This window comes from Ylistrum balloti, unplaced genomic scaffold (assembly GCF_031769215.1).
Source record: "Ylistrum balloti isolate Yb309-2 unplaced genomic scaffold, AGI_CSIRO_Ybal_v1 Utg369912, whole genome shotgun sequence".
NCBI classification, from domain to species: Eukaryota; Metazoa; Mollusca; class Bivalvia; order Pectinida; family Pectinidae; genus Ylistrum; species Ylistrum balloti.
In genome coordinates, this window is record NW_026782034.1 from 883,785 (window position 1) to 1,005,116 (window position 121,332).

General features: G+C 35.2%; 5 protein-coding genes across 5 annotated transcripts; 4 read left to right on the forward strand and 1 right to left on the reverse strand.

Moving 5' to 3' along the window:
- Positions 1–1,543: 1,543 nt before the first annotated feature.
- Positions 1,544–13,030, reverse strand: LOC132546743 (protein brambleberry-like). Its single transcript, XM_060210460.1, has 11 exons — positions 12,748–13,030; positions 10,678–10,812; positions 10,107–10,292; positions 9,391–9,613; positions 8,555–8,671; positions 7,924–8,103; positions 7,369–7,575; positions 6,553–6,720; positions 6,275–6,378; positions 4,767–4,882; positions 1,544–4,492 (listed from the first exon to the last, which is right to left on the reverse strand). The coding sequence occupies exons 1-11, from the start codon at positions 12,979–12,981 to the stop codon at positions 4,363–4,365; spliced, it is 1,800 nt and encodes a 599-aa protein (XP_060066443.1). The 5' UTR covers positions 12,982–13,030; the 3' UTR covers positions 1,544–4,362.
- A 327-nt stretch (positions 13,031–13,357) lies between these two features.
- Positions 13,358–32,542, forward strand: LOC132546748 (protein melted-like). Its single transcript, XM_060210467.1, has 16 exons — positions 13,358–13,404; positions 14,561–14,772; positions 15,541–15,685; positions 16,170–16,344; positions 16,573–16,736; positions 17,508–17,717; positions 18,051–18,140; positions 18,813–18,937; positions 20,169–20,360; positions 22,076–22,205; positions 25,360–25,477; positions 26,034–26,173; positions 26,584–26,712; positions 27,364–27,513; positions 30,428–30,532; positions 31,809–32,542. Exons 2-16 carry the CDS (start codon positions 14,564–14,566, stop codon positions 32,139–32,141), a joined length of 2,415 nt encoding a protein of 804 aa, XP_060066450.1. The 5' UTR covers positions 13,358–13,404; positions 14,561–14,563; the 3' UTR covers positions 32,142–32,542.
- Positions 32,543–40,025: 7,483 nt separating this feature from the next.
- On the forward strand, positions 40,026–43,174 carry LOC132546765 (apolipoprotein D-like). Its single transcript, XM_060210484.1, has 4 exons — positions 40,026–40,151; positions 40,663–40,787; positions 42,607–42,701; positions 42,951–43,174. Exons 1-4 carry the CDS (start codon positions 40,026–40,028, stop codon positions 43,172–43,174), a joined length of 570 nt encoding a protein of 189 aa, XP_060066467.1.
- A 4,999-nt stretch (positions 43,175–48,173) lies between these two features.
- Positions 48,174–90,943, forward strand: LOC132546766 (serine-rich adhesin for platelets-like). The gene is given in 17 exon segments (XM_060210485.1): positions 48,174–49,367; positions 67,221–67,284; positions 69,590–69,879; positions 70,281–70,367; positions 71,767–71,879; positions 74,885–75,182; positions 75,439–75,524; positions 77,692–77,835; positions 84,911–85,223; positions 85,937–86,095; positions 87,269–87,461; positions 88,266–88,453; positions 88,837–89,100; positions 89,277–89,913; positions 90,120–90,406; positions 90,694–90,780; positions 90,866–90,943. Coding segments are annotated over 17 exon segments (4,482 nt in total).
- A 3,133-nt stretch (positions 90,944–94,076) lies between these two features.
- Positions 94,077–105,459, forward strand: LOC132546767 (uncharacterized). The gene is made up of 13 exons (XM_060210486.1): positions 94,077–94,121; positions 95,238–95,323; positions 95,824–95,887; positions 97,734–97,955; positions 98,077–98,288; positions 98,962–99,283; positions 99,896–100,051; positions 100,545–100,737; positions 101,120–101,307; positions 102,606–102,860; positions 103,597–103,666; positions 104,137–104,239; positions 105,085–105,459. The coding sequence occupies exons 1-13, from the start codon at positions 94,077–94,079 to the stop codon at positions 105,320–105,322; spliced, it is 2,154 nt and encodes a 717-aa protein (XP_060066469.1). The 3' UTR covers positions 105,323–105,459.
- Positions 105,460–121,332: the final 15,873 nt, after the last annotated feature.

The following is a 121,332-nucleotide window of genomic DNA, read 5'->3' on the forward strand; positions in this document are numbered from 1 at the left end:
ACTGATCGATAGTGGTAAAATGAAAAGAGACAATGTAGATCTTTACCAAATTCATATCCAGCAATAAGCCTATATCCTGTAATAAGACCACCCATATAAAATGATGTTTAGAAGCATTCCCTACAAGAACTATTTCCTGTAATGAGAAGGACTTGCCCTGATTTTGAGCCCAGCATGATATTTTGATTCCATGGGATTGTTGTAAGATAAATATGGTAGTTCTTCAGCTACATGGTATTTCTATATCCCAAATGAAAGTCAAAAGGACAACAAGAGTCACACTGACCATGACAATATTGATGTTACCAGTTTAAACAGGTGTGTCTTGTCTGATCATCCATTGCACTTCTCATTACCAGCAGCCAACATAATGTTGTGATCTGATTTTCATGAAAGGAGTTGTACTCCCTTAGACTGAGACAGGTATATCCATGACTTTTACTGGTGTGAGATTTCTTAGACTCAACCTTGGGATGTGACAGGGAGAATCCACTTACATATCCATGATGTCACATCAGCTGTGCAAAGCATTGGGACAAGAATAACATACCTAAGAAGGTCAGAGGGCATGAGGAAAATAATCTGAGGTGTTTATTTGGAAATAAGCCAGACATGCCTGGTAGTAACCCTGCCCATATCTGTTGCTGTTCAGTAAAAACAATAACATAGGCTACTTTATCTTACCTCTATGTATGTGTTTGCCCTGAAAGCTTATTACAAATTTTCTATTCAGCCTTCTTATTCATAGGACTAACAGGAAGCCACATCAAACTGTGCCTCCAGCACTTGTTTTTAAATCAATCTCAATTTAGACAAGCACAACTCAAAGCTGTGGTGAGGTTGACTCACTCTTCTAACACCTGTATCTGTGTGTTAGAGAAAACATACTTAGGCATTAATAAGTAATATAACAAGAAAGATGAATATGATGCTGTCAACAAGAATCACAGACAGAAAACTAATGGTGACCTCACATCTTTGAAGTCCAAAAACAGTTTTGTGTCGCCTGCAGAGCTGGCGGACACTTAGGAATCACTTAGTCTGTCATCACACGTCGTCGTCAGTACAAAAGTTTTCCAGACTTTTTTTGGTAATGCTTTGAGCTATAAATATGAAATTTAGTATATGGCAAGGGTTCATTTTTGTTTGTCCCTTTCAACTTAGAAAAGGAATATTTGTTTTCCAGTCTTTTTTGGCTTATGCTTTGAGTTATCAAAATGAAATTTGGTATATGGCTTCTTGTTGCAAGGGTACAAATTAAGTTTGATTCCTGGCTGTCTGTGACCCTTCTTGGCTGAGTTATGTCCCTTTGAACTTGGAGAATTTCTCAGAAATATTTCTTTGTGCAGTTTTCCCTTTATGCTTCAAGTTATAGAAATGAAATTTTGTATTACAACTTTATGGTTGATCGTTGCACATCCAGTTCAATTTCTTGGTGACCGTGACACTTTATGCAGGCAAGACATACAGTTCGGAGGAACTCTTGTGATATATATGTTTAAGAAAACTGAAAAGTTCTTTTGTTTTCTGATTCAATCAGCTTTATTCATACAAGTAATTCACTCCTGAGGAAAATAACACAATATAAATACTGTAGGAATATGGATCACCTGTATAGCACCTTTGTTGTAAGTCTCTCCATACAAACTTATATTGATTAACACTTCACAGATCCAAACTGTTTAGTCCAAATAGTTTGAAACCTTGTCTTGATTCATTCTATTCTATAAATCCTTATACTGACAATAAGATCCATGCTAAAACATTGTCTTTGTACCTTAATAAATTTCCATGTAAACTGCATAGTAGAGTAAGAATTTGTTTACCTTAAGAGAACAAATATTCCTTATTTTAAATTCATGATGGTTTTGCAATTTAAATGTACCTATACAACTATTTTGTATCAGGTATACACAAAATGTACACTTTTACAGATATACATAAATATATTTAACAAATAAATTTCTGTTTTAATATTAATTTACTTTAAATTGAAAACATTTGGATTTATGCCTTGATCCCTGTTTTATAGTGAAGATCTAACCATGTACATTGTACTTTCAATATTAGAGTAGCACTGGTCACTGTACATTATAATATAACCTTTGTTCTGCTGTGGAACAAAATGTTGTCCAATTTTTTGTATGTAACACTGTCTATAACCACACTTTCACTCAAATAAAAAAAATGACAAAGGTCAAGATATTCACACACATTTTGTTTTGAAAGCAAAATATTTAAATGCAAACTGAAATGCTTTTAAACATTAAAAAATTCAAATGGTCCTTCAAAAAGAAAAAAGCAATAAAAAAACCCCCAAAAAACCAATATTGCTTGATATTTTGATAAAATTGACATATCACTGAAATCTCTCCGATAGTGGGGTGTAAGGAACAACAACTCTGACAGAGTGACAGTACTGTGGAAATTAATCTTCTATTAAAAGAATAAAAAATTCAACAACATAAAAGCAATCTGCATAAGCAGGCAAGACGGTTGGAACTGAGGACAGAATCTGTTATTTACTATAGTACTTCACCATCTCAGAATGACACACATATATAGCTTTTATAAAAACCATTAAGTGACCTCTGTCACAAAGCAGGTTAACATTAATGCCATACCAGAATATGCCAACAGGTTAATCTATTATGGTAAAACCAGGCCACATCATGCTTATGCTTTTATGGCAGGAGGGTGGGGGTAGGGGGAAAGGTATAATAGTCAACATCTGATGGCCCAACTACAAGTTAGGTAGTTATACACTATGTGTTTGGTAGTGGTACAGAGTTGACTTGCCTGATTCCATTAAGTCAACCTGATATGATTACTTTAAGTAGGAGAAAGACTTGAATCACCTAACATCTTGACTATTGCTTTTGAGCAGGAGTAGTAAATTAAAAAATAGTTTAAGGATTTTCTCTGATGTGAGAGGAATTGAATTAATGTGACTATAATCTAGGTACACATAGTTTTTATAACTAAACAATGATACTGATTACATGGTCTATTTAATTCCCTTCAAATCTAGTTTTCATTAAGTCTTGTTGGGAAGGACTGGAATTGAATTTCATAGAAGTAAGCTACAATGTCACTTTTCAGTAAGAACTTAAATAAGTGTGTCATTCTCAGATTGGGTTGTACAAAAGTAAACTGGTTATTGATGATTGATGTAATACAAAACTCATTTTTACAAAATATATTTTGTGATGATTTATAATACATACTTAGAAATATTGATTTCCATATCTTTAATCAACAATGACAATAATGCTTTCAAAATATATTAAGGTAAATCTGCTACAATTCTTATGGAAGAAAAAAAAATGAGAGAATTAAAACAAAACTTAAAATATCTATATATATATATATAACAGAACAACACAGAAATTCAACCCAGCAATAAAACACTGCAAAGTTTTGAAATTTTTACAAGATCACATCTCAGAAAAAAAGACAAACAATGCAACACTTCCTTAACAGAAAAGAAAGTTGTAGTCTGTAAAACTATACCTTTGAACAGAACAAAGGTCAACACACTTAAGCATTAGCATGATTAAAAACCATTTTTACCTGTCAAAAGAACAGGTTTTCAAATGCAGATCTCATTGGTCTTAAAAAGTTGTTAGTTCACTACTCATTTCACTATTCATGCATATTATTACAATCTTTTTCATAAGACTGTTACATCAACTATTCCATCTCAATGATAATACTGAAACATGAACCTGGTGTGAAGTTATAAAATGTGGAAAACAAACATTTAAATACATTACAATAAGAAACATTTCAAAAATGGAGTTAAACCTTCTGGAAATGGTTAGGATTCAAAATACTACAAATATTGCATACATACCAGATTAACATGAAAGCATCCTCTTATCTCTGGTATATTGAAAACTTTGACAAAGGTTGATAAAGAAACCCCATCAAATATGTAGTAGTCCAGATTGAAGAATCAATTAAAAAAATGGATAATATCAATGATTATCATCTATTCAATGAACATCCAATAATACAACTGGAAAAACAGGAAAATGAATAAATGCAAATGCAATATCTCTGATTTTGAAGTCGCTTGATGAAAAATGTCAAAAAAAGTTAATGAAAAATCATTATCCTGTTTAAACAGCACACACATGATTTTTTTTCTTTCAAAGATCTAAAGGAACTTCATGACCATTTAATGTGTTATTGCACTTTTTATCTGATGTTCTGTCTATTTCTAATGAAATCAAGATTGATGATCGATCAACATGGAACACACCTCTAAAATTTTTGTAAATTGGTTAAAGAAACTGACAAAATGGAATGCACAATGTTAATAAAAGAGGATTTTCTAAGTAAAGACAAGAAATTTGGTTAGCTGCCTTGTCCCTGGCGATGTCTGTGGCAGAAATCATGACCTGGCGGTGACTGGAGACGACATGGTGTGCCTGATCTGGTTGTACCCAGACACCGAGAACTGGTGGTACTCAAGGGAGTGGATGATCTGTGTAAATTAAACACCAGTATTGTTAAGCATGAAATGATTATATATAAACATGTACTAGGTACCTTTTTTACAAAGTATGTAGCTGTTAAAATTTAGACATTATCAACGATTTATATCCCATATATAACAAACATTATGTCAACAAATTTTGACCTCTGATATATATTAACCTTTTGACCTTAAAAGTGAGTCATTATTGTTCCTCTGTTTTTTCTTGGAAATGTTTCTTTTGTGTGCTGGTATTTACACCAATCTATACATCTATACTTACCTGGATGTGTGTCTGTAGGATGTGGAAGGTATTGGAGTAGCAGAATGACGTGACGAAGTAGATAACCTGTCATCTAACTCGTTGATGTAACGCCGAACATTTTCTAAGTCATCAGGCTGTATACAGAAATCGCATAATTTTACAGGAATTTCACTATGAGCATTATTCAATAACAAGAGTACCACAGACAGAACAACATGCCCTATCTATGCTAAAGAAGTATTCAGGATTAATTGTATCTAAAATAACTATGAAAATGATAATGAGTCAAAACATCAAAAGAGAAAACAATTTCAGAAAAGAAATTGATTTAAAGCTGAGGGAGATATCTGGACAAAAACAAGGGCAATTACTCTTACCAAAATTGTAAAATCACAATGCTATGAAAGAAAGAGCAATGTTCTGTAATGGTTATAAACTGTACCCAATTTCAGAGAAATTGGTGAATAACTAAAGGGCGATTACTCCTTAAAAATTTGTTGAATCTAATTGATTTGTAGGCAAACACAAGTTTGTGTCATAGCTGTAAAACCAACAAACTTAGAAAGAAACTGATTGAAAACTGCGAGAAGACATCTCCAGACAAGATTTACATTACAGAAACAAGAAGAGGCAGAAACCCTTCTCTACACAGTCAAACCAAATTTCCATTCAACAAAACACAACTTCATTATAATGGATGTTAAGCCTACCAAGTTGAAAAGAAATCAGTTGAAAGCTAAGAGAGGAGATTTCTAGACAAGACTAACATCATGAGAACAACAAGGATCAGTAACTCTTCAAAACACAATTGAATCAAACCACTGTTCAGGAAAAGATAACTTCATGCCATTGTGACTAAGCCTAACTACATGAAAACAACAACAAAGATTTACATTAAAAAAAAACAATGAGGGGATGTAGCTCTCCCTTATACAGTCAAACTTAACAGCCATTCAGCAAAAAAAACCACCTCATTGTCATGGCAATTAAGCCTACCAAATAACATTTAACAGAAATCAGTTGAAACCTAAAAGAGGAGATCTCTTGACAAGATTAACATTATGAGAACAACAAGTAACTCAATTATACAGTTGAATCAAACTGCTGTTAACAAATAGATAACTTTATGCCATGGTGAATAAGCCTACCACATTTGAGTTCTGACAATATTAGAATTATGAAAAAACAATTCTAAATGTAAGTCATGAAAACACATTTTCATGTCATTGTGACTTAGCCCGCCTAGTTTGAAAAAAGTCAGTTGAGAGATATGGGAGGAAATCCCCAGACAAAAATTTAGTACAAACCATAATACATTGTGTTAAAATCTTTAGTTTCAGACTTGTCTAACCAAAACATTTTGAGGCAACAACTAGGTCATGGGTATAGTTACAGGTAACAGGCTAAATCTAATAAGTAATGCGAAATTATTGAAATGTATGTAGAAAATTTAAGGCTTTGTATTACAATTTAAAGACTTAAAAGACTATTAACAAATCTTTCCAAGCTCTGTCATGCTGTCTTACCATGGTAGAAGAGTCTGGCCTAGGTGTGGGAATGTTGCTATCAGGAGGTCTGAATTCTGGTGTCTGACCATGTCGTACACTCGTGTCACGTAAACTGTCATTCACTGAAAAAATAATCAATTAAGATATCACCATCAGCAAATTTAAGACTTGATTCAAGGTAGATGTTAAAAGTCATTGAAATAAAAATCTATTCATTTGTACTCTTGGATTCTGAGTCATCTATCTTGATGTCCATATTGGTGTTTAACCAGTAAAAATGAAAAATAAAGATTTACGTGATTGACAAAGTCTCCCAAGAGTTGTGTTAAGTTCCCTCAAGTCTTCGGATGTGAAATCTGTATTGAGAGAGTTGTCTCCTCTTAAATCTGTTTTGTCTTTCAAAGCAAACGGTCTTGAAAATGTTGCCATATTTTTCTGCTTCCAAATATGATAAGCACAATTCCCTACAAGAAAAAAACAAACAAACAACAAAAGGAATATTTTCTAACACAGATAAGAAGATAAATACTACAGAAGGGGTTTTATATTGTCACCTACAAATTTGCCAGTTGGTGTCAAAATTCAGAATAGCCAATATCAACATATCATATATTCACCACTAAACAGCAGGAACTATGAATATAGAATGTGACTTTTGCTCAATTAGGATTTGTCAATTTAAATTCACTATGCAATCTCTGTTTAAACAATAAAGAAAATTAGGCACTGGTGTTATTATATGGAGTCATAAAGTTTATGTATTATCACTCTGATAACAGGATGGTGACATGATAAAAACTAATTCTGTAATAACTAATGGACAATGTAACTTAATGACAATTAAGATTTCTTGTGATTCCTCAATTCAAAATCTGGTGGATAAGGCTTTTGCTAATTTCACCAATTTTCTTAATCTACCCATTTTTTGGACAATATTAAAGGAAGAACTGTTTAATTCAGACAAAATTCCTCCTTTATACAATGTATAGCAAAAACAGTAGATAAAAAACATACATACCAACCCATCTATTTTTTCTGGTATGTTAATTGAAACTTGTGCATTATCATCTTTTAGCCATAAATGTAATGGCATTTTATTACAGAATACATACCACCAATTATAGCGAGACAAAATGCTGTGAGCTGCTGAAATCCAACTGTATACTCAAATTGGAGTTCTAATATGGTACTGGCAACGACACCCATCAGCAATGCCAGTCTGGAAAACCTTGGAATTTGTAGAAAGACAACAACCAGTGCCATGATGACAAAGTATCCAACATGTTGTCCTAACACCAACAGAAATGATAGCTTTTCCTCTGAAAAAAGAGACATCAAATACAGGAAGCAGGTTTAGCTTGCATTTTATTTTGGTTTTATGTTGATTTATGTGCTATCACCAGCTTTCGTCATTAAAGTTTTGAAACAGTTAGATATTTTGGGAATTCTGGCTTGCCTCCACAAACCAAATCTAGCATGTCCTTCAATGACCCTGGCTGTTAATAGGATGTAAAGCAAAAATAAAACAAATCAATCCAATATATGCAAGGTGTGTGTAAATTTATAAAAACAGATTCAAAGACGTTCATTGATGGATTACCGGTAAAATGTGATTAAGTGTTATACAAAGAAAATTTGTTTTGAGAAAAAAAAACTCAGATATATACCAGTTGCTCCTAAAATGTGTGTGAACCAGCCAATCTTCTTGTCCAGCTTGTCCTGCATGGCACTGACAGTAGACAACAAATTCCCCACTGTAGCGTTGATTTTGACAATGTTCTCATACAGCAGTTGATAGTGTTTCATCATCTCCTTATGATTCTTGAGGAAATACTTGGAACTGTTGTCTGAATAAATAATAAATTATAATTAAAAATTTTCTTCTTTTAACTAAAGGAAAATAAAATTTCACATACTTATGTAGCTAAGAAGTGTTAAAATTGTATATCACCTTTCCAAGTGTTAAGGGGAAACATTGTCATTTTTTTGGGTTTCAAATAACAATAATAATAATATGACAGTTAACTGACCAATCAGTTAGCAGAATTTAAAGCATACCATAGAGGGCATTATTGAAGATTCATAGTATATGTAATACAGCACTGTACATTGAAACAAGACAGCAAACTCAACATGATGTTCTTAAATTTTCTATAAAATTTCTTGCTAAAGTGAATTAAAGGGAGAAGAATTTTTTCTAAACACATTGCTATTAATGTGTCCATCCGAAAAAGTAATATATGTCCTGAATCAACAATAGTATTAATCCTATCAGATGGCTATAAGACATCAGCTTACCAAGCTTAGATAAAGCTTCTTGTGCTTTCACATGGATTCCATTCAAATCTTCCATTATCTGTCTGTGATTATTCTTCTGGTCACTTTCTTGCTCATTAAGTGTGTTTGTTGTAAGTTCTGTATCGGTAAAATAAAAGAAAGTTTAGATGAGATAATACCATGAAGTAGATTCAGATCTGGTGTATGTTTGTGAACAACACAGATATCCCTGTATCAACCTCTATAGCCATGGGACTAAACAGTCTTACTGATGATTAAGATTAAATATTGAAAACTTTGTAAATTTCAGGAGAGTGAAAAGAAATAAATATACAAGATGTATACTAGGGTGGTACTCATGATATAAAGACTGATATACTGACGTAATTTAGACATGAAGTTATACCTTCACATCTATCTAGCAATGAGCTAATGCCCATCCAAATATATCTAACTATCCATATATGTGTTGCTGTTCTGTAAATTTCTTGTATTATAGTGATGGAGCTTAATACAAAGTCTATATTTTTGAACAAGGAGGTGCAACCACAACACAACCTGACAAACTCTGTTGACAGTGCTTTATTTCAAGCACCATCGACAGAGCTCCTTTCCTTCTTTTATGAAATCTGTATTTATTGACATCGTATCAGTAGATTGACTAAGGAAAAAGATAAACTCTAGATGTTGTGTATATGATTTACAATGTAGTTTGATGTGCAAACACATCTTATTTGACATGGGATAAGAAGTGCTCTCTGAAATTTTATCTCGTTTGATAATGCTCATGTACTTTCAACCCATCACCCTGTCATGCCTTGTTATAATAAAGAATTCAGACAACTAATCAGCCATACCTAATTTATTCTTGATACTTTCGGTCATATCTGCAAGTTCTTTGTTTCCTGAAGCTATCAGGGATTTTTCTTTCAGTAGATTGTCAATGTTAGAAGTGACGTGTTCCATGACATCTTGGTGAGCTAGCTGCAGCTCTCTGTGAGTTCCTAGAAGATCCTGTTGGCTCTCGTACAGTTTCTGAACAGTGTCAGTTGTTAAGGAGTGGAGAGTCTCCTGTCCTTTCTGAAGCAAAATGGAGAAGAATGTTTAAGCTAATTCCCAGAAAATTTAATATCAATATACTGTATACTTGAAGCAGCACAGTGTTCAATATTTCATGTTATTTCATGGTAAATCAAAACCAAATGACATCTAATGTTTGTAACTGAAATACATTGTACTTTTTGTATTCAAAGTGGGAAAATAAAAAGAGGTGGAGGAGTCCAACGTCCTGTGAGTGGTACTAGATGGTAGATGCATCGGTAGAAGAATCCTTGTATTCAAGTAGAAATTTTGAAGCAAGCAAATTTAAGAGATCCATACCACAGTAATAAATTCTGTTCTTGTAACAACACTCCCACCCATTGACACTCCTTACAATATGTTTTATATACTTACACATACAAACACTTAATAACATACAAAATTACACTCATGAATAACAAGCACAGATACCATGCTGTTATACATGTATGAAAAAAAAACAACAATACTAACCATTTGTATGAAAATTTACCTCTAAGTTATCCATGGCACGCAACTGACTTTTAGCAGCCACTGCAAGCTTTGTAACCGCCATCTCTGTCATTTTTCGAAAGTGCTGTTGTTGGGTTGCATAACACATTGCACGTGCTCGGTTGTTCATCAAGTGATAAGCATTCCAAGTAGAGCCATCCATATTTTCTGTACACCGCCCTAAAGTCTGTGACCAAGAAAAAAAATAATGATAATAACATTCATTAAAAAGAGACCCACTCTGATATTCCACTTGTTTTAAATATTTAACAAATCTCAACTCTAAATCATTCATAGTAAATTATGTGTAATGATAAGGACCTCAAATTAAGCATCTCCGAGAAAAAAAACCCCACAGCCAAATCTTTCATCCTAAGGATATGGTTATCAGAAAATTAAATATTTCAAAACAACAAAACAATTATTATATAAATCTATTACATTCTAACAGAATGTTTACCAATATATCATATGATCCCTCATATAAAAGTGTCATTTTGTTTCTGGTTTATGGGTATTATACTTTCGTATATTAATTTAAAACTATCAATATAATTTTATCATTGCAATACCATAGTATCTGTGCAGGTGAAAATAGGTCTGTTTTCCGACTGCGACTGACAGTTCAGCAGATGGACAGCAAGCTTACTCAATTGTTCTTCTGTCAACTGGCTACATTTGGTATTTGCTGTATATTTGTAAATCACCTGGGGTGGAAATATGCAGGTTCATGTATCTAGTACATATTTATGTATCAATATAAATATAAAAACATGAAAAGATAATTTGAATCATCTAGAACAATATAGTATCAGTATACTTTAACGAAACACATACTACATACACATGGTACTAACCACAAGAGTTAAAATTTGCAGTGTCTGGTACATATATAGAAATCTTCAAATACTTTACAATTAGTTTTACTTGCTCAGTAGGCCTAAGTAGTTGCCATTATTGATGACGTCATATTGCGTTACCATGTAAACAAACATGTATGCCTACTGAGGTAGTAAAACTAATTGTAAACCATCTGATGATTTACTAAGAAGAAATGCTTATGCATACATATATAGCAAACAGCAAATTCTTGTACCAGAAAAAAGAAATCATGTGAACATTTAGATGTTTGTTGACAAACAATTTTTTTAAGATATTTCCATTTTATAAACTCTTTTCAGAAAATTCTATCAAAAGGAAGGAGAAAATGAAACATGTTATACAGACATTCAACCAAAATTAAATAGACTTTGATAAACTTATACACAATCATCTCCTATTTCTATATCATAATAGACTATCAAGCCATTATTGATGATGGCTGACCAGTACCAAGCTGTTTTGGGTAACACTGGACAGTACAAACTTGTTCCAGGCTGTTATTAGTGTCACTGGTAATGACAGTGCAATTTAATTTTTAAATCAAAGTAGAGAGAAAAAAATACACCAAAATGGCTTAAAAATAGCAAACTCTAATGTCTGAAAAACTTGGTAAGGCAAATAAACTTGTTTTGCTTTGAAATGAACCCAAGATTTCTGGGTACATATATATATAGTGATTGTTTATTTTACCACGTCTATAGCGGATGTCTCTTTACCACTTCTATGAACACCTCTGTCCTGTCTCTAAACTGAGCATAATCGATTAAATGTAAATATCAACAATAGCATACACTAATTAACGAAAATATTGACATTAAATTATCATTTTAGAGACAGAAATTTTGGTCTACATTCAGGGACGTGTAACAGAGGGATAAAAATCTAGGTACAATGAAGACTTCTCTTCCATTAGCTTTTGTGTTAATTCACTGAACTTATAAGTCATCAAAGACACTTCTCCTTACTAGAGCTATTATCTAACCTTAGATCTACTTCAGCCTCATTCACTTATTGTTGCCAGAACACTGTCAACCAATCGACCATGATATAGTTAGTGCAGACTTGCATTTGGCACTGACAAGAGCCATTTTGAAGTCCACAGAGAAGTGAGGCTAGTTAACATAAATTTCTTTGCTGCAGTTTTGCAGTCTCCTGTTCTTTTTTATACGTCTCTCTTACAGTATGCCTATAATGACCTGAGTCCTGTAATAATAGATTACATTATGGAAAGCATTGTTATTAGCAAAAAGCTGAAGATAGCCCGAAAGGTTCCGACTATCTATCCACAATTTCTTTTATCAATTGCAATCAAGACAAAAAATAAAATCACGATAGATATATTCATGCTGAAACCTTTGAGCTAGGCTAAATGTAGAAAGGACTTGAGAAATAAAATTGTTGATTGATCGATGAAACGTCACCAATAATCAAAACTTTCGAATCCCGATTGGATAATCATCGGAGGAAAAGTGAATGTGTTTATAATCATCAGGGACGTATATGACAGTGTCTGTAACTGTTCATAACTGATAGATTTGGAGTGAGCTGAGAGTAAGAAGACCATTGCCCATCTCAGCCACTGTCATATACGTCCCTGTAATTATGAACTAGACAATAACACATTGATCCATATTCGGGAAAATAATTTCTTTTAAACTCTGATCTGGATATATAGGCTTAATAAGCCTGCATCCAGTATATTATTATTATTTAAAGGCAGTATCAGTGAATATGATTGGAAAACATATGTTTCTTCATACTTTGTGAAAACATAAACCAAGCTGCGACTCCATTTCTGTCTCCATGAGATATTTTGAAAACTCCGTGAGGAACTGCTCGTCTGTTGATTGCATTTCAAAATTAGCACTCTTTGGAACAAGTCCTCTAAATTTCCCATCGCTCCTTGACGTATCTGAACCAAATATCCAGTCAAGTAACCCAGTCGTTGATGGAAGCAAACATACTATAAGGAAACTAAAGGTGCGTCGTTTCATTGCCTGTGATGATAGAAAAAAGTTTTTACGAAGTCATCTCTCAAATGTCGTTCCTATACGTTTTCAGACGACAGGAAGTTTTGAATGGCCCGCGATGAATAAGGATTGGTTTGTGATTGGTTATTTTTTAACAGGTGCTTGCAGATTTGACAATTTTGTGCTTTTATCTGCATCTATTTCAAAGTCACTTACACGCATTTCATATTAGTGTTATGACATACTTTTATCCCCTATGCTGTCTCAAAATGAAGAGGATGGCTATATACAATATTTCATTATATACTAAAGTTTCCGGATGTTCGATTGTCTTTCGTTTCTAATTTTGTTTTCTTGTAATAGTTACCTCCCCTGACATATAAAATTGTGTCGTCCGATCCTATCTGACAGGTTATTTGTAAAATGGAATGTGGTTAAGTGTTTGGAGTAAGTATTCAGTACATTTTTTGTTGCATTGACATTTAGTCTTACTTGACTATTGACGTAATTTCTAAACCTTGTTCTTATGTTGGAATAATTTTCACCTGAGCGCACACCTGTGACATCTTATGAATGGATATGTAAGGTATACTATACTGTTCATGTCATGTCTGTCAGTCGGTAAACATGATATTATTGGCTATGTATAACAGTTAGTGTTGGTTTGGTACATTTCCTGTTAACTTTTCATTGTGTAGCCCGACTCATTTCTGAGTCTAATGTTGCACTAGGATTTGTATACGATCCTCTGCGGTCAGATTGTCACACTGTATAATAATAATTAGTCTGAAATTACGGCTCCACGCATGCATAGTTAATAAGCTTCTTATTACTGGTAAATAATAATACCAATAAATATATACACAATATTGAAAGCTCGCATACAATGACTAGATAACACCTGTTAAATAGCAACTACAAGCTATCATCCCTGAATTCATGAAAAAAATGTTGCATGATGAACCTACAGTACCCACAGTTTATAAAATGTAACTTCCATGTATAGTGCTGTTTTATACTATATCAATAACTTTTTGTTGTCACAAGGTTCAATCTTAGTGTACTCGTCAACTTTGATATATGTTGTACTTTACAGTAAACCAAAACAAATTAAAGGATTATTAAAGTAAAAAACACAGAAAAATTATAGGGGTAGGGGGCTTCATGATTACAAGCATGAAAAGTTAACAAACATGTCATAAATAAAAAAAGGAAAAACGTCACATTTCAACGATCCTTTCAACTGTTACATACAGACAAAATGTGAAAAATAATAACAGTTTATAAAATAACAGATTCCAACGAGCTAGACGGTTTCATTATTGAGATAAACCTTACTGAAAAGATATCATAAATATTTATATATACATTTTCATTTGATGAGTTCACCATTTACTTTTTACAAAAAGAAAAAAATGCCTTGGCTGAGCTGAACAAAGTTCAAAAAGGGTATCTTCAGGGATACTGTGTTTATATCAGCCGTATGAATATTGATCATGATATCTCATTAGGTATTTTCACAACAATTTGAAAAGACCTCTTTTGCATTTGATGCAATTAATTAATTTCTACCTGTCTTAAGGAAAAGTATGTTATTTTGCAGAAAATGCATGAATTGTTTGCCCAAGTGTTGAACAAGAAGGATTTATCAAAGGCAGGCGACCTTTTCTCTCTAGAGGACCGTGACATCAAGGGTGACCTTATAAGTGTCCTTCAGAAAATCGGGGAGATTATCGACAATAAAGACTATGCTTCTAACGACAATGACCAAAGTGTGGTGGAAATATGTGTTACCAGGGTGACAACAGCCATCAGGTAAAAACATAACATGTACCACCATAGGTAAGACAAAGACATGTTAACATGGTTACAATACACATAGACTCATGCCATCAATTAAAGCAGAAACACATTTTTCCTGGGTTATAATACAGCTGGTAAAAACATTGGCTTGAGTGAGTGAGTAAAGCATGTATCACCAGGATAACCACAACCATCAGGTAAAAACAGAAATGTTTGTTACCTGCAGAGTTTTCAGGCAAAATTTAGATTGATTGTGTTACCAAGGTTACCATTGCTGTCATGTAATATACAGAACTATTTGTAACCATGTTCAAGTTATACATATCTGCATATAAATTCATTAGATAATTATGAGTTGACAAATTTATGTTTTTTATATAAAAAGATATGATAGTATATACCTAATTGTTTAAATCTTTATTACTGGCAAATTCTAAACACACACTAAAGGGCCAACATCCAATTTCTTCTTAAAAGTGAAATATTCAGCAGCCCCCATCTAAAATTCCCTAGAGAGTAGATATCTGGCTCGTGGAATGGTAACCCTTACAGAAATGTGAAAGTGTATCTAGAGCTTTATATTCATTTTAGGTCACAAACATTACTGTAACTAATTAGGTAATCTGTTCTTGGTTTGAAAACGGTGGTTCAACAGTCTGCTGTTGTCTGATAAATGCAATTACATGTAACATTTGTCTTTACTCTGTGAAGATTGACCCTAAATATTCTTGAATATATCAGAAAAATAAATGCTAAAAATTCAGCAATACTTTCCTCCAGGGAAACTGAGAGTATTGAGGAGCATGCCATTGCCCTAGTACGCCTGTTGGAGCTATGTCAGAAACACAACCTGAATCCATCATCCCAGGAGAAGGATCCACCCCATGCCAAGATTGCCTCCGACATCATGAGCTGTCTCTTCATGGTCAGGTTCAAATCCTAATTCAGTTTTATCATTTGGATGTGTATGTATATAGGGAAGAGCCAAATTACGTTTGTTTCTAGGGCTTTGGTTCCTCAATGGGTAGAGCATTGGTCTGTATCATCTCTGATGAAGATCAGAGGTGTGGGGTTCAACATCCCTGTTATGTATATACCTAGTGATGTGGCTGTCAAATTTGGTTCAAACTCAAGGCAAAGATCAAGTATGACATTGTTGTGTTTCAGGCAGTCACATCCTTGACAACAGGGACATTGATGTCTTACAGACATTTTCTTGTTAAACAATGCATTAATTATTTACTACATCAGTTTAATTTTTTAAATGTTTAAGCAATTTTATGTATGATTTAAGAGGTAGCACAAAATTTTCAAAGAGAGGTTCTACTGTAATTGAAATAGAGTTTATTTTTGCAACATTTGTTTTTATCAATAAGATAATGATGAAAACTAAAATGTTATTTTTACAGCACTATGGCAAAGGGAAAGTAATGATCCTAGCAATACCAGTGGTTGTCAACTTTTTATGCTGTAATAATAAGGAACTGGGCCGCAATGTGTCAAGTTACTTATCCCTGGCTGCACTGGACAACGCTGACCTCCTGGCCAGACACATGGACCTCATCCTCAACAGTGTACTCAGAGGTGTGTAAATAATGCTATCTGGAATGTCTGTTTGAATAGCTATTTATACTTCAGAAAAGTAGAATGTCAGAGACTAGAATGTTTTCATCTTTAGTTTCAGTGTTTGGTTTACTTTGAAAATTGCACAATGAAAATAGCATGTTATAAAAGAAAAAACCACATTTATCTTTTCTGTATTGCTGACTTTAGAATGCCTGACATCCAACATGTATATTTGAATGCTCACAGGTAACTACATCCTGAGTACTGTGCTCCCCCAGATATTCACACAATGTCGACAGGCGGTCATTGATAAGACTGACCGTTTAGTTAAAATTGTGGACAAGTGTGAGCCATCCGAGAGACTCAGTCTGTTTCAAGTATTTGGAATGATTGCCAAGACTGACACTAAAGTAAGTTATTGATGTGTACTGAACACCTGCCTGTGTAACGGATTACTGCAAATTGATTACCCTGTCTGTTATGCAGTAAATGATTGTTAGGAATTCTGTCAGGAAGTAAATAGTTGTAGGGAAATCAGCCTTTTAGTAGTGATTGTTGGGAATTCTACATTGCCTTAAGTGATTTTAGGAATTCTGCCCTGCAGTAAGCGGTTGGACTCCAGCAACTAAATCAAATACTACATGTTATTGCTTATCATTTAAGTAATAACATTGATATTTAAAGTTTAACATAAGTGACAACTCTAAATTCATAGAAATCTACCTGTCAGAGGCTACAAATGGGATAATTCATTTAGTTAAATGACATCTAGGATTGTCATCCCCTTCAGACATCAGCAACTGGAAGCTTACAATTGAACCTAACCACCCACATATATTGAAATGTGTAATACCCATACATTTTCTTAAGTCAAATAAATGAAGGTTTCTTTTACCAGACACCAATTATAAATTTAATTCCCAAGAGTGTGCAATATTTTCCCAAATCTAAATTCAGGAAGGGACTCTTTAGTAGATAAAACAGAATTCCTGGCAGATTTAGTGTCATAGGTCCTGTACAGATGGTATCGCACCTTTGTTTAAGTATCAGTGTAGTCCATCTCATAACTTGAGTCAGAGGTCACCACCAAATTTCATTGTAAATACTACATACAGTGTAATTGAAATTCCTGATTTCCTTGTTTTCAAATAATTAAATACCAATATATGTTTTTGTTTCAGGTGCTTGAAAAGCATGTACCAAAGTTTGTAGAGTACCTGTCCTCAACTCCATTGTCCAGTATGATTTTGTGTCTGTTTGTTGACATGGCAACAGCCAATCCCTTTATATTTGTTGACCATGTGCCCACTCTACAGAAGGCTGCTGAGCAACAACCAACATTCCTTATACAAGTTATACAGATAATGGGTGCCCTAGCAACCCTTAACAAGGTAGAGTTGCATGTACTGTAAGTTTTGTTTTGTGGTGGTGAGATGAGGGAAGGGGGATTAGATTTTGAGAAATAGAAAGAACCTCTTTTGAAATATATTTGAATCAACTTGAAATTATTTACACATATTCCTTGAACAATCTTAGTATAATATATTGAACATTAAAACTGTTTTTTGACTTATTCATTCAGATTCCTACCCCCACCCCCATCCCACCTTTTTTTGGGAGGGGGATATTTTTTTGGACATGTTTATTTTCAACAACTTTAAGTAAGTGTTTTAAGATCAGCTTTTGTATGTTTTGTACAATAGAAATATTGATGTCTGTTTTAGGACTATGCCAGGAAGAGTATGGAGTACTTTGTGTCTCAGTTTGCTAGTGCAGACCAGACAGTACTTACTGTTATTTTACAGGAAATCAAGGTAGAGTCACAAGCTAGATGATTTGTAGAAATATTGTAACAGTATTTATCTTGTAATAAATTTGTGAAGGCAACTCATATGCCAAACTCCACCTAGGGAGGTGGGATTATGAGAAGGCAATGACACTGTCAAAGCATTTATTGGCATGTGTTTCAAAGTGTAGATAGGCATATTAATAGACATGAGCTTACTGACAGATTGAGTGACTAATTTTGAGTACAGAAGCGATTAAGCCAAAGTTGTAATCAAGGTTACATATTACATAGTATCTTATCAAACAGACAATTTAAAACATTAACTTTAGTCAAATTTTCAGATTTTTGAAATTCCTTTACAGAACTTTAAACCATCAGGTAACTTTGAAATATAAAACAGACATAACTCTCATGTAGTCCAGTGCTTGTCCCTTACTAACACGGACATATGTAATGTGAGTTGTGCTGCTTATGAAATATAATCCATGTGTACATCAATTCCTGATATACATATATAATCCAGAGATTTTAAACAAGATGCCTGTAATCACAGTCCTTATTCAGCTACTCTGTATCAAAAGTGTCCAGACACAATCATTTTTATTTATTTTTTTTTAATTTTTCCATTTTGGAGAAAAATCAGTTGGCTTATCATAATGGATTTGTTTCATATAGATGCTTTATATTATGAATTTAGGCACTCAGCTTAAACAACCATGATCTCCTGGCTTTGAATCTTGAGGAAATCTCAAAGTTGTCTCAAAATGGGTCCAGTGCAGTCAGAATCCTTGTCCAGCAGCTGAAGGAAGATAACAACAAATAGTTGAGTACCAGATTCAGAGATACAAGATCTAGTTCCATCTAACATGGAGTATCGCTCCATGTTGCTAAGATTTTGTCAAGAAATGCTTTAATGTTGACTGTGATAATGTTGATTTCCTTGAAAGATGAAAGTATTATTAAAGTATATTTTATCATTGTTTTCTTCCATGAAAGAGGAATGAAGATGTTGTTTCTTATGATAACCACAAGGTAAAATTAGTATAGAAAATGATAGTAATATGATGCATTTACTTCACATTTGTGACACCTTATTATTACATAGCTGTTTGGTTACTGATAAGATGCAAGAAAATATCTTTTTGCCTCTTAGCAATCTTTCATTATGAGCCCACCATCATCCTTCCCTCCGTCCATATGTAAACAGTTTTTGTTATCGCTGCTTCTTGAAAAGCGCCAGATTGATCTCTCTCAAATTTCCTACGTAGCTTCATTTTAGTCCTTGGATGATCGCGATTGATTTTGGGACTGATCAGAAAAACAAAACGGCCGACAGGGGGCCATCTTTGATTTTGACTTTGCAAGTTTGTTATTGCTATTTCTTGAGTATTACTGCTTAGATCTTTCTCATATTTAAAGTGTGGAGGCCCCTTGGTCCCTGGTTGTTCACGTTTGATTTTAGGACTGATCAGAGAAACAAAATGGGCAATAGGCAGCCATCATGGATTTCGCCTTGTAAAGTATGTTATCCCTATTTCTAAAGAAGTATTGGATGGATCTCTCAAATTTCAAATGTCAGTTCCCTTTGGTCTCTAGTTGTGTCTGTTTGATTTTGGGTCTGATCAGGAAATAAATAGGCTTCTAAGGGATCATCATTATGGATTTGGTAATTAAAGATTATCATCACTATTTCTGCAAAGAAATGTTTAAATTTCTCACCATTAAGAGCAAAAACAGAGAGGAAAAGAAGGGAAAAGATCCAACTATCAAAAAGCACATAAAGATCAAACAATGGTGGATGACAAGATACCTCTGGGATCTTCTCGTCACTTTTACAATCACATAAATTTCAGGTTTTACAAAATCTTAAATGATTTAGTCAATATATATATTATACAATATCTACATAATTTGAAAATTATAAAAATATATTTCAATTAAATTTCTGGTAGGTTGTGGTATTGAGCTTAACAATTGCTGAGATATACATGCTTTTTACTAACAGAAAAAATGCTAACATTATGCATGAAATAAAGTGTTTGTTCTTATTCAGCTCATCACCTGCTCCTGCAGAAAACACCAAACAGACACGATCAGTGTCAAGCCAGACAGAAGGGACAGTCACCATCATCACTGTTGGTAATCCTCCTAATGCTGCCTATCCGAGTGGTGCAGTGGCCATTCGTCACACAGCGCTGCCACCCAGCAACATGTCCAGCCAGCAGAGTCTGACCAAGTCATCACGGTATGTTGGATAGTTTCTGCTTCTACAGTTTTTCTTAAATTATCATGATGTATTGAGCACTCAATCAGTGTCTGAGTCTTTTTTATGTTTTTATACCTCAGCTCAGATGAAGATAGGGGTATAGTTATGGTTTGCTTTGTCCCTGTGTCTATCAAGCCATTTGACAGTTTCTGGAACATATCTCAACCACAGATTGGTGTGTGGTCTTTTGACTTAGTGCAATGATGCTCTAGATATCTCTGTCAAGCACCAAAAAAGAAGTCAGTACGACTTTGTTTGACATTGGACATTTTACCTTAGTTTGGGAAGTTTCCAGAGCATATCTCTGTTATTGTTTGGGTATGGCTTTCAGATCACTTTGTATGTGAGTACAGTATATGAAATGAAGGCATGACATCAGTTGAAGACATGGTAGATTTGGTAGGAAAGTGTAATGTAAAATTGATTATTTTGACCTCCTTTTGACCTTTGACATCAGATAGAATTGATTTTTGGTTCATATCTTGGCCAAAATTTCATGTATAGATATGAGGCTGAGTATGCCAGTACATGTACAAGTTTTTATCAGGAACCAAACTGATATTTGGGCTCTGACTTTGACCTTGACCTGAGAGCTACACAAATGACTATGGAAGCAGAAATGCTAATTTAGGTGATGTTGGGTGCCTCTGTATCCATACTGTATAACCATCAGTCTTTATTGGGGGATTAAGTTTTACTGATTTCATGGTTACTCAGAGTCCACAAATTCATGTGTCCATACACTGTTCTAATTAGTATTAGTGGCTTTATATAGCTGTATTTATCACGAAAACAAGTGCCCATGAAACAGTGATATTTTTTGGAAAAACACAAAAATTGAGCTGCATGAAAATAAATGGTTATACAGTCAGTGTTTTTGTGCTGACAGTATGGTTTTTATGATGTGTCCAACCAAGCATGATCTCCAGACCATTTTACTCTCACGTACAGGTTTGAGACATACTTGCATCTGTGGTTGTTTCCCTTCTGATGACACATTGTTTTTCCTCCAACAACCAAAATAGCATTGCTGCTTTAGCAGTGTCATGATTAAAAGCTCTAAAGAGCTTGTGTTGATTGTTGAATTTGTCAACAGCATGAAATAAAAGTAAATTTCATGGATAACAGGTTTATATTGATCTCTGTATGACCAGTTTTGTTGTTTTGTTTTGAACTTAGAACAAAGGGAAGTTTATTTTCAGTGAAAGTTCTATATTCATATAATATGTATGATGAATTTGGATGAATTTCAGAAGCCATTGATGCGACCAATTTTAAAGCTTGTGCAGATCATTCGTCATAATATGAATATCTTCCATGCTGTATTGTGGTAGAGCTCAAAGACAGTTGACTATTGAAAGTCTTGACTTTAGGCATATGATTATTTTGAGACTTAATTTTGACTGAAAGATGGTTATGAATGTTGAAAATTAACAGAAACATAGGTGCCAACATTGCTGTACAATAAGATTGATGAGCACAGCAGCATCAGGGCATTCAGCGGACCATTTGAATGTCCAGAACATTACTCTCTGATTTAAATGGAATGTTTGTATCCAGTTTATGACATCATATACATTTTTGTATATATTGGAAACTGTTTTATCCAAATCCTTAAGAGAAAAAAACCATTAAATCCCTATTGAATATTTATACTTTTACTTTACATAGAACTGATTGATATTTCTTTTCAGAGCGAGTGCTTCCCAAGCACGACTAACAATGGATCGTCCGGTCAGTCCATTGTCCAGCCAGTTCTCAGACCGCCTATCAATGACAAGTGCAATGACATATGGCAGTACACAGACTGGTCCACCTCTACCGGTAGGTATTCTGTTGTGTATAACAGTACACAAACTGGTCCACCTCTATCGGTAGGTATTCTTTTGTGTATAACAGGACACAGACTTGTCTACCTTTACTGGTAGGTATTCTTTTGTGTATAACAGTACACAGACTGGTCCACCTTTCCACCTTTACTGGTAGGTAGTCCACCTTTACTGGTAGGTATTCTGTTGTGACACAGACTTGTCTACCTCTGGTAGGTATTCTGTTGTGTATAACAGGACACAGACTGGTCCACCTTTACTGGTAGGTATTCTGTTGTGTATAACAGGACACAGACTTGTCTACCTTTACTGGTAGGTATTCTGTTGTGTATAACAGGACACAGACTGGTCCACCTTTACTGGTAGGTATTCTGTTGTGTATAACAGGACACAGACTGTTGTGTATAACAGGTCACACCTTTACTGTATTCTGTTGTGTATAACAGGACACAGACTGGTCCACCTTTACTGGTAGGTATTCTGTTGTGTATAACAGGACACAGACTGGTCCACCTTTACTGGTAGGTATTCTGTTGTGTATAACAGGACACAGACTGGTCCACCTTTACTGGTAGGTATTCTGTTGTGTATAACAGGACACAGACTGGTCCACCTTTACTGGTAGGTATTCTGTTGTGTATAACAGTACACAGACTGGTCCACCTTTACCGGTAGGTATTCTGTTGTGTATAACAGGACACAGACTGGTCCACCTTTACTGGTAGGTATTCTGTTGTGTATAACAGGACACAGACTTGTCTACCTTTACTGGTAGGTATTCTGTTGTGTATAACAGGACACAGACTGTGTATAACAGGACACAGACTCCACCTTTACTGGTAGGTATTCTGTTAGGTATTCTGTTGTGTATAACAGGACACAGACTGGTCCACCTTTACTGGTAGGTATTCTGTTGTGTATAACAGGACACAGACTTGTCTACCTTTACTGGTAGGTATTCTGTTGTGTATAACAGGACACAGACTGGTCCACCTTTACTGGTAGGTATTCTGTTGTGTATAACAGGACACAGACTGGTCCACCTTTACTGGTAGGTATTCTGTTGTGTATAACAGGACACAGACTTGTCTACCTTTACTGGTAGGTATTCTGTTGTGTATAACAGGACACAGACTGGTCCACCTCTACCGGTAGGTATTCTGTTGTGTATAACAGGACACAGACTTGTCTACCTTTACTGGTAGGTATTCTGTTGTGTATAACAGGACACAGACTGGTCCACCTCTATCGTTAGGTATTCTGTTGTGTATAACAGTACACAGACTGGTCCACCTCTACCGGTAGGTATTCTGTTGTGTAAAACAGTACACAGACTGGTCCACCTTTACTGGTAGGTATTCTGTTGTGCATAAAAATTTTGGGCCATGTTCAAATGTGAATCGTGCACAATAAAGATCTTTCAGTGTTTTCAAAAATAGAGCAGACATGATAATGCTAGTTGACAGGTTAGGCCTAGGATAGCATTAGGGGCTATGTATCAGGAAATTAACACTGACATCCAATATATCTTAGACATATCTAAATTCCTGTAGAGTAGGAACCCTTCAACTTCTGTCAATGGGAGGTCATCATGTGTGTATCCCACCCTCTCCAATCACTCCTAACTTCTGTCAATGGGAGGTCATCATGTGTGTATCCCACCCTCTCCCATCACTCCTAACTTCTGTCAATGGGAGGTCATCATGTGTGTATCCCACCCTCTCCAATCACTCCTAACTTCTGTCAATGGGAGGTCATCATGTTTGTATCCCACCCTCTCCCATCACTCCTAACTTCTGTCAATGGGAGGTCATCATGTGTGTATCCCACCCTCTCCCATCACTCCTAACTTCTGTCAATGGGAGGTCATCATGTGTGTATCCCACCCTCTCCCATCACTCCTAACTCCAGGCTGTAACAGTGAACGTAAAACTTGTTATATAAACAAATAGATACCTTTACCATTATTAATTTATTTTCTACATGTTAGTGTTTAATTGGATATCTGCAGGTACCAAGAAAACTAGAACATTAGAGGACAAACACAAATATCAATTATTATCAATTAATGATTATTAGGTGTTAATTATGTTTTGATCTTATACTAATCTGTAAATAACAACAAATTGTCTATGATGTATGTAGTAACTCAGTTTCTATCTATCCTGTTTTTAATCGCTTTCCATTTGAAATTGTTTTCTGCTTTTGTGTAATTGTGAGTATAATTAAATGATCGAGTATGCTGTGATTAAGCTTCCTACGAGTCCTGGATAAAATGACACATACTTTTCTAAATTGTCACATGAAAATCAGGAATTTGTTGGTGATAAGAAAATGCCTAGTGATAGAGTCACAGAAAAACTGTAAACAACCAAGTCTTTGTAAACTGTATATTACATTGTTGTATTATGTACTTGAGTATTAAATAGCCTCTGGGCTGTGTGTAATCCTCATTTAAGAATCAATTATGTCATGCTTTGCACCTTTCCATGCCCCTGTAAATGTACCTTTTTTGTTGGTTGGTGTTCAGAAAGGGGAAAAATTGTGTGTATATTTAGGGTCTGTAAAAGTCACTTATTTAAATGATTTGTTAATGTAATATTTATTCTCGTAACTATTTGCCTCTCTCATCTGTCCGATTAAAATTAACGTTGATTTGTGTTCTCTTTCCTTAAACTATGTGAAGCAGAGTGTGGTTTATATAACATAGATGTATAGATAGTAGTTTAATGAGATTGCCTCTCTTATCTTCCAAGCCATGAAATAGCATGCTTCTGAAATTTTACAATTTTATTTCAAATTCAAATTTTATTTACTTATTCACATTTCAGCATGATCAATGTCAGGAGAGTTGATTCTTCCATCTCAAATTAATTTGTGAATGTGCCATGTTTCATAGATTTACATTAGTGCCAAAAATTAAAAAAAAAAACCCATAATTATGGCTACAACAATGTCTGATTACATATTCAGCGCAAAATTGCTTTAGAGAATATATTGAACATGTTTTTTAGACAGATATGTTATGATAATTAAAAATACAATTATTGTGCAGACATCTGTTAATGTTGACCCTCGTGGTATGTTGTTGTGTACATTTACTATTTACTGATATTTGTATAAAGTCCTATGTCCGTTTATATCAACAGCCAGAGCCTCTGCGTGACGGGGTCCAGAACTTCTGTGAAAAACACATGCCCATCATTCGGAATTTCATAGAGAGTATCTCTGTGCGTATTCCTCTGCCTTCTAAGTGTAGCATTATCAGTAAGTATTGTGTTTTTATAAAATGTACTAACTAGTAAGGCTGTTTTTTATCCATTTATGACACGAAGCCGAAAGGGAATGGTGCCTGTTTGTAAACTTAAGATTTGAATGACGATTAAAAAAATAAAAAAAGTTTTAATTATTTTGAAATAGTGTTAAAATTTTTACAGAGGATAAATCCTGTATGTAGTAGTAATCTTACCACATAAACGTTTTTATTGTAATACTTAAAACGGCTTCAGCAAAACTTACTTATTTTTTGCTGACTTATGACTTATCTAATACCTGGGTACTTGTATTAAAAAAGAAAACAAAAAGGAAAGAAAAATAATAATGATAATAATATTGCATGGATTTTGATTAAGAGATAATTCCAAGGCTGATTTGATTACTATTGCAGCATATGTGTTTTGAGTTTCAAAAAGGCTGCTTTAATTGGTCACAGGATGAACATAATTGGTTACAGGAAAATGGACAGGCAAGATGTTGTACCTTATATACTTATGACAAAAAAAAAAAGCTTCTTGGTGACAGATATATATTTGATGTGTTGTAGATGGGCGCCACAAGCGGTATATAAGACTCAACTTCCTGTGTGGTGGTCAAGGTGACCAATGTCTCTATGGCAACACCTATTTTTCTCTCAATACCAAAGTACCAAAAACCTGGATCCATGTAATGTTTCTGGCTGTACAGGTATATCCATATAATATATTACCATATAATTCATATAGTACAATATTTATCCTGCAATAAGCCCACACATTTACTCTGACCCAATTTTGGAAGATGGGCTTATTACAGGTCAATAGCAGTTTCTGTCTTTTAGCCGAATTCGCAATTGTTGTAAGTCAGGGTTTATTGGCAGGAGTGGGTTAACTATTGTGTTGTATTGATCGGGTACATTTTGGTTTAGTTAACCAATGTACTACATTGCTGCAGAAAGATAAACAGACAGTTATAGTTTTATATTGTGCTAAACTAATTTGTTGTAGTCTAGATTTTAACCCTTAAGAATTATAACAATACATATCCTTCTTTATGATATAATGTTTATATCAATCTTAGAGTGATGCAATGGCAGAAAATTTATTGAATTTTCACAGGCCCAGTCTACCTCAGCGCTGAATCAGAATGATGCCAGTATCCAGTCATTACGGGGCTGTTGGGACAGTCTCTGGGGTGACCGGAGCAGTTTCCTCACCCTTGTCACCTCTTCATTCCCCTCACCTAAGGTTGGTTTTACCAGGGACGGCAACGGGATGGTCTAGGGGTCTCATGCCCAGGTCTATTTATAGAAAACCGTCCCTTTGAGACTTACCAGATCTAAAAATGATTTGATAAGTATCAGTAATTTCATGGAATATACATACACTCATTTTGAATATTTTTATACATCCAATCTCTCTAAAAAATAAGGGGAAAAGTTAGCATAATTAAAGTTTGTCCAATTATTGGGTAAAGCTGAAATATTAGAGTAAGAATTTATGTTATGGTTGAATAATCATAATGTGACTTATTTAACTTCTTGTAATATGAATAATAAAGGAATATTAATAAAGGAAGCAAGAGTTGATTTCCTTGTTTAAACTTTGTTTCATAAACACAACAAAATTCTACAGTATCAGGGTTTCCTTATTGCAAACTGATACACAAAATATTCCACCATTCCATAAAAATGTTACATGCTAGGCTGGCAAGAAGAAATATTTCCATGCTTATAATGCCAACTTTTACATCCAGACCACAGTTACTCATAAATTTTTGAGGCATTTTTGACTTGTAGTACAGAGTATTTCATGCTGAAAACCCTACTTAATATTATGCTATGGATAATAGTTGTAAAAAAGTATCTATATTTTGCTTTATTGTTGTATAAACTTCAGGACCAGGACATCCTTTTACAAGAGCTTCAGAGTTCTCGGTTCTTTGATGTATTTGAGTTCAATGCTGCTAAGAAGTATTGGGCCTGTTTCATGTGCAATCACCCAGAGAAGATGTTAGATCTGCTGCAGAATGGCAACCCTGTGATAGCTGTAAGTGCTACATAGTCTGCTTAGATTGACAGTAGAATAAAACACAGTAGAAAGTCTAGTCAATATGAAAGACTGATAGCCCTGTAAGAGTTCATATGATCCTTGAAATTTTTTGTTAAGCAGCATCTAACTAGTGAATGTCTTTCATCATATCTTAAAGGAATGTTCTCAACAAGAAATCTGTGGATGTTCTGCATCTTTTAAGAACCTCTCCTGATGGCTTTTCAAATCATTTTCATAATCAAATATTATATGTGCAGTGAATTCAGAAAAAACAAAATTCATGGTAGTAACCCTGGTCAATTCAAGATTATATTAGATTTCCAAAGAGAGCACATTTCTCATATGACATTTTGAAAACGAAAGTAGAAGCATATATCCAATCCAAGCGACGGTGACTCTAAGTAAAATGAAAATGGACCATTTTCTCTCGTTTTTTTTTTATTTTAGACACGCACGCTACATATATATACAACTCAGAGGTACTTTATTTCATGAAAAATCACTAGTAACTTCACAATAAGGATTCCATCCAATGAGTCATCATATTTGTTTGTAGTGCATTTGCAGGTGCAAGTTATCCATTTTATAAATTGATCTGACTAAATACCGTAAATGTTGAAATTTTTGACATAGAATTTAATTGAGCTGACTAAATACCGTAAATGTTGATATTTTTGACATAGAATTTAATTGATCTGACTAAATACCATAAATGTTGAAATTTTTGACATAGAAGAATTTGAGCTGACTAAATACTGTAAATGTTGAAATTTTTGACATAGAATTTAATTGAGCTGACTAAATACGGTAAATGTTGACATAGAATTTAATTGAGCTGACTAAATACGGTAAATGTTGAAATTTTTGACATAGAATTTAATTGATCTGACTAAATACCGTAAATGTTGATATTTTTGACATGGGAGAATTTAATTGAGCTGACTAAATACCGTAAATGTTGAAATTTTTGACATAGGAAAATTTAATTGATCTGACTAAATACCGTAAATGTTGAAATTTTCACATGGGAGAAATTCACATTAGATTTGTGACCATCATTAGTCTACGAAAATTCCCGAACAAATATGGTTTTGTGATGTACATGTCTATGGTACATGTATTTGTGAAACAGGTTTGCAAAATGAACATCCTGAATGATTACAGATATAGAAATTAAATGCAATTAATATAACATAATAACATCTTGTCATACACAATTAATCAGGGTGGTACATGTATTTTAATTAACAATCTCCAAACAGATTTTGTGAGAAGATCTTGTTGCACCCTGAAGCTGAGAAGCTATTAGATAAAAGTTACCTGTGTAATTAGATGTATTTATACATACCACATGTTGTAAAACATGTTAAATAGGTTGGAATGATTATTTGATGCCTTGGAGTTAAATTACATCCAGCTATTGTGGTAGAAAGTCACTCAGGATGCTATATTGTAAAAATACTGCTGTAAAATTCTGTCATTAATGACTGGGCATTCATCCATTACTCTCTCACAGTGTAGTCAGACTTTACACATTTGTCATTAATGACTCAGCATTCATCCATTACTCTCTCACAGTGTAGTCAGACTTTACACATTTGTCATTAATGACTCGGCATTCATCTATTACTCTCTCACAGTGTAGTCAGACTTTACACATTTGTCATTAATGACTCAGCATTCATCTATTACTCTCTCACAGTGTAGTCAGACTTTACACATTTGTCATTAATGACTCAGCATTCATCCATTACTCTCTCACAGTGTAGTCTTTACACATTTGTCATTAATGACTCGGCATTCATCTATTACTCTCTCACAGTGTAGTCAGACTTTACACATTTGTCATTAATCTCAGCATTCATCCATTACTCTCTCACAGTGTAGTCAGACTTTACACATTTGTCATTAATGACTCGGCATTCATCCATTACTCTCTCACAGTGTAGTCAGACTTTACACATTTGTCATTAATGACTCGGCATTCATCCATTACTCTCTCACAGTGTAGTCAGACTTTACACATTTGTCATTAATGACTCGGCATTCATCCATTACTCTCTCACAGTGTAGTCAGACTTTACACATTTGTCATTAATGACTCAGCATTCATCCATTACTCTCTCACAGTGTGGTCAGACTTTACACATTTGTCATTAATGACTCAGCATTCATCCATTACTCTCTCACAGTGTGGTCAGACTTTACACATTTGTCATTAATGACTCAGCATTCATCCATTACTCTCTCACAGTGTAGTCAGACTTTACACATTTGTCATTAATGACTCAGCATTCATCCATTACTCTCTCACAGTGTAGTCAGACTTTACACATTTGTCATTAATGACTCGGCATTCATCCATTACTCTCTCACAGTGTAGTCAGACTTTACACATTTGTCATTAATGACTCGGCATTCATCCATTACTCTCTCACAGTGTAGTCAGACTTTACACATTTGTCATTAATGACTCGGCATTCATCCATTACTCTTTCACAGTGTAGTCAGACTTTACACATTTGTCATTAATGACTCAGCATTCATCCATTACTCTCTCACAGTGTAGTCAGACTTTACACATTGATTTATATCCTGATCAGGAAATGCTTTTGGATTTTGAGTTTTTCGTATAGAGAAGCTTTTTATTTCATTATGATAAATTTGAACTACTTTTTTGGACTTTGCCATTAGCTCTGTTTTCATCAACATAGTAAATTACCATATAATTCAATCTCTTTGTTATGACATAATCCAGAATTTCTGCAGACAAATTCCCAGCAGTCCAAGTCATGCTGGTAAATATTGATCTGAATATGTGTGTTTGCCTATCTCTGAGAGTTGGAGAGTAGAACCACTACCCAGAAATTTGTGTAATTTTCTTCTCAAACTTATACCATTCCATTCACAGGGACAACTCAAAGAGAAGAAAGGAAGATGGAAGTTTTTAAAACGTTGGAAGACAAGATACTTCACATTATCAGGGGCACAAATCACCTACAACAAGAGTCATTCTGTTAGTACATATTGACAGTTTAACAGAACACATACATCAACACTGTACTGGAAAACCAAAGTTTATATACATTTTCAGCCTCAATACTGGAAAATAAATACTGTAGCACAAAAACTGAAAATAATGTCAGTGTCACAAGACTTACAATACTTTATCAAAATCTAAAGTCTTTGACAAATCTTCATTATACTGTCAAGAACTCAAATGTATTCTGTCATCTTTTATATGGTCACTGAGGCACCATTTTTGTGTTGCTTCCCAAGGCAACAAATATGTATTACTATGTCATGCATCCCCGTCAGTTTTTCTCGTGATAACTTGTGTTCATTTTGGCTGATCTACCTCAAACTTTATACAGTGCTTCCTTATCAAAAGTGCTTGCTTGGGATTGCTTTTCAGGTCTGATTGTCAAAGGTCAAGGTCACTGTTACTATAAATAGGATTTTTTTTTTATGATAACTTCAATGCACTTTGGCCGATTTACCTCAAACATCATATATTGCTTCCTTATCAGAAGTGCTTCCTTGGGATTGCTTCGGAGGTTTGAAGGTTAAAGGTCAGGGACAATGTTATCATATATAGGAGATTGGTTTTCATGCAATAACTTGAGTTTTCTGTGGATAATTATACTCAAACTTCATGCAGTGCTTCATGAGCCTTGCATGGGATTGCTTTTTATGTTTAAAGGTCAAAGGTCTAGGTCATTGTTACTATAAGTAGAAGATTTGTTTTTGTACAGTAACCTTAAGAAAGGTACTTGCGTTTTAGGTCAAGGTCATCGTAGCTGTAAAATGAAAATTGGTTTTGTGTGATTACTTTGAGCATTTTTTGGAAAATTAGACTAAACTTCATACAATGCTTCTTAACCAAAGGGGTTTGTTTGAGATCGCTTTTCAGTTGGGGTTTCCCTGTTCCTGCTGTATTTAGTCAAACAAATTATATATGGAGTAAATACAAGGAATATCTGTGGCTATTTTTCAATAAAACTCATCTTCAGAAACCTTGCTGGGCAAGTGACGCATGCACATCCATGAAACTCTTATATTCATAACAGTTGGGTGATTCTGATGTGTCTTTGATATCCTTATATATAGATATGTATATATATATATATTCAGTTGTAGTGATATTCAAAATAAAGTATTGTAGCATAATATTCTTAAAGAGAATTAGAAAAAAAAAATACCCAAAATGTACGAGATACTTGTTATTTAAGGTATGACCTTGTGTTATATCAGTAGATCATGGTTTAACTCATTTTTTTCCCTTTTTGTAGAGAAAAGAAACACTTCCAGTCAGTAAGATTCAGAGTGTCAAAGCTGTTCGTAAGGGAGTGAGGGACATTCCAAAAGCTTTTGAGATCTTCACAGGTGATCAGACCTACACATTCAAAGCTAAAGGGCAACAAAATATTGAACAGTGGGTCCAGTGTCTGCACATAGCTGTGGCTCGGGTCCAGACGACAGATAAAGACAAAACAATGAAGGAGAGTGAGGCAGGTGTTACAGATAACAATTCTATGCCAGCAGCCCCAAACAATGGTGAAGTTAGTCCCCAAAACAATGTTGTTATTGAGCGACCACGCTCTGTGATGGATACCAAGTTATAGCAATTACAGTAAAACCTAGAGAGGTTGTGATTAAGTCAACACTCTTTAGAGGTTTTGGTTGAATGAACACTCTGTAGAGACTCTAATCGTGCAAACACTCTCTAGAGGCTTTGGTTGAGTGATACCTAAGAATGTTTCGGTTGAACACAAGCCTAACAATGAACGGTTTTGTTGAGTAATTCTGTAAGTAACAGGATTGCCTTGGGAGGATTTGGTTGAATGACATAGATACCTTGGGAAGATTTGGTTGGATGACATAGATACAGATGAATGGTTTGGTTGAAATGAAGTAGATAGCTGAAAAGAGTTTAGTTGAATTACCTAGATACTTTTTATTGGGTGTCTCAGAAGGATTTGTTTGAATGAACTAGATGACATAAGAGAGTTTGGTTGAATGACCTGTAACTGAGAAATGTTTTGTTGATTGACCTATATACCTAGAGAAGGTTTAGTTGAATGACCTAGATACCTAGGGAAGGTTTAGTTGAATGACCTTGATACTCACGGAAGATTTTGTTGAAGAAACTAGATACCTAGGGAAGGTTTCGTTGTATGACCTAGATACCTAAAGAAGGTTTAGTTGAATGACCTAGATACCTAGAGAAGGTTTAGTTGATTGACCTAGATACCTAGAGGGAAGGTTTAGTTGTATGACCTAAATACCTAGGGAAGGTTTAGTTGAATGACGTAAATACCTAGGGAAGGTTTAGTTGAATGACGTAAATACCTAGGGACGGTTTAGTTAAATGACCTAGATACCTAGAGAAGGTTTAGTTGTATGACCTAGATACCTAGAGAAGGTTTAGTTGAATGACCTAGATACCTAGAGAAGGTTTAGTTCATTGACCTAGATACCTAGAGAAGGTTTAGTTGATTGACCTAGATACTCAAGGAAGATTTTGTCAAATGACCTTGATACTAAAGGAAGATTTTGTTGAAGAAACTAGATACCTAGAGAAGGTTTCATTGAATGAACATGATACCTAGAAAAGGTTTAGTTTACTAAAGGAAGATTTTGTTGAAGAAACTAGATACCTAGGGAAGGTTTCGTTGTATGACCTAGATACCTAGAGAAGGTTTAGTTGAATGACCTAGATACCTAGAGAAGGTTTAGTTGAATGACCTTGATATCTAGAGAAGGTTTAGTTGAATGACGTAGATACCTAGAGAAGGTTTAGTTGTATGACCTAGATACCTAGAGAAGGTTTAGTTGAATGACCTTGATACCTAGAGAAGGTTTAGTTGATTGACCTAGATACCTAGAGGGAAGGTTTAGTTGAATGACTTAAATACCTAGGGAAGGTTTAGTTGAATGACCTAAATACCTAGAGGAGGTTTAGTTGAATGACTCAGATACCTAGAGAAGGTTTAGTTGTATTACCTTAATACCCAGGGAAGGTTTAGTTGAATGACCTAGATACCTAGGGAAGGTTTTGTTGTATGACCTAAATACCCAGGGAAGGTTTGATTGAATGACCTAGATACTCAAGACAGAATATTTTGATTGACTTGTGTTACCAGGAGTGGTTTGGTTGAATAAAGTAGATACCTGAGAATGATTTCTTCGAATGACCTAGGTAATAGTTGAAGTTTTTGGTTCTGTTACAGTTTCATTGAAGGCTTGCTTTGGTTGAGTGGTCGAGAAAAGGTTTGGTTGAGTAACCTCCATTTGTAAATCTTCAGTTGTATGACCTATATATTGTGAGACTGAAAGGTGTGAATACCTGATGCACATATTAAGGTTTAAATGAGTGACAAAGGAGTAGCTTAAGGAACATGAATATTGAGGAGGACGTTTTGGAGGTTCAAAAATATTTAAACTTTGTGGGATCTTTTATGAAACTGCATACATATATTTAGATGAAGGTTTACTGACAGTTGGACTTTGACAAACGTTGGTTTAATGATTTGTTTGAATATTGATTTGGTTTAGATATATGACTACAGTTTCAAAATTTTGATTACCAGGTAGATTTGGATTATTGACTTGTTGTTGACATATATAAATTTATAGTTTGGATTGAAATCACAAAATCTGGATTAGGTTTTGATTAACATATTCAAAATCCAGATTTGGTGTGGAATATGGAATTATGAAATATTGATGTGATCAGATAATTGCTTGTAGCAAGAACAAAAATTGTATAAAGTTTGAATTTGCTTTTCAGAATTCTGGATTTGGTATTGATTGAATTCACGAAACTACAATGTAATGTTGGGCAAATTTAGATTTGCTAGGAGAGATTTTACCTGGATATTACATATCGTAATTTAAAAATCTAGGTATATGAAAAATCATGGAGCTGATAGATTTATGAAAAAGCCTTGTGAACAGTCATTTTAAAGTTGGGTTTCATTTTAATAGCTAGTGGCTACATCACTGAACAACATACAGGAGGTCCATCACATGTTATCAAAAGCAATATGGATTAAGACTTGTTGCCAAGGACACAACCCCTATAAAAACAGGTAGTCTGTGATCTCAATTTCAACTGTAGCCGCTAAGGATCTTACAACACAACCCCAGATATTTACTTGAGGTTGTAAATATTCATGTTCTATTGATAGAGCTATATCAGTTGTCACACTTTGATGCTTTCAAGTGTTATTAATTACCTGTGTAGGTGTATGCAGAGTTGCTTGTTTTTACAGAAATTATTTGCTCATACTATATTTAGAGTCTGATTAATCAATTCTAAAGCCTAGTGAACCATTTGTGAAAAAAAATACTGATTTTTAAAGTTACTGTAGTAAACTGCATAATATCATTGAAGATGCTGATAGTAAGTACGGGCCAGTAGAAACATTTAGGGATTTGACCGGTCTCACTCAGGTAGGCATGTGACTTATACGAAGCTATTGTTTCTATATCTCACTATCCGTGAGTAATCCTTGTGGTTGTTTTCTAAGCAGACTGAATGGTTGTGGGAGGAATATGTACCTTCATATATCAATTCATGTTATACACGTGATTTTCATGTTTACAAATTTGTGATACAATAATATAACATTCTTTTTAGTCTTAGATATGTAATAACTATGAAATATAAAATTTTATTTTTTTGTGTTACGATAATTAAAACTCCTTTTAAAGGTAATTATTTTTGAATTCGATTGAATATGCATGGAAGAACTCTCGCTGCAAAAGGATCGAGAACTTGTCTGGAAAAACGACAAATTGCAAAAGAACATCTGTTTTCTTATAAAGTATTGGCTGTTTTCAATATCATGTGATCATGTTATTTAAATGCATTGCTCTGGTTATCTTAATAGCAGATTTAATCAGAAAAATTGAAAGCATGCATTGATGTTGAGGTCAGTATTTTGTCTTTTTCATTCCTATTTAGTTTCTTAGTGTGTTGTATAACCTGATAAAATTTAATTGAGCTATATTTATAATAATAAGCTCATGCCTGCTAATAAGACCACATGTCTATTGTTAATATAAATTCAGATTTTATCCTGTATTAAGAATAAGGCCATCCCATACATTCATTCTTTGGCTTATTAGAAAACAAGTATGGCAATTGGTAAATTTAGAACAGAACCTAAAGTACATATTGGACTGTTATTATACCATGTTTAGCATTGGAATCAGCAGATCTGCATGTCTATTAATGCCTTAAGGTTCACTCATATCACATTAGTATTTCTCATGATTGGCAGCAACTTTTACTTTCATTTTATTTGAATTGATGTGTAATATGTTTTATGCAAATTAGTGTAAAATTATATAAAAACAATGTATAGCAATTCATGTTATGGTTTATATTAATTAAGTGCATATAATTGTCTCCTGTAAAGTTACTGCTGTTATATATTTTGTTGAGTAGTGCTATTAAACATTGCCTGTATTTGTTAATGCGTTTGTAAGGGCCTGTTCTAGTAATTTTACTCTGCTATGCTATCCATTCCACTTGAAGTGTATTAAGGTGATAAAACATCTTGCACATGGGTTCTGTGATTTTTTAAAATTCTAAGTGTTACCAGAAATAGACACCAATCATGAGGTTTACATAATGAACAAATGCTTGTATTTGTTTTCTCATTATCATATAACACCCAGAAAAAGTTGAACTTTCATTGATGTATACATGCAACATGAGGTCTAAAACTGACAAGTATAGTGTTTTACAAATATTAAAGAAATAATTAGTCTGCTCTATGTAGATTGTCATTTTCACTTACTGTAAGGAGCTCGATTCATGTATGTCAAAGTTTGCCTTATTAATTTGCTATGCAATAACCTAATATTTGTGATTACAAGATATTTAATATGGGAAGCCCTTTGTATATAGATCTGCAAAATGTTTGATTTCATTTCTAGAAAAAGTGCTGGAAGAATTAGAAAAGTGAAACTTGAGTTGTTGATATATGAAAATGTTTTTGTGAGTGTTGTTACGATACTAATTGTTACCATGGTAACTTGGACAGTTAATTATGTACTTAAATATTGTTACTATGGTAACTTGAATACTAAATGATGTACTTATCAGTTGTTACTTTGGTCATTTGAATACTGTATTGTATACTTGTGAATTGCTACTATAATAACCTGAAAGTGCATTGTGTGCTAATGTCTGAAAAATTGTTACCATGGTAACTCAAAGATTGTATTGTTTACTTGTATTTTGTTACTATGGTAACTTCTACACTGTATGTTGTACTTAATATCAATTCTAAATAACTTGTAATTTGTACTTAAGATAAATTGTTAATAACTTGTGATTTGTGCTTAATATAAATTGTTATCAAACACACTTGTAATTTTTACTTACTGTAGATTGTTATTAAATATGCTAACTTGATGAATAGCCTATGAACCTATCAAAAATCTATTAAATGTTATGTTATTCTAATTTTCAAAATATTACCTTTCATTCTGAAGTATATAATAGTAAAATTATATAAACTGTTAAATAATATATTTACTAATGGTTGATGTTCAGCAACTCTACATGTCATATATGTCTTTCACACCGGGGCAGGGCACGTGAGGTATGGACTTGTATAGTGTTGAGGGTACTTAGGCAAGGAATGCCCATAGTGTTCCCTATGTATTACTAAATGTGTATGGTGGAACATGAGTACCAAACTTCTTTCAAACACTAGCCTATACATAACGTGTTTGCCCCTGTGGTCTTCCATTGCACTTATGCATATTCCTGCAATATTTTTATATCACATGTAATGCTGTATTCATATTACTTCTCTCCTGCATTAAAGTTTTTAACTTATTTCTAATTGATATGTAAAGTAATAAAGAATACATATTGTTTATCATTTATCTGGATGTTTTGTTTGTTTGAAAATGAAGAAAATATATCTACCTGTTTGCTGAATCATACCATAAACCTAAATTAGACAAAACTAAGGCAAATATGAACAACCTAAAGATTTACATGAAAAAAATAAAAAGGGAATAAATTTTCTAAATAATTTCCAATTTTCACATTCATGTAATCTGACAATCGTTGTTTATACGCTGCCGGAGGCGGTCGTATATTGGCGTCATCTTCTCCGTCTGTCTGTCCGTACGTCCATTTCTTGTGAATACAATTCCTCCTAAACTGATGATTAGATTTTCATAAAACTTGCTCAATGTCACTACTACAATGGTTTGATGTGCATGAAGGGGCGATTTTACGGTTCATTGATTTTTGTAAGATTTATGCCATTTTATTTTGATCTTTATATTATGTGGTGGTGTATATTGTGTCCAAGGCACTCTTGTTTATTCTTAGTGTATCTACACTTGTCATTTTATATCGTTATAGTGAAAAGGGAATGTAGAGGTAGACATAGATGAAATAGAAGGGGATATGAATTTTGCATTTGGGGGGTTTTAACATCCTCGCAACGGATGTCAGGGGGGATACCAATAGTGGGAAACAAAACAGAAAGAAATGGCAGACAGGAAGGAAAGCGAAATATCAAATCCAGTATTGAAATGGGGCATCAGATTTTTTTTGTTACGTCGATGTCCCCATGCAGAAAAAAATGAAAGAAAACTCAACTCTGCAACGGCCCACGATCATACGCTTCCAACAATCATGCTTTGGAATTCAGCAGACCGTATTCTTGGGCTGTCCCGTGTATCTTGAAGAGAACGCATTAGAGAACCACGACAAACATACGGAAGGCGTCCCACAATTAGTCCTCTCTTACGACTGACAAGTGAACACAGCAGGGAGAATTGCTATTCCAAAATACAGAAAAAACAAATCGAAATAAAAAATACAAAATAAATTAATAAAGGGGAAAAACACACACACAAAACTGCAATGATGCTGCAGCTGCATAAGGAATTGGCTTTTCCTCCCGACGATCGCTTCATTCCATAAGTCATCATCTACATCTCCAAACAACACTTTGCATGGCCATGTTCCAGAGATAACAAAACCTGTAAAATATCTCGGTGTCACTTAACATTCTTACCTGAAATGGGACTCCCATTACTTCCAAAGTCAATCAATCACTTGGTTTCCTACGACGAAATTGAAGAGAAAATTCTTCACATATCAAAGATCATGAACAGAAAACACTAGTTCGTCGTAGACTAGAGTTTAGTGCAACACTCTCTGGGACAGACTCATACAACCTTAAAAAATCAGTCTGAAAAAGTGCAACGCTGAGCTGAAAGATAGTGTTTAGTAACTAGGCACCACTATACAAACTCTGTTACATGACTGAATCCTTTGCCTGCAAACCAGACCAGTAATGTTCTACAAAATACTATATGGCCTTGTCGAGATCCAGAAAATCTCCTGCTTGTCGATCTGCCCATTCATGTAAGCCATCACGGTCCATAAGCATTCAGACACACAAGACCTTAAGGAACTTCTATAAGCAATCCTTCTATGTATATATATATATATAACCAATTAAACGAAAGAACTCACAGCCTCCAGTCTTTCGTTTATTTATCACAATGTCATTCTTTTCTCGTCACTAGAATACCATGCTTTACTTTCTTCTTTAAGAACATACAAACAATACAAAAATTCTTATATTCAAGAAGAAGGATGTGAAAGATGAACTAATGCCTTGGAGTTCATCATCAGGATTGAAAGCTCCCAAGTAACTCCTTGGTGACGTCATCAGACAACAAGATTCATCAATATAGCATCAGAAAGATGAAATCATTTGCTCTCAAGCATTTGTGGTGTATTTCTCCAAATGACTATATTTCATTTTACGCATACTGTATTACTCTTATACTGTGAATGATTGAAATCGTTTTACATATCTCCACAAAGGACAGCGTTGTTTAGTTATATATCTTCTATCGTAATAAGATACTTTTCTCGTGTTTTTAATTGAATCTGAATATTTTAGAAATTCTGTACTTTCAGAAGAAAACTATAACTCTGGTATACGTTTCACCAATGTTTAACAAGAACTGAGCAAACTAGTCCAACGTTCTCAAGATGTGTCCTTTATATAACTACTTCTCTGATATAGACGTCTCAACAGCACATCGTAAGATTAGCTATACAAACGACCTGTCCGAAACCTTGTATAACAAAACTCTCTACTGACCACTGATAATACTGCTCCACACAAGGACATCACGATGACGGACAGATAGCAATGAGCCTCTACACGGCAATACATATTTGAATATATAAACTAATTTCGTTTATGACTAAATCCAACCAATTAACAAAAACTTGATACTCCTCGTTATATTTATATATAGAATATATTTTTGTTGGCTTTAAAATACAAAATTTCAACTAAAAACCGATTGTTTTTGCAATATTTGCCCTATATAATTGGAAGTCTCACCTTATCTAGAATGATGGTCAAGAGCCTCGAATACAGGAATATATATAACAACGATATGACGGATTATCAGCACTACAGACTTTCCCTGTTACAATGATCAGACCATTTCTCTGCTACGCCGTAGTATTAGTGTTAGTTGTCGATCTATCACATGGCCAAGTGTTCGGAAAAGGCAAATGTCCCACAGTGACAGTCCAAGATAACTTTGATTTACAAAAGGTAAGGATGGAAAGAAGAACGAAATTATTTTAACAAATGCTTAAAAGTATTAAGTGCACAAAGTGAACACAGTAACTTTGATGCTGAAATACTTTCCTGTGTCCTGAAGAACACAAAAGGTAGGGTTGATTTAAAAAGGTAGGGTTAGAAAGAGAAATAAAATTGTTTTTAACAAATTCTTTAAAGCAGCTAATGTACATAATGCACACGACATAGTAACTTTGATACTGAAATACTTTCTATTCTCATGTCGTGACGGGGACACCATTGTGTGTGCCACATATGGTGATGAGAATATGTCGGGAACCGCAAGTGGTGACAAAGTGTGCCTGAATGGGCACAATATGTATTGCGGGAAATCATCGTTTTTCCCCATTTCATCTGCATTCACCTGTTACCAGTGTAAAGAGTACATTTCGAATATGGACATTGTTTAACCGAGTTATCGCATGTACTTAAAAATCTGCAGATATATAAAATCCTAATTCAGGGGTTTACCATCTATTTACAGTACCTCGGTGACTGGTATGAAATACTAAGGTTTTATGTTGGTTTTGAGGACAATTCCAAGTGTACAGTGGCGAACTACCAGCTGAAGGATGACGGACATATCCGAGTGGACAACAAATGTATATCGTAAGTTATCTACAGCAAGCGAATCATTTTTATACCTACTTATTCTACAAATACTTTTGTATTTGGTATTTTCTAAAATATACGTGACATTTCAGCTCACCTTCGTATACGATAAATACACTTACGCAATCGATTCGTACCACAATAGAGACCAGTGCATGGTTTGGACGGCATGTGTCTGTCCAATCAGTCCGCAACAGGTTGAAAGGGCGGCTTCCATTCACTGAACACATTTTGTTGCGACGTCAATGTGGTAATCGCTATAACTGAACAGTGGTCACCGTCACTGGGCCCTTCGACAATGGAACAATGCTTTGTTTTCAGATCTGTCCCGATTTTGACTGCACCATGGAGATTGCGGCATAGCAGAACGGGACCATGTTGGTGGCGAGAGCGAATTTTTGTATTACCAGCTTACGACCAACGGCATGGGGGTATTGCAAGTAATAATAACAAACTTTACATATAATACCGTGTGACAAGACGAAATTGGACAGTAAATATTTAAGCATTTAAATGCTACTAGTTTGCTTTTACAGGGAAAATAAACACCTCCTGTATATATAGGTGTTTTGAATTTGTCCTCACCCAGTTGGCACTCATACCTTTTGTAGATGCTGACTGAAGTAGCTCGAAGCTGAAATGATTTACTGTGTGAGGAATACATGATATTTTTGGTTTAGTGAGCTGGCCATGACAACAGATTTTCTGTGTGAAGTATATATGATTTCGTTGGTTTAGTGAGCTGGCCATGACAATAGATTTTCTGTGTGAGGTATATATGATTTCGTTGGTTTAGTGAGCTGGCCATGACAATAGATTTTCTGTGTGAGGTATATTTGATTTCGTTGGATTAGTGAGCTGGCCATGACAATAGATTTTCTGTGTGAGGTATATATGATTTCGTTGGTTTAGTGAGCTGGCCATGACAATAGATTTTCTGTGTGAGGTATATATGATTTCGTTGGTTTAGTGAGCTGGCCATGACAATAGATTTTCTGTGTGAGGTATATTTGATTTCGTTGGATTAGTGAGCTGGCCATGACAATAGATTTTCTGTGTGAGGTATATATGATTTCGTTGGTTTAGTGAGCTGGCCATGACAATATATTTTCTGTGTGAGGTATATATGATTTCGTTGGTTTAGTGAGCTGGCCATGACAATAGATTTTCTGTGTGAGGTATATATGATTTCGTTGGTTTAGTGAGCTGGCCATGACTAGATTTTCTGTGTGAAGTATATCTGATTTCGTTGGTTTAGTGAGCTGGCCATGACAATAGATTTTCTGTGTGAAGTATATATGATTTCGTTGGTTTAGTGAGCTGGCCATGACAATAGATTTTCTGTGTGAGGTATATATGATTTCGTTGGTTTAGTGAGCTGGCCATGACAATAGATTTTCTGTGTGAAGTATATATGATTTCGTTGGTTTAGTGAGCTGGCCATGACAATAGATTTTCTGTGTGAGGTATATTTGATTTCGTTGGATTAGTGAGTTGGCAATGACAATAGATTTTCTGTGTGAAGTATATCTGATTTCGTTGGTTTAGTGAGCTGGCCATGACTAGATTTTCTGTGTGAAGTATATATGATTTCGTTGGTTTAGTGAGCTGGCCATGACAATAGATTTTCTGTGTGAAGTATATCTGATTTCGTTGGTTTAGTGAGCTGGCCATGACAATAGATTTTCTGTGTGAAGTATATCTGATTTCGTTGGTTTAGTGAGCTGGCCATGACTAGATTTTCTGTGTGAGGTATATCTGATTTCGTTGGATTAGTGAGCTGGCCATGACAATAGACACTTTATTTTGACCGTAGGTTAGATGGTGATGGCAAGCTTATCGAAGCGATTGGTGACGGTTACGTTCCGGACAAGACAGAACCAGCAAAACTTCAAGTAAAATTTGGAAAAGGTATGTTAAATTACTAAAATCTTATAAAACAACAATAGTAAATTTGAAAATGCTTCTTATTGTTTTATAGAAGACCAGTTATACATTTTAACGTATACTTCTCTGTATAAAAGGTACTTTAGTTTACAAACATAATCTTTTATTTGTTTTCGTCTCCTTTGAGATTTTTTGAAATGAGGTCTAATTTGCCATTTTACCGAACCTCGAATACTGAAATGACGTATCTGCATTATTTCATCTGTATTACAGATATTCCGTATGGTAATTACTGGATATTGGATACAGACTACAAAAACTACACACTCATCTACTCCTGTAAGGATGTCCTTGACCTTACCCACGTCGAATTTTGCTGGATCCTGTCAAGGGAGCGAACTCTGGCAGCACAAACCAAGGAAATGCTTTATCAGAAACTGTCTGCATTTGGTATAAAAACTGAAAACTTTTTGAAAACACAGCAGACCGACTGTTAAAAATCTTACCCAGTTGTCACTAACCCATTCGATTTTGTATTTATTCAAGTGCAGTAAATATTATGCTTGAATTACCACAGTTCATTATTGAAAACACTGCCTTTGAAAACGATGAAAATCGGCCAAGTGACTATCTAGGTTACAGTGAGCGTGATCCTGTAAATTTTTGATTAATTTCTGATAGCATTAAACAATGGCATGGCTGACGGAAGTTCAGAGGCGTCAGGCCATTTCGATGATTATGCAAGGCCAAATGCAAATACAGGTTGCCAGACATTTCGGTGTTCACATCTGCACTAATGAACGCCTAAAGGAAACTGAGCGGGTAGCTGACAGACCTAGGTCAGGGCGTCCGCGCATGATGTCACAACGTCAGTACAGGTTTATTCGTCTGTCGCTTTTGTGCAATCGGCACCATACTGCCACTGAATATGCCTTTCATACCATATGTACTTATAATCGCCTATTCAAGGAAAAATGTTTGAAAATGATTTGGGGATTTTGATTGATCGGCAGATACGCCACCCGTTTGTAGATCTACCCCTTACTGCTCCTCGACGTCAGCATCGTATGACTTGGGTGGCGCCACATACCCCTCCCCCCTCCCCACTGACCGAGCAGTTTTCGTGGAGAACGTTTTGCCGACTGTTGCGTAGTAGAGATGGATAGGTTTGAGGGTGGATCGGTTATGATGTGGGCAGGAATCTCACATGGGTTTAAATCACCACTGGTTGTTGTAGTTATTATTAGTAATTAAACTTCCGCTAGATATTGAGATGAAATCCTCCGACCCAATGTTGTCTCATTATTACAACAAAACAACCTCACATTCCAAAAGGATAATGCTCGGCCCCATGTAGCGAGGACTTTCTCACTAATAACAATATCCACCCACTGGACTGACCTCCATACAACCCCGACCTATCCCCTATAGAGCACTTGTGGGGCCAGCTGGATAGATAGGTTCGACAACGCCAGCCTCCCCCTGTTACTCTGGCCCAACTGAGAGCAGCCCTCTTGGAAGAATGGGCCAACATCCCAACCCTTACTAGATATGTTTGCAGGTGCAAGGGATGGGAATTGGGAATGTTAGAAGACTGACCTTGAATATCAATAAATCTTGCTGTTTGGCGGTTTTTCAGAATATTAATATATAGAACAACCAGAAAACTATTATACTGTGATTCTAGGAGAAAGTTTATTCATATAGAATTATACATATATTACATGCTAGCAATGACGAAAGAAGGCATAAAATATAGTATAGTAAAATAGTAAATAAGGATAATAGTAATTATCAGAAGGGGGTGGGGGTGGGGGGGGGGGGAGGAGATACATTTATGATTGTCATCAGAATAGTATCTAGGGTGTAATGCTCTAGAATTACAGGGTAGGGTGGGGGCTGTGGGTGGGTGGGGGGGTATTTGATAATCCTTTACAGTGTGTGTTTTTACTTTAAAATGTCCTGCACCTTTATTGAAGTCAAACTCACTAATACATATACTTAGTACCACACATTTACCTCCCTTAACACTTAATGTATAAGGCCAAAGACCAGATAGTTCCCCTCTGATAGACAACTACTCAGAAATGAAACTGGTCAGGATCCATCATCCTTATGGAAGCCTTGAATCCTTTCAGTCTTATAAAGTGTAACTACAGACAGTGTACTGATAACAATTACAAAAGACTTGGCTTAACATTAATTCATCACTGTCTTTCTCTTTTGATTCCCAGAAAGAGATTATATAATCAGATTGGTCTCAACTATATAAAAAATATGACCTAGAAATAATGTGCCTTGAAGTGTGCCACACCCAAGGGTCAATTCTAACATAACAAAAAATTGTGTTTATCTCACGATGCCAAGCAGTTCTATATATAGATGGTTTATGGGGTGGGGATTTCAAATGTTGCAATGATCATATATGTACCCCCTATATTTATGATAAATCTCCCCCTGATACTTTTCTGATGGCCATCAAATGCCATATAAATATGTTACGTGCCTTAATAAAAAAGTAAGATTTGATTTTAAATATCTGTGTGTCATCAATTTCAGAACTGCCAGTCATCAGTAATATGTCTCATATATTTGATATACAAATTTTGTACACATCCATACATCATACAATTTTAGATAATGAAGCTGACAGAATTACAAAATGGGAAGATAAAAAAATCTTTATAGAGAAGTTTGGTTCATCAATATCTTTATGTACAGTGTGATAGACTGAAACACAGGTAAATTTACCTGTATCCAGCAGGTCTCCTCACTGGCAGGTGTGATCCCTGATCTCCTGGTATATAATACCTGTACTGGGACTCATCAGTGATGATAAGGGTATAGATTAAACAGAAAGATAAAGAAATATGATGTCAGAAGTGGTTTCACATATCTCCTCGGTTCTAATTACAAGAACAGCCTTTTTTGTCAAGCATTGCTAGTTTATCTATTGGCTGGTCTCATTTTCCTCGTGTTTTCTAGATAAAAAAAACATGACCTACATTATACACCAGGAAAACTTGTGACTTCCTACATCCCAAACGTTTCAATGAGTTTTAAAATCAGACATTAACACAATCATGCATTCAGATGATGAAATGATTGGATGTGAAATGAAGTTAGAGATTTAAGTTAATGGTTCTTATATAATCGTTTTGAGTAGATAGCCTTTTGAACTAGGACTATGGCAAGATTTCCATTGTGTTCCTCGTGCCCACAGATAAAAAGCTGAGACACGGAGCGTGACAGTGCAAATAACAAGTTATAGATCACGTTTCTGTCTCCGTTCATTAAAATATCGAATTTTAAAATCACAATATGTCGTATTTAACTTTATATTCGGAAGGTATATATACACGTTCTGTTCATTTTAAACATTTTTGAGTGTGTGGTTTCATACTGAATAATTTCAAGTAAGTTTAAGGTGATAAATTTACCTAGTTAAATACTTATGCAGAAATTGTGTGACATTACATTTAGCCATGTAACCAAGTATATATACACTGTTTATCATACTACTTAAATACAAAACAACAACATGTGCACAAATAGTTACAGTGTACCTCGTGAAGATCGGTAGGTAACATTATTCCTGCGAAAAAACGTATCGTTACAATAATTCATTATGCACCTTATCAACGGCTTTGTATGCATGTCAACTCCCAAGGTTCACACTCTTCTTTGCTAATATAAATAGTTCGGGTGTCCGGTTTTAATAAATGAATCACTTATCTACATCTCGACAACAATCCGATTTCCTCGTCAGAGTCTGTTGTTTAATACTCGTTCTTTCCCCTGTAATAAAGACGGTTTTGACGCTCACGGGTTCGCTGTATTATAATTAGACTGGACATTGAACAACTTGATACCGACATGATAAACATCACTACAGATTCAAAATTCGATATTGTTTTGGAATCTGATTTCTTGTTCTATAGAGTATTGTATAAAATTGAATGACACATTGTAATACAATGTTTAGATACATAACCGAATAATGAAACAACTTGAATCACAGAGCTTTGTCGCTATGTTAGTGGTGCCGAGGGCCTAAGTCTATGTCGCTATGTTAGTGGTGCCGAGGGCCTAAGTCTATGTCGCTATGTTAGTGGTGCCGAGGGCCTAAGTCTATGTCGCTATGTTAGTGGTGCCGAGGGCCTAAGTCTATGTCGCTATGTTAGTGGTGCCGAGGGCCTAAGTCTATGTCGCTATGTTAGTGGTGCCGAGGGCCTAAGTCTATGTCGCTATGTTAGTGGTGCCGAGGGCCTAAGTCTATGTCGCTATGTTAGTGGTGCCGAGGGCCTAAGTCTATGTCGCTATGTTAGTGGTGCCGAGGGCCTAAGTCTATGTCGCTATGTTAGTGGTGCCGAGGGCCTAAGTCTATGTCGCTATGTTAGTGGTGCCGAGGGCCTAAGTCTATGTCGCTATGTTAGTGGTGCCGAGGGCCTAAGTCTATGTCGCTATGTTAGTGGTGCCGAGGGCCTAAGTCTATGTCGCTATGTTAGTGGTGCCGAGGGCCTAAGTCTATGTCGCTATGTTAGTGGTGCCGAGGGCCTAAGTCTATGTCGCTATGTTAGTGGTGCCGAGGGCCTAAGTCTATGTCGCTATGTTAGTGGTGCCGAGGGCCTAAGTCTATGTCGCTATGTTAGTGGTGCCGAGGGCCTAAGTCTATGTCGCTATGTTAGTGGTGCCGAGGGCCTAAGTCTATGTCGCTATGTTAGTGGTGCCGAGGGCCTAAGTCTATGTCGCTATGTTAGTGGTGCCGAGGGCCTAAGTCTATGTCGCTATGTTAGTGGTGCCGAGGGCCTAAGTCTATGTCGCTATGTTAGTGGTGCCGAGGGCCTAAGTCTATGTCGCTATGTTAGTGGTGCCGAGGGCCTAAGTCTATGTCGCTATGTTAGTGGTGCCGAGGGCCTAAGTCTATGTCGCTATGTTAGTGGTGCCGAGGGCCTAAGTCTATGTCGCTATGTTAGTGGTGCCGAGGGCCTAAGTCTATGTCGCTATGTTAGTGGTGCCGAGGGCCTAAGTCTATGTCGCTATGTTAGTGGTGCCGAGGGCCCTATGTCGCTATGTTAGTGGTGCCGAGGGCCTAAGTCTATGTCGCTATGTTAGTGGTGCCGAGGGCCTAAGTCTATGTCGCTATGTTAGTGGTGCCGAGGGCCTAAGTCTATGTCGCTATGTTAGTGGTGCCGAGGGCCTAAGTCTATGTCGCTATGTTAGTGGTGCCGAGGGCCTAAGTCTATGTCGCTATGTTAGTGGTGCCGAGGGCCTAAGTCTATGTCGCTATGTTAGTGGTGCCGAGGGCCTAAGTCTATGTCGCTATGTTAGTGGTGCCGAGGGCCTAAGTCTATGTCGCTATGTTAGTGGTGCCGAGGGCCTAAGTCTATGTCGCTATGTTAGTGGTGCCGAGGGCCTAAGTCTATGTCGCTATGTTAGTGGTGCCGAGGGCCTAAGTCTATGTCGCTATGTTAGTGGTGCCGAGGGCCTAAGTCTATGTATGTTAGTGGTGCCGAGGGCCTAAGTCTATGTCGCTATGTTAGTGGTGCCGAGGGCCTAAGTCTATGTCGCTATGTTAGTGGTGCCGAGGGCCTAAGTCTATGTCGCTATGTTAGTGGTGCCGAGGGCCTAAGTCTATGTCGCTATGTTAGTGGTGCCGAGGGCCTAAGTCTATGTCGCTATGTTAGTGGTGCCGAGGGCCTAAGTCTATGTCGCTATGTTAGTGGTGCCGAGGGCCTAAGTCTATGTCGCTATGTTAGTGGTGCCCTGGGCCTAAGTCTATGTCGCTATGTTAGTGGTGCCCTGGGCCTAAGTCTATGTCGCTATGTTAGTGGTGCCGAGGGCCTAAGTCTATGTCGCTATGTTAGTGGTGCCGAGGGCCTAAGTCTATGTCGCTATGTTAGTGGTGCCGAGGGCCTAAGTCTATGTCGCTATGTTAGTGGTGCCGAGGGCCTAAGTCTATGTCGCTATGTTAGTGGTGCCGAGGGCCTAAGTCTATGTCGCTATGTTAGTGGTGCCGAGGGCCTAAGTCTATGTCGCTATGTTAGTGGTGCCGAGGGCCTAAGTCTATGTCGCTATGTTAGTGGTGCCGAGGGCCTAAGTCTATGTCGCTATGTTAGTGGTGCCGAGGGCCTAAGTCTATGTCGCTATGTTAGTGGTGCCGAGGGCCTAAGTCTATGTCGCTATGTTAGTGGTGCCGAGGGCCTAAGTCTATGTCGCTATGTTAGTGGTGCCGAGGGCCTAAGTCTATGTCGCTATGTTAGTGGTGCCGAGGGCCTAAGTCTATGTCGCTATGTTAGTGGTGCCGAGGGCCTAAGTCTATGTCGCTATGTTAGTGGTGCCCTGGGCCTAAGTCTATGTCGCTATGTTAGTGGTGCCGAGGGCCTAAGTCTATGTCGCTATGTTAGTGGTGCCGAGGGCCTAGGTCTATGTCGCTATGTTAGTGGTGCCGAGGGCCTAAGTCTATGTCGCTATGTTAGTGGTGCCGAGGGCCTAAGTCTATGTCGCTATGTTAGTGGTGCCGAGGGCCTAAGTCTATGTCGCTATGTTAGTGGTGCCGAGGGCCTAAGTCTATGTCGCTATGTTAGTGGTGCCGAGGGCCTAAGTCTATGTCGCTATGTTAGTGGTGCCGAGGGCCTAAGTCTATGTCGCTATGTTAGTGGTGCCGAGGGCCTAAGTCTATGTCGCTATGTTAGTGGTGCCAAGGGCCTAAGTCTATTTGTATTTGGTTTTCTGACAGTCCTAAAAAACGTCAATATCCGGAATATACGCTTACTAACCATTTTGTTTCTCCGACCAGACTGAAAATTAAATGGACACAACAGAGAAAAACCTACATATGGAATTTGTGACAGACCCATCCACCACTTCCAAAGAAATCACTATAAGAATTTTTCATTTTCAAAGTCAAAGATGGCCATCTGTCAGCCTTTTCCGGCACGAAGGGCACACCTCGGGGCCAAGAGAAACCTATATATAAAACTCTGAAATAGATCCATCGAGTATTTTTTAAGAAAAGGAGCTAACAAACTATTAATTTTAAAAATCCAAGATTACATCCTTTTGGCCAAGGTTTTTTATCATCTGGTCCCTACATACGAGATCTGGAAAGAAGACCCATCCAGTATTTCTCTAAAAATAGCAATACTAAGAATTGTTTAGGGACATACAGACAAAAGGACAGAATACGGACGCAGGGTTATTGGATAGCCCGACATCTGATAATGGTAGGCTAATAAATGTCATAACTATTGCATTGTATCAGACAATTATCATTAAAAACCGAATTGGAAGAAAATAACCTGAGCATGGACTTAATTTTTTTTATTATTACGACTACGCGCTCTATAGACTGATATATACTTACTATATATACGTGTATGTTTGATTACGTGTAAGTTCAGGGGAAAAAGAAGGTAATACTAACTCCATGTATTTTTTACCGGTTACAGGTCCGCATATCCGGTGACTACATTAACCTATATCTAGGCTTCAGTAGTTTGATAGTATGTCCTCTGTAAGTGAGGATTTTAAGGAATCTCTTTGATGCAGAAACAGCCTAAATGATCGCACAATAGACACAAAAGTGGAATTTAAATAAGATTCAGTAGAGCCAATCAACGAATTAAACTGCAAATTACAGCTGTTTCGTCCTTCTAGGACTCGTCAGTGATGCTACATAATACAGCTGTTTCGTCCTTCTAGGACTCGTCAGTAATGCTACATAATACAGCTGTTTCGTCCTTCTAGGACTCGTCAGTGATGCTACATAATACAGCTGTTTCGTCCTTCTAGGACTCGTCAGTGATGCTACATCATACAGCTGTTTCGTCCTTCTAGGACTCGTCAGTGATGCTACATCATACAGCTGTTTCGTCCTTCTAGGACTCGTCAGTGATGCTACATCATACAGCTGTTTCGTCCTTCTAGGACTCGTCAGTGATGCTACATCATACAGCTGTTTCGTCCTTCTAGGAATCGTCAGTAATGCTACATCATACTGCTGTTTCGTCCTTCTAGGACTCGTCAGTGATGCTGCATCATACAGCTGTTTCGTCCTTTTAGGACTCGTCAGTAATACTGAGGCTCTCAGTTCTGAAGCCTTGGAGGTGAGTGGGAAGAGACGATCTGGTGGTATGAAGTTTAACAGGAGCCATATTGATAAACGGAAACATTTCACTGCAAAATCAACAAAACAATTTACAACATATTTCATACAACTGCATCATACTTAATGACTTAAAAAACTAATGAATATAATTTTATAAAAGAGAGAGCAACATACTCAAAATTTAAATTCTCTCTGTGCATCAATCTACAGACAAATGGACATGGACCACAATATCTACCCCACAAGAGATTGTTTCAACACCAATAGGTAGGGCTGTCTGACCTTCGCAAGGGCGTATCATACTAACCTACAGGTCACGGCTGGCAATCGCTAAAACAGGATGTATGTAAGGGTTGACTAATACGCAATTAGGTAACCCGAAACATTTTCCATGTAAAAAAAAGTGATAAAAGAAGTTGAAGTCCTTAAAAATGACGACACTATGTGGACCTGCATTTTTCTTAGGTACAAAACAATAGCTATTGTGCTTCAGTTGAGAGGTGTTATAAACAACCTGCCTGCTGTTTGAGAAGGCAAGACAATTTTATCTATATGCATAGAAAATATCTCCACTGCAGCAAAACATAATTTTAAACATGATAGTTACTGACGCCCAGTCAATAGAGATAATGTTGTATATATATATAGACCTACAAAAGGAGTAACTTATCATATAGATTCGGAGGTCGGGAATAATCGGAGTATAACACAGGTTTTCTACAGCTATATAACAACAAGTGGTATAATAACATACTATACCGCTAAGATCCCAAATCTTTTTCGATTTCTTGTCACAATTTTGAAACTATATAATTGTAAATTTCTTATATCATAACATAGATTATCATACAGGATGTTCTAAGTAACTGTTTAACAGAATTTGTTTAAACTTTCGAATTGTGTGAACATATTGATAAAGAGTTAACTGTGTCTAGATTTTGATAATACATGAATTTATATTGAAAGGTGTAGTAGCATCGGAATGGTGGAAAAGATAGGAATTCTTCAAGAATGGTGGAAAAGATAGGAATTCTTCAGGAATGGTCGAAAAGATAGGAATTCTTCAAGAATGGTGGAAAAAATAGGAATTCTTCAAGAATGGTCGAAAAGATAGGATTTCCCGAAGATAAGTCCAAAAAACAAAATTGCTGGGAGACTGATTTAAAAGATGGAGTTTGTTTTATGAAGAACAGGTCGTAAAAATTGGTGAAAAGTGATGTAAAAGACAGTTTAAGCCGTAACCTCAGCAAGGCGTTTGATAGTACGTAACTTACAGTTACAATATTTTAATGGTAGGGTTATAGATTTCGGCTAGTTAGTTTCCTTTCATAGATATATACCATTGTTTCAGAAATTTTTTATTCTATTGTCATGCCTCCTGATAGTGCCATGAGATTTTCACGGATGATCGCCTCTCACTTATTGAGGAGATATTTCCCAATTATTTAAACTGATGTTAACAATTCGTAGACATTATCAATTCGTGAATTAAGGGAACTCAACGAAAATAGAACCAACACGAAAATTGTTTTATAGGAGATAAGACTTCAAAGATGTACGCTTTATAGGAGATAAGGCTTTAAAGATGTATGTTATAGGGATTCACATGTACAAGTATAAGTTACCATTAAAGATTCTATGTAACGTATAAAATAGTGGATCTATTTAAAATGTACTTACGTATCAGTGTAATCCCTGTCAACCAAATGGGTTCATTTCTTAGACAACTGTAATCAAAATTAATCTACAAAAACATATTGAAAATAGTATTTAAATCGGTACACTGCACTCATTCTTCATTATATATCATTACGCATGGTATATTAAATTACTTAAATCCAGTTTCCATTATCTAACAGGTATATTGTAAAAATAGTACAGCGACACGGTTTACGACCCGGAAGTTCCATGATGTTATATATTGTGTCATCCACAAGACAGTCAAAATTCAAATTAACAAAAATATCCACATAGACACCAGACCTAGCAACGTCTCTACACGTTAACGGATGGCAAGTATCAATAACTAGACTGTAATCATCTTACAATTATTTTCAGAATATATAATAACATGATATATATATATATATATATATATATATATATATATATATCTGTGTGTGTGTGAGGGTGTGTGTGTGTGTGTGTGTGTGTGTGTGTGTGTGTGTGTGTGTGTGTGAAGGTGTGTGTGTGTATGTGTGTGTGTTTATGTTTAAGTGCGTGTGTGTGTGTGTGAGGGTGTGTGTGTGTGAGTGTGTGTGTGTGAGTGTGTGTGTGTGTGTGTCTGTGTGTGTGTGAGGGTGTGTGTGTGTATGTATTCCTTTTAAGTTGAATTGAACTTAAAATAAGCCATTTAGAAACATTCATATTAGTGTTTAACAATATGTTTGTTTTGATATATATTTCAGGATAAGACAATGATAAGACAGTCAGTTATCAGACGATCCCTGGCGGTACACTGGGTTTGACGCTGAAACTGTGAGTGTGTTGATACCGGCAGGTGTCTGAGGCGAGTCCGGGAGGTACCATACCTCAAACTGCTCCAAGCCAACTGACATGTGGACAGTTAAATCCTGTATGAATGGATGATTGTGAGTAATATTTAATCTATTTTCTATTGGATCTTTGTTATTATTCTCTTTATTGCCTCCAGAGATGAAGATTACAGAAGAATGTTGAACATATATACAAAGCGTACGATACATATATAAATGATTACAGAATATGAATAACATAGATACACACTTTATGCTTTAGGAGTAGGCATATCAAGTGCAAATTAAGCGAAAGGGGGTATTTTAAGGTATACCCAAGAGTTTCAAAATACAATTTTCTGACACAAATCAGGTAAACTATAATGAATTGTTAAGTCACATGACTCCTACAAAATGTACATGGACTATTTGTTATCTTTATCATTATATATATTAATTATAATATAGTTTACACATCTTGAACACACAAATACAGGATTTTATCCTGAATTCAATCAGCTCTTCTGCACTAATTTGATAGTTTACATTTCCTCCAATCAATATATGTAATAACTGAAGGTCTGGGAGAGAGTGTAAATAAACACTAAACAGTATATCAGTGGTATTGATTATACTGCACCACAGTTGGTCCCTCAACTCGGAAGTATAAATACACTGTAGCACTAGATGTGTCATAGGGTCTTGATATAGAAACCCACATTTGTGACATAATTCCATGGTAGTCAAGCTACGAATGGTTACCACTATTTTCATTATGTAATGTATATATTTTCTGTATTGAGGAAATCGAAGTGCTAACTTCCATAAAATACTAGGTTTGGGTTGGTTATGTATTTCTCTAAACCTTGTAAAATCATCATCAAACTTCATACGTTCCTTTAGATTGTACTCTTCATATTTCATTACAGCATTATATACTGTTGTTTTCCAATGGCTTTTCTTTCGAAAAATTCCAGTTTCTACAAAAGTATCTAGATTTTGAAGCAGTGAATACTTTTTTAATATTTTGACTATGTCTGGGATGAAACCGATCTGGTATGGTCTACCTAGTCGAAACAAAAATAGTCTGGTAATGAAAACTTTATAAACAGAAGACATTGTTTTCAATCTACACAATCTTCCAAAAAATAACAACTTTCTAATGTCTATATATGCTTCGATAGAGATCCAACCAAGTAAAGATGTACACATATCTGTTCTGGTTCTCTTTTCAAACCCTTGAATAGATTTAACAATAAAATGTTGCGCCCTTTCTAGCATTATTATTTCGGTTTTTGTCAATTGCCAAAGCTCACATCCGTATAAGGCTGATGGATAAACTTTAATTTTGATAAGCTTCGCCACTGTTAAAGGGTTTAGAGCACAAGGATGTGCACCAGAACGAACAAGGGACATCGTACCCGATCTTAACTTACTACATGCACGTGCTGTTCTCTCGAATGAGTTCTGTTTACAGTTTAATAAGATACCAACATGTGTAATGCCATCAGTCTGTGGTATAATACAATTGTACAGATAAAGCTCATTATACACAGTGCAAGTTCTACTATTTGGGTTTGTGAAGGTAACAATTTTGCTTTTTACAGCAGAGAATGAAAAACGCCATCTTTTACTATAATTTTCACTTATTGATATCATTTTCTGAAGACTTCTAAGACTCGTACTGACCAAACAGATGTCGTCTGCTTGAGTAGGAACATTAACATTTAAATCAACAATTACTGCTCCTAGGCCAGAATTCTCTATTTCATTTAGTAAATCGTTAATAAATACTAGGTACATTTTGGCAGACAATGCCCCTCCCTGTAATATTCCACGTTCCATTTTGAGCATGGAGGATTTTAACCCATTGAATAAAACACAACTTTCAACATTTGTATACATACATTTAAGTAAAATCCACGTCTTCGCATTTAATCCTAATTCATAAATTTTGTACAATAGTCCAGCGTGCCACACAGTGTCGAACGCTTTGTTACTATCTAAGAAAGCAACATGGACGTTGGAACCATATTCAATATTGTGACTTATACATTCTTGAAGACTGAATGATGTGCATAGACTACACAAATCTTTTTGATAGGCAGACTGTTGTCTATTTGGAAATACACGGGAATTTAAAACTCGTTGGATTCTTTGTGCTAAAACCATTTCAAACATTTTAAAAAATACAGGTAATAATGTGATCCCCCTGTAGCTGTTGGGGTCTTCTTTCTTTTTACCTTGACCTTTATACAATGTTATAATAATGCCTTTTTTCCAGTCTTTTGGAATGTATTCGTTTTTTATGACATTATTAAATAAGGTGGCGATATATTCAAAAAGTACTGTTCCACCATGTTTAATGTGTTCGTATACTATACCGTCCCACCCTCCTGCTTTTTTAGATTTGAGACCTCTAGACACCAAGGCAATTTCTGAAGTGGTAATGCATTCGTTCAGGTATATGTCTACCTCATTATGAACTTTCTTTTCAATTTCGTTCACGCGGTTTATGATTTCTCTTTGGAACGTGTTGTCCAATTCTTCATTCGGTTTATCATGGAACAAATTTTCGAAATGTGTCGCCCACGCTTCGACGATATTTTTGGGGTCTCGTAAAATTACATTGTTGTATTTCATTTCAGTCTGAAGTGTTTTGCTTTTACAAGATTTACCTTTGTATAAATGCCAGAATAAATTCTGGTCAAGTTCACTGGATTTTTCTATTTCATTAAATTGTTCAGACATATACCTATTAAATGCATCACGAAGTTTTCTTCTGAAAGAAGTTTTGCTCTCTTTATACTGCAGAAAACTATGAGAGAAATTTCTAGGTTTTCCTTCATTTAGCCATTTTTGCCTTTTAATTTGCACCGAAGTGTGCATTTCTGACAATTCTGTAGACCAATATGGTTTTAAATAGCTTTTGTACTTTTTTATATGCAAGGTAGAGTTGGAGGATTGCAATATAGCTGAAACAATATCTTTGGAGAACTGGTCTATGCATTCGTTAGACATTTGTCCGGCAGGCAATTCTATTAACTTTAAATTATTTCCCAACTCCAGCATATAATTATTAATATTACCGTTATGCAGGACTTTTTTCCAGTTATATTTCACAAAATTTGATGTATTTGATGCATTACACCGATATAGCAACGGTGAGACCTTTATAGAACATACAATAGGGCTGTGCTCAGACACATTCATAGCTTCATCATCTAGTACTTCACATGAATCAACTAAGTCAATCTTATTTGACTGGACAAGAACATGGTCAATACAAGTACAGTTACCCGTCTGAGGCCAAAATGTATAAACAGGTCCCTTGCAGTCTGATTGTACGTTGGCAGACAGTAGGTTCATTCTATCTAAAAATGATCGGAAAATTGTGGATCTCTCGTCATCTTTAAATTGGTACCGGGGACCCTTAATTTTAACATTTAAGTCACCTATAACTATCACTAGTCCTTGTTCCGAATAAACAGAGACAAGCGATTCTAATAGGTCTATGTGGTCAGTGAACATTTCAATAGGTCTCGAGGAGGCTGGCATATAAGCCAGAAAACAATATATATGCTCCCCATTCTGAGTTTGAATCTCACTTCCAATAACTCTCGGACTATCCACGGGGATTTCTTGAACAATTAGCGATTTGTCTTTGTACAGAATACCAACACCACCTCTAATACTACATCTGTAACGTAGTGGGTCAATTTCATAGACTGGTTTTGCTATATAAGAGTAACCGCTACTTTTAAAAGTATCAAAAAAGGACATGCTATATTCTCTCAACCAGTGTTCAGAGACACCGCATATATCAATGCTCTACAATTATTTTCAGAATAGATAATAACATGATATATATATATATATGTGTGTGTGAGGGTGTGTCTGTGTGTGTGAGTGTGTGTGTGTGTGTGTGTGTGTGTGTGTGTGTGTGTGTGTGTGTGTGTGTGTGAAGGTGTCTGTGGGTGTGTGAGGGTGTGTGTGTGTGAGTGAGGGTGTGTGTGTGTGAGGGTGTGTGTGTGTGAGTGTGTGTGTGTGTGTGTGTGTGTGTGTGTGTCTGTGTGTGTGTGAGGGTGTGTGTGTGTATGTATTCCTTTTAAGTTGAATTGAACTTAAAATAAGCCATTTAGAAACATTCATATTAGTGTTTAACAATATGTTTGTTTTGATATATATTTCAGGATAAGACAATGATAAGACAGTCAGTTATCAGACGATCCCTGGCGGTACACTGGGTTTGACGCTGAAACTGTGAGTGTGTTGATACCGGCAGGTGTCTGAGGCGAGTCCGGGAGGTACCATACCTCAAACTGCTCCAAGCCAACTGACATGTGGTAGGTTAAATCCTGTATGAATGGATGATTGTGAGTAATATTTAATCTATTTTCTATTGGATCTTTGTTATGACTGTCTAATTATATTTCGTTATACCACAGTGTCATAGACAAGGTCAGATATACCACAGTGTCATAGACAAGGTCAGATATACCACAGTGTCATAGACAAGGTCAGATATACCACAGTGTCAGTAGACAAGGTCAGATATACCACAGTGTCTGTAGACAAGGTCAGATATACCACAGTGTTAGTAGACAAGGACATATATACCACAGTGTCATAGACAAGGTCAGATATACCACAGTGTCAGTAGACAAGGTCAGATATACCACAGTGTCAGTAGACAAGGTCAGATATACCACAGTGTCATAGACAAGGTCAGATATACCACAGTGTCATAGACAAGGTCAGATATACCACAGTGTCATAGACAAGGTCAGATATACCACAGTGTCATAGACAAGGTCAGATATACCACAGTGTCATAGACAAGGTCAGATATACCACAGTGTCATAGACAAGGTCAGATATACCACAGTGTCATAGACAAGGTCAGATATACCACAGTGTCATAGACAAGGTCAGATATACCACAGTGTCATAGACAAGGTCAGATATACCACAGTGTCATAGACAAGGTCAGATATAGCACAGTGTCATAGACAAGGTCAGATATACCACAGTGTCATAGACAAGGTCAGATATACCACCGTGTCATAGACAAGGTAAGATATACCACAGTGTCATAGACAAGGTCAGATATACCACAGTGTAAGTAGACAAGGACAGATATACTACAGTGTTAGTAGACAAGGTCAGATATACCACAGTGTCAGTAGACAAGGTCAGATATACCACAGTGTCATAGACAAGGTCAGATATACCACAGTGTCATAGACAAGGTCAGATATACCACAGTGTTAGTAGACAAGGACAGATATACCACAGTGTCAGTAGACAAGGTCAGATATACCACAGTGTCATAGACAAGGTCAGATATACCACAGTGTCATAGACAAGGACAGATATACCACAGTGTCAGTAGACAAGGACAGATATACCACAGTGTCAGTAGACAAGGACAGATATACCACAGTGTCAGTAGAGAAGAACAGATATACCATAGTGTCATGGACAAGGACAGATATACCACATTGTCTGTAGACAAGGACATATATACCACAGTGTCAGTAGACAAGGTCAGATATACCACAGTGTCATAGACACAGATATACCACAGTGTCAGTAGACAAGGACAGATATACCACAGTGTCAGTAGACAAGGACAGATATACCACAGTGTAGGACAGATATACCACAGTGTCAGTAGACAAGGACAGATATACCACACAGTGTCATAGACAAGGACAGATATACCACAGTGTCAGTAGACAAGTGTCAGATAGACAAGATATACCACAGATATACCACAGTGTCAGTAGACAAGGACAGATATACCACAGTGTTAGTAGACAAGGGAAGATATACCACAGTGTCAGTAGACAAGGACAGATATACCACAGTGTCAGTAGACAAGGACAGATATACCACAGTGTCATAGACAAGGACTGATATACCACTGTGTTAGTAGACATACTATGATATACCACAGTGTTAGTAGACAAGGTCAGATATACCACAGTGTCAGTAGACAAGGTCAGATATACCACAGTGTCAGTAGACAAGAACAGATATACCACAGTGTTAGTAGACAAGGACAGATATACTGTCAGTAGACAAGGACAGATATACCACTGTGTTAGTAGACATATATACCACAGTGTCATAGAGAAGGACAAATATATCACAGTGTCAGTAGACAAGGACAGATATACCACAGTGTCAGTAGACAAGGACAGATATACCACAGTGTTAGTAGACAAGGACAGATATACCAGTGTCAGTAGACAAGGACAGATATACCACAGTGTCAGTAGACAAGGACAGATATACCAGTGTCAGTAGACAAGGACAGATATACCACAGTGTCAGTAGACAAGGACAGATATACCAGAGTCAGAAGACAAGGACAGATATACCACAGTGTCAGAAGACAAGGGATATACCACAGATATACCAGATATACCACAGTGTCAGTAGACAAGGACAGATATACCACAGTGTCATATACAAGGACAGATATACCACAGTGTCAGTAGACAAGGACAGATATACCACAGTGTCAGTAGACAAGGACAGATATACCACTGTGTTAGTAGACAAGGACTATGATATACCACAATGTCAGTAGACAAGGACAGATATACCACAGTGTCAGACAAGACAAGATATACCACACAGTAGATATACCACAGTGTCAGTAGACAAGGACAGATATACCACAGTGTCAGTAGACAAGGATATACCACAGTGATATACAGACAAGGTCAGATATACAGATATACCACAGTGTCAGTAGACAAGGACAGATATACCACAGTGTCAGTAGACAAGGACAGATATACCACAGTGTCAGTAGACAAGGACAGATATACCACAGTGTCAGTAGACAAGGACAGATATACCACCAGTAGACAAGGACAGATATACCACAGTGTCAGTAGGCAAGGACAGATATACCACAGTGTCAGTAGACAAGGACAGATATACCACAGTGTCAGTAGACAAGGACAGATATACCACAGTGTCAGTAGACAAGGACAGATATAGCACAGTGTCAGTAGACAAGGACAGATATATCACAGTGTCAGTAGACAAGGACAGATATACCATGGAGTCAGTAGACAAGGACAGATATACCACAGTGTCAGTAGACAAGGACATATATACCACAGTGTCAGTAGACAAGGACAGATATACCACAGTGTCAGTAGACAAGGACAGATATACCATGGAATCAGTAGACAAGGACAGATATACCACAGTGTCAGTAGGCAAGGACAGATATACCACAGTGTCAGTAGACAAGGACAGATATACCACAGTGTCAGTAGACAAGGACAGAGTCAGTAGACAAGGACAGATATACCACAGTGTCAGTAGACAAGGACAGATATACCACAGTGTCAGTAGACAAGGACAGATATACCACAGTGTAAGTAGACAAGGACAGATATACCAGTCAGTAGACAAGGACAGATATACCACAGTGTCAGTAGACAAGGACAGATATACCAGTGTCAGTAGACAAGGACAGATATATCACAGTGTCAGTAGACAAGGACAGATATACCACAGTGTCAGTAGACAAGGACAGATATACCACAGTGTCAGTAGACAAGGACAGATATACCACAGTGTCAGTAGACAAGGACAGATATACCACAGTGTCAGTAGACAAGGACAGATATACCACAGTGTCAGTAGACAAGGACAGATATACCACAGTGTTAGTAGACAAGGTCAGATATACCACAGTGTCAGTAGACAAGGACAGATATACCACAGTACCAGTAGACAAGGACAGATATACCACAACGTCAGTAGACAAGGACAGATATACCACAGTGTCAGTAGACAAGGTCAGATATACCACAGTGTCAGTAGACAAGGTCAGATATACCACAGTGTCAGTAGACAAGGACAGATATACCACAGTGTCAGTAGACAAGGACAGATATACCACAGTGTCATAGACAAGGTCAGATATACCACAGTGTCATAGACAAGGTCAGATATACCACAGTGTCATAGACAAGGTCAGATATACCACAGTGTCATAGACAAGGTCAGATATACCACAGTGTCATAGACAAGGTCAGATATACCACAGTGTCATAGACAAGGTCAGATATACCACAGTGTCATAGACAAGGATATACCACAGATATACCACAGTGTACCACAGTGTAGACAAGGTCAGATATACCACAGTGTCATAGACAAGGTCAGATATACCACAGTGTCATAGACAAGGTCAGATATACCAGAGTGTCATAGACAAGGTCAGATATACCACAGTGTCATAGACAAGGTCAGATATACCACAGTGTCATAGACAAGGTCAGATATACCACAGTGTCATAGACAAGGTCAGATATACCACAGTGTCATAGACAAGGTCAGATATACCACAGTGTCATAGACAAGGTCAGATATACCACAGTGTTAGTAGACAGATATACCACAGTGTCATAGACAAGGTCAGATATACCACAGTGTCATAGACAAGGTCAGATATACCACAGTGTCATAGACAAGGTCAGATATACCACAGTGTCATAGACAAGGTCAGATATACCACAGTGTCATAGACAAGGTCAGATATACCACAGTGTCATAGACAAGGTCAGATATACCACAGTGTCATAGACAAGGTCAGATATACCACAGTGTCATAGACAAGGTCAGATATACCACAGTGTCAGTAGACAAGGTCAGATATACCACAGTGTCAGTAGACAAAGATATACCACAGTGTCATAGATACAGATATACCACAGTGTCAGTAGACAAGGACAGATATACCACAGTGTCAGTAGACAAGGACAAATATATCACAGTGTCAGTAGACAAGGACAGATATACCACGGAGTCAGTAGACAAGGACAGATATACCAGTGTCAGTAGACAAGGACATATATACCACAGTGTCAGTAGACAAGGACATATATACCGCAGTGTCAGTAGACAAGGACAGATATACCATGGAGTCAGTAGACAAGGACAGATATACCACAGTGTCAGTAGACAAGGACAGATATACCACAGTGTCAGTAGACAAGGACAGATATACCACAGTGTTAGTAGACAAGGTCAGATATATCACAGTGTCAGTAGACAAGGACATATATACCACAGTGTCAGTAGACAAGGACATATATACTGCAGTGTCAGTAGACAAGGACAGATATACCAGTGTCAGTAGACAAGGACAGATATACCACAGTGTCAGTAGACAAGGACAGATATACCAGTGTCAGTAGACAAGGACAGATATACCACAGTGTCAGTAGACAAGGACAGATATACCACGGAGTCAGTAGACAAGAACAGATATACCAGTGTCAGTAGACAAGGACAGATATATCACAGTGTCAGTAGACAAGGACAGATATACCACAGTGTCATCAGTAGACAAGGACAGATATACCACAGTGTCAGTAGACAAGGACAGATATACCACAGTGTCAGTAGACAAGGACAGATATACCAGTGTCAGTAGACAAGGACAGATATACCACAGTGTCAGTAGACAAGGACAAATATATCACAGTGTCAGTAGACAAGGACAGATATACCATGGAGTCAGTAGACAAGGACAGATATACCACAGTGTCAGTAGACAAGGACATATATACCACAGTGTCAGTAGACAAGGACAGATATACCACAGTGTCAGTAGACAAGGACAGATATACCACAGTGTCAGTAGACAAGGACAGATATACCACAGTCAGTCATATATACAAGGTCAGATATACCACAGAGTCAGTAGACAAGGACAGATATACCACAGAGTCAGTAGACAAGGACAAATATACCACAGTGTCAGTAGACAAGGACAGATATACCATGGAGTTAGTAGACAAGGACAGATATATCACAGTGTCAGTAGACAAGGACAGATATACCATGGAGTCAGTAGACAAGGACAGATATACCACAGTGTCAGTAGACAAGGTCAGATATACCACAGAGTCAGTAGACAAGGACAGATATACCACAGTGTCAGTAGACAAGGACAGATATATCACAGAGTCAGTAGACAAGGACAGATATACCACAGTGTCAGTAGACAAGGACAGATATACCACAGTGTCATAGACAAGGACAGATATACCACTGTGTTAGTAGACATACTATGATATACCACAATGTCAGTAGACAAGGACAGATATACCACTGTGTTAGTAGACAAGCTAAGATATACCACAGTGTCAGTAGACAAGGACAGATATACCACAGTGTCAGTAGACAAGGACAGATATACCACAGTGTTAGTAGACAAGGACAGATATACCACAGTGTCAGTAGACAAGGACAGATATACCACATTGTCAGTAGACAAGGACAGATATACCACAGTGTTAGTAGACAAGGTCAGATATACCACATTGTCAGTAGACAAGGACAGATATACTACAGTGTCAGTAGACAAGGACAGATATACCACAGTGTCAGTAGACAAGGACATATATACCACAGTGTCAGTAGACAAGGACAGATATACCACAGTGTCAGTAGACAAGGACAGATATACCACAGTGTCAGTAGACAAGGACAGATATACCACAGTGTCATAGACAAGGACAGATATACCACATTGTCAGTAGACAAGGACAGATATACCACAGTGTCAGTAGACAAGGACAGATATACCACAGTGTCAGTAGACAAGGACAGATATACCACAGAGTCAGTAGACAAGGACAGATATACCACAGTGTCAGTAGACAAGGACAAATATAACACAGTGTCAGTAGACAAGGACAGATATACCACAGTGTCAGTAGACAAGGACAGATATACCACAGTGTTAGTAGATATACCACAGTGTTAGTAGACAAGGGAAGATATACCACAGTGTCAGTAGACAAGGACAGATATACCACAGTGTCAGTAGACAAGGACAGATATACCACAGTGTCAGTAGACAAGGACAGATATACCACAGTGTCAGTAGACAAGGACATATATACCACAGTGTCAGTAGACAAGGTCAGATATACCACAGTGTCTGTAGACAAAGAAAGATATACCACAGTGTCATAGACAAGGACAGATATACCACAGTGTCATAGACAAGGACAGATATACCACAGTGTCAGTAGACAAGGACATATATAGCACAGTGTCAGTAGACAAGGTCAGATATAGACAAGGTCAGATATACCACAGTGTCAGTAGACAAGGACAGATATACCACAGTGTCAGTAGACAAGGACAGATATACCACAGTGTCATAGACAAGGACAGATATACCACATTGTCAGTAGACAAGGACAGATATACCACAGTGTCATAGACAAGGTCAGATATACCACAGTGTCAGTAGACAAGGTCAGATATACCAAGGACAGATATACCACAGTGTCAGTAGACAAGGACAGATATACCACAGTGTCATAGACAAGGTCAGATATACCACAGTGTCAGTAGACAAGGTCAGATATACCACAGTGTCAGTAGACAAGGACAGATATACCACAGTGTCAGTAGACAAGGACAGATATACCACAGTGTCAGTAGACAAGGACAGATATACCACAGTGTCAGTAGACAAGGTCAGATATACCACAGAGTCAGTAGACAAGGACAGATATACCACAGAGTCAGTAGACAAGGACAAATATACCACAGTGTCAGTAGACAAGGACAGATATACCACAGTGTCAGTAGACAAGGACAGATATACCACAGTGTCAGTAGACAAGGACAGATATACCACAGTGTCAGTAGACAAGGACAGATATACCACAGTGTCATAGACAAGGACAGATATACCACATTGTCAGTAGACAAGGACAGATATACCACAGTGTCAGTAGACAAGGTCAGATATACCACATTGTCAGTAGACAAGAACAGATATACCACAGTGTTAGTAGACAAGGACAGATATACCACAGTGTCAGTAGACAAGGACAGATATACCACAGTGTCAGTAGACAAGGACATATATACCACAGTGTCAGTAGACAAGGACATATATACCGCAGTGTCAGTAGACAAGGACAGATATACCAGTGTCAGTAGACAAGGACAGATATATCACAGTGTCAGTAGACAAGGACAGATATACCACAGTGTCAGTAGACAAGGACAAATATATCACAGTGTCAGTAGACAAGGACAGATATACCATGGAGTCAGTAGACAAGGACAGATATATCACAGTGTCAGTAGACAAGGACAGATATATCACAGAGTCAGTAGACAAGGACAGATATACCACAGTGTCAGTAGACAAGGACAGATATACAGGTGTCAGTCGACAAGGACAGATATACCATGGAGTCAGTAGACAAGGACAGATATACCACAGTGTCAGTAGACAAGGACATATATACCACAGTGTCAGTAGACAAGGACATATATACCACAGTGTCAGTAGACAAGGACAGATATACCACAGTGTCAGTAGACAAGGACAGATATACCACAGTGTTAGTAGACAAGGACAGATATACCACAGAGTCAGTAGACAAGGACAGATATACCACAGTGTTAGTAGACAAGGACAGATATACCACAGTGTCAGTAGACAAGGAAAGATAGACCATAGTATCAGTTGACTAGATTCTATCATTTTTTACATTCCAAAGGCCGAAAGAAATAACTAAATGACTATTATCGTTACTCTGTAAACGTAGAACAAGGAAGTGTAGAATGTTTATACACCTTGTACGACATATACTATTCAATACCTTGTCAGGAATACGACACGAATGGTTCTGATTGTATGATATCCAACCAATGAGATTACATTATCTATAAGGAATTGTTGTCGCTGTCCATTGGCAAATACAAATAGAACAGTGTCATTATTTATGAGGGTATGATAGTCCGGGAACGAGTTTATAATCTAGAATATTAGTCCTCCGAGGGTTGCCTCTACTGTATCTGACTCTAAATTGGATTAGACGGTGTTGTTCACTTAAGTGTCCTTTGTATAATTTTCTAGAGTAAAGATCATTCTAACGATTGTTTTATTCTAGATTCAGAGTACCTTAAACATCTGTTAAGCAATTTTCAACTCATAGGTTCAGAAGACAATTAGTGCGTTAAAGCCGAGGGTTTAGAGAGCTTAAATGTTTTGTATCTTGAGGTTGAGTGAACTTTAACGATTTTGAATACTAAATTTTACAGAACCTTAAAGATATTTCATTCTAGAATTTAAAGAACTTGACGATTTTTTATCTTTTTATTATATTTATTGCTTTTTAGCAATTCTTTAATCTGAAATGTTTATACACCTAGTATTTTTTCTTCTGTCATAATTTCTGATAAATCTTCATTTTTTTTTAAAACTTAGAATAATTATCGATCTTGTTACTTTCCTTCATTTTGTAAATGTTCAAAATTTCAGCGAAGTTAATCAGATTACAGGAAAATATAATCGTATCTACTGAAAAAGGCACATGTCCTTTATATAGAGTTATGTAATGATGTAAATATTTTCGAGTTCTTGAATATGTTTTTTCACAACGATCAGATTAATTATGCTAAAGAACGACTTTCTCGTATATACCTGCTGGTTTTGTAAACTCTAGTTATTGATTTGGTGGATTAACCATATTTCAAAATGATTTCATTTCTAAGATATATTAACGGCGATGCATGTTAAGATAAAAATTGCGACCTGAATTAAGTTTCTTTAAAGAATTAGATTGTTCCTTTGTAGTGCTACCTATGGATGGAGAGACTGACTATGAAAAGATGTTTCTGTCATCGCCTGTCTCCAAAATATTACGTGTACAATCTGAAGCGGTCTACTGGAAACTGTGGATAGTGCTTGGGTAAGAAATATTCGAACTGTAATGGAACAGATTACCGTTGACTTGACGGGATGCTATGAAAGAAACAATATGGTTTCACGAAGGACTGTTGTATCAACCCATTCTATCATCTTTCATTTTTTTAAAGTATTTTGACTGGTTAAAATATTGTTTTTTTTTCCTCTTTTTTTTTTCTTCTCGCCTTTAGGGAACAGAAACAATATGGCCAGACGGACAGTTATCGGAAACTGGATTTACACCTAGCTGTATAAGTAAGAGAATTTTTATGGTGGTTATTGTAGGGTAAAAGAACCCCAAAATGAAGCTAGTTGAATATTTTTCACTTTGTTTCAGGAATATAGTCACACCATACAAATAAATGCATCCTGCTCAATGTACAATTTTCCCATAATGTTGAGGATATTACTATTATCCAAAAGCATATGCGTAACATAAATAGAAATAATATTCAAACACAGATATGGTTTCGGTTGGGAAAATATTCCCGATAATGTAAAATTTGTATTATTCCGTGTCTTTGCTAGAGTTCTACTCCAATTTTTTGGGCAGACAATTGAGGGAATATTTTTTTTCGCCTGTTTTGCTAAATGCACCCGACATTTTATGTTTGGTACCGTCTACCAGAGAATTTGCGAAATGGACAACCACATTACCAACTAAGATATCAAATATGAGGATGACTCGTATTGTAGATTTTCTAGACAATATACAAATAAATCAGAGACTTATTTGAATGAGCTGGAAAAATATGATTACGGTGGAAATTTGAAAAAAATTTGAAGCTGACATGGGCGTCTGTGTGAACTGGTCATGAAACACAGGTAAGGAACCACTATCCTTGAGGAGTGTTCTCTTTACTGAAGCTGACGTGGGCGTCTGTGTGAACTGGTCATGAAACACAGGTAAGAACCACTATCCTTGAGGAGTGTTCTCTTTAATGAAGCTGACGTGGGCGTCTGTGTGAACTGGTCATGAAACACAGGTAAGGAACCACTATCATTGAGGAGTGTTCTCTTTAATGAAGCCGACGTGGGCGTCGATATGAACTAGCATAGTAATGTATGGACTGTATGAAATAAGGAATCAATATCTATAAAGTTTAATTTTTTGCGTGCTATTCGTCTGTTTTACTTTTGAACAAATTTGTTTATTTAACATTTACTTAAATTTACAAATTAGAAAATATGTGTTGTGTCAGGCATTGTAATTCAATAAGTCAATGAGTTAAATAGACATGTTTACGTTTATCAATTATTTAATTTTCTGATTCGTTTTCTGATGTCTTCTTATTTCAGAGCATCGCCAGCTTTGTTATATCTTATAACTTAGGTCAGGAAACAGTATCGATGAATATCATTCCCTTTCGAGAAACTGACGTGACAAACCAGTATTCAAAGGAATTTCCCCCTTTAATGAAGCTGATTTGGACGTCAATATGGACTTTTCGTGAAATTTTGGTAAGGAATCAGTATCTATAAATGTAATTTTTATTATTGCGTTTTACTCTTAAACAAACGTATTTAATCGTATTTATAAATGAAAGTGTTTTTTTTTTGTATAGAGAAAGGAATGGGTGCAATGCTGATTTTGAATATTCTCTTGAGAGAAGTTGATCTAAATGTATATAATGCTTTTATATTTCAGATATTTTTGAGAGTACATGAAAGTATTCTATTTTCAATTAGAGCTAACACTATTTATTTGGGTATTTGTGTTTTGGTTTCAGAGAGATAATCCACCAGGAATGAGAGATCATTTTTTTTATTTATAATTTATTTATCTTTACAAATTAGAGTTTATTTTGTCCTAGGAAATGTCATTCAACTCTCGCCTTTCTCTGTACATTAGTAAAAGTCATGCATACATTTATCAAGTATTTAGTGTTCATATTAATTTTTTGATCTGTTCATATTTCAGGACATCGATAGCTGTGTTGTATTTCAAGAGGACACAAAGAGCATTGGACAACGGCTTAAAACGTGTTTTGATATCCTTTAAAGAATATATAATACTGTACTGGACTGGCTTCTGATTAATTCCTGCTAACGCTTTTTGCATCATACTAATAGTTAACCCATTAATGTTCAACCATTTCACATGTATTGACTTCATGTTGGATTAAAATGGTATAATAAACTGTCATATTATACACATGTACTTGACGTTCTTCTTATTTTATCACATATATATACCAAAATACAAAATTTATTGAGTTATGGGACGAACTTTTCTGCTTTCTCGCCAAGATTTGGATATTCATTTCGATTACATAGGATTTTTAATCAGTCGAGGCTTCAAAATTTAGGCCTTTAACAACACTGATTAGACACAGAAGGGAAAACAAGTGAAAGATGCATTGTTTGGCACTACTCTATCGGACCTTGAATGAAAAGATGGTGTTTTTCGTGCAATTTTCGAAACATCATTAGGAAGTAACGTCAGGTCAATCCGTTTTGTACTACAAATATAAACTGACAAACCGGAAAATGCTGCAAATATTCCATTCCAGTTGATCAAGATTCAAGCAGAGTAATTTTACTTATACAACTGTTTTAGGTATCCAAGACATACCCTTCAGAATTCGCATCGCACCTGGTGTTGAGGAGAGGAATGGAACTATACCGAATTCACCTGCCACTTTTACACACGTGGAAATCAAATTTGAACACAGTATATCCTTTATGGATGACAATGCCGACCCAGACGTCTTTTTATACGACATCAATTGGTATATAAATGATAACAAACTGACAAACTGTTCCTATACGCTGGTCGAATACGCTAACCTTTCAACAACGCATTTGCTGGAGGCATGCTGGAAAGATATGTACAAGCTAAGTTTTCTCGTGAGTAATTCCTAGTGTATTCCTTTCTCTTGTGATACTTTTTCAGGTATTGTGTGATAAAAGAAATGAAATGAATGAGATAAAAATCATATAAGTTGATTGTTTTATTTACGAGCCTGTATTTCCTGTTCGTTTTAAAGAATCTAGTGTGAGAATGATATGGTAGTGCCAGTTAAAAGTTATTGATAAGTGTGTCGGAACATGTTACAGTTTCAATCAATCCTACTTTCAAAATAAGAGCATTGCATGTGCCTTTTATAGTACTAATTCCAATTTTAGTTTTAGTCTTTCACATGTAAATATAATCTAGTTAACTTCATTCAATATTTCGTTCAAAATTGATGTGTCAATGCAATATCTAAAGTACGCTTGTCAAAATAGTCGTATGGAATTTATTGTAGGTTAGATGCGAAGTTCGTCTTCGTGCTATTAACGGGAGCGTGTTGGGCCAATTCATTAGCAGTGAGGTCTTCAAAGCTGGCTTTCAGGTATATACTTAAAATTATAAAGATTCAAACATACACGTGATCAGTGGCGAGCGATCTATATTAATCTTGGTAACATCATAAATGGTTAAAAGGATAAGAACACTATCGTACCTAACGCTCAAATCTCATGCTCCCAGAAAATAAAAGATATATTCCACACTGCCCAGAACTACTTTCTCAATACTGGTATCATAAAAGGCTAGGTGAGTGATGTGAACAGTAATACAAGACATACAAAAACTAGGGTAAAAAGAAGGAACATATATTATCAAAGGGATGTATTCTAGACAGATCTAATTTGGCTGTCTCTTCCTCAGCAAATCTAATGTTATTAGTCAATATTACAATTAATTAACATCAAATTGTGCATTATTGTCTTTTATCATTTTGAGTAGTTATAAGTTTATGATATAATTTCATGGTACAAGTTTTTGAGGGACATTTTCAGGGATTCTAAGAACATTAGAGATATGAAAAGTCATTCACTTTCAGTTAAAATAATTTTTTTGTGAAAATAACAAGAAATTTACGGACTATGTCGATAGTATATATATACACCAACATGGAAATCAGTGATACGAGTGACTCCTTTTCCAACAACAAAAACCAACACCGAAAGGTTTCTACCAAACTGTGTAATAAGCTTAATGATTTCAATTTCCCTTTTGTTAATATTTCTTGGATAGAAACATTTCTGCATTCCCGTTCTAGTGTTTACATATCACAGCTAATTCGATATTCTAGGGCTTGTTCTCAAAACCGCAGTTTTGTGTTAGATGTCGACAACTGACAGACCAAATCACAACACATGGTTTCGAGAGATGCAGGTTGATGAAAATTATTTATTAAGTTTTACGGTCGTCATACAGATTTCATCGAGGAATAGTTTGACGTGTTATTATGCCTGATGATTCAGTTGATTTTTCCATTGTTCTCATATTATGGGACATTGCTTTATTGGATCTACAAAGATCTACATGGCCGGTATCGTTGATGAAGCAAAATATGCTTACTCTTCTGAAACACATGGCTTTATTTTCCTTGTACATTTTTAGGAGTCACATTTCTTTTTTACTGTTGGCCGTAACTTCATCGAATTTGTGTTTGCGTTAAAATTCTGTTAACATGTTGGTATTTTCGTTCTTGTTTTTTTTTCACAATATGATAAAAAAACATACACAGTACTATTAGTTGACGATTAAACATATGCGTTAGTATTCTGTGTTTTGTTTTGCTAATGTACGTACATATTGAAATTAACGTTTAGCTTTTCGTAGTAAAATAAATTTGTGAAGATGTGCAGAGTAAATTGTCGATTTCAAAATAGCCTTTTGATTTTGTGCAGATTATTCTTTCAACGTGAATATGAATTTTCCTCGTTGTATGCCTATTTTCACAGACTGACCAGAACAACTACGTCGTAAGGGAAGGGTCCTTTATCGATGTCCTGATCACACTTACAGTACCGCTCGGATGTCTGTATCCTCTATCTGTAACAAAGTAAGTGAAAAGGTTAATTAAATCCATTATTAGTTCACATGGTCCAAAGGGCCAGTTAACTTATGCCACACCGCGAGCCTCGTTCTCCGTTCGATCGTTCATCCGTGCTACCGACAACTTTATCTTCAAATCGCTACTAGTCGTGAACCACTTAGCTGATTTTGACCAAATTTGGTCAGAAGAATCATTTGGGAGAGAAGCAAATTTTGTATCAACTATGGTTCCCTGTCCTCTGGGGTCTGAGTGGCGATGCCCAATAGGCAAAAATAGAACGAATTCTTTAAAACCTTTTTCCTTCTGTAGGAATAAATCGATTTTGCTCGAATTTTGCCTGAAGGAGAATCAATTGTGTATAAACGGTGGGTCTTGACTCTCTGGGGTCAAGAGGGGTAGGATACAATAGGGGAAGTTGAACAAATCACTTAAAATCCTACTTCTCCTGAAGGAATAATTCGATGGTGCTCAAATTTGATCTGAAACATTCTTTGGGGCTAGAGGGATGAAGCCCTATAAGGGAAATAGAGCCAATTAATCAAAATCCTGCTTCCTACAGGAATCATTTTATTTTGCCCAAATTTTCTCTGGAGCATTCTTATTTGTATGAAGGGTTGACCTCGACCTCCTGGTATAGGGGGTAGGCCCCACGTGGGAAATAAAACAAATGATTAAAAATCATACTCCTGCTGTATGAATGATTTGGTCCACCCAAATTTGATCTGAATAATTTTTTGGTGAAGTGGAATCAATGGGTTTCGGCCCCTTGGGGCATGAGTGACATTCAGGGACCAAAGAGGGAAATAGAGCAAATTCCTTAAAATCCTAATTCTCCTGAAGGAATGATTTAATGTTGCCTAAAGTTCTTGAGTGAAGGGGAATCCGTCTTGTATTACCTGTGAGTCTTAGTCCCCTTACGCGGGAGGGGCAAGGTTCAATATGGGAAATAGAACAAATTCTTCTCCTGTAGGATTCATTGGTCTTTACCGAAAGATGGTCGGAAGAATTCGTAGGTGAAGAATAATTAATTTTGTATGCAATCTTTGTCCTCCGGGGATCGGGGGCGGGAAATAAACTACATTCTTTAAAATTCTACAATACAGTAAGGATTGGATTTACACCAAACTTGGGCTAAAGCATTGTTAGGTGAAAGGGATTAATTTTTGTATGAACGGTGTCTTGCGACACCCTGTTGCAGGTGGGGCAGGACGCATTTTATGGCAACAAAAGAAAATCCTTTAAAATCCTTCTTCTTATTTAGGAATGGCAGCTTTCTTTCTCAATTTGGTCTGCAGAAAGAATTATTTTGTTTACCCCCTAGGGACAGAGGGTGCTGAGATATTTAGAATTTTTTCTTTTAGTTTTGGTGAAGCAGTTTCAGCCTAGCAAAGCCTGGCAAACGATACAGTTCCTATGGGCCTCTTGTCTTTGTGTTACGACATGCTACGAAATATGTTCAGCTTAAAGATCAGCACAACAGAAATGACTCCGTGGTCTGATTAGTTTGAATGTATAAGAAGTTTGACGTTCTAACAGATTCTTTATTTCTTAATTTTAGTGTCGTTTGTGTCAAAAATGATTGTAAGTGCTTGTCAGAAACATCTAAAAATATCAAGCTGGATATTCCATTTAAATCAACCATTTATCATAAACAAAAATTACTGTTGATGAAGAGGATCAAAAGATATTTCTGAAAATTTGTATTCGGAATCCATATTATGGTCTTGGACAAGACGCCAGTATTATATTCAGAGAGATCAAGGACGAAATCACTTCGCAAAAAAAGAAAAGCATATTTCACTAATTCATTGTATATATTGGCAAGTTTTTGTATAGAAGATATCTTAATACTAATCGACGTATCACAGTTCTTTACTAACTGAATGCACTCTATTTCTCGCAATGGAAAAATAAACACAAAACAATCCAAGGGAGAGAACATGCTATTTTCAATGGTCATAAGGAAACATGAAGTTACTAAATGGAAACTGCCGATTAACTTGACTTTTTTAAATATTTCTGGTGAGATTGTTTATGTTCTTGGTGAGATTGTTTATATTTTTTGGTGAAATTGTTTATGTTCTTGGTGAGATTGTTTATTTTTTGGTGAGATTGTTTATGTTCTTGGTGAGATTATTTATGTTCTTGGTGAGATTATTTATGTTCTTGGTGAGATTGTTTATGTTCTTGTTGATATTGTTTATGTTCATGGTGAGATTGTTTATACTTTTGATGAAATTGTTTATGTTCTTGTTGATATTGTTTATGTTCTTGGTGAGATTGTTTATGTTCTTTGTGTTATTATTTATGTTCTTGGTGAGATTATTTTATGTTCTTGGTGAGATTGTTTATGTTCTTGGTGAGATTGTTTATGTTCATGGTGAGATTGTTTATGTTCTTGGTGAGATTATTTATGTTCTTGTTGATATTGTTTATGTTCTTGGTGAGATTGTTTATGTTCTTGGTGAGATTGTTTATGTTCTTGGTGAGATTGTTTATGTTCTTGGTGACATTGTTTATGTTCTTGGTGAGATTGTTTATGTTCTTGGTGAGATTGTTTATGTTCTTGGTGACATTGTTTATGTTCTTGGTGATATGTTCTTGTTGATATTGTTTATGTTCTTGGTGAGATTGTTTATGTTCTTGGTGAGATTGTTTATTTCTTGGTGAGATTGTTTATTTCTTGGTGAGATTGTTTATGTTCTTGGTGAGATTGTTTAATTTTTGATGAGATTGTTTATGTTCTTGGTGACATTGTTTATGTTCTTGGTGACATTGTTTATGTTCTTGGTGAGATTGTTAATGTTCTTGGTGACATTGTTTATGTTCTTGGTGAGATTGTTTATGTTTTTAGTGAGATTGGATATATCGTTTTATTTATTTTGTACTATTGTATAGTGTATAGGCTCCAAGAGAAAAAAGTTATGAGTTGCTTCAAAAATTTCACAATGATATAAAGAACCTGAGGTATTATCTTATGGGGTTAAACTGATTTATAATTTCTAATTTTGTGTACATTGCAGTCGGACTAATTTTGCAGAAGTACATTGTAAAGCACAAATTCTCGTAATGACGCCAAGTCAAACGGATGTCATATGCTCCACGGGAGGTGTTACCAACGAACCAATAGCTTTCGGTGATACTAATTGTGGTGTGAGAGTGTCTCACAACGATTGGAATATGACCAAGACTCTCAGGGTTTATGGCGTTCCAGACAGCCGAGTGAATATCAGAAGCCGTTCTTCATTAATACGTTTGGCGTTCGAAGACGATGTGATCTTTCACACGGCTTGGAATAAAGCTTCGACTCCAGATACGTCAGTAAGTTCGAACACGGTACCTTCTCAGAAAATGAAATGTTCTGTATCTCTTTGCCCATTTTTTCCAAAAAAAAAAAAAAAAAAAGGAAAGAAAAACACTTTTTGCTGCTAGATCTAGTTTGATGTTTCATATGCTAAATTTGTCCATCGTTGTGTTGTTGGAGCGATTTTTAATATTAGATAGCAATGTTTGGACATATTTACTAAATAGGCTTACTTCATAAATGTACGTATAGTTTTTATAACACGTGTTATAGGTTGTTGTTGAGGATGCTGATTCCGTTGTTTTGAGTAGCGAATGTTACAGTAGAAATGACCCTCACATGAAAACTTTTGATGGACGGTACGTATTTACATATGTATGTAATATCTGTTAGGCAACCAATAACAATATAAACACCAGCTGAGGATATACGTACATGCCTGATTCCATTCTTTAGTTGTTACATATGAACTGATTGTTCTTCTGGGAAAAACCTTGAAGTCAAAATCTAACAACAAAAAAATAATTAAAACAAATGATAAAAGGCATTTTATGTTCGACAACCGTATCAATTTATTTGTCTATTTTTCAAATGAAGCAGCTCGAGAATAATGTTTTTCAGATATTACGAGAACCAGAGGCTCGGTGAATTCGTGTTATATCACAACTCACAAAGACATTATTGGGTAAGTGAAAATTTCAAGAGAAAACACAAACTGATTGGTCACATGTCGAAATATGCAATTCGTGTCTTTTTGTAAATATGCTATGCACATATGATCACATATGCATATAATTCATATGTTACCTTATAAGGAGTTTAACTTAGCACGTTTTACGTCAATACGTTATTGCCTTGTTATACAGTGAATAGACCAACGTTAGATAATATATTGTGACGTCATCATTTGGTAATGAAATGACATCACATTCGTACAACTTAAACCATGGAAAAGGTAGATATAGTGCCAAATATTAGAACAATTTCCGAAAACAAGATTACAAAAATACAGAATGAAGAGTGTCATATGTATGTTTCCATTTCATGTGCGATTAACGAACTCGTCAATTTCTTCAAGCGCGCCAGAGAACCATTCAAATGGGGAAAAAACTTTACTAAAAAGATATGAAAAAACGTATCAATAAATTATTTGTTCGATCAAAAATATGTGAATTTTGCTGACTGTGCATAATCTGATTGCAAAAGCATATCTTCAAGACCAGCGTATATATTCATACCATCGCTGATAGAGGGTTTGAAACGATTTTTAGATGATCATCGCTTTCTTTATTTAAAAACAAACAAACAAACAAACAAACAAACGAAATGCTCTTCGAACCTAATTATTACTGAAGCATTATCAAATTTTACTTGTTTCGATTTCGAGCATTCTTTCTTAAATGTGAACATCGGAAACTGTTTACTTTTTTTTATTCATTTTATATTTTGTATTCGTTTTTCTAGAAATCAAGTCGGACGCATATTGGGTGAACGGGTATTTCCTTAGGGGCTGGTGTATCTGATACATTATGTTAATAATTTCCGCACAGGTTCACGCTTTCTACCAGGCATGTAATTTTGGTATACATGGAGCTACATGTAACTGTGGAGTAGCAGTTAGAGTGGATACAGCCCTTTTCGTCGTCAACTATTGCAAGGCCGAAATTGGCTGGAAAAGCAGTGGAACTCTTACAAACAGATACGTACAGAGATCCTTTTGTGATGATACCCATATGACCATAAATAAAAGAGGAAACAGTTACACGGTAAATATTTTTCTACGTTACCCTTTATCATGTTTTATTTTGGTTTAGTCCCGAACAAATATGTAACTGCCACAGTTTCCGTTTGATTTGTTCCTTTGGAAAACACATTTAGAATATTCCTAAGAACTGAAAATGTGTCATTAATTTGACAACATTTATAACAAATTAATAGACTTATTGGCTGCATTAGATTGAGATATTTCTAATTAGACTTATATATACATACACATCTTGTATAGTAAAATATCGAAATTTAAACAGTGTTTATCTAATGTTGTATTATTACATCTAAACACAGCTTTCTCTCTTTTTCTTCCGGAACACCTGGTCTTATTTTTCTTGTACTTTTCCAGTAGTCTTTCTTTTGATCAAATCTCCCTAATTTTGTTGTTTGGATTATGTTACAATGTTGCTATTTTTCTTGTTTTTTTCTCCCTTTCTGCACGCTTTAGTTGTACATTTAAACATTTTGTCAATGTCCATTAAACTTTAATTTGCTGTTAAAAGTGGAATAGAATGAGTTCGAATGAAATTTTTTATTTTTATAGTTTTCATTTATTTAGTATTCTTTAGTATTTATTTTTGTTCAATCCAGTTGATATAAAACACGGATACATACTCTTTCCGGGTATCTACACACAAAGATAAAACCTGATCAGGGCCAGTTACACTGAGTACATACACATATATAACACTCACTCGCACCAAACTATTAAAGATAAATTGTTACTAACTAGTAGTGAATTTGGTTTCATTTTAGGTCATACTTCCTACAGGAACACAAATTTGATATGAAAACGTCATCGGGACTGTGTGGGTATTTTGACGGCAATAGAGCAAATGACTTCAGGACCAGAAACGGGACAACAACAGATAATATCACTGCCTTCGCTCTCGACTGGAAGTGAGTAAGACGTTAGAAAACAAAGGAAATTGTTTGTAAGCGAAAAAACAGGTAAACTGGTCATTTTTTTTTTCAAAAATGAAGGGTCATGGTTGTTAGAATAACGAATAATGTTCACTTGCGCTGAAGAAAGTGAAAAAGATTAATAAACAGATCGCTGAAACAGTAGACAGAGAATAAGATTAACCACAACGAAACCACAAGGCATACCAACGAACATAGAGAAAAATGGCGTGTGTAAAAGATGTCTAAAACATTTTTACACCACAGTGTAACAATGTCAAGTTCTGAGCCACATTATATCTATGTAATTCTCTGAATATAACAAAATATGGGGATGGGAACGGGGGCGGGAGTGGGGCATGTCTATATTAATGATATTTAGAAATAAGGGTTGGGGTATGTCTATATTAATGACAATTACAAATAAGGGTTGGGGTATGTCTATATTATTTCCTGATGATTACAAATAAGGGTTGGGGTATGTCTATATTAATGATAATTACAAATAAGGGTTGTGGTATGTCTATATTAAGGATAATTACAAATAAGGGTTGGTGTATGTCTTTGTTAATGATAATTACAAATAAGGGTTGGGGTATGTCTATATTAATGATAATTACAAATAAGGGTTGGGGTATGTCTATATTAATGATAATTCCAAATAAGGATTGGGGTATGTCTATATTAATGATAATTACAAATAAGGGTTGGGGTATGTCTATATAATTCCCTGATAATTACAAAGAAGGGTTGGGGTATGTCTATATTAATGATAATTACAAATAATGATAATTACAAATAATGGTTGGGGTATGTCTATATTAATGATAATTCCAAATAAGGATTGGGGTATGTCTATATTAATGATAATTACAAATAAGGGTTGGGGTATGTCTATATTAATGATAATTACAAATAAGGGTTGGGGTATGTCTATATTAATGATAATTACAAATAATGGTTGGGGTATGTCTATATTAATGATAATTACAAATAAGGGTTGGGGTATGTCTATATTAATGATAATTACAAATAAGGGTTGGGGTATGTCTATATTAAGGATAATTACAAATAAAGTTTGGGGTATGTCTATTTTAATGATAATTACAAATAAGGGTTGGGGTATGACTATATTATTCCCTGATAATTACAAATAAGGGTTGGGGTATGTCTATATGATAATTACAAATAAGGGTTGGGTATGTCTATATTAATGATAATTACAAATAAGGGTTGGTGTATGTGTATATTAATGATAATTACAAATAAGGGTTGGGGTATGTCTATATTAATGATAATTACAAATAAGGGTTGGGGTATGTCTATATTAATGACAATTACAAAGAAGGGTTGCGGTATGTCTATATTATTTCCTGATAATTACAAATAAGGGTTGGGATATGTCTATATTAATGATAATTACAAATAAGGGTTGGTGTATGTCTATATTAATGATAATTACAAATAAGGGTTGGGGTATGTCTATATTAATGATAATTACAAATAAGGGTTGGGGTATGTCTATATTAATGACAATTACAAATAAGGGTTGGGGTATGTCTATATTAATGATAATTACAAATAAGGGTTGGGGTATGTCTATATTAATGATAATTACAAATAAGGGTTGGGGTATGTCTATATTAATGATAATTACAAATAAGGGTTGGGGTATGTCTATATTAATGACAATTACAAATAAGGGTTGGGGTATGTCTATATTAATGATAATTACAAATAAGGGTTGGGGTATGTCTATATTAATGATAATTACAAATAAGGGTTGGGGTATGTCTATATTAATGATAATTACAAATAAGGGTTGGGGTATGTCTATATTAATGATAATTACAAATAAGGGTTGGGGTATGTCTATATTAATGATAATTACAAATAATGGTTGGGGTATATCTTTATTATTCCCTGATAAATACAAATAATGGTTGGGGTATGTCTATATTAATGATAATTACAAATAATGTTTGGGGTATGTCTATATTAATGATAATTACAAATAAGGGTTGGGGTATGTCTATATTAATGATAATTATGAATAAGAGTTGGGGTATGTCTATATTAATGACAATTACAAATAAGGGTTGGGGTATGTCTATATTAATGATAATTACAAATAAGGGTTGGGGTATGTCTATATTAATGATAATTACAAATAAGGGTTGGGGTCTGTCTATATATTGATGATAATTACAAAGAAGAGTTGGTGTATGTCTTTATTAATGATAATTACAAATAAGGGTTGGGGTATGTCTATATTAATGATAATTCCAAATAAGGATTGGGGTATGTCTATATTAATGATAATTACAAATAAGGGTTGGTGTATGTCTATATTAATGATAATTACAAATATTGGTTGGGATATGTCTATATTAATGATAATTACAAATAATGGTTGGGGTATGTCTATATTAATGACAATTACAAATAAGGGTTGGGGTATGTCTATATTAATGATAATTACAAATAAGGGTTGGGGTATGTCTATATTACAAATAAGGGTTGGGGTATGTCTATATTATTCCCTGATAATTACAAATAAGGGTTGGGGTATGTCTATATTATTTCCTGATGATTACAAATAAGGGTTGGGGTATGTCTATATTAATGATAATTACAAATAAGGGTTGGGGTATGTCTATATTAATGATAATTACAAATAAGGATTGGGGTATGTCTATATTAATGATAATTACAAATAAGGGTTGGGGTATGTCTATATCATTCCCTGATGATTACAAATAAGGGTTGGGGTATAGCTTTATTATTCCCTGATAATTACAAATAATGGTTGGGGTATGTCTATATTAAGGATAATTACAAATAAAGTTTGGGGTATGTCTATTTTAATGATAATTACAAATAAGGGTTGGGGTATGTCTATATTAATGATAATTATGAATAAGGGTTGGGGTATGTCTATATTAATAATCATTACAAATAAGGGTTGGGGTATGTCTATATTAAGGATAAATACAAATAAGGGTTGGGGTATGTCTATATTATTTCCTGATAATTACAAATAAGGGTTGGGGTATGATAATTACTATATTAATGATAATTACAAATAAGGGTTGGGGTATGTCTATATTAATGATAATTCCAAATAAGGGTTGGGGTATGTCTATATTAATGATAATTACAAATAAGGGTTGGGGTATGTCTATATATTTAATGATAATTACAAATAAGGGTTGGGGTCTATATTAATGATAATTACAAATAATATGTCTATATTAATGATAATTACAACTATTTTAATGATAATTACAAATAAGGGTTGGGGTATGACTATATTATTCCCTGATAATTACAAATAAGGGTTGGGGTATGTCTATATTACTCCCTGATAATTACAAATAAGGGTTGGTGTATGTGTATATTAATGATAATTACAAATAAGGGTTGGGGTATGTCTATATTAATGATAATTACAAATAAGGGTTGGGGTATGTCTATATTAATGATAATTACAAATAAGGGTTGGGTATGTCTATATTATGATAATTACAAATAATATATAATGATAATTACAAATAATGGTTGGGGTATGTCTATATTAATGACAATTACAAATAAGGGTTGGGGTATGTCTATATTAATGATAATTACAAATAAGGGTTGGGGTATGTCTATATTAATGATAATTACAAATAAGGGTTGGGGTATGTCTATATAATGATAATTACAAATAAGGGTTGGGGTATGTGATAATTACAAATAAGGGTTGGGGTATGTCTATATTAATGATAATTACAAATAAGGGTTGGGGTATGTCTATATTAATGATAATTACAAATAAGGGTTGGGGTATGTCTATATTAATGATAATTACAAATAAGGGTTGGGGTATGTCTATATGATAATTACAAATAAGGGTTGGGGTATGTCTATATTAATGATAATTACAAATAAGGGTCTATATTGGGGTATGTGTATATTAATGATAATTACAAATAAGGGTTGGGGTATGTCTATATTAATGATAATTACAAATAAGGGTTGGGGTATGTCTATGTTAATGATAATTACAAATAAGGGTTGGGGTATGTCTATATTAATGATAATTACAAATAAGGGTTGGTGTATGTCTATATTAATGATAATTACAAATAAGGGTTGGGGTATGTCTATATTAATGATAATTACAAATAAGGGTTGGGGTATGTCTATATTAATGATAATTACAAATAAGGGTTGGGGTATGTCTATAGTAATGATGATTACAAATAAGGGTTGGGGTATGTCTATATTAATGATAATTACAAATAAGGGTTGGGGTATGTCTATATTATTTCCTGATAATTACAAATAAGGGTTGGGGTATGTCTATATTAATGATAATTACAAATAAGGGTTGGGGTATGTCTATATTAATGATAATTACAAATAAGGGTTGGGGTATGTCTATATTAATGACAATTACAAATAAGGGTTGGGGTATGTCTATATTAATGATAATTACAAATAAGGGTTGGGGTATGTCTATATTAATGATAATTACAAATAAGGGTTGGGGTATGTCTATATTAATGATAATTCCAAATAAGGATTGGGGTATGTCTATATTAATGATAATTACAAATAAGGGTTGGGGTATGTCTATATAAATTATAATTACAAATAAGGGTTGGGGTATGTTATATTAATGATAATTACAAATAAGGGTTGGGGTATGTCTATATTAATGATAATTACAAATAAGGGTTGGGGTATACTATATTAATGATATTACAAATAAGGGTTGGGGTATGTCTATATTAATGACAATTACAAATAAGGGTTGGGGTATGTCTATATTAATGATAATTACAAATAAGGGTTGGGGTATGTCTATATTAATGATAATTACAAATAAGGGTTGGGGTATGTCTATATTAATGATAATTACAAATAAGGGTTGGGGTATGTCTATATTAATGATAATTATGAATAAGGGTTGGGGTATGTCTATATTAATGATAATTACAAATAAGGGTTGGGGTATGTCTATATTATTTCCTGATAATTACAAATAAGGGTTGGGGTATGTATATATTAATGATAATTACAAATAAGGGTTGGGGTATGTCTATATTAATGATAATTACAAATAAGGGTTGGGGTATGTCTATATTAATGATAATTACAAATAAGGGTTGGGGTCTGTCTATATATTGATGATAATTACAAAGAAGAGTTGGGGTATGTCTTTATTAATGATAATTACAAATAATGGTTGGGGTATGTCTATATTAATGATAATTACAAATAAGGGTTGGGGTATGTCTATGTTAATGATAATTACAAATAAGGGTTGGGGAATGTTTATATTAATGACAATGACAAATAAGGGTTGGGGTATGTCTATATGATTCCCTGATAATTACAAATAAGGGTTGGGGTATGTCTATATTAATGATAATTCCAAATAAGGATTGGGGTATGTCTATATTAATGATAATTACAAATAAGGGTTGGGGTATGTCTATATCATTCACTGATCATTACAAAAAAGGGTAGGGTTATAGCTAAATTATATTAATGATAATTACAAATAAGGGTTGGGGTATGTCTATATTAATGATAATTACAAATAAGGGTTGGTGTATGTCTATATTAATGATAATTACAAATAAGGGTTGGTGTATGTCTATATTAATGATAATTACAAATATATATTAATGATAATTACAAATAAGGGTTGGGGTATGTCTATATTAATGATAATTATGAATAAGGGTTGGGGTATGTCTATATTAATGATAATTACAAATAAGGGTTGGGGTATGTCTATATTAATGATAATTATGAATAAGGGTTGGGGTATGTCTATATTAATGACAATTACAAATAAGGGTTGGGGTATGTCTATATTAATGATAATTACAAATAAGGGTTGGGGTATGTCTATATTAATGATAATTACAAATAAGGGTTGGGGTATGTCTATATTAATGATAATTACAAATAAGGGTTGGGGTATGTCTATATTAATGATAATTCCAAATAAGGATTGGGGTATGTCTATATTAATGATAATTACAAATAAGGGTTGGGGTATGTCTATATTAATGATAATTACAAATAAGGGTTGGGGTATGTCTATATTAATGATAATTACAAATAAGGGTTGGGGTATGTCTATATTAATGATAATTACAAATAAGGGTTGGGGTATGTCTATATTATTCCCTGATAATTACAAATAAGGGTTGGGGTATGTCTATATTAATGATAATTACAAATAATGGTTGGGGTATGTCTATATTAATGATAATTACAAATAAGGGTTGGGGTATGTCTATATTAATGACAATTACAAATAAGGGTTGGGGTATGTCTATATTATTTCCTGATGATTACAAATAAGGGTTGGGGTATGTCTAATTACAAATATTATTAATGATAATTACAAATAAGGGTTGGGGGGATAATTACAAATGTCTATATTATTAATGATAATTACAAAGAAAGGTTGGTATGTCTATATTAAACATACAAATGTTATTTCATGATAATTACAAATAAGGGTTGGGGTATGTCTGTAATTCCATAAGAATTACAAAGAAAGGTTGGGGAACATCTGTTATTCCATTAGAATTAAAAATAAGGTTGGGGGATTCTATCTCTGTAATTCCATAAGAATTACAAAGAAAGGGTTGTTATTCCATTAGAACTAAAAATAAGGTTGGGGATCTATATCTGTAATTCCATAAGAATTACAAAGAAAGGTAGAACTAAAAATAAGGTTGGGGATCTATCTCTGTAATTCCATAAGAATTACAAAGAAAGGTTGGGGAACATCTGTTATTCCATTAGAACTAAAAATAAGGTTGGGGATCTATCTCTGTAATTCCATAAGAATTACAAAGAAAGGTTGGGGAACATCTGTTATTCCATTAGAACTAAAAATAAGGTTGGGATATATCTCTGTAAATACGTAAGAATTACAAATAAGGGTTGGAAATCTCTATATAATTCCGTTAGAATTAAATATAAGGGTGGGATATATCTCTGTAAATCCATGATGATTAAAAGTTTGACAAGCATGTTTCATTGTTTTAAATTCAAGGGTAAACGAGGAAGATGGAGGAAGCCTGTTTGGTGATGTTGATTTGCGTGACTCAAACGTGTCGATAGCTTGGTATTGTAAATGTAGAGCAACTCAATTTAAAGATTTCAATGACACCATTTATTGCGGCAATTCAGAGTCGGTACTATGCTCGACTACAAATACAGACAGCTTTTTTAGAACCTGTGACGAATCTTCCAGAAGGAGGCGCTCAGCGTCCCACCAAAGGTATCGCCGAGCTCTAGATGAGCCACAAGATGTGCCATCGAAGTTCAAAATAGTTTTCGCACCTGATGCTAATGATGAACCTGAGGTAAGATGTTGAATGAACGAATTCATCAACACAGCAAACATTCAAATAATCCTAAACAGATCTCCCATCCCATTGTGTGCAATGTAATGGGAAGTGAAATGTGAGGTCTGGTTCTCACAAGTGCGTCTATTTCACTTATAGTATAGATATGTAGTATATGTATAATGTATCTCTCTATAGTAATTATGTGTCTACTAAGAGTCTTCGTCTAGACTGGATTTATATTTATGACGTGTCTGTTTACACTAAGTATGTGTCTTGAAAGTGTCTGTTTTCATTACTTACTGTGCGATTGAATAAATACATGTTAAATACGATAATATGTATTTCAGTGTGAGTTGATAAGAGGTTCAGAAACATATGGAAATTACGACATTTTTTAAATCTTGGGGCTGCTGCACCTCTCATGCTCGATAGTGACATTCCTGTCGATTAGTTTGGAATTTCTTAGTTGCCTCTAAGGTTTCAAAATATAGGCCGTTAGCATCACTGACGAGTCCTAGAAGGACGAAACAGCTGTAGTTTGGTGCAGTGTTTAGCTCTACTGTTTCTAAATCTGAATTTGTATTAAAAAGATGTTATTCACTTAAAATATGTCTTTCGTAAAAATTTGAAACCTTTAACATTTTTCATCTGTTTTAAGCTGCTCCAATATATATATATGACAATGCCAGCATAATGCTAATCACTTTGAAATACGTTTTGTTACAAAGCCCGCAATTTGGAGGAATGGATGGAATTTTACATTGGCGGAGGAGGCATGCACAACATTTATTCAAAAACAGACATTTTTGCAAAAGTGCGAAGAGGTATTAGACGCAACGGCCAACGATAATGCGGATGGTATTGAATCCTGCATCGACGATATCAAGGTACACTATATCACATCACAGTCTTTATCACATGTTTTTTTTAACAATTATATGAACATTCGTGGAAGTAGTACCATCCCAACCTCTCACATCTCACGTAAGCTGTGGTTCTGACAATTTAAGCGCGATTTATTTCCTTGAACACGATCAATATTCAGAATTCCTCCCTATACGAAGAAAACGGAATTTTAACAACCCTAGCATAGATTGGCATTCAGGCCAAGCTTTATATAGTTTACCACAAAGCGATAATTATAAATCATACATCGATGGTAAGATCAAATAATTTTCTACTAATTAGCACATGTGTCAAAGAAATTCATTGTTGTAAGGTAATTATTTCTGTTTACTTAACATATACACTTTCCAGCATAATTACCATGACCACCACTATACAAAATCACTCTCGAGTTGTCCTTGTAATCCTGCCAAAACTTAAACATGCGAGATAGGTAGAAACGGTAGGTTTTCAATGACAAGTCTAGAGAGATCCCGTAGAGTGGTATTACTTATTTTTCAACATTTACATCCTCGATACCCCAGAGGTTACGATACATTTCGCTCTCGTACACCTCTGGAACATTTCCTGGCAAAATTGAAGTCACAAGCACATTTATGTGACTAGACAGAGCAAATTTCAGGAGAACAACCACAGACCGATACGTTTCTTCGAAGATGAAATTTCAAAGCCAGTAAAACATATGTGACCTCGAGATTCCTTTGATGTACATGACACCTTCAGTTTTGCCGTGAAACATTCACGGTGTGCATAGAATGATAATGAGCGTAAGTCGAGAATATCGAGGATGCATTTAAAACAACTAATGCATAAATATAATCAGTCAGAACCCTTCGGTTTGTATAGCAAACATTACTAAACCCCCCATTGACATACTTCGAATACCTTGTGTACAGCATAAGATCAAATTTATTTACAAATTAAAGCGCATAGGTAACATTAAAAAAGTGAAGTCTTGAATTTCACATTTGAATACATATCTAACCCATATGTAAAATTTAATCTTAAAACAAACAACAATGATTATGTTAAATTATCGATTTAATATATTGATATGTTGTGAAAACAAGAAGTGTGCCTCTTTATATTTCAATGAATATCACATGATTTAAATATAATTAATTCACATGTCATTTATTTCATCATTGTTTTAGCTTACTGGAGACACTCAGTTCATGCAGTCAACTGTAAATTCTTTGTCCAGAAGTTGTCGACTGACGGCTTTGAAGCTGGAAAATCTCACTCAGACATCATCAAGCGACAGCTCAACAAACCAGACACTGCTGGATGTAATGTTGGAATTAGATTGTCCGAATAACTGCTCTGGGAACGGAATATGTCAAAACGGTCAATACCATACACACAAATATACTAATTTCTTCTCTTCCTGTAACTTTTATTGCAGGCTCAAGCACTATGTTTTTTTGTTTTTCGAGGGAACAAAATCAGGTTCCCAGATTTTTCTACTATCTTATCGATCGTATCGATTTTTGTTGTTGTTTCGGAGTCAAAATACCGATGACAATACTATAAAAATCAGTTTCCTGAATTAGAAACGTAGATATCCTAGACCCCGAAATTTTATCCTATCACTACAAATTTCAGGCAGATCACAGACGAACTTGTGTATGATTCAATTTGATAGGTTTGCATAAACTAAATTTTATACTAACATTTGCGTTATAAGGGACTATTGTATTTTTTCAACAATCCTTTTGATTGTTTTGAAGTGTATACCTGTTTCACGAATACTAGTATCCCATATTTCTTTATTTAATTTGTTGTTACCAATGTTGAGTTTAACTTTTGATGCTGTCGACAAGTTTTAATTTTGTTGTTTTTGAGAGGGAGTCACTGAATCGTGGTCATTGTAATGTTTTACCCTTTTGTTTGTGTAGGATGGAAGCATCTGACAAACAAACAACTCACAACACAGTATAATGATCGCATTTGAAAAACTGTATCTTTGTGGGACCTGTTTGATGATGGTTAGTTTTCATATTGGTTCCGTTGTTGTTTACCTTGTTGTCATTTGTGAACGTGACATTACATAATTTGTACATGGCAAAAGACGCTTTTTCTTCCGGAACATTGTCCATTGTCTCTCGGAATTATGGCGAAATGTTGATATTTTCTTGTTATATTTAACAGGTCAGTGTGCTTGTTTTGGCGATTTTGAAGGTTACGAATGTTCGGTGAGACGATCACAGCCGCCTTCAGTATCACCATCGACTAACCCAGGATTGTGTAAACGGGACATAAATGCTTGTAATACATTCCACATCTCCGGATCAAACTTTGCAGGCGAAAATATAACATGCAAGGCCGCCCATTTTACGGTATGATTATCATATATGATTTTCAAATATTGAGACATCCATAAGGTCCAAAATGTGAGACGATTTTCAGAGACGTCTCACACATTACGTGAAGATGGTATGACATTATTAGAGATAGCAATTATCATGCTGCAGTGAAATGATTCGTAAACTTTATCAAAATAGGCATTGACAAACTTCAAGTAGCTTGGGGTCAGTTTAGATGTCGTTCAAGATAGTTCTACATTGGAAATTAAGAGTATTGTTATTTGTGGTATGGTATGCTTGAAATGATCCCTAACAGGACGTAGATACTCCATTTATAGTGAAAAATATACATAACAAACAAAATTCCGTAGGATTGACAGCAATTGTTTTACATTAATATATTTCTGTGTTTGTAGATCACAACGGATGGCTACAATATGACTTTTGCGAACGACACGTTTCGTGCCGATCCTCAAGAGGATGAATTTGGATGCACGTGCACACTTACTGACGCGTTGAGGCAAAGTAAGCGTTCTACAGACGATGATTCTGCGATGGCTGAGGGTTTTTTCATCAGTGTGTCAAACGACGGAACCTCATTCAGTGCTGATATTGTAGTTATCATCTATGATTCCTGGTGCCAAGAGTGTAACACAACGACTATCTCCTGCTTCAATTTCGTGAGTAACGATGGTACAAGCTGTTAGGAAACAAACATATATTTCAGCATGTAACTCACTTATATTTCTGTAAAAGCCTTTAATGTAGTTTTGTCTGATTGAAATTGATAAGGGAACAATTATGAATTTCCTTTCTGTTATTTTTAATGGGAATTAATCGCACTTTCTTTTCACAGACATCCTGTATAACGACTACTACACAACCAACAACGACCACTACAGAACTATCAACGACCACTACACAACCAACAACGACCACTACAGAACTATCAACGACCACTACACAACCAACAACGACCACTACAGAACTATCAACGACCACTACACAACCAACAACGTCCACTACACAACCAACAACGACCACTACTGAACCAACAACGACCACTACAGAACCAGCAACCACTACACAACCAACAACGACCACTACAGAACCAACAACGACCACTACAGAACCAACGACGACCACTACAGAACCAACGACGACCACTACAGAACCAACAACGACCACTACACAACCAACAACGACCACTACTGAACCAACAACGACCACTACAGAAACAACAACCACTACAGAACCAACAACGACCACTACAGAACCAACGACGACCACTACAGAACCAACGACGACCACTACAGAACCAACAACCACTACAGAACCAACAACGACCACTACAGAACCAACGACGACCACTACAGAACCAACAACGACCACTACAGAACCAACGACGACCACTACAGAACCAACAACGACCACTACTGAACCAACAACGACCACTACTGAACCAACAACGACCACAAGGGAACCATATATAGGTATAAATATCATGCTTTTCAAATTTTCAAATGCGTCCATGTTTGCTAATGGTTATGAAAACGTGCTCATTTTGTCCATTTACGGATGTAATTTCATTGTTGAGTATTCAATTCCTACATTTCTACACTTAAATATTCTTATCTTAAGCTAAAGCCGGATGTTCTTTGTCACGTGGTATTATCACTAACTTATTGTTGTGCTTCAGAATCAATGACCATCAATGTTACTCCAGGGATAGAGGAAAAATTAGCAAAATTGCCAGATACAGACACTTCCAGCGATTTCAAGCTTTTCCAAATAAGGTTTCAGTGTAATGTTGCGTTTCTCGATAAAAGTTTGGATCCCGGACAATTTGTATATGACGTGACATGGTATATAGACGACGCCATGGTACCTTACAACGCAAGTACCAACCTCATTTATACAGAATTAGCAACAATAGGAAGTCTACAAGAAGAACACTGGCGAGGATTGCACACTTTAAGTTTTCAGGTAAACATTGATCTTTAACACACAGAAATAATAGTTATAAAGCGTATTCTGTGAGACACACAGAAAATTAATGTTGTAGGGCATATTTAAATGACACGTTAAGAAAATGAGGAGTGTAGTACACATTTAATGAGATAGAGGAGAGAATTTTGTTTATTGTGCCTATTATGGAGATAATGAATTTCGGATGCACTTGCATTTTGTGAATAGAGGACATGGTATTGTTGATATGTATGTTTTTGATTGAAAAATACACATATTGTATAACTGACTTAAAAATATTTCAGGTAAAGTGTGGAATCGCACTTCGGTACGCAGTCAATGCTAATCCAGGGCCAGTCACGTTAAGCCAGTCGTTTCACGCAGGAATTCAGGTGAGAAATAATTTTATTTTAAAATATGATTTTCTATTGATTGACGTGATAGTTGTTGGTATAATTGAAGACAATTACCCTTCAGGAGAGTCTTGCTGAACTTCTTGCCATTTTTCAAGCTGTTACTCATCAACATTTCTTTGGTCCAAAAACCCCTTTATAAACAATGGAATATTGCCCACTCACCAAATCAAATAAAAGTGGGTGGTATTTGTAGCACCTTGAGAGACTACCCATGAAATAGGATAAAACAATTGAAAAGGTCCATAGGGCCTGTGCTACGACACATTTAGTGTCGTAACCATAGGAATATGACAAGGTTCACTTTTTCATCTGTAAACCACAGCGTAAATTACCAAATGACATACTGTTTGATTAGCAAGGATCAGTTTGGCACTATGGTGGTAAATAATTAACAAAATATTGGAAAATAATAATAATAATTATAAATCATATAGTTTCAAAATTGAAAAAGCCGTGTTTTTTTCCAGCTTAGACAATTTTTTGCAAATACTGAAGCTTGTATTTCCATTTTGAGTGCACTATTATTGGGGCCATTATGTCAAGAGCATTTGATGAAAATAAAATAGAAATATTGAAAACTGATAAAATTGCAATTTAAAGACTCGAGCATAATTATATACTTAGAGAAATTGCAATGAATAAGAGTATAATCATCTAATGGACAGTATTCTGGCAAGGAAGGTGTTTACAAAAGATTACCTTGCATTTTAAGATGAGGATTTCGATCATTTAACAAATGTCATTGAAATTAGGTAGTTGTTTGAGAGCAGTTAGGCCAGCGTAGTCACCATGTATAAAGGACATGCCTGAGCATCAACAGTGTAGTGGACTTATTTCATCTAATTCCTGTAGTATGCAATACATACAGTTCTACTTTCAAAGCAATTTAATAATTGCATCAAAATGAACGACAAGTGCATCATTCCAAGTTACCATTCAAGATTCAAAGACAGTGACAAATTGCCTTGAAGGATTAATTCACAGCATAATATTTGGCTAAAATCTTTGCTCATATAAGAGGGGTTATCAGTGTCCATTTAGAGTGGAAACCGATAGTAAGATGTGCGAAAAGTGTTAATCAAAGTATCTAAAACAAAGAGATCAAGACCAGTTACAAACAATGACTACTCGCAATAAGATGAAACACCATCTTCAGAATATACGTCCGAGAATATCAGCAGTGACAATGCAGATAATGTTGAAACTTTCACAGACAGACACTATCAAACATTTTAGAAGTATGCCGTAACTTCTCATCGAAAATGTTCTATATGTCTTAGTTATAATGACAACTGTGATAATATACCCAAATCTGCAAGCATCCAACATTCCATTTCCACAGTTGAATTTGGAATACCTGGAGAAGACTGCATGTTGCGGCATGTGATATCAAGCTGTCGCTTGGTTACATTTCTGAGCACCAAACAGAATGGGGTGACTATGAAGTCTGGGTGTACCAACATGCAGATGATCTTGTTCGTGGACAGATATATCCACGTCACAAGTCTCAAACCAAATATAATGTTTGGATCCAGTTTGACCTGAATTATCCTGTTTGTCCTGTGAAATATAATTATTGTATCTGTCTTGTAGGCGAGAGAACATCTGGAATGTGTGCTCATGTTGTCTCGATTCTTTGCTATTAAGGACATAACATGTACATGCACAGGCAGAAACCCATGCAACTCATTTACAGCGAATTCGAAAATAAGACTTTGTGAAATATGTACATTGAAACCTCATAAGAATTATTAGATACACCCACACAACGTAAGAAGTAATAACATAACCAGGTTATAAATTTCCTCTTTTGATCAACAGTTATTGACATTTTTTCCAGACTTGGTAATGTCCAGTTCACTAATTTATTTATAAATGTTCACTATTGATAATCAAAAGTTTGATTTGGATTGAAAAATGTTGTAGAGATAATATATAACTAGGATAATTTAGATCTCTAAAACGGTATCATCATCTCATGACCATGCAATTTCCTGAAATATAGTAACTTTGCTCGAGCCTTTAAATGGCAATTTTACCGGTTCTCATTTTCCCCCTGAAATTTTCACTGTATACACTTCAGATAATGAGCCAAATATTCTGATATTTTTCTTTCAAGAAACTTTTTTCATCTAAGAACTTGTTAAAAAAATGTCATTTTTCAAGCTCGAGATTGTTAATTTCTTTTACTAACTAACAATATTGAAATTCATATTTTACATGAAAACTTGCAGCAGAGTCTACTTATTCAAAACTGACACCTTATGACTATGTACACCATTGGTTAAACTATTGTTTTGAGGAAATACCGACCCCTGTCGAATCCCAACAAAATTTTCTAAAATTGAAATACTAATCTTTTGGTTTTTCAATGACACCTTTACAAGTTCTCAATTTTCCTGAAATGATCACAAAATGTTCTGAACATAAACGGCCCCATAATATATAAAGCTTTCTGGTGCACTTAAACTGGAAGTACATGCTTCAGTTTAAATTGTTTAAATTAAAGTTTGCCGGTTGGTTTCGTTGTTGTATACATTGTTCTCAGTTTAGAACATGAAAATAAAAACATTGATTTTATGATATCCGAGTTTTGATTATGATTATGCTGACATGTTTTTGTTTTTTGAGAAAGAATGAAAAAGTAAAGTGTCCTCCGTTATCATGGAAACATAATTCTTTTTATGCAGGACGTATGATACTGTCACGTGGCATCATAAACAAGGACTTGTTCTGTTTTTATTTAAAATTTCAAGCTGCATTTAATTCAAGAATCGTGTTCTCCTTCAAACACTCTTTGATGAATTTGATGGATTTTTGAAGTAAAATATTATTGACATTGGTAGCATCCTCTCTTTTATTTGTAAACTCGATCATTATTCGTTATCAGTTTCAGAAAGATAATATTTACTCTGTTCTTACTATCATTAATTTCTTATCACACTGTGAAGTAATACTAGTCCAATTATTCATACGATCAGAATTTACTTAAAAGGTCATAGTTTGAAGGTCATAGAGGTAAAATGTTGTATACTAAAAAAATCACTCACGGTTAACTTTCAGCAACAACCTGAATGCCTTCTTCAGCCCTTACTTTGCAAAGTGAGGGGCTTATGAGTAATATGGTGTAAGATTCAGTCACGTGACTCAGAGATTAACTCTTCGTCATGTGACTGATAAAGCTGGCATTCCATGTCATTGCACAAGGCAAGAATATAACCATAAACAAAAAAAATGTCAAAGAGCAATAATGTTATTTATTATAGACGGATATGGATGAATACGTGATTGCAGAAGGCGACTCCTTTGAAATGCGAGTGAGACTAACCATTCCCTTGGGTTGTTACTACCCTGCTGATGCAACAGAAAGCCAGTATGTATGACGTTAACCACAAGTAGACTTGGTAGGGCACTTACAGGAAAATGTTATATTATCTCTTGTAAGTCTTGTAACTAATGTAAAACAGCAAATGCATTCAAATACTGCACATGGACAATGAATAGGAGATATAAAAATCTGGAGAATATCACTTTCTGAGTGCATGATAATAGCACATTAACTTATCTGTGAATGGCCAGCACATGTGTCATTAATTGCTAGTAGGAATGCCATATCAAATTAGTTCAGTAGTAAATCTCTCGTATTGTCGAGAATTTTTTGGCGTTTTAATGCCACTTTGACCCTAACAAAATCATGTATTGTTTGGTAGATATAGACATGAAGGTGCAGTTTCATACATATATACATACAATACAGTACTAACAAATGACAGTCACCATTTCTGAAAGTCAAATCACTTTGAATAACATTGGATTTATGTCTAATATCTTCTACTGTCTTTTCTATTTGTTTTAAACCTTTTAGAATAAATACTATCAAGGAAACACAGTGTCGAATGACATTAAGGATTCACACACGTGTACAGAATTCTGGTACACTTTGTTCAGCCGGAAGTCTCACAAACGAGCCAATATCTTTTGGAGACAATGGGTGCGGATTAGTATTTAATCATACTAGTTGGGACTCTGCACAGATTATATATGTATATGGGGCCTCAGACAACTTGGTAAATGTGGAGAATAGGAATGTTAGCGTACGTCTAACAGCAGAAGCCGTGCCTTACCTTTATGCTTGGAACAACGCTTCTTCACATAACACTTCTGTATGTATACATTTTGAACTAATGATATAATTTTGAATTTTACTTAATTACTAAGGAAACTTCATTCAAGTTTTTCAATAACCGTCATACATAGCGTAGAAACAATCATCAAGTTACAAGTAAAATCAAATCAAACACTTGGTCTTTACATTTGTCTTATGTATTTCTATGCAATATTCTAATGCTAGTAGTGAACAGTGATGAACTATCCAGTATTATAATTGACAAATTATACAAAAAGTTTTACATGGTCATACACGTTACCAACAGGTAAGCGTTGTCGATTCTGACAGTCTCGTTGCCTCCAGCATTTGCCAAAGCTACAATGACCCACACATACGCACATTTGATGGCAGGTACGATGTTTTCATATCTTGTTGTGTCAGATATACAGACGTATAATATTGATCCTTTTAAGAGAATAATTGTTAATAGGTCCACATATCGTGACAAATTTATTTTACTACAAATAGGATTGTTAGTGATATAAAAACTGTTCTTGAATAACTTTGAAATATACGTGTGGAACAAATTATTTCCGTTCATACGCATCTTATTTCGTTTCTTTCCGTCTGTTTTCGTTATCGTTCGGAATGCATGGCAATAAAAGTGTGTGTGTGTGTGTGTGTGTGTGTGTGTGTGTGTGTGTGTGTGTGTGTGTGTGTGTAAATAATTACATTAGAGGATTTTGATGTATATACAGTATATGTATGCATTACCATGACATCAAAAAAAAAAAGTCGCAAAACACTTTTCGAATCGACTTAATAATAGAATTCAATTTTACTTCAATGAATTGACAACGTTTTATTTAGTATATGAATACCATTCATAGTGAACACTTCTTTTATTCCAGGAACTGGGAGAATCAGCGACTCGGTGAATTTATATTATTCCATAACAGATTGAACCACTACTGGGTACAGTATATTCATTATGATACTAATTAGTCCTAAACAATTCTTTTCCAAATCATTTCTTTTTGTTTTCATTTTGGTATTTTGTAATAAGAGCACATGTTATTAGTCTTCAAACACATGCGATTAATGTTGATAAACAAACGCAGTGAGAAAGACGTTCACTTGAGGTTTTTCCTGAATCGATAAATGCTAAATAACATGTGTTGACCATAGGGAAATGAATATAAACAAACTGTGGAAGTATGGGTCAGTCTACCTAGCCATACAGAACGTTTTCATGGCGAATGCCTGTAAATGAATGAAAATAAAAGTGACTTTTTTTGCATTATACGAAAAAAGGGTTTACCTTAAAAAACATAATGGTGTAGACAAGTACACATTCACGTGTCTTACGGTATCACCACAGTATACATTGTACCAGTGTGTGTTTCAGGTTGATGTGTCTTACGGTATCACCACAGTATACATTGTACCAGTGTGTGTTTCAGGTTCATGTGTCTTACGGTATCACCACAGTATATATTATACCAGAGTGTGTTTCAGGTTGACGTGTCTGACGGTATCACTACAGTACACGTTGTACCAGTGTGTGTTTCAGGTTGATGTGTCTTACGGTATCACCACAGTATACATTGTACCAGTGTGTGTTTCAGGTTGACGTGTCTGACGGTATCACTACAGTACACGTTGTACCAGTGTGTGTTTCAGGTTGATGTGTTTTACGGTATCACTACAGTATACATTGTACCAGTATGTGTTTCAGGTTGATGTGTCTTACAGTATCACCACAGAATACATTGTACCAGTGTTTGTTGCAGGTTGATGTGTCTTACAGTATCACTACAGTATACATTGTACCAGTGTGTGTTTCAGGTTGATGTGTCTTACGGTATCACCACAGTATACATTGTACCAGTGTGTGTGTTTCAGGTTGATGTGTCTTACAGTACACCACAGTATACATTGTACCAGTGTGTGTTTCAGGTTGATGTGTCTTACGGTATCACCACAGTATACATTGTACCAGTGTGTGTTTCAGATTGATGTTGTTTACGGTTTCACTACAGTACACATTGTACCAGCGTGTGTTTCAGGTTGATGTGTCTTACAGTATCACCACAGAATACATTGTACCAGTGTTTGTTGCAGGTTGATGTCTTGTCAGTATACATTGTACAGTGTGTGTTTCATGTATCACTACAGTATACATTGTACCAGTGTGTGTTTCAGATTGATGTGTCTTACGGTATCACCACAGTATACATTGTACCAGTGTGTGTTTCAGATTGATGTGTCTTACGGTATCACCACAGTATACATTGTACCAGTGTGTGTTTCAGGTTGTTGTGTCTTACGGTATCACCACAGTATACATTGTACCAGTGTGTGTTTCAGGTTGATGTGTCTTACGGTATCACCACAGTATACATTGTACCAGTGTGTGTTTCAGGTTGATGTGTCTTACGTTATCACATTATATATTGCACCAGTGTGTGTTTCTGGTTGATGTGTCTTACGGTATCACCACAGTATACATTGTACCAGTGTGTGTTTCAGATTGATGTGTTTTACGGTATCACCACAGTATACATTGTACCAGTGTGTGTGTCAGGTGTGTGTGTTACCAGTGTGTGTTTCAGGTTGAGGTGTCTTACGGTATCAGTATGCATTGTATCACTTTATGTGTCTACATTTACATGTTTTACACGAACATGTTGATGTTTGACGGTATCACCACAGTATATATTGTACCACTGGTTGTGTCTACAGGTACATGTTGATGTGTATGACGATATCTGATAAATGACGGTAACACATAATGCTTTGTATCTTTTTGATTTTTCAGGTACATGTTATGTACCAGACTTGTGTGAGTGGTGTTACCGGCGCCACATGTAACTGCGGAATAGCTATAAGGAAAAACAACGTACTTTTTGTTGCCAACTTCTGCGATGCTCGAATCGGATGGACTGCCAGCAACAACGAAACGAATTCCAACAGATATATCGAGGGGACTTTTTGTGACGACACACACATGACGGTAGAAAGTAGTGGTAGCTCATATAAGGTATTGTATAAAATTGTTCAAAGACTGATCCCAAGACTTTAATCACTATGTCTATACAACTATAACATCTGATTTCTGTTCACATACATAATTGTTATTTTGTCGGTATTATTATCCATAGGTAACTCTGCCAACAGGAACGCAGATATCTTTCTATTACAACACCCACAACGGCACAACGACAATCGACGGAATTGCGATCAAACCATCTCTTGCTGATTGGAAAACATCGTCAGGACTCTGCGGTTACCTGGATGGGGATAAGGACAATGACTTCAGAACTAGGGATAACGGGACAACAAATGATGACAGAACTTTTGCGCAGGATTGGAAGTGAGAAAGTTTATTGGTGTCTTAATAGTTGTACAAAAGACACCAGGAGAATTTAACATATCGCGATACATATTTAAAATAAGATAAAGTAGAGATGAATAATGGGTGAAAATGTACTATGCAGCATTTTCTTCCTCCGATGGCTTGTCTGTGATTCTTTGATGAATGAAACCTAGAGGGCGATTGAGGAGAATCAATATTTGTCGAAAGAAATGTCAAATCTAGATGGGAAGGTGGAATAGCCCTACATTTCTATGATTTTAAAACATAGAATCATTTCAACAGAAAGTCAAGTACATGTGTATATTCTAAATAGTGCCAAATTTCATACGAATTAAAACTATCATTCAGGTTGGAATAAGTTAATGAGAAATTACAAACACACTCTTATTACCTATCCTGGCCTACTTTCTTCTTCGGGGGAGGTGGAGGAGGAGATGGAGGGGTGTTTTAATAGGTTTTCTAGGGAACATGTATGACTTGAAAACAATATCAATTAACTTTTTGATGTTTTGCTTTTACGTTAACGCATAATGCAAGGAATCTGAATATAAAGTATTTCGTATCTTATCCATGTCAGTTTATAGTTTAGCAAGGAATAAAGATATAAAAGTAATAAAGATGTTTACACGATGTGAGTATATTGTGTGATATGTTGAACTGTATATTTCAGGGTCTCTGGAGAAAGTGATGTGTCATTATTTGGTGAGGTCAACCTGCCAGATGATAACACAGGCGTAACAAGATTTTGTAAATGCAGAGACAGTGCGACTCCTGGCGACTCTGCCGCTGTAAATGAATGCAACATCAACACCGCAACAACGCTTTGCTCGAGTTCTGGGTCAGCCAGCTTCTTTAATTCCTGTGAAGGATCAGCAAGGCGGAAACGGTCAGCATCCGAACTTCTACTGAGACAAAGACGAGCATCGCATATCGGCAATGCAATTGCTAAGTTTCCAATAGTTCTTGATAATGACGTTGACTCGGAACCGATGGTAAACTTCTATATATATATATATTTATATTATCAAGGTAAACATATCAATCATATTGGTTCAATGTGGTTGACGAATCTGTCTTGTAGCTGTAGTTCCAGTGGCTTGTAGCTGTAGATTCAGTGGCTTAAATAAGGCCATACTAAATAGCATTGAGCCTTTCGTCATTACATGAAAACAAAAACAAAAACAAAAAACAAAAAAACAAAAAAATATTCAGAAGAACGAGAGTTTTATGATACAATTTATCTACATGATTCATATACAAACTTCATTTTCCTTTCAAATATCCAGACAAAGTGCTTGATTCGGCTACTTACTACTTTCTATCCAGTTTTTCATACGCATAAGTCCTTCCTCCATGTCTGGTTTGGTTATCATTTGAAATAACACGGGATTCATAGATAGGAATGAACTGAAGCATTTTAACTTTTACCTAAAGTTACATTGAAATATCGTTTGTCATTCTGAAAACTTTGCAGTTTTTCAATAGTTGTTATATACATGTTGTACACTTATATAAACTTGTAGGAGGTGATTTCTGAATAAAAGACATAGAGTTTCTGTAAACAAAAGGTTCTATCTTGGTTCCTATATTTGTTTTTTTCCAAGTCTATGTCATGGAGGAACGGATGGGATGAATCATCAGCGACCGAAACTTGCAGGCAATTTCTACAGAATCAAAAGTTTCTGGAGAAATGTGAGATACTAGATGGTATGAAAAACGAGACAGCAGATGGGATAAAGTCATGTGTTGAAGACATCAAGGTAATTGCGATTGATTGCCATTGACTTCCTTCAGTTGGTTAGCTTGAGTTCCTCGTTGAAGTAAAATGAAATATCCTAAATGGACGATAACATTTGTTTTAACACAACCCTGTTTGCTCACTTAAAACATTGTTTGTCACTTTGTTGTTTGTTTTTGTTTTGGTGTTATCATTATTATGTCAAAATTTATAATTTTGATTATAAAATCAGCTAAAACACATGATTTCACATTTACATATACTATTTTAGCGCCCTTTCTCTAAGGCTGATCAGTGATCTACACGTTCTTTATATAGACTGACTTGTAATACTAATAGTATTACACACTGATAGTCGATCGATTGTCTTTTGCCAACTGTTGAATATGTTATAGATTAAATTAACAATCTGTTACACCTAATGATAGTGTTAATGAAGTTACAAAGAATTGGGTTGAAGTCTTGTGTAGACAAGTGGTACTAAAGATATAATCATGTGGCAAATAACATTCCAGCTCATAGGAGACGACAGGTTTATGCAGTCGACATCTGACACGCTGTCCCAAAGTTGTCGGTTGACGGCTATCAGACTAGAAAATCTTACCAAGACGTCAGCGTCTGATGGAGCACCCGGCAAAACGATGTTGGACGAAATGTTGGATTTAGATTGTAGAAAGAATTGCTCGAGAAATGGAATATGTGCAAATGGTAAAAAATATCCAATTATATTATTCATAAAAAGATACTACATACAAATGCTAGAATCAATGCTAAACAGACCAACACAGCGCTGTCAAAATAAAGAAAGGAAAAGAAGAAATTGACAAAAAGAATTGCACAACAGTTGACAAATGCCGACCACTTTTGTTGTTGATGTATCTCTATGAAATAAAAAACAAAGTGAGTGGCTTATTTGTTTTGACCAGGAATGTATGACCGTGGAATAGATTTATGGACAAATACCAAAAGAAATTTAGCAAAAATTAATATTGATCGAAGTAACCACTATTTTATGCTTTTGAAATCTAACCTGATTGTTCAAAAAAAAGGATAAAATATGATTGTTTCGAGACATTATTTCACTTTCCAGGAAGTTGTACCTGCTTTGACGACTTCGAGGGGGATGATTGTTCCATCAGAAGATCAGTTCCGCCCATTGTGTCGACAAGAACTAACCCAGGACTGTGTCAGAGTGATTCATCCACTTGTACGACCTTCTATATCTCGGGGTCAAATTTTGCCAGTGAAAATGTTACTTGCAGGGCCATTCAGTTCACGGTAAATATACTTGTACTCCCACAACGGAGTTATAGGGGTGTATTGGAATAGAGTTGTCTGTATCTGAACAGCAGTTGTTGTTGACAGGTTCTACATTTTTCCCAACCTTTGACAAACATCACTGACAAATTCATCAATCAGTGAAATTGTGCGCATGTTTTCTGTGAGTAAAGCCCCTTCCATTAAGTATATAAATAGAATGCTATAGGGACACGTGAAACATGCACATAATTCTTATCAGAATTATGACCCTTCTACTGCGTCTCTGGCTGTAACGTCCAGTAACTCTTTCTTTTCATCAAATTTTGTTTCACGAGAGCTTCCTTTATACTCTTTTGAACAAAATGTTTGAGGAGGAAAGGAATAATGTCATTAATGATGTTAAAGCAGGAGGTATGAGGCAGTCTAATTCTCCGTTTATCCACTCTTTTTCATTTCCGTAATCATACTGATTGATCTTTAGAGTATATTGAAGAAAATGGAAATTTCTCCAGAACGGCGTGTGCGAGTCACTTCTAACTTGGTATAGCTGATCCTTCGGGTGTCCGTAACATATTTGACTGCTGCTTGAGAATGGCTGGTGCAATTTACTTCTAAATGGGTTTAAATGATCCTTATGGCTTCATAAACGAATATTATTGTTTCTCGTGCAGATCAGGAAATCAAATGACCATCGCGTCCTCTGATTGGCTGAGACATTTTTAATTGTTTTCTCAAGAAAAGGATAGTGTAATAGATTCCTAATTTGGAACAAAATTATTTTTATTAGGTCACTACCATGCAATGCTACTTTTCATATTGAAACCTCGGTCTAGGAGGAACCTTTCTTTCACATTATTCTAGTTGTTCATTATCTAAATTTACATTTGGTCATGCTTTAAACTGTATTTCACAAGGAATACGCCATCAGTTGTTAAAGATAAACCTTTTGTTATAATTATTATTTGGATTAGAAATAGTTAATACACTACTTTATATCAAGCTGTTGTATTATTGTCTTGACCATTGTCTCTGGTCGTAAGTCTATTCTGTTATCCAAGATATCGGTTTTGACATAGCAAATGTAAAACTGTGACACATACCTGGGATTTATATTTGAATCCTAGACAGACGAAACAGCTGTGTGATGTATTTGATTTATTTCGGCCCTACTGTATCTTATTCCAAAAAAGTATTGACTACTATATTGTTTTTTATATTTTGGTAAACATATTTTTTTTATTTTCATATGTGTTCGTAACCATGGAAGTCTTCTTTTGCATTAGGACAGTATGATCTTGATATTTTTGTCATTACAGGTAGTTGAGTCCACATATCAACTGACGTCAAATAATGTGACCTTTCCAGCCGTGCCTATGTCTGGAGGAATAGGTTGTTTCTGTTCTCTATCACAGTCTGTCCGGGCGAGGCGATCTGTCGGTACAGACAGACCGAATGGTCTTTTCCTGAGTGTTTCAAACGACGGCTTTATGTTCAGTAACAACATAGTGATAATAGTTTACGACTCAACATGCTATACGTGTAGGACAAATCCAATCTCGTGTATTATCAAGGCAAGTTAAAACATCAAATGATTCAACGCTTTTGTGACTAATTCCCTTATAAAACACGGGGAATACATCCAAATACTAAAGTGAGTACAGCATTATTGTAATTGTTGAAACAAGACAAAAGTGAGTACACATTACTGTTATGTTAAAACAAGACAAAAGAGAGTTCACATTATTGTAAATGTTCAAACAAGACAAAAGTGAGCACAGACATTATTGTAATTGTTCAAACAAGACAAAAGTGAGTACAGCATTATTGTTATGTTGAAACAAGACAAAAGTGAGTACAGCATTATTGTAATTGTTCAAACAAGACAAAAGTGAGTACACATTATTGTAATTGTTAAACAAGACAAAAGTGAGTACAGCATTATTGTTATGTTGAAACAAGACAGAAGAGAGCACAGTATTATTGTAATTGTTAAACAAGACAAAAGTGAGTACAGCATTATTTAAATGTTGAAACAAGACAAAGGTGAGTACAGCATTATTGTTATGTTGAGACAAGACAAAAGAAAGATGAAAAAGGGATGCAGAAACATCAGGATACATTTTCAAGAATACAGAATATAAAATATTAGGAGTATCAGTATATTGATGACAGTTCTTAAAAATATGATAATATTCTTAATAAACGTGATTGCAAAGGTATGTTAGTATACAGATGTGCATGACTGAACACTAAAACTCAAATCATAAACATTTACTAAATAAGCATACCTCATTTACTTTTATACAGAGTTCTTGTCAGTCTACAACGTCAACAACAACGCCATCTACAACCGAGGCTTATTCGCATGTTACAAATGGTATTCTATTTTTTAACTGTTTGAGTCATCGTGTCAAGTTATACGTCATGTCTCTTGATCCCCGGTTCCGCATCAACAGATTTAGTTCATATTTACCCCCATCGTACAATAACACCACGTTCTAAAAAAGCGAGAGGAATCGTGTCTTTTTGACAATTTATTATTACGATATTTCTAACTGCTTATTCGATTTACCAACGCCATCTTCTAATGTTTTCGGGATCTTCAGATTTTCTATTTGAATACCATTTAAGCATATAATCATGTGCAAAGCAGAACTGTTTCATTATCTCATTATTTTGATAATGAACAGTAGTTATGTTGTTCTCTCAATCGATTTTAATCCATTAAAAAATATAACCGTCCTAAAGTAGCTCTAAGAGTATATAATGTAAATACGAGAGTTGTTGGTCTTTGTTTTTGTTCTCTGGACAATTAAAAGATATATTATTTATACATGTACTTTGTAGGTTATGTGAGCAGCGGATTAATAGCTGGTGCTGTCGTTGGAGGATTATGTGGTGTCATAGCAGTGTTGCTTTTGACCAAGGCCATTGCGAGTCTCAAACAAACGTAGGTATCTCGATCATGTTGGTTATCTATAGGTTCAATTCAGCTATGCACTTATGGGTTTTGTCCCATTTATTAAACGGACGAACTGATTTAATATCCATTCTGAAAGTCTTAGCGCCGTCTTCAGATATGTTTAGTTGACGTAATTTCCTGTCTTCTACGACTATTTGCTTGTTATTGTAAGTTTTTGAAAGTCAACGATATAAAGTACACGAGAAAATTATTATTAGATGAACTTACACTCTTACACAGCATATGAGGCTTTTGACGCGTTAAATAAAAACAAAAATAGTTCCATGTATCTGCTATAGAATGGACACGAATGTATGAATCTATTTATCACACATTTTTTATCATTTTGCAAGCAGTCTTGAAAGAATCTTTTTATCTTATTGATTAGAAAATATTTATTGATGATATTCTCACTTCATATCTTCATCTAAGATGACGTCACATGCATATCATTCATGAATGTATGACTTCAGAATGAAAGAAATGGGAATATTCATATCGACAAAGGAAGTTATGTAATAAAAGTACTATTTTGTTCACAATAAAGACTATTTGTCCAATATTAATAATAAACCATTTCAAGCCCTTTATCCAAATTATAAAATTTTATGCAATGTATGTTAAGAAAATATTTCATCTCTGTCTATTGGTAGAGAAGTAATTAATGGCCTGGAGTCTTCACACCCATTTGCTGATAGTATACGTATTAACCAAGTGACTGTTTTGTTATGTGCATTAGGCTTAAACATCGTATCTAAGGATGTTGAGAAGGTCCGGATAGTACGTATGCTTACAAATAAAACTATATCTTTGTATTGATTTTTTGTTACCAGTAAGAAATATTCGCATCCGGTCTCCGAAGATGACATGGTAAACTATTACCGGCAAAACACCTATTGGGAACATATTAGAGGTTATCCAAGTGATGTACCATCTTCGAGATTCCATCCGAACTCTGATGAAAACCAAGAAAAACATTTCCAACGAAACACCTACTGGGAATATGACAGAGGTTATCCGAGAATTGGGCGATTGGCGACATCTAGTCGCATGAATACCCGATTCTATTAATGTTGGCTGTCTGTGATAGTGTGTGACTTGATTAACTTTAGAGCGTCGATTCAACGTAGCTTTTTATCTTTTTATATTTCCTTCTTTTCATTTTAGTTGATTGTCATGTTGAAAGAGTGGGCTTTGTATTTATTTTTCTTTGTGGGGTAATCTCTTTTGCTTTCTACTTTACATGTTTAAATGTTAGTGTTGTTTAACTTTTAAAAACTGACAAAAATATATGTAGTTCATCATATAAGAATAATGTTCTTAACGGACATAACAGCCCTCATAGTAGATTCCACGTTGATCATCCCACCAATAATACACTATGGGAAATGTACCTGAAATAAATGTAATTTCACAGTATCGGACAAAATAAAGTGATAGACGTTTATTTACAGTCTTAAGATGTCTTAAAAGATGTGAGCAATCCTCGGAAAGCATACTAGTTTTCGATATGCTGTATAACATGAAAGGGACCATGTATTGAGTGAAATGCTTTAAGGCCTCTTTTGATATAACAAATATCTTGTCCGTTTGGAGAGGAAATATGCAACTGTCGAAACGATTAAGATTACAAAATCATTATGTAAATAAACAACATAAACTATTTTGTAATTACGGAATTTGTGGTTTGATATATCTTGTAATATTGAATTTGGTTATCATGTAAATTCACGTGCTAATTTTGAATACCGGTTGATGTTTTGTCTACTGATGATTCGGCTTAGCACATACTGACAAGAATCCTTGACAATCGGAGGATAAAAAGGCTTTCATGGAATTGTTTTCTGTTCTCTCAGATAAATTATCAAACGAATATCTACTTATACATATAAAAACCTATTGAAATCGGAAAATACTATTTAGGGTATAGAATGTTTGCTTAAAAACACAAATATATTATACCCGTTCTAGAATGATTTGAGGCTAAAAATGATGCAATCATCACAATAGCAACGAAATCCATCAAAATCTAAGAATTGTACTTATTCGTTTGAAACGGTCACTCACTTGTTCTAAGCCAATAAAAAAGGCCCTTTTCATCCATCGATGATGTAGAAGCTCCGCCCACTTTCCAGTCTAGTTGCTGAAAGATTCGAGTCAGGATGTAGGTCTAGGCATTTGGAAAAGTTTATGATGTCTCTGTGCGTTGATTAGCCGTCAAAATTGTTGTTTCTATTGATTCCTATTGCACCCAATATTTGTCATGTTTATCTCAGAATGGTTAAGGTACTAATTCAATTAAATAGACCGTTGAAACAACAGATGTCTTGGAGATGCAGCAACCGAAGTTGTCAATACGTTTCTTTCTAACGGAGATAGGAATTTATATATCATTTGCTATAGAATTATCCAGTAAAGGGAGGAAACAGTAGCGCGTGATGATTTCATTTCGCTGTGACATTGTTAATTGATCGGATTGGTCCGTGGCTAGACAATATCACATACTGTAATGGTTACCGTCTTAATCCACATTCTGACGTTACCAACAAACTCGCTTGTAGCGGAGCAAAAGTTTCTCAGAATATGTCAAAAAGACTATCATTACCATATTCTCCTCTTTACATTTCGATGACACTTTAAGTATTTCGTTACAATAACTTTCCCTATCGTCGATGTCGAACATCTTCCTCAACCAGAAAAATGGCCACCATATTTTGACTAGCGACTATGATACTCTGTTATATGGTCCTCATTCTGGAGGAAACAAAGAGTGTTGTCTCTCTCGATGATCTTTAAAAATTACACCCTCGGCTTATTTCATCTTGATCTTTTGTCATATCTTACACAAAAGATGTCCCATAATGCACAAAAACTCTTTTGATAAGAGAACGAACAAGTCCGTCAAGTAAGCATGAGGAATGATCTTACACGGAGTAAATGTACTAACAGATGTCAGTGTAAGATTGTTAATAGATATTAAAGCAGTACATTTCAATGGAATTATAGAAAGACATCATTAATGTTAATGCACACAACTTTATCGTACAGATGTCTCATCCTACATGGCACTAATATCCAAACTTGTGGAAATTCAGAAATTAGGAAAAATAACCCAATACTTAACTAATTTTGTTCATATTTGCCCTAGTTTATGGAATTGGAGTTAAAATTATGATTATGTAGCAATGTTGGTTTTTTCTTTATTTTTTTCAAACACGTTAAGTAAGAGTGTATATTCTCGACAGATTCGGCTATTCATAAGAATAATTTTCACCTGACATATAAGGTATTATCATTCAGTTCAGATTGAATTAACGACAAATCAGATAAGAAGATATAAATGAAATCAAAATTCTGTTTGATGTACATTATAATTGTGATCCGGGAATAATGACATTAGATATTGAAGTAAGGTGTTGGTTTAACGAATGGAAAAACCTCTGAGTTTGTTTAAGTTACGGTGTCCCTTATGGATGAGACATGCCTTTGGTTGAAATGCATTACAGGCGTTTGGTTAGCTAGATTTTCGTGAAATTGTAACAAAACCAAAAGAATTGACGATTGTACATTGTGATAACCTATGGCGTATCATTAATGCCGCCTAAAAGGAGCTCTAATAGACAAACCCATATATAGACATTGTCTTAGCAGTTTTGAAATAAGAAGTTGAAATGTCTCGGTAGATAGAATCTTACAAATTATCTCCCTCAGATCTTAAAATAGCACAGGCGACGCCATTTTTTATAGGACATTGATAAAGCATTGGTGTACACATGCTAAGCTTTCTGTTTTAATAACTCATTGACTTGACTTCAAGGAATTTTCATTTGTTTCAACGCGTTTTTGTTTTAACGAGCCTTGCAAGAAAAATAAAATTTATGAGATAAATAAAGTGTATTAAGCTGAAGGTAATAAATGAGGATCAGAACAGTGACGATACTAGGAGAAGCTGCTGCGTTGATGAATGGGTTTATATAATGTGTATAGAGTGTTAATGACTTTGTTTGGTGATGGTTGTAAACGAAGCGACAAAATCTATCACAGATCCTAATTGAATCGGATAATAAGATATATAGAAACTATAAAGACAATACCAACATGCCAACAGAATGTAAATCCAAACTCAGAATCGAATATGACAAAAATGTGAAAGATTAGATTTACATGGCACTTTGCTGATGTGAATTTTGTGAAGGTAAGGAACTTAATATAAGTTACAGATTTGCTAATTCCCATTTTTGATGGGCAATCGGGATGATTGAAGTACAAAATATGATTAGCTAGTACTCCATCTTTCAAAATGTTGGATAATGTGTGTTTCTGTTATTATCGAGCAAGTCTGGTTCGTTTTGCATAGTTACAGCTATCTGCACGGGCATGCATAAACTGTCTACTTTTTTGTGGTATATTATGAATAATAGACTTAGGGGCAGTGGTCAAAAAGGGAGGTTAAGCAACGTCTTGTTTCAAAACGCTCTCGTTCTTAATTTCTGGGCGGATTCCACCCAAATTTGATCTGAAACATTATTAGGGAGTGGCAATGATATCGAGCGTGCATGAAACTATTTGAATTGATCAGATTTGTGAGACCACCATCAGCAAATTCTGTGATCTGTTAATTCAGATGACCGTTGAGGGCTATGACCCTTTTCTTTTATGATGTCTCCAAGCTAGTTTCGAAGGATCAGCTATAACTAGTTCCGCTTTCATAATACGGAGAGAGGAAGCGAGTATAACGAATTTCAAACATGATAGATGCCTGATTGTTTCCGTTACATCCCCGTCGGGTATTCACGGTTGACAATGTATCAGGTAGATCTATTGTAATACCGCTGTCCTTTACTACGATTTAGTTTTATTTCATTTCACTTGCTGATCTATGCAGCTGAAATGTCATGCCTGTTCATGAATCTTCGTATTACCGTTTTCGCTGATGAAATTCTTCCCAAAGCTCTCAAGGGTTCATCAACCTGACATCAGCGTCCTCACAACAGTCCCTTTTGTTGCTATAGCAGTGCAGTCTTAACATTAGAGGTCCTCGCCCCCAAAAAGTATCCAGGATCATTGTCTTAGAGCACTCTAGAGCATACCAGACCAGTTCGCTGCCTCCAAATGTTACATGCACCGAGGATTCAACGGAGTGGCCGTCCATCCACGCTATATGTCGCTTAAAGTTTGAACATAGACACGACAATGGTAAAGTCACAAAAAAGTTATAGGGGTATAAAACATCACAATGGTACTCTGAAGCGGTGCAGGAAAACTAAGAGAGTGCACGTATCTAATAAGTTTTCCTTCGGTTGATTTTGGTTCTAAAAATTGAGCTCCCATAATAAGATATTTATTAAAAGTTCCTGGAAACTTCGATATTTTTAATCTACGATAAATACAGGTGTTGATGATGACTGGTGGGCTACTACGTGCAAATGCTGAGTCACAGCGGAGCACTGACCAAACATATGTTTCATTTATCATTATACATTCTCCAGTTAGGATTTATCCAGTTAATACATTGTCAGTAGTATTACGTATAGATGAGAGGTGATTTCTTTGTGACGAAGTTTCTAGTGATGACAAATGTAGTAGTTAATTTCCTCTCTAGAGCGTCAAGTTTTCAACACATTGATGGCAATGAATGTCCACCAGCCAGTGTCTCCAATTCATGGCATTTTTAACAGAAGATGAAAGGAGGCCAGTTTAGCACAACCCTTGATTATCAATTGTGCTGAAGATAATGATTTACGTTTTCAATGGAATGCTTTGTTGGATCGTGCGTATGAAACAGGTGACACATTATGCTTTTGTTTACCAATGACGTCGCTGTGCACCGTGGTTTGTATATAACGATCCGCGTAGCAACACAGTCCATCTGTTGTGTTCCTGACAGGATCGCTGATATAATGACATTTTTCAGACAGTGCCTATATTGTGTCGCCATTATGGTAAGGATATTCTAATAACATATTGTTTTACGTAGATTCCATATATCTATTTTACTTCATGATGTCATGTCGTATAACATATATCATTCATTGAGTGATAGTACCTTTAAGTGAATATCATCTTTCGTGTTTTTCTATGATATTTCAGCGATTTTCGACATTTTATTAATCGAAAGCAAATAATAGAATTACACCTTTCAATGTTATTCTATGATATCTAAATGGGGGTTTGATATTTTTAATGAGATGTACAAGGGACCTATAATCTTTTGATATTTTCTCTTTGATACTTAAGTGAGTTTTGATCATTTCATGACAACCAAATGTAATTCCTCACGTGTATTATATTTAGCCAGAATGATAACTTTTAAGTTAATCCATAAGAAACTACCAGTTTCGAAATTTTCACTTGTTTCTTGCATTTTAGTTACTAAATAGACATATATAATGTAAATAAATATCACTAAAAATGCAGAAGAAAAAAAAGAAAAATTGATCACGACTTTGATTACTATTAAAAATCCGTTATTATCAATTAATCTAATGAGATAAATGCACATGTATTTTAGAATTATGTTAAAGGTTTCGTATTCCCAGCGTGAAATTTCTTATCGAAACGTTTTTAGTTTAATCAGCTTTTTATCAGCCACACATGTAGCTACATCCTGACAATGAAACGTTGGTATATTTTAAAGAGCACTGGTATACATTAATATTACCATCAAAATGTAAGACAGAGTATGTCTTGAGGATAATCTTATTAAACACAAACTTGTATGGCTTATGTTCAATCATATGTAGACTTTTTCTTTAATATTGTGATTCTTGCTTGGTACATTCTCCGTGTTCTATGATATTACTCTCTCTCTCTGTCTCTCTGTCTCTCTCTCTGTCTCTCTCTCTCTCTCTCTCTCTGTCTCTCTCTCTCTCTCTCTCTCTCTCTCTCTCTCTCTCTCTCTCTCTCTCTCTCTCTCTCTCTCTCTCTCTCTCTCTCTCTCTCTCTCTCTCACACACCCTCACAAACTCACACACACCCTCACACACATCAACAAAGCCCTTACTACTAACTGGACCTACATCTACTAAAATGTAAATATGTAACACTCTATAAATGATAGGTCAAATATGTGCAGCGAGCCCAACAAAAACAAAATTTTCTTTGGTGTCTACATTCCATGCGAATTATGCTAAACACATGTTGTAAATTAACGATATTGTGGTTTTGTTGAAGATAATAGCCTTTAATTCAAAGTCATTGCATGAATCATTGTAGAAGAGCCGGCCAGATAAACGGTATATATCTGATAGATAATCATCAGTGGTAACTTTAATTATAACGTATCACTCATAGCAGATGTTCATGTGGAAATACACTTTATATTTTTTGTGAATAGATACTGTTCTGGTTGTTTTAACCGAAGTCTAGAAAAAGACGTATTTTTCAGAAAACATTACATGTACTACGATTTCCGCAATTTATATATTTTTTCTTGTTATCTGTTTTTTCCGATTTTTAAAAATGTTTTCCAAAAGACACAAAAGTGAAGATCATCTTTTAAAACATTATTTAAAAATGAGATATAATGCAACCAAATAATTAACCTACAACATACAACTGTTTGGACAGTAACATATGTTCTTTTTTTAGATACGTGTTTTTATATATTTAACAAATGATCGAAACATTTTTCAGTAACCATTGTTTGAACAGTGTAACAATAACCTTAAAAAAATATCGTATTTCTAAAACAAAATCTAACAAGTTACATACAGTGAGCCCAAGATTGTTTTGTTTTTGTTTTTAATCTGTAATTTAATAATATTGTACATTAAACCCCAATCAGGTCCTCTTTCTTATAAACCGGAAGTCATGCCTGTTGACTTTCTGCATGCATAAGCTACATAAGAACTTACCGGATATACTTTCTATGTGTTAAAAATAAAGTGTATATTTTATAATTGTGCTGCATCTCCTTCGAAGACTAACATTTAAAACAATTTGGACGCACCACCGAGTTCTGACTCAAACGTAAGCTGGAATGGTGAATTTTAGGGATGCTAATTTTCATTCAAATGTAATTATATATATATATCTGTGTGTGTGTTTTTTTTAATTTATTAATGGCAATAGTGAGTATGCAACATATTAATATTTCTTTTAATAGTAATACTAATAATGTGTGTGTTTTTTTTTTAATTCAAAACATCAGCTTGTGTTGATGCTTATGCATGTCTTTTATATAAAAAAATGTTTATCTTTTTTTTTAAATTGATTCGATATTTTGGCGTTATTCCTGTTAAAAAACATTCGTTAAAAATGATGGAAAACTACTACTGGTATTTTTTCTTGTTAAAATTTGGTTATGATAATGTTTTCCTTTCGAGTCTGGATTCTGGTATTTTTTCTTGGACTTTGATCATGATAATAATTCTTCTTCGCTTATGAAACCCGAGAGAATGTCTTTCAAGGATCTAAATTTTATAAGACTGTTTTATCATCACTAATATTTATACGACATACTTACCAGATGCATATTTTGCATATGTTTAACATCAACTTACCTTAATATCAAGTCTGTTTTCTATTTGTCAAGCATGATATATAAATACTTCAAATTTGATTTTCCTGAACGTATCCCTCTCAGGAAGAATAAATCTTAACGGGGATGTATATCAGAGGTTCAGTATATGGAAGAAAAATATATGTAACACTACTACAATGTAACCAAAGCGTAGCCGAATTGACTCTCATGAGAGCTTATTGAAGATGTCAGATTCGATAAATTTTCGCTATAATCTTGTGGCCATTTTGTCGCTCACAGATACTACATCCTAGAGTCCAGTCGGTTCATTACAATCTCGTACACACTTGATGTCATGTCATGGTTAAGAAAACACTTTTGCTTTTGAAGTTATTCGATTATTTTGATTTATGTTTTTCTCTATTGCTTTTAAGCGTTCAACACTTTAGCCATATAACATCAATGACACGTCTTAGAGGCACGGACCAAGTGTTTGATGTAGTTTCCTTATATTTCATTATAGGACTCTATTCAATTATAAATGTATTGAAAAATGTCTGTATGTCTCTTGTGCTATCTTTTAGGGAGATCTGACGAACCCTTGAAGGACGAAAGTTTTGTATGATGCAGTTTAATTAATAATTTAGCTCTGTTGTATATAACAATTTATTTGTTTCTTTTCTATAATCTAATATATTAAACGATGTTTCTTTAAGTATAAAATTTCATATTGCATTAATATTTTAGGTGATGAATTTAATGGTACAAATTAAAGCTCAAGACGGGATACCTATCGACCTTCTTCCCCTGTGTGATGAATATAACGAGTTTGGAGATCTGTTTACCATGGATCCGGGACTATCCGCTTTAAAAAGAGCTCCCAAATCCTATTCGTATGAAAACAGATTGCTTAGGAGATTTTCTGGTCCATTCTCTGAAAACATACCTCTGCCTTGGTCTTGTAGCATGACACCAATGTGGCGGGATCTTGGTGAAGAATACTTCCCGCGTTTTGTTCGGGACGGTATGTGCAATAACAGCACTTGTTGGTACAGGCATTATGAGTGTCAGCCTGTCTTGTATTCACTTAAGGTTCTACAACGACAGCATAATGAGTGCCTAGACCAGAATCTTCCTTCAACTTTATCAACGGAATGGAGACAGAGAACTTTGGTTGTGACTAGCAGTTGCATGTGCCAAAGGATGTGATCTGAACCAAATAGTACTGTATTATCTCCATATCTCTTAAAGCTTTCAGCTGAACTATCTCATTGTTTGTGATTTATAAGAAAATTTATCAGCAAAGACATGGTTAAAGATTACTAATTACAGCTGCACAACATTCTTGTCGGTTAAATATGCCACATAGATACACAAAATAAAGTCTAGTTTTATGGTTATTCGGCTTTGAAAACACATGAAAAATAAGGATGTCTTTCATATATACACATGTACATGTATATCAATAGATGCAACAATGTCTAATTTATTCTAGCGAAGAGCAGAATATATCATCCTTTGTTTTTGAATTAGAAGTAGGCTGTAAACAATATTTGAAAAATGAAAGAAATTGTTCTGGTTTAATATATATATATATATATATATAGGAACAATAATTACAAAAGTATTTCATTTTAATTCCTTAAGTGATTACAGAATGTTTAACGACATCAAAACTGTTTTGTCTGATAAAACAATAATAGACCTATGGTGTTTTGCTTAAGTCTTCTTTGTAAACAAATGTATATATATAATAAAGCTTGTAATTCTGTGAAGCGAAAAACTCTCAGACTTATTTGACGAGGAAGAGTTTTTCAACACAAGTCAACAAATGACTTACCTGTTTTAATGACGCTTTTGTGTTATTACACATGTGTCTTACCATATGTATGGCATGATTGTATGACATGACACAACATGTCAGTTACATGATAAATAAAGGATCTTACAAGCGTTTTCATTTAATATGTGAATTTATGAAAAGAATCTAAAAAATATTGACCACATAAAACGAAAAATATTGTAACGAGTTCTAGAAATGAAATTACCGAAGAAAAACGAATTTAAGATCCTTTATATCACTCGGTCGATGTTTCTAGTGAATTAGGTAGAAATTTATATTCTACACAAATGTCCGCTCTAACGGGTTTGTCTCCATCGTCACGTCATTTGCGTCACCCTAAGTTTCAATACATTTAAGGACTCCCCAACATCAGGTGTTTACCTTTGAGTATAGATTAGGGAGAGGTGTTCTCTGAACGCCAACGTTTTGTATACAGTAGGACGGTATCGTTTCAGGACACAATGGCAAGTCAATCATATACCGTTTCATTTATGCATTCTTTTTTCACCTGGATTTTTTTACCGAACATTCACCTGTGCTTCAGACATTTGTTCATATTTGATGAATGATAATTTTAAAACATTTAAATATTTTACTTCAAGTAATATATGAAATTCCAATAGAAAAAAAAACCCGAAAACTTTAATTTGACAATATAGCACTAAATCATATTATATTATATTAAAACAACAAATTATTATGTTGAAGGATTTAGCACGGTACAATAAAAATTAAGATTCTGTTTACTGTTAAAAGGATTTGAAACAAAGAGACAAAGAGACCAAATGACTTTATAAGTTATGAAAACGATACTGAGGGTCTAGATAAAACAGCCAGCAAATAGGTGTTAAATTACTTTATTTCATTATTATATAAAATGTTGTCATTTTAGTAGGTTTACCAAGTACAGTGTTTTTATCGTGAAGAGTAAGTATAAAAATGAGATTGTTATATTATTAGTGTAGAATATCAAAGGCACAAGAAAGAGACCATACTGTTGTTATGCATAATAACTTATTCTTATATCATTAAATGAAAATACTTAAGTTTCATACAAAATAATTTAAATGAATTTGGTCAGATGTATATAGAATTCTCAATTTCGAGAAAATGTCAATCAACAGTGGATAACATTGATTGCCAAGCAGATATTACATTATCAATATTTACAGAACATATCAGTTTGCTATAGAATATTTAAGTTGAAAGTAATTTTGGAAAACACTTTAACATGTTACATGATGACGGCATGATTTTTCTTTGCAAGAACAAGTAACCATTAACGGGATGATGTAGATTACCAATTTCCTTCATTGTGATACCAAAGATATAGGTGATGGATTTTATTATTTATTACAGTGTCATTTATTTTTACTTCTGAAAAAAATATATATCAGTTTTCTGCAATTCCAGATATCATTAAGTTTGCAGAGCTAATGAATTCTAATAAAGCCAAAATATTAAGGAATCTATGAAAATATGCTTACTAATCCTCCATGTACATTATATTTTTCTTGGATGTGAAATATTATCTCTAAACTTGATTTCTTGTAAAGAGAATGAAATAGATCAAAATGAAAAGTAATACAGTCACAGCTGAACATAAGAAAACTATCAAAACATCATTGCATATTTCCAAATACAATTAAGTTTAAAGAACTTATGAATTTAAGTCATATTAGAACCTTGAAATAACCATGAATTTATCGGTTTTTTTAGTAAAACTTATTCTAGGTGATCTGATGTGAAATGAAGTATGCTATGATATATGTGACAACATGATTCATTTATGTAGGGCATAATAGGACATGAGACAACATAATATATGAAATCACACAATAGGGTCCTCCATATCTTATATGGTTAAAGAGAATAAAATCAATTAAAATTCATTTTTACACATATCTGAGATAAACTAATTGAGATATTATTATGATAACCAGCAACAACTGGGAAATTATTCATAACAAATAATTTGAAATTTTATAAATTAATCACAAAATATTTACAAAATATGTTTTTTTATATATTGTTATTTTACAAAAAGTGTAACTAACAAGGAAGTTTTACAGGTGAATTTGCCTCTTTGAACTGAAAGCGCTTAAGGGAAAACACAGTATTTCGCATCTACCAATATTGGCGTTCAGCAATATGTCCGTTGGTATTTTTTGCACTCGAGTTAGTTATTTCTAAAGTTTAAAAAAGAGCTTTAACGAGTGTTTTTCTAAACAATTCCGATGTTTCATTGACCTGATCTGTAACCACAGGTTTGATACGTCATTAGTTGGGGCGTTATGATATGATCTTTAGGAAAAAGTCGCTAATTAACATTCCAAACTAACAATTTCAGAAATATATGGAGACAATGTATTTTATTACAAATTATAGATGGATTTTAATTGGTTTGTTGTCTTCAAAGGAAAAAAGGAAACAACCCCAAATAGAAACATAAATATTACAAAAACAACCGTGTACTATTTCTAAGTGCGTTTTAATCCCATGAGTGCGCAAAGCAACCTTTTGATGAAAGTTCTTACTGTCAGCCAAAATATGCTACAATGATATACTACGTATATACGTGGGATAGCGCTTTTGTTGTTCAATAGTTAGAATGCTTAATTCGTGGCTTTTGTGGAAAAAAGGTAAAATTATAATACCTATTTCGATACCTGACACTGTAAATGTTATGTTCGATATTATGTTTCCGCTATTTTCAAAGATGGAATTCCAAACTCCAATATTTTGTTAAAATCGAAAGCAAGTGAGAAAAGTAACCAAGAAATAAGAAAAACATTTACAATAACCCGGTAAACGAAGCAGCAGTGTGGATATTGTCGTATTAATAATTCAATCCTGCCTGATATATGAGGGAAAATTATCGAATGATTGAGATCCCGTTCTAGTCTAGAAAATGAAAATGGAAGGTCAATGATAAGTCAGCGTGTTATCTAGACCCTAAGCAGTTCTAGAAAATAACATCTTGTCTTTCAAGATTAATAACTGTTAACCTATTAACGTTTTATGTAGTTTCAATAAAGTGTCTTGAACAAGCCGACGGCTACAGTATTAAGTAAGTATCATGCAAATTTAATAACCAATCATAGCAAACGAAGAAATTTTGTTATAAACTGGAAAATAAAGTAACAATTTAAACAAAAAGCAGTTGTTTTAAACATTATAACACATGCCAAGTTATCAAATTACAGCCTCCCACCACCTCCTACAACGACACACAAAGGGAACCAATGCCCAAAGTATGAAGTTCATTTGACAAGTACTGCATGAGATAGAGCCCAGACAAAACCAACATTTTTGATGTGGGTCAGAGGTTCTATACCCAAAGTATGAAATTCCATAAAATGTAGTTGGTCAAAGGTAAACATATTGGTCAGGGTGACTTACTTTTGATTCATGACACAATATGGTGAACGCATACCCACCCCTAGCTGAAAGTACCAGTGACAAGTAGTGAAGGAGATAGCGCCCAGATATTGCTGAAGGACGAACAACGACGCTATTTCTAGTTCTCGTTGAAGGGGACTAAACTTTTTTTTAAGTAACGCGAATCTTTAAGTAATTAATATTTAACATTAATGAAGCTCAATAAGCCCAAAAGTTCGCTCTAGAGGATTTCACATAATACAACATACCATATAACAAATGCGCCTTGTAAGAACTCGTTGAGCACTTATTCTTTAGTATAATGTCAAACACTGTGATGGCTATCAGGTTGGCATCTCATATAGAATTGTTACTGAAATGTGTAATATTACAATGTACTTCCATGCTACCTGACCGCTGATCGAAATCTTTTTTAAGCTTTCCTCCGATATGTTTACCAGCACAACAGCCAGTTACACGATATCATAGATCAATTTATTTGTAATTAATTTTATCTTCGACAGAGGAAAATAGCAAAAAACAAATTGACAAAAGCATTATTTCTGTAACTATTTTGAAATAATATTGACCTATGGAAACATAGTATGACGTATGCGTGATACCTGGGATGAAGCCAGACAATGGGAACACACACACAAGGATAATCAACAATGATATCGCTTCTATTGTGTGTGTTATTATAGGAATGACAGAAGCAGAGACAAACACCTGTTAATAACATTAAAATGTGTGGGATAATTAAGATTTAATTAAAGAAGTGTCCTATCTTCCTTCCACTGAAATGAAAAAATGACGCAATAACTACCAGCAATCAATATGTAAAAGTCAATGTGTCAATGACCTTAGTTCTAGAGGTTTGAGGTCAAGAAATCAGGAGAATAACATTTAAGAGTTGTGTTATTAATCGCAGGAACAGTGACATGGTGATCATAATGGAGTCTGACTGAAAGCTGACAGAATAGTTACGTCATGGTTGAGAGGCTGCAAGGGGAGATAATTATGTCATATACATAAGTTATTTCGGCCAATAAGCCACTGATAGATACCAATGTATTTGACAGTAAACCTTTCATGATTTATATCGATAGTTTGTAATTTAAACAAACGATATCGTAAAATGTATAGTTATTGCCGTTCCTTGTATTAGATAATAAGGGAAGTTCGTACACCGAGGGTTTGTAAAAAATCATCAATTTGTTTGATGACTATGTCCTTGTTTGATTTGGTTCTGTACATACCCTAGCAGTGATCTTTTCCCTTGCATTTGCTTCATGTTTCCCCTATCCCGAGACATCTTTGTGATGTTGATTTTATCACATATCCACGTCTTGTATATTTGGACTCACACGCTAACGAGGGTTGATTTCACGTGGTGGCTAAACACGTACTGTATTGTGTATTGTCTACGTAGAGCGTTTACTTCTGATGTAATACTTCCACACGACATAGCTTTGGCCTGTGTAACACTTCATATATTCTTACATCTAGAACCTTAAACAATATCATATCAGATCCTATATCGATCAGTTTCTCGCGAATTTGTTTTTATCGCTATCAAGATCCTATCTCAAACTAATTTTTCTTGAAGTTAATTTGCGTACTGGCAACCTTTGACCTTAATCTGAAGATCTGTCACAAACGTTTAAAAGGGCATGCCGTTTCCTTCTTTCTATCGTTGATATATTGTAAATGACGTTAAAACGTGGTTTGTGTAATATGCGTATAGTTTCTTAGCATCGTCTTCACAGAGATTCCATGTCGATTAAATATTCGGCCTTTCTCGCCAACCAAAATCATGCGATAACTGCGTATTTCAACTTCGCTTTTACCTTTCAGGTGTCCCGATAACATAAATCTAACGGGCTGTTTGACAGTGTTCCATGTTGCCTACAAAACCACAGAATTCCATTCCATCGCTGGTGTTTCAGTCAACAAATTCAACATAGCCATGGTAGTCGGTTTTACTGTCATGCTTTTGATGGTTTCATGGCGACGATTGTCCAGATTCTGACTCGATGTCATATCTGGCGATAACACTTTCACGACCCTGACTTTCTCCTCGTCGTGTTTGACATTCGGTCTTAAACTACACAGCAAGTATGTGAAAATCAATTTTCAGAGTGGATTATTTAATATTCGGTTTGCCATTCGCAAGTGAATGGGAAATGTATGATCTCTTTTTATGGAAACAGAACACATACTTGTATTCCTTAATCACGATAAGGCAACTAATAACGTTTCCTTTCACTCGAAAACCACGGAAATACAATCTTTTAAAGACGATATATTAGCTAATCAAACTTCAGTATTACAATAATTCAAAATATCAGATAACAATACGGACATTCCTCGTTTACATTGGATATACAAACAACATTTAATTACTGACGCGTTAAACCAAACCTTTATGAAAGCTTCAAACGATTAATCTCACTACTATTAAACAAGAGTAAATGTTTTATGGCAATATTGTATGAACGATTAGTAGATTTAATGGAATGCAGATTTTGGAATACTTCAAAGATTTATGAGGAGTCTGAAAAATCGATCTAGTCTTCATTTTCCGCTCCATATGCCACCTTACCCAATTGCAACCTAAACGAAGAGGTACAATCACATATGGTTGCAAAGTCTACTTGAAAAAGCGAAAAATAACATTTTGGAGAATGAATTCTTATGTATATTTGAAATATCTTTCAAGCGACTATTGGCATACCTAGGGAACAAACTGTGTGCTTCACATTACCACTACACGGGACTTTTTCTGGTCGTCGTCATGCTCTCACTGGGAAATATTCCTGTTCCTTGTGCGATTTTAAACTACATTGTACAAAAATGATTTCATAAACACTGCGGGTTGACAAAACATCGAGGGTGTAGTCGACGAGGAGGAGATGCTTATCATTCAGGAACACCTGTATCATGCTCCAAGTTCTTTTCATGGTTTCAATCTAAATCCTCTTTTGTATAAATGGTTTGCCTCATTTAATTGATTGCGAGTTTGAATTTCGATCTTTTTGCCGAGTTTATTTACTGACACAATACAATGCTCTGGGGTAACATACGCGGTAAATGTTCTCGGCCGGTTTAATTTAGAAAATTTCCAAAAACCAAATATGTACATATGTTTCTGAATAGCAATACAGTGTATATGGCATCATAAATAAAATACACCATACAACAATGTCAGGGGTCAAAAGATCAAACAAAAAGCTGAAATGGTACACAACATTGTATGGATGATGAAAGATGGTACACAACATTGTGTGGATGATGAAAGATGGTACACAACATTGTGTGGATGATGACAGATGGTACACAACATTGTGTGGATGATGAAAGATGGTACACAACATTGTGTGGATGATGAAA

Coding starts and splice junctions, on each gene's coding strand:
- LOC132546743 (XM_060210460.1), bottom strand. CDS start 12,981: ATGAAACGACGCACCTTTAGTTTCCTTATAGTATGTTTGCTTCCATCA. Junction 9,614..10,106: donor GTGCCATGGATAACTTAGAG/GTAAATTTTCAT, acceptor ATTTTGCTTCAG/AAAGGACAGGAGACTCTCCA. Junction 8,104..8,554: donor AGAAGCTTTATCTAAGCTTG/GTAAGCTGATGT, acceptor TTATTTATTCAG/ACAACAGTTCCAAGTATTTC.
- LOC132546748 (XM_060210467.1), top strand. CDS start 14,564: ATGCATGAATTGTTTGCCCAAGTGTTGAACAAGAAGGATTTATCAAAG. Junction 26,174..26,583: donor TAATGTTTCTGGCTGTACAG/GTATATCCATAT, acceptor GAATTTTCACAG/GCCCAGTCTACCTCAGCGCT. Junction 30,533..31,808: donor CCTACAACAAGAGTCATTCT/GTTAGTACATAT, acceptor CCCTTTTTGTAG/AGAAAAGAAACACTTCCAGT.
- LOC132546765 (XM_060210484.1), top strand. CDS start 40,026: ATGATCAGACCATTTCTCTGCTACGCCGTAGTATTAGTGTTAGTTGTC. Junction 40,788..42,606: donor GTGGACAACAAATGTATATC/GTAAGTTATCTA, acceptor TTTTGACCGTAG/GTTAGATGGTGATGGCAAGC. Junction 42,702..42,950: donor TCAAGTAAAATTTGGAAAAG/GTATGTTAAATT, acceptor TCTGTATTACAG/ATATTCCGTATGGTAATTAC.
- LOC132546767 (XM_060210486.1), top strand. CDS start 94,077: ATGGATGAATACGTGATTGCAGAAGGCGACTCCTTTGAAATGCGA. Junction 95,888..97,733: donor ACAGATTGAACCACTACTGG/GTACAGTATATT, acceptor TTGATTTTTCAG/GTACATGTTATGTACCAGAC. Junction 99,284..99,895: donor ACGTTGACTCGGAACCGATG/GTAAACTTCTAT, acceptor TTTTTTTCCAAG/TCTATGTCATGGAGGAACGG.